This window comes from Sorex fumeus, unplaced genomic scaffold (assembly GCF_029834395.1).
Source record: "Sorex fumeus unplaced genomic scaffold, SorFum_2.1 ptg000010l, whole genome shotgun sequence".
Taxonomy (NCBI): domain Eukaryota; kingdom Metazoa; phylum Chordata; class Mammalia; order Eulipotyphla; family Soricidae; genus Sorex; species Sorex fumeus.
The window spans coordinates 10,134,306-10,278,484 of record NW_026606067.1 but is presented as its reverse complement, the minus strand read 5'-3'; the positions used below and the strand labels follow the sequence as shown (position 1 = coordinate 10,278,484).

General features: G+C 40.2%; 1 long non-coding RNA gene and 1 pseudogene across 1 annotated transcript; one reads left to right on the top strand and one right to left on the bottom strand.

Moving 5' to 3' along the window:
- Positions 1-33,572: 33,572 nt before the first annotated feature.
- Positions 33,573-101,167, bottom strand: LOC130020152 (uncharacterized). Its single transcript, XR_008791954.1, has 3 exons — positions 101,033-101,167; positions 54,607-54,730; positions 33,573-33,890 (listed from the first exon to the last, which is right to left on the bottom strand). It is a non-coding gene; the product is annotated as an uncharacterized LOC130020152 (long non-coding RNA).
- On the top strand, positions 76,748-77,252 carry LOC130020151 (60S ribosomal protein L29-like; annotated as a pseudogene).
- Positions 101,168-144,179: the final 43,012 nt, after the last annotated feature.

Below are 144,179 nucleotides of genomic sequence, written 5' to 3'. Positions count from 1 at the left end.
GTAGCCATCCAGTGATGCCAGCACAATTTGTTAAAGAGGCTTTCCTTACTCCACTTCACATTTCTTGCACCTTTATCAAAGATTAGATGATCATATGATTGAGGGGAGATGTCAGTGTATTCAACCCTGTTCCATTGGTCTGCAGTTCTGCCTTTGTTACAGTACCATGCTGTTTTAATTATTACTGCTTTGTAGTAGAGCTTGAAGTTTGGGAGGTTGATTTCTCCCATTTTCTTTTTCCCAAGAATTGCTTTAGTTATTCGTAGAGGCTTATTGTTCCTTATAAATTTCAGGAGTGTTTGTTCCATTTCTTTGAAGAATGTCATGGGTATCCTTATAGGGATTGCATTGAATTTATACAATGCTTTCGGTAGTGTTGCCATTTTGACAATGTTAAGTCTCCCGACCCATGAGCAGAGGATATCTTTCAATTTCCTCATGTCCTCTTTTATTTCCTGGAGTAGAGTTTTGTAGTTTTCTTTGTATGGGTCCTTTACTTCCTTAGTTAAGCTGATTCCTAGGTACTTGATTTTCTGGGGCACAATTGTGAACGGGATTGTTTTTTTCATGTCGCTTTCTTCTCTCTCTCTGTTTGCATATAGGAAAGCCATGGACTTTTGGGTATTGATTTTATAGCCTGCAACTTTACTATACAAGTCTAAAGTTTCTAGGAGATTTTTGGTGGAGGTTATTGGGTTTTCTAAGTAGAGTGTCATATCATCTGCGAATTGTGAGAGTCTTGATTTCTTCCTTTCCTACCTGAATGCCCTTAATATCTTTTTCTTGCCTAATCGCTATTGCAAGTACTTCCAGTACTATATTGAACAGCAGTGGAGATAGTGGGCATCCTTGTCTCATCCCTGATCTTAGAGGGAAGGCTCTCAGTTTTTCCCCATTGAGGATGATGCTTGCTATAGGCTTGTGGTAGATGGCTTTAACTATGTTGAGGAAAGTCCCCTCTATACCCATTTTGGCTAGGGTTTTCATCATAAAGGGGTGCTGGATCTTGTCAAATGCTCTCTCTGCATCTATTGATATGATCATATGGTTTTTATCTTTTATTTTGTTGATATGATGTATTATGTTGATTGATTTCCGGATGTTAAACCATCCTTGCATCCCTGGGATGAATCCTACTTGGTCATGGTGTATGATCTTTTTGATGAGTAGTTGGATTCTATTTTCTAGTAGTTTGTTGAGGATCTTTGCATCTGTGTTCATCAGGGATATCGGCCTGTAATTCGCTTTCTTTGTGGTATCTCTGTCTGCCTTTGGTATCAGTGTGATATTTGCTTCGTAGAAACTGTTTGGAAGTGTTTTTGATATTTCAATTTCGTGGAAAAGCTTAAAGAGTATTGGGAGTAAGTCCTCTTTAAAGATTTGGAAGAATTCACTAGTGAATCCATCTGGGCCAGGACTTTCGTGCTTGGGGAAACTTTTTATTACCATTTCAATTTCTTTGATGGTGATAGGTCTGTTCAGGTATTCCAGGTCTTCTTGGTTCAGCCTTGGGAGTCTGTAGGAGTCTAGGAATTTATCCATTTCCTCGAGGTTTTCATGTTCTGTCGCATAAAGCTTATCAAAGTACTCCCTGAGGATCCTTTGAATTTCTGTAGTTTCTGTTGTAATGACCCCCTTTTCATTTCTGATTCGGTTTATTAGGGTTTTCTCTCTGCCTTTCTTTGTGAGTTTTACTAGAGGCTTATCGATCTTGTTAATTTTCTCGAAGAACCAGCTCTTGGTTTCATTGATCTTTCGGATTGTTTTTTGGGTTTCCATCTCATTAATCTCTGCTCTGAGTTTTATTATTTCCTTTTTCCTGTTCAGATTGTGCTCCTTTTGTTGGTCCTTCTCCAAGCTCTTAAGCTGTGAGGTTAGGTTATTTATGTGTGCTCGCTCCTCCTTCCTGAGGAATGCTTGTAGAGCTATAAACTTTCCTCTTAAGACAGCTTTTGCTGTGTCCCATAAGTTTTGGTAACTCGTGTTCTCATTTTCATTCGTTTCTAGGAATCTTTTGATTTCTTCTTTGATTTCCTTTCTAAGCTACTCGTTGTTCAATAGCGCACTGTTTAATTTCCAGGTGTTTGATTTAGTTTTCTGTTTTTACGTGTGATTTACTTCTAATTTCAGCGCATTATGGTCTGAGAAGATTGTTGATACAATCTCTATCTTCTTAATTTTATGGAGGCATATTTTGTGACCCAGCATGTGGTCTATCTTGGAGACTGTTCCATGTACACTTGAGAAGAATGTGTATTCAGCTTTTTGAGGATGAAGTGTCCTGTATATATCTACTAAGTCCCTTTATTCCATTGTTTCCCTCAGATGAAGTGTGTCCTTGCTAAGCTTGAGTCTGGTTGATCTATCAAGAGGTGACAAAGCAGTGTTGAAGTCTCCCACTAGTATTGTGTTGCTATTGATGTCTTTTTCCAAATCTATGAGTAGTTGTTTTAAGTACTTTGCTGGTCTCTCATTAGGTGCATATACATTTATTATTGTAAGTTCTTCCTGTTGTACAGATCCTTCGATCAATAAGAAATGGCCTTCACTGTCTCTTATGACCTTCTTCACTCTGAAATCGATGTGGTCTGATATTAGGATGGCTACCCCAGCTTTTTTATGGGAGCTGTTTGCCTGTAGGATTGTTTTCCAGCCTTTGACTCTGAGTCTGTGTTTGCTTTGACTATTGAGATGTGTTTCTTGCAGGCAGCAGATTGTTGGGTTCACTTTTCTAATCCATCCTGCCACTCTATGTCTTTTAATTGGTGCGTTTAGCCCATTGACATTGAGAGAGAGTATTGTTATGGGATTTTGTCCCATTGTTCTGTTGACATTTGGTGTATTTGAGGGGCCTTTCTTGCCTTAAAGTAGCCCATTTAGTTGTTCTTGTAACCATGGTTTTGAGTCTATGAAGTTCCTGAGCTGTTGTTTGTCTGTGAAACTGTGTGTTGTTCCTGCATTATGAATGAGAATCTCCCTGGGTATAGTAGTTTTGGAGAGGCATTTATTTCATTGAGTTTTTTCACTATGTCCCACCACTGTTTTCGGGCCATGAGGGTTTCATCAGAAAAATTAGCTGTGAATTTTAAGGATGCTCCTTTGTAAGAGATTTCTTTCTTCGATCTTGCTGCTTTCAGAATTTTGTCTCTGTCTAAGGTTTTGGTCATTTTGATCAGAATGTGTCTTGGGGTATTTTTATTCGGATTTCTTCTAGCTGGTACCCTTCGGGCCTCCTGAATGTGGTCTCAAGTTTTCTTCAGCTCTGGAAATGTTGTAGCAATGATGTCTTTGACAGTTTCTTCTTCATCAAGTTTTTCTTCCTGTCCCTCTGGGACTCCAATAATTCTTATGTTACCCCTCTTGGCTTCATCACGATCTTCTCTTGCCATCTGTTCCCAAATTGTGTCTCTTTTCCATTTTCTGCTCTTTTCTGGAGAGTCTCTGAACTTCATCTTCGAGCTCACTGATTCTGTTCTCAGCAGCTGTTACTCTGTTTCTGAGGCCTTCCACTGAGTTTTTCAATTCGCCTACCAGATTTTTCAGGCCAGACATTTCTGATTGCATTTTCCTCATTTCTGCCTTCAAACCCTCATGTCTTCTATTGGCATTGCTTTCCATTGTTTCATTTAGTTCCCTAAGCATCCTAAGTAGCTCTCTTCTGAACTCCTTGTCAGAGAGCTTGTCTAACACTACAGTACTGTTGGTGTCATCTGGGCGAGACTCTTCTATAAGAAAGTTTGGTGGGCTTTTGCATTGCTTTACCATTGTGACAAGTGTGGTTTAGTCCTTCACGTTCACTGTTACTATTCTGCTTGATATGCAGTGTGAGTTGAGATAGGCTTATGAGTTATTGGCTACTGTGTTACTAGTGGCTGAGCTAAAATAGAGAAGATTCCACCTAAGAGGGTAGCTTATGGTTCCTATGGCATATGTAGTGGGACAATATTTTGTGCCCGCGTTAGCGGCCGCGGCTCCGGAAAGGGTCCTTGGCACTGGGCACCAGGCTGTACCTGGTTGGAATAGGAGACATTCAGCTTTGTTGCCGAGAGGTGGGCCTCCGTTCCTGTCCCATGCAGATCAGGGGAGGAAACCGGCTTTCTAGGAGATCAAGCTAGCTGCGCATGCCCAGAGAGAGTCCCGGGCCCTGGGGGCGAGCTGTACCTAGTTGGAATAGGAGACCTTCAGCTTTGTTGCCGAGAGGTGGGCCTCCGTTCCTGTCCCGCGCAGATCACGAGAGAAAACCCCATAGAATTCTTAAAGATGAAAAATGCCCAGACTTGCTAAAGCTGCTAACTAACACAGAGATTACGAACAACAACTAAAAAGGATAATTTTCTCTTTTGAGCTCTAAGCAAATTGAAAAGTGGAGAGAAGGAAAAGTCTGTGTTCAAGTGAGGAGAGAAGGCTGGTGCCCTAAGTAAGTGGTTTTGTTACTGATACAACGTGTAAGTCTTTCTGCCACAGAGCTTTCCTGCCTACTGCATTTCTCTGAGACTAGAAGGGGGCTTTTGAGGGGTCCCTGTGATGGTACAGAGGGTAAGGTGCTTGCCTTGCATGTGGCTGACCCGGGTTTGATCTCAAGGTACCAAACATGGTTCCCTGAGCACCACCAGGAGTCATCTTTGAGCACAGAGCCAGTAGTAAGCTGTGAAAAACACTGAGTGTGGGACAAAAATAAAACAAAATTTTAAAAAGGGGAGTTTTTTTTTTAATCAATTTTGCTCAAGCAGTGGCCAGTGTTTTTTGACTAAAAAGAAAGAAAGAAAAAAAGCAAGCTTCCATTAGATTTTAGAAAGCAGGCTATTTTGGAGATGTAACTAATATGTGAATATTGCTCTCCTTCTGAAGCGCTAAGTACATTCACTGGGGAATGTGCTGAGCTAGGGGCAAACTGATCGTCTGCTTGCAGTGGCCAGAGGAGGATTTTTGTCTTGTCTTGTCATAGGAGAGAAAATGCAAGGGAGACTGGATCAATTAACTGCCTGCCAGGGTACTGCCCTCTCCATTCGGGACAGGGGGAATAGGAGCAGGCTCAGGGGTTTGCTCTGGAAGTGAGTTCTTGCTGAGGGAGGCTGGCATCAAAATCCTCCAAACGATTTGTGTGAGTTCAATCAGTTTGGCCCCAAGGAGAATGAAACTGAAAGGAAATTCCACAATTAGGAGGCGTGGAAGTGGAAAGCCAAGCTCAGGGCGGCAGTGTGGGTTGGAGAGATTACATTCTTAGGGTAAAAAATAGACCAAGCTTTTAATTTCTCGGTTCTTTCTCTTAGAGATTCCCTTCTGTCTGAAATTTAGTGGCATGAGCCGTCCTGGCTCAGGTTTGTCTGACCATTCATTGTGAGGGTAAAGACCTTTGCATCTCTGAGCTACAGGCTAGCGGGAGGTCTTGCAGAGAGGTTTGTAGCCAACACGTGAACAAGCAGTTGGGAGACAGACTCAGGGACAAGGAGCCGGGAGACAGATTCCTGGTCTCTTTCACTTGTTACTAAAAGTCAGAATAAAAGGGAGAAGAAAGTCTCATGGACCCTGAGGAGGCTCTGTTTTTTCTTCTTCAGGTTCTCTGAAGGAAAATTCTGCCAAAATAACTTGGTAAAGTTTTTAATTGTTCACTGTTAACTGATATTGACTCTTCACAAAGAAGTGGCACAGCCTAAAGAAAAGGGGTTGGCAGAGCCTGACCACAACCCTAAGAGGATGGGAAAGTTGAGTTTGAGCTTAGAGGTTCAGAGTGACAAATGGGTCTCCAGTTACTCAGAAACCCAACACTTCCACGTGACACTTGTTTTTGAATTTTTTTTTTTAGAAAACCTCCGATTCTTTTCCTCTCTGGCTGTATTGTTTCAGATTCACAATCTAACCAAAAGTATAGGATTCCCTTTTCTCCACACCCTCATCAATTCTTATCTTTTGTCTTTCTTGCGTGTACACACACACACATTAAAAAAAGACCTATTCTATCTTTTGTCTTTCTTGCGTGTACACACACACACACACACACACACACACACACACATATTAAAAAAAGACCTACTCTATGAGGTACTTCATTGTGGTTTTGATTTGCATTTGCCTAATGGTTAGTATTGTTGAGCATCTTTTCATATACTGTTTGTAGGTGAATATTGAATTAGAAGAAGTAGGGAGAAATATCCCTTTATTCTTTACTTATTTAAAAATCTTGTTACTTTGGCTTACTTTTTTGGTACTGAGTCTGTTCCTTATAGATTCTGGATATTTTACTCCTTACGTGACAAAGGATTTATAAATGCTTCCTCCACTTTCATAGGGTTACTTTTTAATTTGGAGGGATTTTTTTCTTTGCTGAGAAGAATTTTAGTATGAAGCAATCCCATTTGTCCACTTTTGTTTTTATTTTTCTTGCTCAGGGCATCATAGTTAAAAAAAATCATTGCTAAGATCAATGTTCAGAAGATTTTCCCTTGAGTTTTTGTTTTCTTTTTTTAGTTTTATGATTTGGGATCTTACATTTAGATCTTTGATCCATTTGAGTTGATTTTTGTATAGACTGTGATTTAAGGTTCCAGTTTAATTCTTTGCACGTGTTTGGATATCCAATATACCCAGCACCATACACTGAAGACTCTCCTTTTGTCATTTTCTGTTTTTGACACTCTTTCTGAATACAAGTTACCTGTAAATCGGTGAAATTCTTTCTGGGCTCTCTGTTGCATTCTCTTGGTTTCTATATCTGTTTTTATGCCATTAGCATAATATCTTTATTTCACTTCTGAATATGTATTAAAAGGAAATTAAATCTGAATCTTAAAGAGGTATCTGTATTTTCATGGTCATTGAAACATTACTCACAGCATTCAAGATATAGAAAAGAACTAAATGTTAATAGAGAGATGGCTAATGAAAATGGGCTGCATTTATTTGTGAAAACATGGGTGGATCTGGAAGTTGTTTGTTTTGGGGGGAGGAGGTGAGTTTTAGGTCACTCCTGGTGATGCTTAGGATCTACTTCTTGCTCTGTGCTTGGAGGTAACTCCTAGCGGTGCTCAGGGGATCATGTGGTTCCAGAGATTAAGCTCAAGTTTCCTATATGCAAAGTCTGTGTGGAATCTTTTGGGCTATCTTCAGAAACAACCTAGAAAATGCTATGCTGCGTGATATAATACTGTCACAACAGGTAGACAAATAGTGAATAATGTCATTTATATGTGGAACCTAAAATATAGGAGCACAAAATAGCATGTTGCTTTCTAGGGATGAAATTTGGGGATAATAACTATTGATCAAAGGTTCAGACTGGAGAGATTGTACAGAACATTGTGCACTTACCTTGCATGTGACTGACTTAGGTTCATTTCTGGCACCCTGAGCCCAGCAGGAGTGATGTCTGAAAGCAGAACCAGTAGTTAGCCCTGAGCACTGCTGGAAGTGGCCCAAGCCCACTACCCCCAGCCAAAAGGTACAAAGTTTTTGCTTAATTTTTTATATGCAAGATGAATAAATTCTGTAGAGCTAATATATTACACAGTGATATTCTACTGTGATCATAGATAATCCTACTGCATAATGTACTTGGAATTTACTAAGATGGGGCTGGAGTGATAGCACAGCGGTAGGGCGTTCGCCTTACAAGCGGCCAACATGGCCGACCCGAGTGCGATTCCTCCGCCCCTCTCGGAGAGCCCGGCAAGCTACCGAGAGTATTCGATATGCCAGACACAGTAACAACAAAGTCTCCAATGGAGACGTTACTGGGCCCGCTCGAGCAAATCGACGATCAACGGGAGGGCCTTTACCTTATACATCTTAAACATTTTCATACCATAGATATGAAAGTGATAATTGTGTGAGGTGATTAGCTTGGTGTAATATAGATTGGCAGTGGTGATTTTTATTTATTTATTTATTTATTTATTTCACCTTTTCTTTTTTTTGGGGGGGGGGATCACACCTGGCAATGCTCAGGATCTGAAGTGACTGATTCTCTCTTCCTCTTTCATCACTCTTCTTTTTTGGGGGGATGGGGTGGGGGGTCACACTGGGCAATGCACAGGGGTTACTCCTGGCTCTGCACTCAGGAATCACTCCTGGTAGTGCTCAGGGGACCACAAGGGATGCTGGGAATCAAATCCGGGTTGGCCGTGTGCGAAGCAAACACCCTACCTGCTGTGCTATCGCTCCAGCCCTGTAGTGGTGATTTTTAAATAATAAATACACATATAAAAATATCAAGATGCATGCTCTGTAGCACTGTAGCACTGTCCTCCCATTGTTCATAGATTTGCTTGAGTGGGCACCAGTAATGTCTCCATTGTGAGACTTGTTTTTACTGTTTTTGGCATATCGAATATGCCACAGGTATCTTGCCCAGTTTTGTCATGAGGGCGAGATACTATCGGTAGCTTGCCAGGCTCTTCTAGAGGGACGGAGAAATTGAACCCAGTCGGCCGCATGCAAGGCAAACACCCTACCTGTTGTGCTATCACTCCAGCCCATCAAGATGTATACCTTATATATATTAAGATGTATATCTTATAGATGTATTTCCTTAGTTTTGGCCGCGTGCAAAGCAAACACCCTATCTCATTGGTTTTGTTAATTAAAACTCAATAAACTGAAAACAGTTTTATTTATTTATTTTTTAATTAAAAAGTCGTTCTGGATTTTGCTCTTGGTTTATAGCAACAATGCTCAGAGACTACTATAAGCTTGGTGCTGGGGTCATTCCTGGCAGTTCTTGGGGGAACCATTTGGTGCTGGGGATGGAACCCAGGCCTCTTTCATGCAAAGCATGCTCTCCACTTATTGAGAAATCTCTTCAGTCCCTGAAAATATATTTTAGAAGAACACTTAAATATAAAAAAGCACACAATAGTCTAAAAACTGCTTGTTTAAAAACAATAGAAAGCAATAGTCTAAAACTGCTTGTTTAAAAAAGAATTAATTGACCCATTGTGAGATGCAGTTACAAAACTTTCATGTTTGAGTTTTAGTCATACAATGATCAAACACCCATACTTCCACCAGAGTACATTTTCTACCACTGATGTCCCCCATATATCCCCACCTCCTTTACAACCCTCCCCCGCCTCTATGATAGACAAGTTCCCCCATACTCTCTCTTTACTTTGGGGCATTATGGTTTGCAATACTGATTCTGAGAGGCTATCATATTTGGTCCTTTATCTACTTTCAGCACACATCTCCCATCCCGAGTGATCCCTCCAACCATCATTGATTTAGTGATCCCTTCTCTATTCCAGCTGTCTTCTCCCCCAGCTCATGAGGCAGGCTTCCAATTATGAATAATCTTACTGGCCCTTGTGTCTACTGTCCTTGGGTGTCAGACTCATGTTATTATATATTCCATGGGCTGGAGCAATAGCACAGCGGTAGGGCATTTGCCTTGCATGTGGCCGGCCCGGCTGAGCCGGGTTCGATTCCTCTGCCCCTCTCGGAGAGCATGGCAAGCTACTGAGAGTATCTCGCCCACACAGCAAAGCCTGGCAAGCTACCCGTGATGTATCCAATATGTCAAACACAGTAACAACAAGTCTCAAAATGGAGATGTTACTGGGCCCACTTAAGTAAATCGATGAACAATGGGAGAACACTGCTACAACAGTGCAGTGCTATATATTCCACAAATGAATGCAGTCATTTTGTGTCTGTCCCTGTCTTTCTGACTCATTTCACTTAGCATACTTTCCATAACAATACACTGATCATAAGCAAATTTCATGACTTCATCTTTCCTAACAGCTGCATAGTATTCCATTGTATTGATGTACCAAAGTTTTTTTAACCCTGTTCTCAGACACTCAGATTGTTTCCAGATTCTGGTTATTGTGAACAGTGCTGCAATGAACAAACAGGTGCAGATGTCATTTCTACTGTGCTTTTTTGCACCCTTGGGATGTATTCCCAGAATTGATATTGCAGGGTCATATGAAAGCTCAATTTTTAAAAATTGATTGTTTTCACATTTACACTGGCTACTTCTGCCTACTTTAGAAACTTTATTCAAGAGATCATTTCTTTCCTATTTTGTTCTGACTCTTCTTCAATATTGGGAAAGCTTTTGAATATATTTTGATTTTTGAATGAATTTTGAATATACAATGTATTATGGACAGTCATGACTAAAGTAATATGCACCTCAAGAAATTTAAGTTTTCTAGGTCTGCAGATATTAATGGAAATACATTCAATTTCATACAATATTTTAATAACAATATAAGGATGCTGTCACGAGGCTGTCTTCACGGGGCCCCTTGGAGGGGGGCGGGTTAATTCTCCCTTACCACCCCAAGCAGAACCCCGGCAGCCCAAAACCTCCAGAACCCAGTCACAGCCATGCTCAAGGGCACTCTCCACATACTCGGACTAGCCTCAAGCATGAAGGAACTGTAGGAGGAACCCTGGTATGCAGGACCTGAGGCTGAGATCTCCAAGCCTTCTCCACCCAGACCAGCAGTTTTCCAATAGCTTGGCAATCACACACACAAACTCCCCCTGGCACCATGTAATCTCATCAATGGCCAAGATCCAGATACTATAAAACAAAGCTCCCAGAAGAGAGCAAAACAGCATTTCCTCTCGGAGAGCCTGGCAAGATACTGAGAGTATCCTGCCCGCATGGCAGAGCCTGGCAAGTTGCCCATGGCATATTCGATATGCCAAAAATAGTAACAATAATGGGCCTCATTCCCCTAACCCTGAAAGAGCCTCCGATATGGCAGCATTGGGGAAGACGAGTAAAGAGAAGCTGCTAAAGGGATTCAGGACTGGGATGAATAGAAATGTTACTGGCGCCTGCTTGAGCAAATATATGAACAACAGGATGACAGTAATAAGAATGCTAACAAGATGAAATTAAACTTGACTTGACTTCCAGTTAATCGTTGATTTGCTCGAACGGGTGCCAGTAACGTCTCCATTTGTCCCTGTTGCATGCTAGTGTAGCCCAATGGTGTCTGTTCGTTCTAGTAACACAAAGAGCCTCAAACCAATCGTTCAGGATCTTGATGAAGAAGTCTGACCATATGGTAGGTGGGCGGCCATGCCATCTTTTGACGTCCCGTGGAATCCAGTCAGTAATGGCTCTAGTCCAGTGGTCGCCTCCAAATCTCATTATGTGTCCAGTCCACCTGATTTTTGACGCCTTGGCAAACGAGACAGCATCCCTGATTCTTAAAATTGTTCATGGAGGATTCTGAACTCTGGATTCTTTCTCTCACTTGAGTGAAACATGATACTCCAAGCATAGCTCTTTCAATTGGGAGACCCGAATGGCTTTCTCATCCTGTTTGCATAGGGCCCAGGTCTCTGAGGCATATGCTAATGCAGGAAGAACAATGGAATCAAAGAGATGTGCCCAGAGGCGGAGGTTCTTTGTCCTCTTAGCTATTTCTTTAACGCTCTTGAAGGCATTCCAAGCCACTCTCTTCCTCCTGTGCAAGTCAGGTGCCAGGTCATTCATCACGTTGACTTCTCAACCTAGGCACACATAACTTTTGCATTTGGAGATGGTCGTTTTGTTGAGAGTGAATGGAGCATCAGGAACGAGGCTGTTTCTCATAAACATTGTCTTTGTAAGATTCAGTTGTAGACCGACCTTTCCACACTCACGATTGAAGTCGGCCAGCATTTGTGGCGCTTGGCTAATGTTTGGTGTTATTAGAACAATGTCATCAGCAAAGTGGAGGTGGTGTAGTTGCGACCATCTATCTTCACTCCCATTCCTTCCCATTCCAGTCATTGCATGATGTTCTCGAGGGTGGCACTGAAGAGTTTCAGTGAAATGGTATCACCCTGCCGAACCCCAATCTTGACATCAATGATTACTTCTTTGTAGAATGGTGAGATCCTGGTAGTGAATCCATAATAGAGCTCATGGAGGATCCTGATGTATTGAGTTTGAATGCCCTGATTGGCTAGGGCTTCAATGACTGCTTCTGTCTCAACAGAATCAAAGGCCTTCTTTAAATCAATGAACATTAGACAGAGCGGCATCTTGAACTCCCGAGAAACCTCAATGAGCTTGGTTATCGTGTGGATATGGTCGATGGTGCTGAATCCTTTGCGGAACCCAGCTTGCTCTCATGGTTGTCCTTCATCTTGTGTTCTGCCAATCCTATTCAGGATGACTCGAGTGAACAGATTGTAGATGACAGACAATAGGAAGATTGGGCGATAGTTGCCTATGTCATGGATGTCTTTCTTCTTGTATTGTAGTGCAGTCCTGCTGGTTTTCCATTGGGACGGAACCTTGCATTCAGACAGGTAGTGTGTGAAGAGCTGAACCAGCATATTGATGAGTACTGACGGCAGGTTCTTCAGGTGTTCAGGTCTGACCTTGTCTGGGCAGGGTGCTGTTCGTTTCTTAACCAATGAAATGGCATGTCCGATTTCGGAAGGGAGAACATTGGGAACGACATATCCAACCTGTGGAATTTGGTATGTGGGCAGGTGGACATAGCTATCAAAGAGATCTGAGTATGAGTCATGGATAATCTTCTCCATTGCCCTTCTGGAAGATGTGATAGATCCATCAGGACGTCGGAGGGCAGTCATCTTGGTCTTGTAGTTGGCGAAGGACAGGTGGGCGTTACGAATGCTTTTCCCAGCTTCTGCCGCATCTACCAGCACTTCTGCTCTTCTCTCTTTGAGGTCTTTCTTGATCGCATCTCTGCACTGCTTTGTGAGCTTGGACGCTTGCCGTTGCTTGAGGCATGCACCAAACCACGTTGGCGAATAAACTCAAGAGTTTTCGAAGACAGGCGTTTTTTTGTGGCTATCTCTCTCGGCGTTCCTCACACAATCATGGAGGTGCTGAACCAGTCGATTGCTCCACTACCTCCACTACTCAGCTGCCATCCACTCCAGGATGCTTTCCAGAGGCTCAGGCCAAGACTTACGCACAACTGAAACCCCACAGAACAAGATAAGCGTAACTCTGAGACCAGGCTCAAGGGACGTGGGGACAGAGATTCTCTGCTTGCTCCCACCAACCACAGGTGAGGAAGTGATTAAAATCAGGAACCCCACCCTACCCTGCCCTGTCTGCTTCCACCAACCACCAGAGACCCAGGGATTGGATTGTGCACAGAAGACCCACCCAACCCCTACGGGTACCAGATAAATACCTCACCAGCCGACCTCCACTACCTCCACTACCTCCACTACCCAGGCGCCGCCATGCTCCAGGATGCTTTCTGGACCAATATGGCAGCATTGAGAAGGATAAGAAAGCAGAGGCTGATAAAATCTCAAGGCTGAACTAGGCTGCCACAACAAAGGAAGACAAAAATGATTCTTTGTACTTTCAATGCAAGTACACTAGCATCAGATGCATCCATAGAGGACCTGATGGTACAAGTGCGAAAGATCAAGTACGACATCATTGGTCTGACCGAGACAAGAAGGCATCAATCACATCACACCCTTTTCGACACTGGAGAAGAATTCTTGGAACATGCGATAAAAGAGGTATTGGAGGTGTTGGTATCCTTGTCAACAAGAACTTGGCCATGCGCATTGATTCATTTGAATGCCTAACAACCTGAATCGGACGTTTACACTTGAATAGATGTGGCTCACTGCCAGAAGTTTCTGTCTTCGTTGTCTACGCACCAACATCCAATTATGATGAAGGAGAAATTGAGAAGTTCTACATGGAGCTGGAGAAGTCCGATACAGAAGACCACACCTCCTTCAAGATCATTGTCGGTGATTTTAATGCCAAGATAGGACCGAGAAGATCAGCCAAAGAACTCCACATCGGGACCCATGGCCTAGAATAGAATGAACAGGGTAAGAGACTATCTGAGTTCATCATGTCGACCAAGGCCATCCATGGTAACTCACAGTTCCAGAAGGCCGAATCTAAATGCTGGACATGGGAGTCTCCCGGTGGACGGTTGCACAATGAAATAGACCACATCTTATTCAATTGACGGTTTTGCCTGACTGATGTTGCTGTTGTCCCAAAATTCCAAATGGGATCGGACCACCGTTTCCTTCGTGCAAAATTCTACTTCACAGAATGGGGACAAAGGGCTGCAAAGTTTAAGAAGAGAACTTTCAGAACGAACACTCACTGGGAGCTCTTTGGCACTATTGCTGCAACATGGGAAGATGCTGTTGTTGACAACATTGACGAGGAATATGATTCACTGGTTCAGCACCTCCATGATTGTGCAAGGAACGCCAAGAAATCAAACATTGATTAAAAATGCTTAAGCACTAGGGAAATAGTTCAAGTGATAGAGTACATATTTAGCATGTTCGAGGCTCAATTTTGATCCCTGGCATCTCATAGCCTCATGAGCACTTCCAGGTACCTTGCCTCCCCTGACCCCGACATGGCTGGCCTGAGTAGCCCCTCAATCTTATTTTTTATTTGCCTTTATTTATCAGAGGGAAAAAAGGTTACTTGAACCTAGTTTTGTTCTATTTATTTCTTACAAGGCCTTGTTAGAGAAAATTCAAAATTAATGTTAATATATTTATATAACTCCAAGGTATTAATTAGAACAGACACTTTTATTTATTTTTCAAATTAAAAAATAATTTAGGCACCATGACTTACAAATATTCCCATAATAGAGTTTCAGGCGTATATGGTATTTCAATGCCAATTCTACCACCATGCCAATCTCACTACACCATTGTCCCCAGGTTCCCTCATATCCCCAAGTTTGCCTCCTTAACAGGGGCATTTTTTTAAATTAAAATTTTTCTTTTAATTAATGAAACATCATGTGGTACAGCTGTAGACTTACAAATTTCTGTGCTTGGGTTTCAGTTATACAATGATTGAGTACCCATCCCTCCACCAGTGGCCATTCCCCACCACCACTAATCCCAGTATCCCTCCCACCCCCCAATACCCCGAATCCCACCCTAACTCTGTGTCAGGGCATTCCCTTTTGTTCTTTCTCTCTCCTTTGGGGTGCTTTGGTTTGCAAAAGAGGCATTGAGTGGCAATCATGTTCAGTCTAGAGTCTATTTTCAGCATGCATCTCCCATCCTGGGAGGATCCTCCAAACACCCTTTACTTGGTGCTCCCTTCTCTATCTGAGCTGCCTTTCCCCCTAGCGAGTGCTGCTGGCCTCCAAGCTATGGAATAAAACTCCTGGTACTTATCTCAGCTATTCTTGGGTGTTAGTCTCCTATTTTGTTACTTTATGTTCCCCAGATGATTGTAATCTTCCTATGTCTGTCCCTCTCTTTCTGACTCATTTTGCTTAACGTGATACTTTCCATGTAGTACTACTTGTATGTAAATTTCATGACTTCATCTTTTCTAACAGCTACATAGTACTCCATTGTGTAGATGTAGCAAAGCTTCTTTAACCAGTCATCTGTTCTCGGGCACTCAGGTTTTATCCAGATTCTGGCTATTGTAAAGAGTGCTGCAATGAACAAACAAGTGCAGATGTCACTTGGACTATACTTTTTTGCCTCTCTGGGATATATTCCCAAGAGTGGTATTGCTGGGTCAAATGGGAGCTCAATTTCTAATTTTTTGAGAATCGTCCATACTGTTTTCCAAAAGGGCTGAACCAGTCGGCATTCCCACCAGCAGTGAAGGAGGGTCCCTTTCTCTCCACATCCGCATCAACACCAGTTGCTTTTTTTCTTTTGGATGTGGGCCAGTCTCTTGGTGTGAGATGATATCTCATTGTGGTTTTGATCTGCATACCCCTGATGATTAATGATGTAGAGCATTTTCTCATGTGCCTTTTTGCCTTTCGGATTTCTTCTTTGAGAAAGTTTCTGTTCATTTTGTCACTCCATTGTTTGATGGGGTTGGATGTTTTCTTCTTGTGGAGTTCAACCAATACTTTGTACATCCTTGATATCAATCCCTTGTCAGATGGGTATTGGGCAAATATTCTTTCCAATTCTGTAGACTGTCTGTATTTTGGTCACTGTTTTTTTTTTGAGGTGCAGAAGCTTCTTATTTTAAGATAGTCCTATTAGTTTATCTCTGTTTTAACTTGCTTGGCAAGTGGCATCACATCTTTGAAGATACCATTAGCTTCAATGTCATGGAGGGTTTTGCCACTTTTTTTTTAATGTACCTTATGGATTCTGGTTTGATGTTGAGGCCTTTAATCCAATTTGATCTTACTTTTGTACGTGGTTTTAGGCAGAGACCTGAGCCCATTTCTATGCATGTAGCTGTCGAGTTTTGCCAGCAAAATTTGTTAAAGAGACTTTCCTTGCTCCACTTCACATTTCTTGCTCCCTTATCAAAGATAAGATGATAACAGGTACATTTTTAAAAAGTTTGAAGTTTATGGTTTGGTTATAGTATTGATGGCTCTGTGGTTAATACATATATACCATACCTCCAAGGTCTCTAAGGTTCTTGTTACTTGTCCCAGTGTCTCTAAGGTCTCCAGGTGTCTTTCACTGTATAACTGTTCATTAATTTACTCGAGTAGGTGCTAGTAACTTCTCCATTCATCCCAGCTCTGAGATTTTAACAGCCTACCCTTACTTGTCTCTCACAATGCTGATTTATTGGAGGCTCTTTCAGGGTCAAGGGTATGAGACCCATTATTGTTGCTGTTTTTGGCATATCTAATATGCCACAGGTAGCTTGCCAGCTCTGCTGTGACAGGTGTCTTTAAGGTCTCACAGGTGTCTCCAAGGATCCTGACTCTTGTCCCAGTTAGCACTTCTCTGCCTCTTCTTACCTCTCTCCTTCATTACTCTTCTCCATCTTTTCATTTCTATAATCTAGGGTCAAAAGTTTGTTCACCTTTTGTACCTTATATTCCTCAGACATGTTATCCTATATACCACAGAAAAGTGCAATTATTTTGCCTTTGACCTTTTTCTGACTCACATTACTTATCATGATATCCTCCAGTTCCATCCAAGTTGCAGTGAATTGTATGGTTTCTCCTTTCCTTGAAGCTGTATAGTATTCCATTGGGTATATATACACCACATTTTTCACTATCCACTCATCTGTCATTTGACATCTAGTTTAGTTCCATAGCCTAGTTATTTTGCCAAGTGCTGTAATGAATAATGGTGCCCACATATCCTTTCGAACAAATGTCTTTTGAACAAATGTGTTCTGGTGGTAGATACTGAGAAGTGGAATTGTTGAGTCCAATTTTGAGCACTCTCTATCCTGTTTTCCAGAAAGGTTGACCCAGACAATACTCCCACACAGCAGTGGATGAGAGTCCCATTTTTGCCACATCCTCCCCAACACAGATTGCTTCTAGTCTTTTTAATATGTGACATTCTCACTGGGTTGAGATGCAGTATTATCATTTTGACTTGGATTTTCCTGATTTTCAGTGTTAATGAACACGTTTTCAAAACTTGCTGAAAAGCCAGTCTTCTTCAGAGATATGTCTGTTGGTTTCCCCTTCACATTTATGAAAATGTTTTTGTATTTTTATTGTTGATTTTTTGAATGCTTCATATATCTTATTTAATAACTCTCTGGCTGATGAGTACACACTTTTAAAAAAGAATCTTAGTGATATGAAAAAAGTTTTAAAAACTTAATTAAGGAAAGAGAGCTCATTGGTTTTTGCATGATTTTTCAGCTTTAATTCATTATAGTCGAGTGTTCTCTTTGATCTAGAATCAAAAAATGCTTTAGAAAAAATATGATAGAGCTCATTTTATAAGTGGACTTAAACCAAATCTTGGCTTAGGTTAGTTTGTTGAAGCTAAGCTCCTTTGAACTCTTAACTTCTCTGCAGTACATTGTTGCATTAAGCAGGGATTTATCTTCCACTGGTCCAATGAACTAAAAATAGTTATTAGATTATCTTAAGTTAAAACTATGGGATAATTCATATGAAATTAAAATAATTTAAAGTGAGTTCTTCTGTTTCCTTTTACTCAGTAATGATTTCTATTTAAATTGTTATTCAAAGTAAACTATTTATTTGTAAAAATTTATCAGTTTCAGGTCACAGTCCCCGTATGTACCTGCAAAGGGGATGTGTTGAGTAAAGACAATTCATTTTGCTAACACATTCCTAAAAATGCCCTTGCCTTATTTTATTTATTATTATTATTATTATTTAAATTTATTTATTAAATTACCGTGAGAACAGTTACAAAGCTTTTGTGTTTGAGTCTTGGTCGTGCAATTATCAAACACCCATCCCTTCACCAGTGCACATTTTCCACCACCAAAAACCCCAGTATACCCCTCATCCCCCCCTACTTCTGCCTGTGTGGCAGATAATTTCCACATTACTTTGTCTCTACTTTGATCACATTTAATATTTTGACACCAGTTCCACAATTATTATTTGGAATTTCCCCCCAATACTAAGACCTGCCGAAAGGGCAACATTAGACAAATTGATTTCTATTCCTGGCTATGAATAGCATCTGATGTCACACAGCTGCAAGATCGGCCTCGCAATCATGGAATTCTAAAATTTTAATAATTATGTCTGGAGAGATTTCTACCAAGAGCTGCTCAGTTCTGAGATTCCGCTGTGTGTCTCTGGAATCATGGCCATTAAGGAGCTTAATAGGTAGCCTGGTGGGGGGGCGTTTGTGAGTGGTACCTCAGGGTCCTGTTAGGGAGGGGGAGGAGAAAGACCTGCTCTTCCCCCATCCTGTGAGACCTGGCTTTTGTTGTCATTGCTGGCCTGTACCTGGATTTTCCAATGCATCATGGAAGATGGCGGCTGCTGGGGTGTCCAGGGAACAGGCAGAGGGACAGCACCCGCTCCCATCTGGGGTGGCCTGGCAAAGGTGGCCTAATGCAAAGTCTGGAAGCATTTCTGCCAAGAGCTGCTCGGTTCTGAGATTCGTTTGTGTATCTCTCCCTTGCCTTACTTTATAACTAATTTCGATGAGTGTTAGGTTAAGGGATATTTATTTTCTACTATTGGTTTATCTCATCTAATAGTGCCTCTTCAAGAACAACTTAGAGTGAATTTTTGCTCATTCTGATTGCTGTAATAACTTAAAGCTAAGAGAAAAATTAATTGCATTTCTAGGAATTTCAGCAACTCTTGAATTTTCCTAGACAAGCCAGCCTTTTCCTTTAACATTTGCAATCACATGTCTTCCTGGAGAAGTGAGTATTGTTGTTTTGCTTTTCTTTTTAATGTGCCTTTCTCCTTAACTAGGTACCTATACTAATACTAAGGTATGCTTATTGTGTATTTTTGTTACATTTGTGAGAACTATAAATTAGCTAGGACTATTCTAAATTGGTTATTTCCTGGCTAGATCTTCCTTAGCCTGTACCAACTCTCCATGCCTGGACACAGATGCTCAGCAAGCCATCAATCATCTATAATTATGCATTGGAAAGAGCTCCTATGTAAAGATGCAAGATTTGTAGGCAAGCTACAATTTGTAAGTAATTCTACAAAATTTTTATTCTGTAATTTCCTTGAAAGATTAACTCAGTGACGAAAAGATTGCTTCTCTTCCTGCAAATAAGTATTGTTGATTACAAATGGTGTTATTCAGTGTGATATTTCCCAGCTTTGTTGGATTTCAAATCCTGACTCCTTTATTCTCTCCTCTCCTTCTAATTCTGCAGCAGGGACTTCTTTGAGGCCACTGGCTCCCCTAGATTGAACTCATGGTGTGAGAATCCTCAGGGGGTGGAGGCTCAGTCCCAGGAACAGCATTTTCATAAAAATGGATTGAGAGCAGCCCAGGAGCGAAGCTATTGTTGTAAGGGAATTTGCTGAATCCATCATCCCAGACCATGTCAGAGGAGAAAGCCCGGAGATTTTATTATTTAACTTCAACAGACTATAACTAGGAAATCATCTGAAATTATGACCCAGAATAGGGATTCGAACACCAATTACAGGAGTTTTTCTGGCAGTTACAGTAATGGTGAGCCAAAGAGAAGAAAAGCAGAAGAATGGAGTTTTTCAATCTGTTACTTTGCCACAATTCCCTGTCCATAACGGAGATCTGCAAAGGAGCCCCAATGCTGGGAATCTTTGTTTAGTACTTTCTGCTTTATATTCCAAAGCGACATTTTCTCATTAATTCATTGTTTCTGTAATCCTGGTCCTTCTCCTAGCCAGCCAGGTTGCTTTGGGTTCTTCTGTTCTAAATCATAACCTATGGTTTATTGCCCATTCACCTCTGCCCAGCCCCCAGAATGTGTCACTCAGGGCTCCCACCTCTTAACTACCACTTAGCAACCTGTTTATGCTCCTGTTTATATTTCTAACTTTCCCACTACTTAAACAAAGCAACACACTAAGATAAGGCTTTTTTTTTCTTTTTGGGTCATACACGGTGATGTGCACAGGGGTTACTCCTGGCTCATGCACTCAAGAATTACTCCTGGTGGTTCTTGGAGGACCATATGGGATGCTGGAAATTGAACCCAGGTGGCTATGTGCAAGGCAAATGCCCTACCCGCTGTGTTATCGCTCCAGCCCCATAAGGCATTTCTTAATGCAAAGGGTATAGGGTAGGGAGAGCAAAAACTGCAGTTTAACCCTTACATAACATAGTCTTTAGGGCAAAGGTCACAGGAACTAAACTTTTGAGGGCAAAGGAAGTAAAAGCAATACTTGTAGATTGACAAATTCTGTAGGGAAGTTGAAGAGACAGAAGATGAAGAAGCTAGGAAGTGGTTTGGAGAGAAGAAAGATGGCTTACAGCTCAAACTCACTTGACCATGTGTACCTAGAGGACAAAGGCAAGGAGACTGCGGACACTGATAGTATGGCAGAGAAAGAATAACTTAAAACCTCAAGTTCTAGGCTGGAGTGATAATGCAGCAGGTAGGGTATTTGCTTAGCACACGGTTAATCTGGGTTTGATCCCCAATATCCCATATGGTCCCCTGAGCCTGGCCAGGAGTGATTCCTGAACACATAACCAGGAATAAGTACCAGGAATAAGCATCATCAGATGTGACCACCCCCATCCCCTCAAAAAAAAACCCACAAAAATTCAAGTTCTTAGTGGTGCTACAAGTGGGGAGACAAAAAATTCATATTGGGGGAATAGAAATAAATGAGGTAGAACCTGACTTTGACTGACCACACTGAAATTGTGAAAAGAGAAATCGTGGAGGTTAATTTTATGGGTTGACTTGGACACCGAAGTGTTTTGCATCAATCTAGATGTTTCTGTGAAGGAATTCTTTTAGAAGAGAGAAACGTTTCAGTCAGCAGACTCAGAATAAAAACAGATTTCCTTCCAGAAAGTGGGTGGGCTTCATCCACCCACTTGCAGGCCTTAAGGGAAGAGACAAAGGTTCCTGACTAAAAAAGGAATTCTCCTCAGGGCCACTTTCAGATTTCAAATGCAATAGTAACTCTTTCCTGGGTCTCCAACCTATCAGACTGGCCCTCGGCTTTTGGATTTGCTAGCCCTGCCATTATGTGAGTTAATGCTTTACCTCTCTCCATCCATCCATATCCTGCTGGTTCCTTTTCTCTGGGGAACCCTGACAAATCCAGAGATTCAGGCTTTGAAGATGCTCAGTTAGCAATGGCATTTATTTTAGTAAGATGGGAAACTATAAAAACATAATGGAAATGAAGAGGACACTTAAAAGTAAAAACATTTTCAAGGATTATTTGGTTGAGGATATGAGACTATGGATTCTTCCAGGACAGAATGCCCATTTTGCTGCTTTCATATTGTAAAAGTATAGTACAACACATGACGATACAAACATGTTTGTCAAATACTTGCCAAAGAAGCCTAAGGAAAGGACTGTGAAGGGTCAGACAGGTTGAGAAGCTATTTTTGTTAAGGGAGTTCTCCAAGAAAGAGATGAGCACCACTCTGAGGGTCCAAGTTGGAAGTCTTTATTACTGAAGCTAGTGGCCTCATTTAGACTGGCATCCCAAAGAACTAGAACACTCAAAGATAATCAGTGATGAGTTTATAAAGATAAAATCACTTTCCAGTTTGACAATGGGTTACACCTGACCCTTGTAAATGGAGGCGTTTCCTTTCTGCTGACAGACTAGGAGGGGAAGAAAGATAGAGCCCCTTAGGTCAGGAGCGCCGCTAGCTCACTGTGAATGCTGAAAATTGTCAGACTTTGTAAATTTGATAATATCAGTCTGAAAATTCCATCAGAAAAGGTGAACCCTGGGAATGAATCTAATGAGAACTACTGAGGTCAAGAGGTCTGGATAAAGCAATGTGGTGGTGGTAAATGTACTCTGCCCCATGAAATAACAAATTGTGGGCCCCAGATGGGTAGGATAGTCAAAGGAGAAGGATTGATATTATTGATCCGAGAAGAATGGAAGGAGCCAAGGGATTATATAACTTAGTGCAGTCAGCAGTATGTTTAATGGGGAGAATGAAGTAGAAAGATGAAAAAGAAGGTGGTTGTTGTCTATGAGTCTTATTATTTTGGCGATTATGATGGTGAACTTGTTTTGGGTGACTTTTGTAGACATGAAATAGAGATTGAGATAATCTAAATAATACATTTCAATTTTGCTATTTATATATTTTGATTTCTTAGCACTGGAGCGATAGCACAGCAGTAGGGCATTTGCCTTGCACGCAGCCAATATGGCCGATGCGAGTTCGATTCCTCCGCCCCTCTCGGAGAGCCTGGCAAGCTACCGAGAGTATCTTGTCCGCACGGCAGAGCCTGGCAAGCTATCCATGACATATTCAATATGCCAAATGCAGTAACAACAAGTCTCACGATGGAGACATTACTGGGCCCGCTCGAGCAAATCGATGAACAATGGGAGGATCATGACCAAATTTCTTAGCACAGCAGGTAGGGCATTTGCCTTGCATGCGGCCAACGCAGGTTCTATTCCTTTGTCCCTCTTGGAGAGCCCGGCAAACTACCGAGAGTACCCCGCCCACATGGAAAAATCTGGCAAGCTCCCTGTGATGTATTCAATATGCCCAAAACAGTAACAACAAGTCTCACAATGGAGACATTACTGGTGCCTGCTCAAGCAAATTGATGAACAATGGGAGGACATTGCTACAGTGCTAATTTCTTAGTATATGATTTGAGAAGGCTTTAACAAATTAAAAATGTAGTTAGGAGTTGTGTAGTATTTTCTGTTTTACTTAACAAGAAGCGGCTCTTATGGAAGGACACTTTTTTTTTTTAAATTTTATTGAGCCACCGTGAGATAGTTACAAGCCTTCGTGTTTGGGTTACAAGCACACAATGATCAAACACCCATCCCTCCACCACTGCACATCTCCCACCACCAATATCCCTGGTGTACTCCCCCTTTCCCACCATCCCCCTGCTGCCATGACAGACAATATTCCCTATACTCTCTTTACTTTTGGGCATTATGGTTTACAATACAGACAATGAGAGGTTATTATGTTTGGTCCTTTATCTACTTTCTACACACATCTCCCATCCTGACCGGTTCCTCAAGCCATCATTTTCTTAATGATCTCTTCTCTAATCCAGCTGCTTTCTCCCCTTTGCTCATGAGGCAGGCTTCCAGCTATAGAGAAATCTACCTGGAAGGACATTTCTTACATGCTGATTCTTTCTAGATTCCAAGGATGCTGAGTATTAACTGCACTAAACTTGTAATTGGGAGAACTTACTATGAACCTGAGCTTTTATATTTGCTAGATGAGCTTGGGAAATTCATCTAACTCCATTAAGCTTTTATCTTACAAAAGGTGAATGAAAATATTACCTGTGAGTTTATTGCAAAGATTAGATAAAATATGCACGTGTTCTTTTCAACTGTAAAGTTTGAATATTGGATAATACTTCACAATTATTAAGTATACATTGTACTATTTGTTCACGAGGAACATTCTACTTACAGAACATTCTACTGTATGTTCTTGAGGAACATTCTACTTAAAAATATTTAAATGAATTTAAGAGGTTTAATTTTCAGTTAGACTTTGGGAGAGTTAAATATTAGTAATGTATATAAATTTTGCTGCTTTGGACCAGACCAGGGATGTTCTGGGTTATTCCTGGATCTATGCTCTCAAGTGACCATTGGTTGTTTTGGGGGAACAATATGTGGTGACTAGGGTCAAGCTAGGTTTGGTGAAATGTAAGGCAAGTGCCTTATTTCCTATACTATATGTCTATTAGTTTTATTTAATAGTTACAAATATTCAACAGAACATCATTTACTATTTGATCCAACAGAATAAAAATCTGTCTTGGTGTACTCTGAGTGTTTTCCTTATTTTTTAAAGGGACATTTTTGTCATTCATTCTTATTATTACTCTCTAAGATATAGGAATGGAATAGGGGTGTATGTGTGTGTTTGTGTGTGTTGTGTGTTTTTGTGTGTATCTGTGTTTGTGTGTGTGTAAATGCACTCATGTTTTGGGAGGGCTTTAAAATCTAATCTGAGGCAGTTGGGGGGGTGGAGTATGCAGCACTGGGAGACATTCCCAGTGATATTCCATCTAGCTGTATGAGAAATACGGGGTAAATATCATCTATTCTGAGTACCTTATCTGACTTCTCTTTGTATATGTCCTATTCCCAGATACACAACATAGTCTTAACCCATCATCATGTTTATGACCTTCATAACATTTAATAAATCACACTTGCTCATCTTTTCTCACTGGAAACTCACTCTTAGTAGGGCTGTCTGGTTTATCCAAGACTTTAACTCATATACAAGCAGTCAGTGAACATCTATTAAACCATTAACTAATTGACTTAAGTGCATTTCATATGTCTGGTATCCATGGTGGGAAAATGAGGTAAGAAGAGCTTTAAGCCAATGGTCCTCCATGACTTTCCCTTTTGGTTTGGGTAGATTACATGTTATATTATGAAGTTCTCAATAAACCTCTGAAATTCCAGTCTTTCTTTGCAGTAGCAGAATGATTGATGGCCCTCCAGAGTTAGGCTCAGGTCCTAATCCCTAAACCCTGTGAGAAAGGATCTTTCTAGAGATCACTCAAGTACAGATCTGAGGGGGAGATCATCTGGGACTACTGATCTGTGCCTGAACATCCCAGGAGAGATTTGATTTCCGGAGAAGACCATGTGAAGATTGAGGTGGGGATTGGAGTTGTGCAGCCTCAAGCCAAGGGGTTCCTGGCTTGAGAGGCTCCTAGAAGAGACTTCTATCTTTTAGCTGGAAGAGACTAGAAGTTCTATTCCCTGGAATCTTAGGGCCAAGTATAGACTTGCTGTCACCTTGATTCAGACTTCTACACCCCAGAAGGACCCTGAGAGGACAATTTTTTTTTAATTTTAATGAATCACCGTGAGATATAGTTACGAGTTTTTATGTTTGGATTACAATCACACAATGATCAAACACCCATCCCTCCACCAGTGCCTCTCTGCTTTTGGGTATAATGGTTTGAAATACAGATACTGAGAAGTTATTATGCTTGGTCCTTTATCTACTTTCAGCACAAATCTCCCATCCCAAGTGATCCCTCCAACCATCATTGACTTAGTGATCCCTTCTCTATTCCAGCTGCCTTCTCTCCCTGCTCATAAGGCAGGCTTTCAACTATGGAGCAATATTTCAGCCCTTGTATCTACTGTCCTTCGGTGTCAGTCTCATGCTATTTATTTTCTACTCCACAAATGAGTGCAGTCCTTCTATATCTGTTCCTCTCTTTCTGACTCCTTTCGCTTAGCAGGATACTCTCTATGTTTATCCCCTTATAAGGAAATTTAATGACTTCATCTTTCCTAACAGCTGCATAGAATTTCATTGTGTAGATGTACCAAAGTTTCTTTAACCAGTCATCTGTTCTTGGGCACTCGTGTTTCCAGATTTTGGCTACTGTGAACAGTGCACATATAGGTACAGATGTCGTTTCTACTGTGCTTTTTTGCACCCTTGGGATGTATTCCCAGAAGTGGTATTCCAGAGTCATATGGAAGCTCAATTTCTAGGTTTTGAAAGAATGTTTTCCAGAAAGACTGGACCAGTTGGCATTCCCACCAACAGTAAAAGAGCATCCCTTTTTCCCTACACCTATGCCAGCACTGATTGCTTTTGCTCTTTTGAATGTATGCCAGTTTCTGTGGTTTGGGATGGTGTGTCTTTGTTGTTTTGATTTGCATCTTCCTGATGATTAGTGATGCGGAATATTTTTTCATGTGCCTTTTGGCCATTTTTATTTCTCTTATGAGGAAGCTTCTTTTCATTTCTTCTCCCCATTTTTTTTGAAGGAGTTGGAGTTTTTTTTTCTTCTACAGTTCTACTAGTGTCTTGTATATCCTGGATATTAATACCTTATCAGATGGGTATTGGGTAAATATTCTTTCCCATTCTGTGGGCTCTTTCTGTATTTTGGTCACTGTTTCTTTTGAAGTGCAGAAACTTCTTAGTTTGATGTAGTCCCATTTGTTTATGTTTGTTTCCACTTGCATGGTCAGTGGTTGTTTCACCCTTAAAGATGTTTTTAGCTTCAATGTCATGGAGGGTTCTGACTACATTTTCTTTCATGTACCTTGTGGATTTATGTCTGATATTGAGGTCTTCACTGACTTTTGTGTCTGGGATTAGACAGAGGTCAGAGTTCATTTTTTTTTGCAGGTAGCTATCCAGTTTTCCCAGCACTACTTGTTGAAGAGAATTTCCTTGTTCTACTTCACACTTCTTGCTCCTTTGTCAAAGAGTAACACTGTAGCACTGTTTTCCTGTTGTTCATTGAGTTGTTCAAGCTGGCACCAGTAACGTCTCCATTGTGATACTTGTTGTTACTGTTTTTGACATATCAAATACACCATGTGGAGCTTGCCAGATTCTGCCATGTGGGCAGAATACTCTTGGTAACTTGCCGGTCAGTGGTCGTAATATTTGACAGTCTGTGACAGAATAGTCAAGTCTGTTCCATTGGTCTGCAAGTCTGTTTCTAGCCCAATACCACACTGTTTTAATTACTACTGCTTTGTAGAATAGTTTGATGTTGGGGAAGGTGATGCCACCCATCTTCTTTTTCCCCAAGGATTGCTTTAGCTATTTGTGGGGGTTTATTGTTCCATATGAATTTCAGGAGTGTTTTGTCTATTTCTTTGAAGAATGTCATGGGTATCCTAATAGGGACCACATTAAATTTGTATAGTGATTTGGGTAGTATTGCATCTTGATAATGTTAATCCTTCCTATCCATGAGCAGGGAATGTGTCTCCGTTTCCTAGTGTCCTCTTTTATTTCTTGAGATAGTGTTTTGTAAATTTCCTTGTATAGGTCCTTCACCTCTTCAGTTAAACTGATTCCGAGGTACTTGATTTTCTCAGGTACTATTGTGAACGGGATTGTTTTTTTATTGTCTCTTTCTTCTCTTTTGTTATTTGAATATAAGAAAGCCATGGACTTTTGGGTGTTGATATTGTAACTTGCAATTTTTCTATATAAACCTATTGTTTCTAGGAGCTTTTCTGTAGAGTCTTTAGAGTTTTCTAAGTTTAGTATCATATCATTTGCAAATAGTGATAGCTTGAAGAGAGCACAAATTTCTCTTGCTTCAAACTACCCCACATTGTTTTAAGAACAAATGTATCTAAAGTACTGCATGGAATATACTTACACTGCAGGTTTATTTGTTGCTTATCTGAAATTCTAATTTAATTAGATATTCTGCATTTCTATTTGCCAAATCTGGCAACCTTACTATAATCTCAAGAATACATGAAAATGAAGAACTGGCTGGGAAGATATATAGTTTTTACCAATTTAGAATAATCATCACATTTAAACAAATCAGTAGCTAAAAGAAAATGAAGTTGGTGTCAAAGGATTCTAAATTATGCTTCAAAATCCTGAATTTTTGCCCAGAAAAAAAGCAAGCAAAAGAATGCTTGGAAATAGAAAAGATTTTTCACATCTTAAATCTGATCTAGTACTGTTTTAGAAATGTCTAATTTGTTTCTTGTGACTAGAAAAATGAAGAATTTACATCCAATCCTGATTTGATATTTTAAAAAGTCTCTGGGAAATTAGGATTGAATTGGGAGCTCACTCTCATTTCTACTGCTGTTTATTAGCTTCAGCTTGGAATTAGGTAAATGAAAACACAAGATTAAAAAAATCAGACTGAAACAGCTTTCAAAGCAGTGCATTGAAAGACCTCCATCAAGTGTCTGCAGGTGCTTCTAGCATGGAGCGAGGGGACCCCACACCCCACAGTCCCCCATAGGCTCCAGAAACAGCTAATGTCACCTTTGAGGTAGAATTCTGGCCTTCTCCATTGAATGGCACATTATCAACAGGTATAATCACCTTTGCTTTCCCCCTTTCCCATGAATTTTTTTGTTTTTGTTTTTGTTTTGCTTTTTGGGTCACACCTGGCGATGCACAGGGGTTACTCCTGGCTCATGCACTCAGGAATTACTCCTGGCGGTGCTTGGGGAACCATATGGGATGCTGAGAATCGAACCCAGGTTGGCCTCATGCAAGGCAAACGCCCTACCCGCTATCACTCCAGCCCCTCCCATGAGCTTTTAAACACAAAATATACTGCTAAAGTAGCTGAACCCCATTTCAAGATGAGCAGGTTTAGGAGGAGAAAGGTATGAGGAAAGAGAGAGAAAGGGCTGGGGAGGAGAGAGGTGAGTGGGAAGAGGAGCGAGAGAGAACCACAGCAGCGCAACAACAGAAAGTCCCCAATCCGTAGCTTATTTCATGAAATACTGTGAATTAGTGGATTCAATGTCTGTTGCAATAACAACCAGGTGTCCCTGGGGTGGGACTAGAGGATGAGAATTGCACAGAGCTTGACCTCTCTTAGCTTCGCTTCTGCTGTGAGCACTGATAAAACTAAGCCAGAGACAGCCCCAGTTCCCCAGCTGTAAGAGACGGTTTTAGAAGTTAGGGACCAAAAGAGAGCAAGAGGGAGGCCTTGTTCCCGGAAACCACCACACAGGGTAGGGCTCTGACGCCGTGCCCGGGGGCCCCAGCAGAGGAGAGGGGCCGGATCCCAGGCTGAAGGGCTGTGGAGTCAAGACCGAGGACACTGTGGGTGCCTGGGAGCATGTGGGCTGCTGGGTGAGCGCAGGAAGGGCAGTTGTACATGAGATCCCTCTCCTGCCCCGCAAGGAGCCAGGCCCTGGACCACTCCCCTTCCCCACCCCTACCCTGGCCACCCTGCAAATGGGCTTTGGAGACTGAGCAGATTCAGGAGCTGTGTGCTGTACTTGGAGGAACATGGGGAGGCTTGGGAACATTGGGGGTGGGGGTGGAGGAACCCCCTGCAGAGCACATGCACAACTCTTGGAACTGTGTCTCTGAGGAAATCATCTTTTTGTTTTGGGGCCACATCCAGAGGTACTCAGAGCTTACTCCCCCCAGGTGAAATATTCTTATCCTCATTTCAGTTTCTTTATGATTTTGAAGAATGATCAAAAACAAACTTCTGGTTTTCACAACAGCAAACTCCTTGCTGTTATGTCTTAGAAAATATATTGATAAAGTATACTGATACTTTTCTGAAATGTTTTCATTTAATGTGCTGATGATTTAAAAAAAAATCTAAAGAACAGCGAAACACAGTTATCAGAGAACACATTTTTGCTGTTGTTTATTTTGGCTTTGGACCATACCCGGTGGTGCTCAGGGCTTATCCCTGGCTGTGTGCTCAGAGATCACTCCTGATGGTGTCCAAGGGGGCATATGTGGTGCCAGGGATCTGATGTGCAAGATAAGTGCCTGTGCTGTTTCTCCAGGCCCTTGAAGATGATGTGCTTTGACTTTGCATACAAACTGAAACATTGAGTCCCCACTAAACTACTTTGACTGGCATAATTTGATATTTAGGTATCTTTTTATGACACTTGCCCTAAACCATTACGAGCTGATTCCATTGACCTGTGTTAGGTGGAATGACTATGGCTGGTTGTGGGCTGTTGCTCTGAAGACAGGACTTCTCAGAGTCTAATGTGCTTTCTCGTTTCCCCGGGATCGCATGACTTTCTAGGCTAAGCTGTGCTGACATTTCATGTTCATAAAGTAGATGCTCCCAGGTGACATCGGGCTGCTGATCCGAAGACCACACTTTGAAGAGCAAAGGCTATGTCCAAAGGCTGAATGTCCTGATCTGGAATCTGCCTTAATCCCATGACACTGAATGATTTAACAGATTCACCTAAAATTAACAAATATGTTCCTGCATATCATTGTGGGTGATTTTAATGCTAAGATAGGACCGAGAAGATCAGCTGAAGAACTTCACATTGGGACCCATGGCCTAGAATGGAACGAACAGGGTGAGAGACTACCTGAGTTCATCATGTCGACCAAGACCATTCATGGTAACTCACAGTTCCAGAAGGCAGAATCTAAACGCTGGACATGGGAGTCTCCCGGTGGACGATTCCACAACGAAATAGACCACATTATATTCAATCGATGGTTTTGCCTGACCGATGTCGCTGTTGTCCCAAAATTTCGAACGGGATCGGACCACCGTCTCCTTCGTGCAAAATTCTACTTCACAGAGCGGGGAGAAAGGGCTGCAAAGTTCAAAAAGAGAACTTCCAGAATGACCACCAACTGGGAACTCTTTGGTACTATTGCGGCAACATGGGAAGATGCCATTGTTGACAACATTGACGAGGAATACGATCAACTGGTTTACCACCTCCATGAATGTGCGAGGAACGCCAAGAGAGAGATAGCCACAAAAAATCGCTTATCTTCGAAAACTCTTGAGCTAATTCACCAGCATGGTTTGGCGCATGCCTCAGGCAACCGCAAGCTAACGTTGAGCTCGCAAAGCAGTGCAGAGATGCGATCAAGGAAGACCTCAAAGAGAGAAGAGCAGAAGTACTGGTAGATGCGGCAGAAGCCGGGAAAAGTATTCGTAACGCCCGCCTGTCCTTCGCCAACTACAAGACCAAGATGACTGCCCTCCGACGTCCTGATGGATCCATCACATCCTCCAGAATGGCAATGGAGAAGATTATCCATGACTTCTACTCAAATCTCTTCGATAGCCATGTCCACTTGCTGACATACCAAATTCCACAGGATGGATATGTCATTCCCAACGTTCTCCCTTCCGAAATCAGACACGCCATTTCGTCGGTAAAGAAACAAACAGCACCTGGCCCAGACAAGGTCAGACCTGAACACCTGAAGAACCTGCAATCAGACTCATCAATACACTGGCTCGGCTCTTCACTCGCTACCTGTCTGAATGCAAGGTTCCGTCCCAATGGAAAACCAGCAGGACCGTACTACTTTTCAAGAAGGGAGACATCCATGACATTGGCAACTATCGCCCGATCTGCCTATTGTCTGTCATCTACAAGTTGTTCATTTGAGTCATCCTGAATAGGATTGGCAGAACACTAGATGAAGGACAACCATGCGAGCAAGCTGGGTTCCACAAAGGATTCAGCACCATCGACCATATCCACATGATAACCAAGCTCATTGAGGTTTCTCGGGAGTTCAAGACGCCGCTCTGTCTAATGTTCATTGATTTAAAGAAGGCCTTTGATTCTGTTGAGACGGAAGCAGTCATTGAAGCCCTAGCCAATCAGGGCATTCAAGCCCAATACATCAGGATCCTCCGTGAGCTGTATTGCGGATTCACTACCAGGATCTCACCATTCTACAAAGAAGTGATCGTTGATGTCAAGAGAGGGGTACGGCAGGGTGATACCATTTCACTGAAACTCTTCAGTGCCACCCTCGAGAACATCATGCAATGACTGGAATGGGAAGGAATGGGAGTGAAGATAGATGGTCGGCAACTACACCACCTCCTCTTTGCTGATGACATTGTTTTAATAACACCAAACATCATCCAAGCGGCACAAATGCTGGCCGACTTTGACCATGAGTATGGAAAGGTAGGACTACAGCTGAATCTTACGAAGACAATGTTTATGAGAAACAGCCTCGTTCCTGACGCCCCATTCGCTCTCAATGGAACGACCATCTTCGAGTGCAACAGCTATGTGTACCTAGGTCGAGAGGGCAACATGACAAATGACCTGGCACCTGAGCTGCGCAGGAGGAAGAGAGCGGCTTGGAACGCTTTCAAGAACGTCGAAGAAATAGCTAAGAGGACGAAGAACCTCCGGCTCCGGGCACATCTCTTTGATTCCACTGTTCTTCCTGCATTAACATATGCCTCAGAGACCTGGGCCCTACGCAAACAAGATGAGAACGCTATTCAGGTCTCCCAAAGAAGAATAGAAAGAGCTATGCTTGGAATATCACGTTTCACTCAAATGAGAGAAAGAATCCGGAGTTCTGACATCCGTCGACGATCAAGTATCAGGGACGCTGTCTCATTTGCCAAGGTGTCGAAAATCAGATGGGCTGGTCACGTAATGAGATTTAAAGACGACCGCTGGACTAGAGCTGTTACCGACTGGATTCCACGGGATGTCAAAAGACCGCGTGGCCGCCCACCTACCAGATGGTCAGACTTCTTCGTCAAGATCATGAACGATCGGTTTGAGGCCCTTCATGTTCCCGGAGCGAACAGATGCCATTGGGCTACACTAGCACGCGACAGGGACAAATGGAGACGTTACTGGTGCCTGCTCAAGCAAATCGATGACTAACGGGAAGTTAAGTGATTAAGTGATATTCCTGCAATGTACAGACCTTATACATAACACAGAAACTGTTAATTCATCTACTTATTCTCCAACTGTCTGTCTATCCTCTATCAATCTATGGGTTCATCATGTTCTATCTTTCTAAAAAACAAAACAAAACAAAACATAAAATCACACCAAAATATAAAAAAATATAAGTCTCTGTGCATTTTAGATGTAGACTTTACAAGAGAAAGTGGAGGTGGAATTATTCTTTTTTTCCTTCACATTCCATCACAAGTGATAATGAGTACCTTTTTAAAAGTTTAAAATAAAAGATTACTTTTTATAGTAATTTATTTACATGGTAGAATGGAAGAGAGACAGTGAGTAAATTAAAACAATCCAATTATTGGTGACTATAGAGTATGTCCAGAATATCTTACTCTAGGACTTTTACCTTTTCCTCCATCCCTCTCGGAGAGCCTGACAGCTTACCAAGAGCATCCCGCCTTCATGGCAGAGCCTGGCAAGCTACCTGTGAGGTATTGATATGCCAAAAACAGTAACAACAAGTCTCATAATGGATATCTTACTGGTGAACAATGAACAATGAACAATGGGAGGAAAGTGCTACAGTGTTACTTTTACCTTTATTGTAAAACAAATGCTGCTCCAGTACAGTTGGTTTGTTGGGAAGGGTGGGGAGATGTCACTGTGTTTGCTGCAGGCTGATTTGCAGGTGGTAAGTCTGAAGGTTGCAAAGCTGTTCTAAGTTAGGAAAGTTGAGGTGGGAAGAAGAGGGTGGATTTGTGGGGACAGAAAAAGTTATTAGGAAATGGGATGGGAAATGAAGAAGACTGGTGAGGGCTGACTCCCAGCTTTCTGCTTTGGGCAGTGGAATGCATGCTGAGCCTGCTTGCTGATCAGAGCACACAAGAGGAGATTAGGGAGTTGGAAGTGAGAATGGCATCTCTAAATTAAGATGTGGGCTGTTGGCGATTAGAGTTGTAGTGCTTGAGAGAGGTGCCTGGGCTGGCAGTGCAGACTTGGATGGTGATGAAAGTCTTGGCACTAGCTGAGCTCATCCAGGGAAAATATATATCGCTGAAGCTGTTTAGCAGGAGAACACACATATGGGCTTCATGAGTCCCAAACCTTCAGAATTCTTGTGAAAAATTCAATTTCTATGTGAATTCTTTGGGGGGATGAAGATTCTGAAGGTTTCACACAATGCTCAAAGGAGCCCTTTACTGTAAGATGTCAGACACTCCAGGGTGGAGTGTGAAGAGAGAGCAGGATAGAATCTAAGACCCTGGTGGGAAAATAGAATCCGAGGCTGGAACTGAGCCTGAGGAATTCTCACCCAGCCAAACGACTCAAGTTGCCAGGCCCTGAAGCTTCAACCATCTCTCATGTTCAGTCATGTTGTTCCTGGTGTAGATTCTAGAAAAAGAAAGACCAGATCACAAACACTAAAAAGTTTGGGAGCAGAAATCACAAACATGGAATGAGAGGACTATGAACATTGAGTTGTGCTTCAGACCTAGGCATTTTTTGAGAGGTTTTTTTTTTTTTTGTATTTTTTTTTAATGTTCTAATTTCTTTCTTTTATTTTTTTTTAGATTTTTATTAGAGAAACACCATGAGGTACAGTTGTAGATTTACAATTTTTTGTGCTTGGGTTTCAGTTATACAATGATCGAATACCCATCCCTCCATCAGTGCCCATTCTCCACCACCACTGATCCCAGTATCCCTCCCACCCCTCATCCCCCCCATCCCACCCTTTGTTCTAAGATTTTTTCTTAGAATTTTTTGGTACCTCAAAATTTCCAATTATTTATTCAGTAAAGAAAATAAATATAATTTCTCTGGTATAAGGAATTCTTGTCTATGAGCATATAATTGACTTTTATTCATTAGCTTATATGGACTAAGATGAAAGCCCAGTCCAACGTTGACTTCTCCCAGTAAAATTAAGATTAAAAGATCAAATGTCTTTTGAAGTACAAATGGAATATTCCTTTTTGATTCAGGCTTTTTTTTTCAAATGCATTGTGATTTGGAAGGTTTTCATGCTAATTAAACTGAGAACAATCAAGCTTGATCCAGTATTTGTCTTTTTTTTTTTTCAAAACACACACTGGCAACATCTTAACTTGGGCTTCATAATTCAGACTGCTTCCTAACTTTATGGATTTAGAACAATAAATAATCTAGGAACTTTGTTGCAGTATTTTAATAAATAGTTGAAACTAGAAACCGGGAAAGCAATAACATCAATCATTTTATCAATTAATTAATTTACCATTTTTATTGAGCTACCTACCAAGACTTATAATACTATTAATTATACTTTTGATGCAGAGTCATTCCAACACCACCCCCACCACCAGTGCTTACTGCCCCCCACCAGTGTCCCAGGGACCCTCCGGCTACTCCCTCCATAGAAGCTCAGTTCTAATAGACAAAATCTCCAGTGCTGATGATGTTGGCCATTTATTGTTCCCTTATTACGCTTCTTTATATCCCACATATGAAAGAGGTGTTTTGTTTTCTGGTTGTTATTTTCAAAAAACACAAGATTTTGTTTAATTTTGTGGCAAAAATTATGCGTACAAATACACACACATGCAGCTACAGTTTTGCTCACATATACTCTCTCACTGCCACTGCACAAAAACAACATGTTATACATTCCTATGCAGGATGCTAGTTTTACTTAACAGTTCCTACTGAATATATGTGTTCATGAAGCTTTGTCTCTTTCCTTCAGACTGACTAAAAATCTAGCTGTATGAATACTTGGTGAAGTGTTGATTCCACTGAAGTTTTGTAATATATCCCACCATTTCCCTCTGGTTTGCAATCTCATTTGATAGTTTTGCTATGCGTCTTATTGGCGTTTTCATTTTTGATCTTGTTGATTTCAGTTTTCTGTCTCTGATTTTGGCTATGTCATTCTGATTAGAATATGTATTGTATTTTTTTTCTGTTGGGTTTATTTTTACTGGGAAACGTTGGGTCTCTTGGAAGTGAGTTCCTGTACTCCTTGACTTTGGGAAATTCTTACTTATAATTTAACTAGTGTTTCCATTTGTATTTGCATTGGAGTTCTTCAGGACTTCAATGATTTGTTTGTTATTTCTCTTGACTCACCCCACAGTTTTCTGGTGTGCTTTTTCTTAGCAAACAAAGAATAAACAGACTTTCTTAATCAAGTAGACGGTAACCATAAGCACTGTGGGTGAATGCCACACTCAGCGGTAAAGTTCTAAGAAGGTTGCTTGTCTTTGAAAGAAGTTCCTTTAATGTTTATTGATATGTCATTAACATATAATGTGGTAAAATTTTATGGAATAAAATGTAATGAGTTGATATCATGTATTTATAGCAAGATAATTACCACATGCAGTTAACACCCATCACTCAAGCCCTTTGCATTGGGAAAGATGCCAGAGGCATACACAATCCTAACTGACATTCAGGTACAGTTATATCTAGGAACAAAGTTATTGCCCATGACATCATGTTAGCCATGAAGAGACACAGTATTGATGAGTTATTAACTTCCATTTTTTACATAGCAGGTGACCTCTAACTTGGGAATCTTAAGTCTCATCTTGAGTCAGTTTTAATGGATGGGAGGATTGGGTAAGGTTGGGGTTCTGCAGAATAGCTAATGAATATATTTTCAGTAGATTGAACTTGGCAAGGTATCAGCTGCTTTTAGTCAAAAGTTTTCCCCCATGAGATCAAGTCTTTGTTTCATAGAAACTAATTGCTCCATCTCTTTCCTAACCCATTCAATCTATAAAAGGCTAGTTTATGAAAAGTTTTCATGTCCAAGGAATTTCATAAATCTTAAAAAAAAGCCTTCTTGCTTCTCTTTTTCCATTTTAGTTTTCCCCAAATACCACTTCTCATTTAAATATAAATATATTTTTAGGCAACTGATGCCAAATGGTAATCTTAGAACTGACATAGGTTATAAATTCAACAAGATGTTTTTAAATATCCTATTAGGACTTAATAAAGGCATGAGTATATATGTAGGAATGTCAAAAGAGCATCCGTTTTTCTGAAAGTCATTCACTCTCCAGGTTCTCTCTTGGGATTCTGTTGGATGCCCCATTGGGCTCCATTCTGCACAAATGGAAGAGGGGTCCCTGCTAGGAACCATAAGGGTGCACAAATTCTTTTCTTTCTTTTAAAAACTATATTTTTTATTTTATTTAAACACCATGGTTTACAAAGTTGTTAATAATACAGTTTTTAAATGCCATTCACTATTGCAATTCCAATCTCACCACCAGTGTGACTTTCCCTCCATCATTGTCCCCAGTTTCTCACCCACCTCCCAAGCTTGTCTCCTTAGCAGGTCCACACTATTCTATAGATAATTTTTAAGGCATCGTGATTTACAAAGTTATTTGTGATTGAGTTTTAGATGTACAATGTTCCCACAACAATCCTATCACCTGTATCTCTAATTTCCCTCCCTGCCCATCGCCTGTCTCTATATTAGGCACTTTTGTTTTTTAAGACCCTGTGACTTTTAATACTATTGCTGATAGGGTTTCATGCCTGACACATTTTAGATGGACACTGTTCCCCTGAGTGACTACCTGACTCTGCCACTGTCTCAGTGTCCCCCCCTCCATTCTATCCCCTTTCCCCACCCTGTCAAGTCTCCCATGTTCTGCATCCTACACATGGAGATCTTTCAAACAAAGTGAATTCTGTCCTAGAGAAAAAGGTTCATTCACCTGCAAGTGTCTTGAGGGAAGCTTTTCTGAAGGTAAATGCTAGACTTGCTGTAACTGAAGAGTAAGGAGTGCGCTTCTGAAATTCAAAAGTGAATTTGGGTTATGGCCTTTGGGGTATCTTTTTGTTCAGTCAAAGGACTAGTTATATTTTAGAACAGTTTGCTTTTGCCGCCTGAGGAATAAGTTAGGAAGGGAAATATCGAATGAGTTATCCAGTAAGGAAGCAAGCTTAACAAAATCACTGGTGCTCTGTGACTCGTGACTGTGCTGCTTGTGTTGATTCTGCAAAGTGGAGGGAAAACTAAATTCACTTTAACTTCAAATTATTATGCAGAAATTCATAATTTTTTATCATTTCACTTAAGTCATGCAAATATGCCTTTTAATCCTAACAGGAAGCCAAATCCTGCTTTGAAGAATTTACTTCCCATTTTGTGGAAAAGGTAATGGCACAATTCTTAGAAAATGTTACCTTAGAACTCTTAGACTCTTAGAACATATTGATAAAATAAAGAAATGGCAAGCAGGAGCTCTTCCATCTGCTCCCGCAGGTAATATAATTATGGTCACACATACTAATAGATGATAAACTAAGTGACTCAAATGTTTGTTAAATAAATGGATACAACAGTAGCTTCAAAGAGACAGTAGTCTTAAAATATAGATAAATGCAAAAGTACCAGTTAAAATAGGATTATAAAATTTTATAATAATTTTTAGAGATCATTTTTATCATTGGAGGAAATCTGGGGGTGATTTGGGTAATTCATATACCTTGAACCTTTCCCCAGCCATGTTCGATAGTTACACACTGGCAGTGGTTTCATCCGGATGACTAATGTAAATTTTACTTTCCTGTCCTTTTGAACCCATCTTATGTCTCAGGGCTGGAGAATACTAAAAGGTTAATGGCCTGCTGGTGCCTGAGCAGTAATGATAAAATCACTGAAATGGCTGAGAACCACAGTAGGTAGGGAGAGAAAGCAAGAAGATACAGATTCAGTAAGCTACTTAGCCTCTTTGTGGTGTCGCATCTGTCAACTGTGTGTGATGAAGGTGATGTATCTGTGAGCACCTGGTATAATGCTGGTCCACTTGAGGTGATTAATGACCAAATAAGGTCTGAGTAAATAGACTCTCAATCAATGTTGGGGCAATGTGAAACTGGGAGGTGGAGGATAGGGTAGAAATTAGAGAAGGACCAATGGGACACATACCATTGTGAGAACAAAACTCTGAGACATGAACTGGTAGAAGGACTCAACAGAAGATTGTCATCCTCTGTAACTTTTATTCTCATCTCTTCTTTCTCACAAAAAATTTGCGTTCCGTCCATCATTCTTACTGTGTGGAAATCTGATCTCTGTGCTTGGCCTGTGTCAAGGTTAGGACTGCTGTCTACAGCTATGATACATTTGCCATCTCCCTTTGACCTGTCTGCTCACAGGGAGTGTTGTGCTCCTGCTTCCTCATCCCAGTTGCACAGGAAGCTATCTGATTTACCTCAATGTTCCCTAAGTGAATGAACTTGAAATGCAAAAAGGACACTTGTTTCCTTGAAAATGTAGGTTGCATGATGTGTAGAGATACAAGAAAATTTAATTTCTAACATTTTATTTTTTTTTCCCCAGTAGAGCGGATTGAGAGAATACAGAAATTCGAATGAGATATATATAAAAAGATTCAGAACTTTGCCCTAATTAAAAGCATTTTGTGTTTTAGGGTATGGTATCATAGCAATAATGAAACTGTGGACTCTGGAGCCACACCTGTCAACACTAAAATCTGGTCTCATGTGCCGGGCAGTGTGGTGACCTCAGGGCCCAGTTTCCTTGCTGGTAAAGTGGGGACCATAGGGCACCATTGTGGTCATTGTGTGATGATGTGTGTGTTCCTTCTTAAATCCTCTCTCTGGACACCAGCTTCAGCTTGAGGTTCCTCAGGCTGCTCATTTTTCTTAGTCACTGACCAGAAGGAGAGGGTTTCACTATCCCTTCAAGTTTGAAAATTTAGTAGCATTTTTTTGGGGGGGGTCACATCCAGCAATGCTCAGGGGTTACTCCTAGCTCTGCATTCAGGAATTACTCCTGGCAGTGCTGGAGACCATTTGGGATGCTGGGAATAGAAATCAGGTTGACTGCGTGCAAGGCAAACACCTTGTACTATCGGTACAGCCCCTTACTAGCATTATTGCAGGATTCAGGCTGCACGCATGACCTCAGTGGTATTGTCACAGAAGGGAACAATTCCGGGGTACCTGAAAGAAAGATGATATATGGAGGGTGAGGGCTGAGAAGAGTCCAAATGCACGACCCTGTGGGTTCCTTGGTATTGCTGCTTCCACCAGCACATCTGCGTATAATAATAGCACAAGTGTTCCCAACCAGAGAAGCAGCCTGCGACCACCTGGATGCCAGAATTTTCATTGCAGATTGGATTGATTGAAACACTGGTCGAGACTGGGTTGTTATTATGTGACTCCAGGCCCTGACTCCCTAGTCACAGGATTGGTCTTTGTGACATAGCCAGGCCCCCTCCTGAGTCATCTCCTTAGCTTAAGCTGTCAGGGATCACCCAGTGTTGCTTTATTAGCATAAACCATTAGGACCCACTCCCAATAATAAAGATGCTCCATCATTTGGGAGAATCCACGGGGTTAGAAGCTACATTCCAGGGCCCAGAGATAAAGCTGAATTTTTTATTACGGTGTTAAAATGAATTCCTGTCTCAAGCACCCTGAGGACAGAGATGACACACAGGGAACACTGTATAAATGTTTGCTAATATATTTGCATTCCACTTCGAAGACGCCCAACTGAAATTCATGAATTTAATGAATATTTTTCTTTTTGAAATGACTAATTACTGACGGAGAAGAAAAGCATCAGACAAGAGGACTTTTGCAGTATTTGTGCTGTTTTCTTTTAGATCCCGTTTTGAGTCAAGGAAACATAATGAACTATAATTTAATGTTAATTAGGTGTCTTGGAAATTAGGTGGAGTAAAACCTTTATCATTAATTAGGGCTGGAGCGATAGCACAGCGGTAGGGCTTTCGCCTTACAAGCGGCCAACATGGCCAACCCGAGTTCGATTCCTCCACCCCTCTCGGAGAGCCTGGCAAGCTACCGAGAGTATCCGATATGCCAAACACAGTAACAACAAAGTCTCCAATGGAGACGTTACTGGGCCCGCTCGAGCAAATCGACGATCAACGGGAGGGCCTTTACCTTTACCTTACTTTTTAGGAGATTTGGGTTCTAGTCCTACCTTTTTAATTCTTATTTTTGGATTTTGAGCCACGCACAGCTGTGCACAGCCACACACTTTTGACTCTGAGTTCAGAGCATCACTCTTGGTGGTGTTTTGGGGGAACAAATGTACTGCTGGGAATCAAACTAGGGTTGTTAGGTAGTATGCAAGGCAAGGTAACCAACAATTTCTCCATCTTCCAAATCTGTTTATCACTCTCTCCATACCTTTCTCTCTCTTTGGTTTTAGAATCATATCTGACTGTGCACCAGACATATTCCTTGCTTTGTGCTCTAAAATCTCAACTTTTGAAGTCAGCGCATTGGAGAGACATGGGTCTAAGGCACTTGCCTTACACAAGGTTAGCCTTGGTCTGATTCCTGGCACTCTAAGTACCACCAAGTGTGATTCCTAAGCACAGAGTCAGTAGGAATCCCTGAGCACAGCTGGATGTGGGCCCCAAACCAAAATAAATAAACAGGTAAATAAATTTTAAAAAAGAGATTAAAAATTGAATTTTCAGTACTTGTTTGAGGGTTATAATTCAATGACTTCTCAGAGTATATGTTACTTTACTACACCATAAACAGAAATAAAATACTAATATCCTTTCCCCACCACTTCACCAGCCGTCTCCTCTGGTGATTTTTAAAGGTGAAAGATTTATTTGATCTGAAGAGAAACCAGAGTATCCTCTGGTGATTTTAGAACTGAGGTCTAAATTCATGGTCTGTTTTCCTTTGTTTTTTATCTGCTCCCTTGCTTTGTTTCTCTATATTTCACAGATGCATGAGATCAACTGGTGTTTGTCTTTGCTATCACGACAAAGCCTGGCAAGTTCCCTGTGACGTATTCGATATGCCAAACACAGTAACAAGTGACACAATGGAGTCGTTACTGGGCCCGCTCAAGCAAATTGATGAACAACGGGAGGACAGTGACAATGATTCATCCTGGCATCATTTACTTACCATCATTAAATGCACCTCCAGTTCTTCTTGTTTTGTTTTGTTTTAATGTAGGAATACTACTATTTAGTCAGCCACCGATTAAGCTGACTGAAGTGGATGTGAACTCCACTTGATCACTTGATCACTTGACATCCCTTTACTCATTGATTTGCTTTAGCAGGTGCCAGTAACATCTCCATTTGTCCCTATCGTGTGCTAATATAGTCCAATGGCATCTGTTTGCTCCAGGAACACAAAGAGCCTCAAACAGATCGTTCAGGGTCTTGACAAAGAAGTCTGACCATCTCGTAGATGGGCAGCCATGCAATCTTTTGACATCCCATGGAATCCAGTCGGTAATGGCTCTAGTCCAGAGGTCATCTCCAAATCGCTTTACGTGTCCAGCCCATCTGATTTTCGATGTCTTGGCAAAGGAGACAGAGTCCCTGATCGTTGATTGTTGATGGAGGTCGAAGCTCCAGATTCTTTCTCTAACTAGAGTGAAGCATGATACTCCAAGCATAGCTCTGTTGATTCCTCTTTGGGAGATATGAGTAGAGTTCTTATTTTGTTTTCATAGGGCCCAGGTCTCTGAGGCGTATGTTAATGCAGAAAGAACAGTGGAATCGAAGAGATGTGCCCGGAGTTGGAGGTTCTTCGTCCTAGTTATTTCTTCAATGCTCTTGAAGGCATTTCACGCCACTCTCTTCCTCCTGCGCAACTCAGGTGCCAGGTCATTCGTCATGTTGAGTTCTCAACCTAGGTACACATAACTGTTGCATCAGAGATGTTAGTTCCATCGAGAGCAAATGGAGCGTCAGGAACGAGACTGTTTCTCATAAACACTGTCTTCGTGAGATTCAGCTGCAGTCTGACCTTTCCACACTCATCGTCGAAGATGGCCAGCATTTGTGCCGCTTGGCTAATGTTTTGTGTTATTAGAACGATGGTCATCAGTGAAGTGGAGGTGGTGTAGTTGCCGACTGTCTATCTTCACTTCGATTCCTTCCCATTCCAGTCATCGCATGACTTTCTCGAGGGTGGCACTGAAGAGTTTTGGTGAAATGGTATCACCCTGCTGAACCCCTCTCTTGACATGGATGATTACTTCTTTGTAGAATGGTGAGATTCTGGTAGTGAATCCATAATAGAGCTCATGGAGGATCCTGATGTATTGAGTTTGAATGCTCTGATTGGCTAGGGCTTCAATGACTGCTTCCATCTCAACAGAATCAAAGGCCTTCTTTTTTTTTAATTTTTTTAAATTTTTTTTTTAAGGCCTTCTTTAAATCAATGAACGTTAGACAGAGCAGCATCTTGAACTCCTGAGAAACCTCAATGAGCTTGGTTATTGTGTGGATATGGTCGATGGTGCTGATTCCTTTGCAGAACCCAGCTTGCTCGCATGGTTGTCCTTCATCTAGTGTTCTGCCAATCCTATTCATGGTGACTCAAGTGAACAGCTTGTAGACAACAGACAACAGGCAGATTGGGCAATAGTTGCCAATGTTGTGGATGTCTCCCTTCTTGTACAGTAGAACGGGTCTGCTGGTTTCCCACTGGGAAGGAAACTTGCATTCAGACAGGTAGTGTGTGAAGAGCAAAGCTAGTGTATTGATGAGTGCTGACGGCAGGTTCTTCAGGTGTTCAGGTCTGACCTTGTCTGGGCAGTTGCTGTTTGCTTCTTTACCAATGAAATGGCGTGTTGAATTTTGGAATGGAGAATGTTGGGAATGACATATCCATCCTGTGGAATTTGGTATGTGGGCAGGTGGACGTGACTATCAAAGAGATCCAAGAAATCATAGAAAATCATAGAAATCATAGAAATCATAGATAACCTTCTCCGTTGCCCTTCTGGAAGATGTGATAGGCCCATCAGGATGTTGGAGTGCAGTCATCTTGGTCTTTGCGAAGAACAGGTGTGCGTTGCAAATGCTTTTCCCAGCTTCTGCTGTGTTGGCCAGCACTGCTGCTCTTCTCTTTGAGGTCTTCCTTGATCGCATCTCTGCTCTGCTTTGCGAGCTCGGACATTTGCTTGCAGTTGCCTGAGGCTTGCTCCAAGCTACGTTGGTGAATGAGCTCGAGAATTTTAGAAGACAGGCATCTTTTTGTAGCTATCTCTCTCTTGGCATTCCTCACACAATCATGGAGGTGCTGAACCAGTCGATTGTATTCTTTGTCAATGTTGTCAACAATGGCATCTTTCCATGTTGCCGCAATAGTGCCAAAGAGCTCCCAGTTGGTGGATATTCTGAATGTTCTCTTCTTAAATTTTTCAGCCCTTTCTCCCTGCCTGGTGAAGTAGAATTTTGCACGTAGGAGACAGTGGTCTGATCACGTTTGGAATTTTGGGACAATAGAGACATCGGTCAGACAAAACCGTTGATTCAATATGATGTGGTCAATTTCATTGTGCAACCATCCACCGGGGGACTCCCATTTGGCTTCTGGAACTGTGAGTTACTATGGATGGTCTTGGTTGACATGATGAACTCAGATAGTCTCTCACCCTGTTCGTTCCATTCTAGGCCATGGGTCCCGATGTGGAGTTCTTCGGCTGATCTTCTCGGTCCTATCTTAGCATTAAAATCACCAACAGTGATCTTGTAGAAGGTGTGGTCTTTTTTATAGAACTTCTCCAGCTCCATGTAGAACTTCTCAATTTCTCCTTCATCATAATTGGATGTTGGTGCATAGACAATGAAGATAGAAACTGCTGGCAGTGAGCCACATCTATTCAAGTGTAATCATCTGATTCAGGTTGTTAGGCATTTGAATGAATCAATACTCATGACCAAGTTCATGTTGACAAGGATACCAACACCACCGATGCCTTCTTTTCCACTACCTCCACTACCCAGCCACCGTCACACTCTTTGCTGCTTTCCAGACTCTTAGGCTGAGACTCACGCATGAGTGAAGCCCCACAGAAGCAGGCAAGCGGAACTTTGTGACCTTGGACTCCAGGCTCAATGGGACCTGGAAACAGAGATCCTCTGCCTGCTCTCACCAATCTCTGGCAACCCAGGTGTTACACCTAGAAGCCCCACCCTGCAGGTACCAGATAAATACCTCATAGGCCGACCTCCACTACTTCCAATGCCTCCACTACCCAGCCGCCACCATGCTACAAGGCTCAAGGCTGCTTTTTGGACCATGTGGCTGCACACTTAATACCCATTTTCCAAGATTACTGCACCATATTTGACGGGGTTCAAATATGGTTTGAACCATGGGAACACCTGCAATTATGATTAGAGGCTGCCCTAAAAGCCTCTATTCCTCTCAGAGTGCCTGGCAAGCTACCAAGAGTATCCTGCCTACATAGCAGAGCCTGGCAAGCTATACATGGCATATTTGATATGCCAAAAACAGTAGATGACTATCTGTACTTTCAACACACATACGCTGGCATTGGATGCATCCATCGAGGACCTGATGGTGCAAGCGCGAAAGATCAAGTATGACATCATTTGGTCTGACTGAGACGAAAAGGCATCAACAACATCACGCCACTTTTGACACTGGATAAGACCTGTTCCTCGGAACATGTGACAAGAACTCCACATTACTTTTAAAAAAATTATGGAATATTCGTAGATAGACCATTATAAAGCTGTTCATGGTTGAATTTCAGTTATACAACGATTCAACACCCATTCCTTCACCGTGCACATTTCCTACCACCGATGTCTCCTGTTTGCCCCCCATAATCCCCCAGCACCCCACCCTATCCCCACTTTTCTTCTCTCTCTCTCTCTCTCTGTGCTGTTCCTTTTGTACATAATGGTTTGCAGTACAGGTACTAAGAGGTCAATTGTATTTGTTCAGGGAATTTAGTATTTTTATCAGGAAAGTAAGTCGGAGTCTGGAGTAGCTTTTTCACTGGGTGGTAGCTTTAGGGTGTGGATGTGACTGCCGAGGCTTCCAGAAGTATAGGAAGGTGTGTGTATGTGGGGGTGGGGGGAGGTAGCCCATCCCGACTTTAAGAAAGTCTGGATATTTCAGTCACAAAACTCACATACCTGAATTTTCAGCAGATTATATCTAGGTGAGGTCTGTCCTAAGACAATGGAGTACAACCTGGGTCATGGTGAAGATTTTGGATTGTGGAAGCAAGAGGATTCTGGGGGCTCTGCTTGGGGGGCACTCAGATTAACCCACCTACCTCCGATTTACCTTGGTCTATTCAGACTTGCTCGGGTTCAAGATTAGCTGTTAATTTTGATTCTTTTGAGATTTATTTATGGATTTCTGAAGTTAGGCCAATCAATGAGCTTGTAAAACTGAGGAGGAGGTGATTTGTGGGCATGGCTCCCACATACCTAACTTTTGGCTATTTAATTTCTTGGTAAACTTAGTTTTGAGCTGTTGGAATACATCCAGAAACACAGAAGCAATTTTGGAGTATCAGGAAACCTTAAAGACATTATCAGGCTGCTGATGCATTTGCCCAATGGGTATAGGTTGATCTGCTGATGGCACCTCACCCCTGTACCTCCAGTTCTGTCCATGTTGTAATGAAGGCAAAATTTCATTCTTCATAGCTCAATAGTGTTTTTTGTGTCTATAAACCAGTTTCTAGTTCTGCTCTTTAGTAGTTGCTTGACTTCAGGAATTCTTAAAGATCTCAGAGAGGGATTGAGGATTGATATCACTAAATGAGTGATATCCACAGTGGATGGAAGGAAGCATGGTAGAGAGAAAACCAAAGTCTGTGCACAGAACTTCCTAAAACTTTGGTTTTTCTTTATCTGGCATTGTCTACCTGCTTGAGGACTACATATGGAACCAAAATTTTTCCAGAGAAATACATTTTACCTTCTCTTTTTAAAATTTCCTTTCTTGATTTCTGTCTACCTGTTCTAATTTTTTCAGTTAAGTGTAAAAATTGTAATGAACTTTGTTCAGATCAGAGCTGAAAAGTATCTGTGGGAAAGTGATGCGTGCCTTATCATGCTTACTCAGGACACTGAGATGAGTTGTAAAGATAACAGCAACAGAATCATTATAATAATAATGAATAATGTAGGAAATGAGGTGTGTGAAAATGCAATGAGTTCTGATGATGAGAACATGCTTTTTTAATGCTAACTTCACTGTCTAAAAGCTTACTATTCTAAATATTTTGTATAGTGATCTAATATAAATTCATATTAGTGTTTATCTGGAGGGACCTGGGGCCATGACTTATGGCATTCAGGGGATACTCGTTGTTCTGTTCTTGGGGGTATCTCCTAAGAGTGCTTAGGGAGCTACATGATATCAGCTCAATGCAAGGCAAGCATGTTAACCCCTGTAATATCTCCCTGACTCCAATTAACTCTGACTCTTTCATACTTATGACTATCATAGCCATGCATCTGTAGCTAGTTTCTGTTTAGCTATAGTGAATTATAAAGATAGGTAGGATGAAGAGTTTAAAAGCTTATAAAGCTCTAGTAAGGAGATTACATGGGAGTCAAAGGTGCATACTTTGCTTCATCTTCAATCCTTAGCATTCAGGACTCCCCAGGACCATGGGGTGATTCCTGGCATACCCTGGTGCAGAGAAGAATAAACTGCAGGGAAGAGTGCTAAGCCATCTGACTGTGCAGGTCAAGTATCATAGGTCCTCTTGAGCACTCCTTAGGAGTCTCTCCCTACCAGAAGAGAGACTATCTTAGAAAACACAATAATTATAATGTAAAATATTACTTGAGTGCAGAAATCGTTTTCATGTTCTCATAAAGGTTTTTAATGAGGTTGGCAATAAAATTTGTTTTTGTTTACTCTTATTTTATTTGGGGGAGGGTTGGGTCACACCCCCACTGGTGCTCAGGATCCATTCCAGGCTCTGTGCTCAGGATTGACCAGTTGTGTACTCAAGTGAGTATATGCAGGGCCAGGGATCTTGTGCCATTTAACTCTAAAATTATATACTGGGCTGGAGCGATAGCACAGCGGTAGGGCATTTGCCTTGCACGCAGCCAACATGGCCGACCCAAGTTTGATTCCTCTGCCCCTCTCAGAGAGCCTGGCAAGCTACCGAGAGTATCTTGGCCGCACGGCAGAGCCTGGCAAGCTCCCCGTGACGTATTCGATATGCCAGACACAGTAACAACAAAGTCTCCAATGGAGACGTTACTGGGCCCGCTCTAGCAAATCGATGATCAACGGGAGGGCCTTTACCTTACCTTTACCTTATAACACTATGTACCTGTAGGAGAACATTTCCCCCAGAATTCTTATTTTAGCAGGGATAGGCATTGGGGAAGGGAATTGTGGGAAGTCTTGGGTTACCTGAGGTTCTGGAGCTGTTCCCATATCTGTGCTCAGGGGACAGAGTGGTATTTGGCATTGAATAGGGTTGACTGCATGCAAGGCAGGTGCCTTTATCCCAGTACTGTCTCTCCAGTCCCTACAGGAGTCTTGTGAATTAGGAAATTAGGTTTTGTATTCAGTTATGTTTGGGAAATATTTGGGTGTTTTTTATAGTTAAAAAATATTCAGATATCTTACTAAAGTGTTAGAGATTCAAGGCTAAGGAATTGTATGTGTTATTACCAAATGTGATTGTCCATCTTTGAATTCCCAAGGCACACCACAGGGCACCTTCTTTAAAAAAACTCAAGAATGACCCCTTAACTCAAGAAACATGTCTCAAAGAAATACCTAGCTTACAGAAAAAAAAATTAGTCGTCCTGTTTTCACAGAGAAAAGATTTTATTTGTTTTTTTCCAAGAAGGTATTAACACTTCATATTAATACCAATATTTCCTAATAGCTAGCTTTGAAAGAACAGTGTAGGGGCCTGAGAGATAGTACAGCAGGTAGGATGCTTGCCTTGCACAAGACAGACCTGGATTTGATCCCTGGCATTCCATATGGTTCCATGAGCCCTGCCAGGAGTGATCCCTGAGTAAAGATCCAAGGGTAAGCCTTGAGCAGTGCAGTTTGTGGTCTTAAACAACAACAAATGACAGAAGAGAAAAAAAACACCCAAACTAAAAATGACCAATGTATATTAGCTGTAGTATGAAATAATTATAAAAATCCAGAAAATCAGCAAGACTTACAAGAATCAATACCAAGTGATGAGGCAAAAATACAAGAAGTGGTCATTACAGAATATTACGGGACAGAATAATCGTACAGAGGTTCAGAGTATCACTGTGCTCAAAGAGAAGCTGTATATATTAAGTTTACAATCTTTCTGTAAGAGGACATTTTGTTTTAAGGTTTGATGAAAAAGTGATTTAAAAAAATTTTAGTTTAAACCTTTAATTTTGCTGGTAAATGCCATTTTGCCTATTTTTTAAAAGAGATCTGGAAAATTATTTTACACAAACCATCACATTCCCTAACAGAGAAGATGTAGCCATGACGTGGTAGAGAGGCATGACAATCAGGAAACCAGGTTCACCAGTCAATGATATTACATTCGATACAGATTTTTCCATTTTTTTAAAACTACCTTTTCTCCAATGTAAAAGAGGGACACTTTTTCTCTGGTGTAAAAGAGTCATTTCACAGGATTATTGTGGAAACAAAATGAGACAAATATATGTAATTTCCATCACTTGCCTAGAAAAAGAAATCTAAAAAACAAGTTCTTTAAGATAATTTACTATTGTTATCCCAAGTCTAAAAAACGTCTCTGAGACATTTAATTTTCCGAAACTTCATGTGATGACTTGGCAATTTTTGAGTCTAATAAAAAGAAAACTAGTGTCTCTGAAAGAGGGTACAGAGGTTAAGGTGCTTGTCTAGCAGTTCCATGGCACTGTCTGTAGGTCCCCCAAATGCTTTCAGGGTCCACTTCTGGGCACAGAGCCAGGAATGGTCCCTGTGCGTTTCCAGGTATGATCCCCAAACAAAAAATCTGAGCAAGGTCAATGAATGTAGTAACTACTTGGTGATTTTTGAGAAACCAATCTCCTGGGTGCTGAGTAGGAGGCCAGATGCAGGGAGGTGATTACCACAAGAATTCCTTACAGGAGCAGACTGAACAAACCGAAGTGAGAGAGGATTTAAGTCATCTGGGTATTATGCAAGGAACTTTTTCTTATTTCATATTGGGAGAAGATGACATCCTTAAACTTCTTGAAGGTCAGCAAGACTAAAGAAGAAGACAGCAGGAAAAATACAGGTTTAAGAATAGATCTGTTTCAAGTCCAATGTCACCTTGGACATAATCCTCAATCTCTCAAGTACCTCTAAATACCAGCTGCTAACACCTGCCTCATCTTCTGTGTGACTTAGGGTAGAAATCATTTTAAATAAATCTGGTGAAAAAGAAACTCATTGAAAATTAGAGTGTTTTGTCATACAAAATAAGGAGAAAGTAATTTTTTTAGAAGATGGTGTTTTTGTGTTGAAGACACTTAACTTTAGGACTGGTGAGATGAAAATTCCCTTTGCCTGTTTATGAAGGGTAAATCTGACTCTGAGAGAAGGCTTTATTGGACTGAATTGAATTGACACAGCGCTAACGACGTGACAAATGCACTTTTAGATTACAAGGCAAATCGCTCCCCTCCATTGTAAGCTAAGAGTCCTTCTTGGGTTCTCTTTGGACATTCTACAGTGGTTCTTGTTTTCATTACCAACCCACTGCTGTGCGGCTTGTCAGTTCTGTGTTCTTCAACTCACACAGTTTAACTATATCTCTCAGCAATTTCCTGCCTGAAAAAATTGCTTGCTTTTTGTTTTCATCGAGGTAAAACGATATTCACTTTAGGCCCATTTACACAAGGAGGGAAAAAGACTGTTTAGAAATCTGGCATCAAATATGGATTTCACAAACTCTGTGGTGTTTTGAACACTAGGTAGCAAGAGTCGAGGGTTTCATTTTCTTTATTGTGACTAGTTGGACTATAAAAGAGCTTCTAGAATTTGTACCTTAAGTGTAACCCTTTGGATCAAGGATGTAGCCTCAGGGGTAGGTCATATGTTGATGCCTTTTTTCTATCCCTCACTTGCCAGGACCCCAGCACCACCATGAGCACTTCTGGGTCTTGGATTTTGCTGTTTGTGCTCTTATAATTAAATTTAAAAAATAAACTTAAGATATATATTATATATTAATATAATATATGTAATATATATCCATTGAATTCTTATTTTAGCTTATTATTCAACTTCCCAATTTATTTTTGACACAGTTTATTTTACCTAGGGCCAAGTTTTTTTTTTTTTTAAAAAAAGGCAATGATATTTTTCCCCAAGAAATATAAACTCAACCAGGATGTAAGCACCTTAAAAAGGAAAAATCCACAAAGTTTCTTAATGTTTGTTTTCTGAGATTTACTCTTCAACCAGGTACCATGTCAGACTGAGGAGAGGTTGAATAGGCATGCATTTGTTCGTATTTAATTGGAAAATAATCGTGTAGACTGATGTTTGGGTGGAATTGTGTATTAAATCTAGTAGTGGCACGGAAGAGTGTTAGGGAAAACTCTGCATGCTGGATTGGTGATGGCCAGGAGTGTGTTAAAAGGAGCCAATGAGAGCGTTGCACACACTGCTCGCCAGATGGGAAGCTCTGAACAGTTGGTAACTGCTGCTATCCATGTAAGTGCGGGAGAGCGTCAGGTAGGGCCCACTGACAGTAAAATCAGGCCCTGTAAACCTGGTCTCTGTTACTCCACCTTGGCTAGAAGCTCCAATCCGTGAATGCTTTCTTTAAGAATGTGAATGTTTCTAGCAGCTTAAAGAATGGCCAAGGCATCCTGATACATGGTCTAGAGAGAAGAGTTTACTATGCTAGGGAGATGGCAGGGGACACAGGAACAGGGCTTAAGGTGGGGTGAGAGTGAGGGTACTGACACTGGGGAAGGGTGTGGTATTAGAACACTGTATATGTGAAACCCTGTTATTGACAGTATTATAAATCATGGTGACTAAAATAAAAATTATAAAAAATAATGCGTAGAGATATCTCAATTTTATTTTATATTTATGTACCATAATTTATTCAAATAGCCTACGGAAAGACATTTAGGTGGTTTCATTATTTTTTTCCCTTTAGAAATAAGATGTAATACATATCCTTTTCAATATTATCTGAATTGTACTCAATTTCCCCCAAATAATGAAAACCTATTGAGATACTGAAAATTACATACACATCATTAAAAAAAAGGCTATTATATTGTCAGAATTGTGCAAAGCAAAGCAATGTATATAATCCTACTGGGCATTCTTACTTAAAGAGATAATATTTAAGAGAAATCAAACAGAAAGCGAAAGAAGAGAAAGGGACAAGCCCCCTCCAGCTCATTCAGAGTCCTAGGGGGATTAGGTACTCCGACTAGGTGACATTTCTGGGCACCTGGAATATGAAAATTGAGCTAAGAGTGATTTAATCTTTACCTAGTTATATCAAAATCCTGAGAACTATATTACATATAGTTTTAGCATGAAGAATAAAAGTAATTTAACCCCACTTGATTCAAAACCACCCTTTAGACTGGAATAATGTAGATGTGGGACATTGAGTTGAATTGGTAATGGAAAATGCCCCCAGGGTTATAGAAGTTGGTTAGCTGCACATTCCAGCTTAACATCCCCATGGAATGACTTTTTCATCCTTGTACATCATGGCGCATATTTTATCTGTAATATTATCTTAATTATTAGAGTCTGTCTTAAGAATGATAAATGTTCAGGGGGTGGGGATGTGGCTTAGCCTTGCGTGTTTGAGGACTTGGATTCTATCCCTGACACCATAAAAAATAGTGATTTATGTTCCTATCTTTTTAATTCTACTGGGTCTTTAGTTCCAAGAGGGCAGAGATTCCCTGTCCTCTGTGTTTTGAACCAACAATGACTTGAGTAAGTACTGTATAGGAATAATTAATTCAGGTACTCAAAGGATTTAGGGAGTGAAGAGTTTCAAATTTTGTGGTAGAATTAGAATATAACTAGATTCTTATTTTTATTTGTCTGTTTTGGGCTGGTATGAGACAGTGCTCAGGGGTTATTCTTGAGTCTGTGCTCAGGAATGATCCCTGGCTGTCTTTACAGTATTGTATATGGTGCCAGGAATTTGAAACGAGGCTTATAACCTCCATAGCCTCATGCAAGGCAGATGCCTTACCTCCCAAACTATCTCTCTGGCCTTAAGTACTGATATTTTTAAACAACAATATTGAAAAGGTTAATGGCCCATTATTACATAAAAACAAATGGACCTTATCTTTATCTATTTTTTTCTTTCTTCATGTGGCTAGTTTACTGATATGCACCAGCAACAACATACAAAGGATGAGATGAATAGAATGGAAGCAGGATTTTCTCTAGTAACTAACGATAATGAAATTTTATTTTTTGCGTCCTCAGAAGGAAAAATAATCCAACTGAGGCTTGAGTTTTTGTGTTTTATGTATTTTTTCTTTATCTAATATATTGTTATGAAGCCTCTGAGAGAGGTCTTTGAGTCCAATTTATTAATAGTTCATTGGAGTTTATATGTATAATATAAAACAATAGTCAATTATAATTTTCAGATTTTTGGTTATTGAACAAGTTTATTTCAATATTTAGCAAATAGGTTCAGTTATTTGCTAAATAGCCATATTCTAATTACTCTGAAATAGAATAGAATTTCTCTTTGGAACAAAGAGAATGAAACCCAATAAGAATTACTTAGAATTTAAAATATATATAAAATTCTGTTCCCTTCACAACCTTTCCTAATAATAAAATATGAGGGACTTGTCAAAGATTCCCCTTTGCACTATGAGCAATTTTTGCTTCTAAGTGAATGTGGGGAAAAAAGAAAATTCTACTTTGAGAAAGATAACCTTTAGAAAGTTTTGAGAGTCCCTTGGAAAAATTATCTCCTGCATTAAAAATTTTAGGTAATTTATTATTGTCATCCCTGCCCACTTTCAAGTAATGTTTAAACAAAGAGGGAAAAATCTTCCTCCTCTTTCTCCTATGTGTATTGAAATAGTTATATTATAAAATTAAAATCCAAGCTGGATATTTGTGTGGACTGCTTGTCTGTTCCTGAGAATGTGGTGAGGGAGTTAATAGAAAAGACATACTGCAGAAGAAAAAGAATATTGAGAAGAATGTGGACATTGATTCCAAGGTTTTGACATAGAAAATCTATTTTAGAAAAATTGTGAAGAATGCTGCTGTCAATACTGCTTTTTCTAATCTCCTGACTTTTAAATGCAAAGATTTATTGTAGAAAAATCCCTTTTCTGAAAAATGTCTTTCCTGATTCATTTTGGTACATTGTTAATTTTATAGTTCGTTTAAGATAGAACATCTTTCTAACTTGGTTACTCCCTGTATTTGTTTCCCAATTGTTGAATCAAGAAATAAACAAAGAAATAATAAAGATTAAGAATAAATAACTTAAAATAAAGGAAATGGGTTCTTTTTGGGGAGGGAGGTGGGCTGTGGGAGGCCATACCCAGTGGTGCTCAGGGATTATTCCTGGTTCTGTACTCAGGAGTGACCTGTGGCATTACTTATGGGACTCAGGATTCAACTGGGATTGGCAGGATACAAAACAAACCCCTTAATCCCTATAATATCTCTGGCCTGGAAAAGGGTTCTTTCAGTATGTTCTTTACTTGGCAGCACATGCTCAAATGAACATCTCCAGACATTGACCCTCAAGAAAGTGATGTCACTGTCACTGTCACTGTCCTCCTATTGTTCATCGTTTTGCTTGAGCGGGCCCAGTAACGTCTCCATTTTGAGACTTGTTGTTACTGTGTTTGGCATATTGAATAGGTCATGTGTAGCTTGGATGTGAGGGCGATCTGACTGCGACATCTGTCACCCCATTGATCGCCAGGGTTCATTCAGCTGATCTGGCTGGCTAGACAGGTGTCCCCTTCCTCCCTCACCGCTCCATGTGCATTCCTCTCGAGGCTGCATGCTTGGTCGAAGAGGACAGCCTTCCCTGAATAGAGATGGACCCGTCGAGGGTTATATCAGTAGCTGCGCTCCCCTGCTAGAACCTCCAAACAAGCTCTCAAGAAAGTGATGGAGAAATAAAAAACAAGTACTATAGCTAAGCAATTTTGTATTGTTGAGCAGTATCTTTACATTTCCTCAACTCCTCTGCCTCTACAACCCCTTTGATCCTATAGAATTCTACTAGTTTTACCTTTTAAAAAATTCCTTCATTGGGGTGGGAAAGATAGTACAGTGGTTAAGGAGTTTGCCTTGCAAGTACCTGTTCTGGGTTTGATTCCTGGCATCGCATTTTGTCTTCTGAGCTCAGCAGGAGGGATCCCTGAATGAAGAGCCAAGACTAAGCCCTGAGTGATGCTGGGTGTGCCTCTTCCCCCAAAAGTCTCCTGTAAAAGTGAGATCATAGAGCACATTTTAAAAATCTGGTTAATTTCATATGCAATAATAGCCTCAAGTTGTTGCTTTGCTTACGGGAGGGTTTCTTTCCTTTTAAAGTTAAATTCTTTCCCACTATCCTTGTCATTGTGAGGTTGTGTCTATGAATACATGTATCACACTTCTGACTATAAAATAAATAAGATAACTAAATATATTATGAGCTGTTAACCTTAATAAATTTAATATTAAAAACATGTGACTGTTAATATTGCTTGAGGAATCTCATGACCAATAACACTAATGGAAATAGTAGCTCATCATTTGATTCGGTCATTTTTTTAAAACTTTTTTTATTAGTGAGACACCATGAGGTACAGTTGTATACTTACAAATTTTGTGCTTGGGTTTCAATTATACAATGACCAAATACCCATCCCTACACCAGTGCCCATTTCCCAGCACCATGGATCCCAGTATCCCTCCCACCCCCCATTCCCCCATTCCACCCTGCCTCTGTGGCAGAACTAATCTCTGTTCTCTCTCCCCTTTTGGGTGTTATGGTTTGCAAAAGAGGCATTGAGTGGCAATCATGTTTGGTCCATAGTCTACTTTCAGCATACTTCTCCCATCCTGGGAGGATCCTCCCAACTTCCTTTATTTGGTGCTCCTTTCTCTATCTGAGCTCCCTGTTCCCCTAGCATGTGTGGCTGGAATCCAAGCCATGGAGCAAAATTCCTGGTACTAATCTCGGCCACTCTTGAGTGTTAGTCTCCTATTTTGTTACATTATGTTCCCCAGATGTGATTCGGTCATTTTGAATGTCAGTCAGTGGTGGGACATGTAGCAGGTCAGTGGAGGTTGGTTTTCAAATAGTTGTCAGGAGGTGCTGGGCTCCGGATACACCTTCAGGGCCAATAAGGAAGAATAACTTGAGACTAATTGGGACACCTGGTCCTCTGCCAAGTTTGAATTAGAACAAATACCACATTTATCTGTTTTGTATATTGGGTTTCTGAAAAAGACTTCCTTGGCAAAAACTTTTTCCTTTTCCTTTCATATGGAGGATATTAAAAATCATACAATCTAGATACACTGCTATACTTTCTTTATTGCTTCTCTCAATAAAAATTTACCCACAAGTAAGACTCAAATGAAAATGGACGCCAATACAAAATTAGCACCAGAATCACTATAATGATCCATAATTGCTATAGTTATTAGTGGCATATCATTAATTATGGCTCACTAAGGGATGTGGCAGAGGAAAAATAAATTGCAGGTTATGTCTAATTCTTTCTACTTGCAGTTTCAACTGTTTCTTCCAATTTTAGAAAACAGATAGGAAATCAAGTGAGTGAGAGAACCATACTATTCAAGAGGAATAGCCTTGAATCTATTTTAATTTATAAAAGAAAGTAAATCATTTGTTTGATCGACACTCTAATTACTACTATTGAAATTATCTCAACAGTTCTCATTACTAATGACATCATACTGGTTGAAGATTTTCTATGGTTAGGATCTCAGAGCAGGAAATAATTGCATTGATTTTCAAAATATAAAATTTTGGCATTGCAAGGCATACATTCTAAATTTTTGAAATATAACAGCTCTTTTCTCTTTTACTCTAATTTTGACCAAATATAGTTTATGTTTCCATAGAGTACCCATCCTTGGAGTTTATCTAGTCATTCAGCCTCTCAGAATTGGTGTCTCAATGCCACTAAAGTCCCCTCTGACTAGTACAGTAGAAACAAAGGGTAGGAGGATTGGTCCATTGTTGGAAGCCTGTGTCAAGTGTTGGGGAAGAAGGCAGTTGGGATAGAGAAGGGACCGCTATGACAAAAATAGTTGGAAATGATCATTCTGGATAAGAACTGCAAGCTGAAAGTAGGTAAAGGAACAAACATGATAACCTCTCAGTACCTGTATTGCCAACCATAATGCCCGAAAGAGGGGTGGGGGGCAAGGGAGGTAGAGAGAGAGACAGAGAGAGACAGAGACAGAAACCTTCCATGGAGCCATATTGACAAGCTGACAATGACAAACCTGGGGGTAAGAGGTGGTGGGAGGGGAATAGGGGACACTGGTGGTGGGATGGGTGTTGGATCATTGTATGACTGAAATCTGGTCATGAACAGCTTTGTAACTGTGTATCTCACATGATTCTATTAAAAAAAAGGTCTCCTCTGAATGATTTCCACAAGCAAGTGGATCTTCATGTGCTATAGTGAAAGGAAGGAGGTGTAACTCAGAGAGCCTGTCTGGCTTAAGAAAGGAGTAAGTCTTGATGAATGAATGAAATGAAACCAAACAACTTGTTTGCACTCACAAATTTCAACAAGTAGAGTTGTGAGAAATTCAGATATGTGCTTGTCAGAGATATATACTAAACTTGGGAAAGTGGCAACAGCTTGAACCTAAGACAATATTAGATTATCTGGAAAATCAGTAAGGGCTGAGAGAGAAAGGGAAGAAGAGCAAATGATGATTCACCTAAATACAGTATTGGTTTTTCACTTGCAAAGAATTTGCATTTTACACTTGAGGAAACTGACTTTACAATGATCAAAATATATATTCCAATAGAACTCTGACACTGTAAACAGCTTAGATTCCAAACTCAAATTCCATTAGCAACCCTTTCTAGACTCCAACCCACAACCTGTACAACAAACGTCACAGAGCATGAAGACTTGGCAAATAACCAACAGCTTCTTTCTTTTTCTAACAATTACCAGCTCAGGATCAACCAGAGAAAGGAACACATGTCTCCTAGCTTTGGAGATCAAAGGAGATCATGTACATTCTACGTGGTACAGCCATAGACAAGGCAAATATACTTTATAAATTGTCCCATTAGATGCCCCTTCTGAGTATTTTGTCTCCAGCTTTCCCATGACTTCAATCTCCAATGACAACAAAATAAAAACCTGCCATTTTTCTGACCAAAGTTTTTCCACTTCCCTTTCTGCATTTTAAAACTGCTCAACGTAAGTGCTGAGGACTAACTAATCTCTTTGTTATAGGAAGCTCTGAGTAGATTGATAACTTCTGTTGTGATTTATGCATTATATTATTAGAGAGTAAAATGAATGTTTTAGTGTGATACCATGTTTAATTTAAGTTTTGTTTGAGAAGTCCTGACTTCAGGAGGATAAATAAAGTCTTTCTATAAAGAACAAGTTCACTCCAAATGGAATAGATAACTGGATGTTATGGATGAAACTGGAAGAGATTATGCTAAGCAACGTAAGTCAGAAGGAGAAAGACAAAGACTGGATTATTCCACTCATCTGTGGTGTATAAAGAAACAAAGAAAGGTGACAGACAATGAAAACAAGCCTTAGACTCTGACCATAGAGCAGTGTTACCAGGGGAAGTAGATGGAAAAGGTCCAGAGAACAATGATGGAGGGATACTGGCATTTTGGTAGTGGGCATGGTTTGGCGACATTGTACTCTTAAAAGATACAAACATTTATACCTTGTATGTTAATGTTATTACCTCAATCAAAGAGAAAAAGAAAGCAGAATTGAATGTTAGATCAGAAGCACAAAATATACTGAAGAAAGCATGAGCAAAACACTATGCTATTGGCCTCCGGAGTGTATCTGGGGATAGAACACTAATGACAAGGAAAACAAAAGCAAAAATAAACAAATGGGATTATACCAAACTAATGAGCATCTGCACTGTGAAAGTAACAATCACTAAAATGAAAAAACACCCTACTGAATGGGAGAAAATGTTTGCACAAGCTGCATATGACAAAGGACTGATATCCAAGATACTCAGGAACTCACAAAACTCAACAAGGAAACAAAAAACAAGGAAAAAGAAATCTTATTTAAAAAGGAGGAGGGGAAAATTGAAGAAACTTCTCCAAAGATTACATTCAGAATGCCAATAGGCACACGAGAAATTATTTATCATTGCTGACTATCAGGAACATGTAAATAAAAATAACTATGTCATAATTTCTCATACCAGCAAGAATGATATATCACAAAATCAGGAACACCAGGAGTCTTTGGGGGTAAGGAAACCTCATCATTTGGGTGGGAATATAAATTGTCTCTATATAAATTGAAAAATGGCATGAAAAAATTTCAGAATATAAAAATAAGGTCCACCACTTAATCCAGCAATTTGATGCCCAAGTATGTATCTGAAGAATATAGAAACATTAATCTGAGATTTATTCACACCTATGTTCATTGCAGTACTATTTGTAACAGCCAATACCTGGCAGCAACCCAAGTGGACATATGAGTGGATAAAGAAAATGTGCTGTGTGTATACATACATACACAATGGAATACTACTCAACTGTAAGAAAAAAAATAAAATCTTGCCTTTTGCAGCAGGATGGATGAAACAAGCTCTAAATCAAATAAGTCCTAAGAAGACGGCAAATATCAGATGATCTTATTCACATATGGGAGATAGAGAAGAAAAGCAAGCTAATAGACAAAAGCAAATGAAAAAAAGCTGATGGGCTTAGATTGTGAAACTCTGCTTTCCAGCAGAAAAAGAGGAAGGATAGATTGAAGGGGTGAGGGGTCCAATGAGCTGAGGTGAAGGCATATAGGTCCTTTGGTGGTGGTGTGGTGTGATGATGTAAGCTTTGAAGAGGAATGAAATTATACCCATAAAATATATATATTTATATAAATTTATGTTGCCTCAAAACAAACCAAAACTAAATGGTCATACCACAGTATCCATTCTCTTTTTCTTTTATTTAATCACCTCATTAACACATGGGAAAATTCATGGTTGCAAAAATTGAGCCCTTGTCACCCTTCAAAATGCTTTATATTAGAACCCTCATAATTACTGGAGCGATAGCACAGTGGTAGGGCGTTTGCCTTGCACGCAGCCAACATGGCCGACCCGAGTTCGATTCCTCCACCCCTCTCGGAGAGCCGGGCAAGCTACTGAGAGTATCTCGCCCGCACGGCAGAGCCTGGCAAGCTCCCCGTGACGTGTCTGATATGCCAAACACAGTAACAACAAAGTCTCCAATGGAGACGTTACTGGGCCCACTCGAGCAAATCGATGAACAACGGGAGGGCCTTTACCTTTACCTTTACCATAATTACACTGTGAAAATGTTACAGTTATTACTTTCACTTTATAGATGAAGACATGGAAGTTCTGTGGGTTGTATAAATTTTAGTATAATTAAATGTCTGAGTTTGTATTCTAATCCAGTATACCTTATTCTTGCTTGTCAATACTATGTATAGAGTATTGACAATCTCTCTAGAGCTAGTGGAAGGAGGGGCAGATACCCAGAAAGTGGGATTAACAGATTCATTTTCAAAGAAGAGTTAATAGAATAGGCCTGAGATTGCTCTCCTTAGGAAGACCTGCTTGCAAGATTGAATTGGAACTTGAATTTTAGGAGTGTTAGCCCCACTCTGATTAAAAGAGCTCACTGTGCCTAAGCCATTTGTTCCAACAACATGGACATTCTACAGGTTATGCCAAATACTCCTTTCCCTTCAAGAAGTCTGAGAACTTGGTATATGCCAAAGAGAAGCTGCCTCTGTGATTCATCCCTAATAAAAGCTCTTGGTGCTGAGTGTTACGGAGTTTCTCTGGTACATATAACACTTTATAGTTCAATGTTGAAGGATTCTCCATGTCCTGATTTACTTCACAAGGAGAGGCCCCTTGAAAGTTTTCCTTCACCTTTACCGTTCATTGATTTTGTTTTGTGTTCTTTTCCCATAATGTATCTTAACTATGAGTGTCTGCTGAAACCTCTTGGCAAATAACTAACATTCAAGGTCCTGTTAGTAGTACTCAATACCACTAATCACACTTAAACAGAGAACTTATTTGAACCCACAGTCTGGCTGTAGGGACAAGGTTAAAAAGGAACAGGGAAAGTCAGCGTAGAAGTGGACTCACCTATAAAAACAAAAGAACTAGAGAATTTCTGCTCATCTCCCACAGATATACGAAGTAACAATAAATAAATAATACTGAAACTGAAGTATGAGCTGACAAGGATTCTTTTAAATTTTTTTTAAATTTTAATAAATCATCGTGAGATACATTTACAGACTTACAGACTTTCATGATTGCGTTTCAGTCAATGTTCAAGTAGCCACCCCTCCACCAGTGCCCATTCCCCACCCCCAATGTTCCTGGTATCCCTCCCCCCACCTCCACCCCTTCTCCCCTCCTGCCTCTGTGGCAGGCACAATCCCTCTTACTCTCTGTCCTTTTGGGTGTTATGGTTCACAATACAGGTAACAAGCAACCATCATGTTTGGTCTATAGTCTACTTTCAACATACTTCTACTATTCCGAGTGATCCCTCCAACCATCATTTATTTAGTGCTTCTCTCTCCATCCCAGCTACCTTTTCCCCCTAGTGCTGACAAGAATTTTTGATGTAGTCTTTGAAGAATAAATTGGTGGGAAATTGATTCGAAATTGTAAGTGAGTGAACACTTAAAGAAATTAAATGCAAAAATCTGAAGTTGATCATTAAAAATTAAGGTAAGCATTTTCTGGCATGAAATTCTCTTATGATGTTAGTGAAACATCATTCCCTTATGATGTTCTACACATGATGATATTTTTAATATTCTTATTTCTCTTGGTGGAAGATTCATCAGATTATGCCAACACAGAAAAAATGGTTTTATGCCTATGGTGGCTGTTTTGAAAAATTTATTGCCAGTATCAAATCACTAACAAGCAAGGAATGTACACTGCATTAAAAATTTAAAATATTCACATTAACATAAAGTATGGAGCTATATTTTAAAAGTTTTAATGGAGGGAGACGAATTATAAATATGCAAGTATGTAGAGTTGGATTACTTAATAAATTTTTAATGATCAGATGAAATATTATTTGTGCAATACTCAGGTTGAGCAAATGTCAGATACTGTTAGAGTACTGTTACTACTCTGATTATTGGTTACAGGTAGAATTTCTTATTTACCTGTTTGGTTTCTTTGCTACCATTCAGAAACATGATAGAAGAGTTATTCTCAAGATAACATAAAAGTATTTTGGGTCCTTGTCTATTAGGATTTTATTTGTGTTTAATATATGTCTGACAAAATTGTTGGGGTTAACATTTTTGTTTGCTCTGAATCTTAACATTTGGAGGGAGGGCTTCAAAACTGTTAGAAATTAAAACGCTTTTGTATGTGATCATGCTTTAATCCAGAATTTTCAAAAACCAAGGATCAAAAGGGTAGGAATTTGGATCAACAACACAAGAAGATTTTGTACATAAATCAAAATAGTAGTAATCCCAGCTTACTTAGTAATGGAATTAAAGTTTCAAAAATACACCTTGTAAAAAAGTGAATATTTACGAGATGAACGGCTAATTTTAAGGAAAGTATTTTTGAAATTAAAATTATACTATTTTTTTCAAGTTTTGTTTTGTTTGCTTTGGGCCACACTAGATAATGCTCAGGGGTTACTTCTGGCTCTGCATTCAGGGGTCACTCCTGACAGGCTTGGGCAACCATATGGGATGCAGGAGATGGAACCCAGGTCAGCTGCGTGTAAGGCAAGTACCTTACCCTCTGTACTATCTCTAGCTCCCCCAAATTATACTATTTTAAAATGGTGTAGTTTGTAAATAAAGTGAGTTTAATATCTACTGTAGTTTGTGGATGAATTTCAGTAGCCAGTTTGTACTTTAGTTATATTTAAAAGATTGTAACTAAATAACAAATCAGAGTCTAAAGAAGCCGGTTTACTCTTTTTTTCCTATACAAAAGAATTTTGTAAGTACCTAAAATGCACAAACGATTAAAAATTGAAAATGAAAGCTTATGTGGTGACACCTCATCATAATAAAACATGGTTGTGCTGAGTTGGGCTAGAGAGATAGTACAGAGCACAAGGTGCTTGCTTTGGAAACAGACAACCCTGGGTCGATCCCTGGCACTGCATATGGTGCCCACCAGGAGTAATCCCTGAGCAAAGCAAAGCATGGCAACAAAACCCAAACAAAGAATCAAAATAGACGTAGTTCTTTGTAGGATAACATTGGTTTGCACTTCCTCCCTGGTCACTGGGAGCTTGTGTTTGCTGATTGCTCTCTCAACCTGTCAATTACTTTTTTCTCCTGATCAGACTCTGACTTGTGCATGTTGTCTTTCTCTTCTCCTTACTGTCCTTTGCATGGTTAGCTATTTCAGAGCAATTATTTTTGGTATGGCTACAGGAAGACAGTTAAAAAGACAAGCCGGTGGCTTGAGAGTTGATTGACTTCAGATAATATTAGCTTTTTGGGCATCTGCTCTCTCGATTTAAGCCTCAGTTGCCCTTACTTCCTAGATCCTCCAAAACAGGGTCCTGATGAAGGACTGGATGGACTCAGGGCAAACCAGGAGCTATGTGCTACCCTGGCATTGAAATGGGCCTGGTCAAAGTGCCATAATGCTTAACCATAAGTTAAGAGCTTGGTCATGGACAAATTTTGTCATGATCCAAAAAGTAATAATTAGATTTGGACTCTAATGGGGCTAGGGATGATTAATTTGGCCTAGCACTGTAGTCTGAGTCTGTGGTGAGATGTTCCCAGGAGAGTCACCCTAAAAGCCTAAACGTGTCTATTACTGTGTCCATACATAATGGTAAATGGTAAATAGGAAGTAGAGTTAAAGATGTTAATGAAGTTGTTGGTCTAAGGAGAAGAGAAATACACCTTAAGGGCTGTTTTGCCCTCTTGGGCTGCAGGTGGCCGGGAAGATTGGAAAAACATTTTGATTGTGCTTTCTGTGAGGAGATGTGGTTGAGAGAAGGAAAAAAAGAGCGGCTGGGGGGCTGGGGGGGGGCGGTTATAGATTGAGTGTGAGACAGGGAGTTCGAGGAAGATTGAAGGAGATAAGGGGTTAGAATAGACGGATGGAGTTGGAGAGGATTGTAGAGCGAGTTAGAGAGGGTTGGAGAGAGCTGGGAGAGACGATACATGGAATAAATGGCAACTAATCAGCAACCAGCTTGGCCCTCGTTCCTCCTTCATCCGTCCAAGGCAACAGCCATCCTGGGTGGGGAAGTGGTTCGAGAGCACCAAAGGCAGGTGGCGAGAGAGAGCCCCCTGGATATACTGCGAACATCTGTTAATGTGTAATCTCCCCTTGCCTGCCCAGGTGAAAGGAGACTGTGCAGCTCTAGCTCTGGCTTGGGTGGGCAAGAGGGGCAAAGAAATGATACAGTTCTGTATTACTAAAACAGGATGAGAAAGCTATTTGGGTCTCCCCAAATCGAAAAAGCTATGCTTGGAATATCACATTCACTCAAGTGGGAGAAGGAATCTGGAATCCTTCTCATCTGCCAAGTCGTCGAAAATCAGATGGGCTGGACATGTAATGCAATTTGATTTTTTTTTTCTTTTTGGGTCACACCTAGCGATGCACAGGGATTACTTTTAGCTCTGCACTCAGGAATTACCCCTGGTGGTGCTCAGGGGACCATATGAGATGCTGGACCATATCGAACCTGGGTTGGTCGCATGCAAGGCAAACGCCCTACCTGCTGTGCTATTGCTCCAGCCCCATCTAATGCGATTTGGAGAGGACCGCTGGACTAGAGCTGTTACCAACTGGATTCCATGGGACGTCAAAAGAATGCGTGGCCGCCCACCTACAAGATGGTCAGACTTCTTCGTCAAGACCCTGAACGGTCGGTTTGAGGCTCTTTGTGTTTCTGGAGCGAGCAGGCGCCAGTGGGCTACATTAGCATGTGACATGGACAGACGGAGACGTTACTGGCACCCGCTCGAGCAACTAGAAGATCAACGGAATGACAAGTGATATTACTAAAAATGTATGCAGTAAGGATTATAAAGGAGAGAAAACATAGTTTTCTAGGAGGAGAATCAGAAAGACTTGTGAGAAGATATTTAAGAATCCTCCAGTGAAAAAGCTACTCCAAATGGGTAGAGCAAGGCACACAAAAGAACATATTTAAAGAGCAGGAGCTCTTCATTTTGAGGAGCCTCTTCAAAGAGAAAGTAAGGTGTCCCCGAGGTCATCTGAACTGGGTATGTGGCTGAGATCTGTTAAAGCTTCTTTCTAATCTCTTGAAATTCTGACAGGTAGCTTCGGAGATCTGTTTGTCTTTCAGTCACTCAGGATAAGCCTTGATTGAATATGTTCTCTTGCTTTTAAGCCACCACCTACCAATCTGAAGTGACTGCTTCTCTCTTCCTTTCATCACTCTTCTTTTGGGGGGGGGGTATAGGGAGGGGGGCCACCCTGGGCAATGCACAGGGGTTACTCCTGGTTCTCCACTCAGGAATTACTCCTGGTGGTGCTTGGGGGACCATATGGGATGCTGGGAACCGAATCTGAGTCGGCTGCTGTCAATGCGAACACCCTACCCGCTGAGCCCTCATCACTCTTCTTAAAGGGAGTTATAGTCTAGAATTTCACAGGGGAAGTATAGAGATTGAGAAGGATTGTGTGTCCAAGTGAGGAAGTGTGGAAGGAAAGAAAGGCTGAAATTTATGGAGTTAACTCTCTTCGCCAGAGAAACTAAATGAAATTTAGGGTTGTTTCTGTTTTCACTTTTTCTTCAGGTCTCATTCAATGGTTTTATGTCAACTTAATAGTTCTTGCTTAAAATTCTCTAAAATAACATGGTTTTCATTTTTTGATGAGTATAGCTAATTTTAGATAATTTAACTCTTAGCTCAAGGGCAGTTTGGGGGATGGTACAAATTCTTTTCCACCACTTCTGTATTTGGGGTGTCCTAATTAAACACTTCAAGCAGAAGCAGGAAGTAAGTTCAGGACATCTTGCGGTTTGGATTGCAGGCTGTTTTGATAAAGAGGGTTAAGTGGAGCTCTGAGCTGGCTTTAGAAGAAAACATCTGCTAATGTTAATGGTCCAAATTAGTTTGAGTCTCGTTAACAAAGAAAGCAAGTGTTGATTGGTTTTAAATTTCAACTCCTCTGGGTTCAATACAACTGGGTAAGATACAATAGAAAAAATATCAGGAAAGGCAGAATTGACCCTGATGATAAGTGGTTTGGAGTTCTGTAGGTGAATGTTATAAATGTTCTTAACATTATTGCTATGGACAATTGGATAAATCCAACCTGTTTAACTATGAACCACATTTATTAACTTTATGGGTATCTGCTAGTTTGTTTAGAGAGAAATTGATCCTGATTATCTGTTTTTTTTTTTTGTCAGATTACTTGTTTTCAGTCAGGGATAGCAAGTTTTCCTGCACCCAGACACATGCAATTCTGACAGTCTGCTTTCTGCTTTCCTTGCAGAGATGGCTACTGGTTTGTTGCTTTAGGGCACCCTCAAGGAATCATTGTTTCCAACATTACTTAAAAGAAACACTTGCTCTAAGTAATTTGACAGTGGTGAAAGAGAATGGCCATTAGAAAAGTATGGTGAATTTTAGATTTATTATTCTTAATTGCAAAATTACCTAGGTAAAACTAACTTTCAAGAATAAGAATTAAATAATGGAGTGCTTTTTAGTTTTGATAAATTGCAATTGAAAAGCATAACCCTAGGTTGGGAGATAGCACACAGGGCTGGGGCACATGATGGGCATGTGAGAACCCAAGAACCCAGGACTGAAAGATTCCCTCTGTGCCATTCTGAGCAAACCCCAGGAATAGCCCCAAGCACCCCTATGTGTGGCACCAAAATTTAAAAATCTGAGTAAAATGAAATTCTAAAAAAAAATTCTCTGCAGAGAATACTCTCTTTCAAACTTTTTCTTTTTCTTTTTGGGTCATACCCGATGATGCACAGGGGTTACTCCTGGCTCACGCACTCAGAAATTACTCCTGGCAGTGCTCGGGGACCATATGGGATGCTGGGAATCGAACCCAGGTTGGCCACGTGCAATGCAAACACCCTGCTCGCTGTACTATCACTCCAGTCCCTCTCTTTAAACTTTTAGGAGGGAGCTAACAAAATGTGGTAGTGAATCAGAAAGATGCTTGAAATATCTGCAAAGTTTGTCTTATATGTCAGGGAAAAGTGCTTCTTTTGTTGTTCTTGTTACTTGTTTTTGAACCATTCCTGGCAGTGCCCACAACTTGTTCTTGGCTCTGTGCTCAAGGATCACTATATGGGGTGTTGGGATTGAACCCAGTTGACTGCCTGCAAGGCAAGAGCCCTACGTGCTTTTCTGTCACTTTGACCCTGAAAAATGCTTCTTTATTGACTCTTCAGGTTGGGATATAATTCAGAGGTAGAGCACATTCTTCATATATGTGAGACCGTGGGTTTGATCATTGTACCATAAAACAAAGTTAATGAAACAAAGCTTATGAAATCAGCTACATTTCATGGATCAAAATCCATTTATGTGTGCATAAAATTATTATAAATTGATGCCTGGATATTATATAAATAGAAAATTAATTTGTGTAAGAAAGCACAATGGAAATCCAAAGACTAGATCTCTAAACTCCATGATTATCATATACCTTCTAGATCAATACACACACATAAATTTTTAGGCAACATGATACTAATAGTTATGTAAGTTTATCCTGACTATAGCTTGCTTTTTAAGTTAGATAAAATTTTGACATATTTCTTCTCAATAAATAAGTTATCTCTAATATGGTGACAGCATTATATTTCACTAAACAGTTGTGCCATAATTTTTTTATCCACTTGCATTGTTGGCTGCTACATTCAAGAATATTATGAACAGGGATGGTTATTTAAAAATTGTTTAACAAGAGTGTAGCAGCCAACAATGCCAACTGGCTAAACAAAATTCTGGTATGTCTATCTAGTTAAATACTTAAACTTTCCTATTTATAACATTTTTGAGCCCTGGTTAAAATCTGCTATTGGATGCATTCCTAAAGTTGAATTTCAATGTTAATGGTTTGCATTTTATGTGTGTTGGCATACTTTAGATTAGTTTTAACAAATGAAAATGTCTGTTACCTTAAAGAATATATTTGATTTGATATATATATGTGATTGTCCTCATTGTTTGGCTATTTGTTCTTTAGAATATAAACAGTCCTTATTTCATGTGCCAGTGTGAGTCTTAGATGACCATTACAGGTCACCTAGGAAATGAAACATCCTACCTAGACACACATTTCACAGGTTATGTAAATCAAAGAGAAAAGTAGTCTTGAGTAAATACTTGCTAACTCTAATGACATTTCTCATTAAAGTCAATCTTTTTACCTCTTCCACACCACCACCTGCTCAACAAAATGACTGTATGTTTATGGAGAGCTCAACACCATTTGATTGTATTGTCTCTGTGGTCAGGACCTTTTGTTTGGCATTTTTTTTGTGAACTTCATTGTTATTTTCACAATTGTTCTTTAATATTTATTTTGATTAGTCTGTGTCAGATTGTGAATTTAAGAAATCCTAGATTGTGAATCTAAGAAATCTTGCTAGTAATTGTTTTTGCTTTCTAGTTTTTGGACCATATCTAGCATAGTTTTGAGCTCAGGAGTGATCCCTGATGGTGACCTTTGTTGGTGCTCACATTATTATATTATACTGGGGATCAAACCAGTGGCTACTACAGCCCTTTGCAGGCAAGTACTCTAGCTGTACTATCTCTAACCACCTGTCTCTAAGAATCTAAGAAATCTTTGAGTTAAAAATATCAGCTTTAAAATATATTGAGTCTGTTGGCAAGTGTTTTTGATACTGTGGATAATATATGGATATGCTAGAGTTTGTTTAGCACTTGACATTGTTTTGTAGATATTTTTTATCTTGATGTATTTCATCATTATCATTCTTGAAGGTTGTGTAGTTATATTTTTTAACTATGTAGTATTGATCTAAATATGTGAGTTTCAGGGGGTATGGTGCTGCAAGCAGGTCAGTACCTGTGAGGCGAGTGCATCAGCAGCCTGATGGTGCCTTCAGACTTCCAGATACCCCAAAATTGCTGCTGTGCCTTTGGCCAGACCCCAAAAACTTGGGGCAAAGTTTACCAAGAAAGTAAACAGCCAAAAGTTAGGTATGTGGGAAACACACCCACAAACCACCTCCGGCTCAGCTATATAATTGGAGGCAAGGCCTCTCTGGTTCCTGATTGAACTGCTTAATGGCCATGATCCCAGAGACTCAGAAATGAATCTTGGAAACCAGCAGCTTTAGGTAGAAATGCGTCTGGTCCCTGCAGTAGGTTACTGGTGCTGGGCCAACCCAGGTGGGAATAGGTTTCGTGCCTTGGCCTGTTTCCCCTGGTGGCCCGGTGACCACCATCCTCCAGAGGCCACTGGATAGTCAGGTTTGGGCCCCCAGTGACGAGACACACAGGGCCTCATGGGATGGGGGGTGGAGCTGGGTTTGTCCTCCCCACCTCAACGAGACCACAAGTCATCGCCCACGAACGGCCTCTCTGGCTCCTGATTAAGCAGCTCAACAGTCATGATTCCAGAGACTCAGGAGCAAATCTCGAAACCCAGTGGCTTTTGGCAGAAATCCCTCCAGATTTAAGTGTTAAAATTTCGGAATTTCAAAATCACATGGCCCTACTGCAGCCACGTGACATCATATGATATTTATAACTAGCAATAGAACACAAATTGTCTATTGTTGCCCTTTCAGCATGTCTGAGTGTTGGGGTAAAATCTCAAATAATAATGGTGGGTCTGGTGTTGAAATATTGAATGTGATCAAAGTAGAGAGAGAGTAATGTGGAAATCATCTGCCCCACAGGTCGGGGGAGGGTGTGGGATGGGGTTATACTGGGGTTTTTGGTGGTGGAGAATGGGCACTGGTGAAGGTACGGGTGTTTCATTGTATGACCGAGACTTAGACCCAAAGGCTTTGTAACTGCTCTCATGGTGATTCAATAAATAAAATTATAAAAAATGAAAAAACAAAAAGTTAGGTGGAGTTCATGCACAATTCAATCAACTAATCAGTGGCTGAATAAATAGCAGTACTCCTACAAAAAAAATAAATATGTGAGTTCCTTCCTTCCTTTCCTTCTATACATGGAAAAACAAAAAGAAAAGATAAAAAGCCATGATATAAATTATAAAACATTTCAAATTATAATAAAATATTTGAAATTATTTAAGAACTACTCTGTGATTTCTTTGAATATGTGTATTTTCTAAATATATGAATTTTCCATAAGGATGTGTTATTCATATTAAACAGCTGCCTAAATATGAAGAAACTTGAGTTATAGCTATATTTCTGTATTGATACTTATCATAATGCCCAACATATACTGATAGTGATATAGATTATATACAATTTTATTATTGTTAGTTTTATCCCTCTTGGAGAGCCTGGAAAGCTGCCAAGAATATCCTGCCCGCATGGCAGAGCCTGGCAAGCTCCCCATGGCGTATTCAATATGCCAAATCTCACAATGGAGATGTTACTGGTGCCTGCTCGAGCAAATCAATAAACAACGGAAGAATAGCGCTACAGTGAGGTATTATTATACACATACATAACCATAGAATGTTTTTTTTTAAAGTAAAAGGTTAATCACAGTTTATAGTAAGCTAAATTCTTCAGTCTGTTTCATTGTACTATGTTGAAGGCATACTTTGACAGTCTTTTAATGTACGGCATCCTATTAAAATCTGTGATAAAAAATCTCATCGTGATAAAAGCATTCAACTCACTTCCTAATTCATGTCCTATTTTACGTCTTCACAGTTTAAGAAAGTACACATTATTACCTGGCAATAGTCTTTTCAAAAGTATTTTATTATGGAAAATGGCTTCATTTGGGGTGGATGTAGTGAAAGAAATAACCCTTGATTTTAGGTCACCCAGATAATTTTTTAGCTAAATTCAGTGCTCATTAAAAAATACCATTTATATATATATTTTTTCTTTTTGGGTCATGCCTGGCAATGCTCAGGGGTCACTCCTGGCTCTGCACTCAGGAATTACTCCTGGAGGTGCTTGGGGGACCAAATGGGATACTGGGAATCAAACCCGTGTTGGCTGCATACAAGACAAATGCCCTACCCACTGTGCTATCTCTCCAGCCCTATAAATGTGTTTTCTATGCTTTTGTACTAACCATGCATAAATACTATGAATGTTATTTAAAGTTCTCAAATGTTTTATTCTTAGGATTCATAAAATTTTTTAAAATTAGTGAAGCTCCCAATTTTTAAAGCTATTTAGTGTATTCAGGGCTGGAGCTATAGCACAGCGGTAGGGCATTCGCCTTACAAGTGGCCAACATGGCCGACCCGAGTTCGATTCCTCCGCCCCTCTCGGAGAGCCCGGCAAGCTACCGAGAGTATTCGATATGCCAAACACAGTAACAACAAAGTCTCTAATGGAGACGTTACTGGGCCCGCTCGAGCAAATCGACGATCAACGGGAGGACCTTCACCTTTTACCTTTATTTAGTGTATTCAGTCTTTAAAGTGAAAACATTAAAAGATACATACTAATAATTTATTGGAAAATAATAAATCTTTCTAGTAAACATCAGTAACATTTGAATGAAGATAACCATTTTCTAAGACAGAAAATCTTAGCTAGGAAAATGGCCTTATTTTACACTTTTGCATATTTCTCTAGTATTTGGCTTGATGGAAGGGAATTGCATTCATATCTGCTTCTGTATTCAATCTGTTGTGACATCACAAGTCATGTAGTCTCTGGAAAACTTTACTATGTGCATCTGAGAGAAGAAGAAAGTCATGGAGAAGGAGAAATACAAAAATAGGGTGGTGGAGATATCTCAAAGTATTGGTGTGCTTGGTTGTGTGTGTGTGTGTGTGTGTGTGTGTGTGTGAGACCTGAGTTGACTTCCTAGCATCACATGGTCCCCTGAACACCACCAGGAGTGACCTCTGAACGTCGCACCTGGAGTAGTTTCTGAGAATCAGCAGGTATGTCCCGAAGTGAAAAGCAAGAAAAAAAGAAGACAAATAATATCTTAAAATTGCTATGATATTAGTTGTGTGACATCATGGTCTCCTTGAAAATGTGTGAAGGGTTCCCATGAGTTTCCAGGTCACACTTGTGAATCACTGATTATAGAATTGTAAAATATGGGCACCTTCATCCATCTTTCTTGTGGACTAAAATCTTTATAGATTCCTTTAAATCTTTATAGATTTATATTATTGTAGTCTAACAGTGTTGCACATTGACATTTGAAAAGCAGCTCTTACATTTAGTTGCTTTGTTATCTTGGAGAGTTTATCATGTTCATGTGGAAATGAGCATAATAATGTCAACTTCATGGTGTTATTTTTAAGCATTGGCTTCTTAGTTAACCGATATTTCTTCTGAATTTAGTCATTATAACATTATTCCTGAGAACCCAGTGGACTCTCAGTTTACTGATACAGACCTCCAGCAATGTGGAGAACCTGGCTCCACTTTGTGGTAAATTCAAAGAATAAATAAGTGGCTAAAAGATTACATCTCCCTTGTATGAAATCTGTGCGGCTGCTACCAGTGCAATCCCAGTATTAGAGGAAGAAGGGAGGTCCGCAGGAATCAGGGTTGGGCTTGGCTGAGGGCAGCAGAAGTGAAGTAGGAATTTGTGTTGCTCTTCTCCAGAGTATGTCTTTTGAACCTGTACCCTACACAGTCTTTCTAAGTAGAATTTTGATTTTCTTACTCTAAATGATGGAATTTGGAACTACAATTTGATTTCTGTTAGTTTTTTTTCTTTTTCCTACCTCCTTCTCTCATGTTCTAAGTACATTTCACATTATAACAAACGTGAAAACTGATATTCTGAAAACTGATATTCACTGTTGGAATAAAATTGGGAGCATTACTAAAATGCTAAGATATCTAATATGGATTTTTTACTCCTTGAGGTGATTCTGCTTTCATGTGCTTACTGATATAGCTCTATTCACTCTGGTTATAGTTGCTTTTCTGTTTTGCGGAGAGAGGAACTTTGGACCACACTTCACTTGCTCAGTCAGAGCTCATATTCTTTTCTGTATGCTCAATAATCATACTGATGGTACTCAGGGGATATACTTTAAGCCTGAGATCAAACTGGGGTTGGTCATATACAAGGTAAGCAACTTAACCTCTGTACTATCTATCTCTCTGACTACAATTTCCTTTCTCTGTATGTGGATTGACTCCATCAGAATTTCACATAATTGATTGTACAGATATTTTCTAATAATTATTCTTTTATAGAGTTCCTTACTTTGATTATGTAAAGAACAAGTTTTTATGCATAATTTCCCCCTAACTTAAATGTGTTTTATTTATTTTATTAAGGTAACATTGGTCTACAAGAGTATAAACATATATAACTTCTAGGAATACAATATTATCAACCCAGGCCTACCACCAAAGTAATAATTTACCTAAACTACAGTCAGCAGTGAGGGTCCATTCAGCCCATTCCCCAATTTTACCATTTGATAACCTCAGTTCTGTGATCAAAACTAAGGTTTTCTTTATTGCTGAACACTTTCTTTTGCTTCTTTATATAGCATGCATGAGCAAGATCAGTCAGTATTCGCATTTGTTTTTATCTTCTGAGTTGTTTTTCTTAGCATAATACCTTCTAGTGCCCATGGTATTGCAAAAGTCAGGGGTTCTATGCAATGACCCAAGACTGCAGTATGGCTCAGGTCCTGGGGTGCTGAGAATTAACTGGGCACTCCAATACAACTCAGGATCTTCTAGGCTACAACGGATGCATTTTTATTCTTTTATCAGAGAAGAAACATCTATTTAAAGTCAGAATGCTAATATTTACTGTTTCATTTGTCAAAACTATGAGGCACAATTCAGGTGTTATATGTAATCTAATTTGTGTTAATAAGGGTCAACATAGCCATCTGGGCAGCAAAGAAAGACTGCCTCTTGAGGAGAAGTGTTTTACTTTCTAAACCTGCTACATAAGTTTCCTTTTAATAGCATTTATTAAATTATGATATTGAACAGAAATTCCTTGACAGTTTTAAAAATATTTTATAAAGTTGGCCCAAATGCTGTGAAGTAACATGATTTCAGCAGTTTAAAGAAATCCCAGAATGAAGTGCAAGGAGTTAGAAATTGATCATAGTTCCTGTGTTTACTGGCTCCCTTTACTTTACAAAAAAATTCTGCCTCTCTTTGCCTTGTCATCTCTTCTAAGCATTTGGGTTTTAATCTCTTTTTAAACCTGGACTGTGTAAGCCTTCGCTCTCCAGGGTTGCTCATTGATCAAAGGTATCAACATCTTTCTTCCTCTGCTTCTAATTCTCTCTCAAACAGACAGCCTCGGCTAGGCTGAGTCTCTGCGCTTCCTCCATCTTTTGTTGTGTGTTCCTTTGTCTCTCTGGTGCACCGTTCCCTGCCTCTTTCACACAGCCCCGCCCAATCCCTCCCCCATCTGTCTTTGCTAACAGGAAGTAGACTCCTCCTCTTGTGTTAGGTTAAGTTAAACCCATATTTTGAAGTTACTTTAAAAAAAAAAGTCAAGATTTCCGTTTGAAATGAACATTTCAAAATGTTTAAATGTTTTAAACAATCCTTTTGATGTCTCCCATATTAACTGATAAAATGTTATATACAGTGACCTTTATAACTTGTTACAGTAATTCTATATCATTATATATCAATCTCCTGCTTCTGGGAATTGCTAATTTAAGTTATTTTTACTACAGAAACCCTAACTGTTAAGTGTAGAGGAATACTTTTTTTTTTTAAAAAAAAGCTCCCATGATGCTTGATTTACATATTGGTAATAGATTTTAATTTTCGTGAATTATTATCTTGTCAGCTCCAGAATAGACAGTAAGAAAGAGAACCCTGATTGCAGGAGACAGTAGTTTGTGTAGATGAATGATTTTTTTTTAATATCCTGAATGGATTGTTCATTTTTCACCTGGGAAAATCACTAAGGATTTTAAAGATTCTGTTTGTCCAGGTATAGGAAAAAAATCGCTTTTTAAAGAGCTGAAGATAGGGACTTTAAGATTTCTCTATGAAGATTTTAGTGGGGAAAAAGAACCCTAAGTACTGTCCTAAAGTGAACAATGCATTTACAAAGATCCTATCTTACACAGACAACATGTCTACATTAACAGTATCAGGGAGCTACTGTTTCTGGTGTTTATTCTGTCAGATGAAAGCATTTATTACAGGGTGGTGTCCCACACCCAACTTAGTTTCCTTTTGTGTGACTACTGAACTTTTCCTGAGAAGGAAGGGTTTTTGGTAGTAAGGGAACCTGAAATGTCACATAAAGACTGAGTGCTACAAGAAACTAATGAACTGTGCAGTTTTTCCTACAATGCATCCAAATTTATCTACTCTACTGATGTCTGGAACTACTTCCTGGGAATCCTTTATTTATTTTCAACCTGGATTATATCAAGAACATTCTAGATGACACACCAATTCCGTTTCTGGGAACAAAGGCTATCTAGTGTTTATTCATAAATGACCCTGCTATTCCAGTCAGCTCCTATCTAGTGGGAGTCTAGTATTTCCCAGGCACTCCTCTAGTGCTGGAAGATATAGTGGTGAGTTCCAAAATCCCTAACTTTGTTTGGTTTATTTGGGGTGAGTCATTTTGAGAAGAGAGAAAGAAATTGCCAGCATTTCAGCAACCAATGAATGTTATATTGGAAACAAAGCAAGGTAATAGGATGGGGACCAACTGGAGACACTACATTTTGGGGGGGGGTTGTTTTTGGACCACATACACTGGTCCTTAGGGGTTACCCCTGCCTCCAAATTCAAAAATTACTCCTGGAAGTGCTTGGGGGACCTTATGGGATGCCAGGCATTGAACCTAGGTCAGCAGTGTGAAGACAGCCACCCTACCTGCTTAAAAGAAAATTGATGTAACGTTCAACTTCATGTTGTACAAGGCTTGGATATGCATCTTAGAGACTCAACGTGTAAGTCCCATTTGAGACATTGCTTTGTCATGATCTTGAGGAGAGAAAAACAATAGATTTTTGAGCTGTATCAAGTTTTAGAGACCGCATTGAATGAATGAACAAATTAATTAAACTGAAGTCCTTCTTTAGCCTGCATGCCCTCCCCATTATCTGAATGTATCCCAGGTATTCTCCCATCCCAGAGATGTGTGCGTGAGGTTCCCTGTCCCACTTGTCCTAGTGAGAGTGTGTGTGGATGGAGGCCCCTGTCAGGGAAGGTGTCCTATCAATGTGTGCCCCCATCTTGACCCTTAGCTGCTTGAGAGGGGCTTAGCCTCCTGCAACCCAGAGTCCCTTGGAACAGAGAGGAATAAATGCACACAAATTATTGCTTAATATTAGAAACGTTTGGATTTTTTTAAATTTTGTTTTGTTGGGGTCTTACCCTGTGGCACTCAGGGCTTGTGTGCTCAGGGATCTTTCCTGGTGATACTTGGGGGACCAATCACGGGGGATCAAAATGGGGTCAGCTACACGCAAGGCTACCCTTAATCCCTTTATTATTTCTCTGGCCTCTGACTGGGGTCTTTTTGGAGAAGTTTGGTACAGTTTTGTGGCCAGAAAAACACTATAGGAATGTAACCTATTTATACCATTTAGGCTATACGTCACATTAGTTTCCTTATACCTGTTTTGCTTAAAGTTGCAGTAACTCAGAACCTCTGGACAGCTTTAAAATAAAGATTTCTTATACTGAAATCAGTCCCCTTCCCCATCCTCTGAGAATTGGTTGCCATTTACAGCATACCGCCAGCATTAGTAGTTGGGTTTTTTTCTCAGTTTTACAAATTCATTTTTATCTATCAATTTACCTTCACACCACAATGTATGAGCATTCTGTCGCACTGTCTTCTTAGCTTTTATCTTGAGTTTAACTGTAGTCATTATGGGGTTATACAGTGGAATCTTATTCTGAATTTAATTGGAATTTGGAAAAAGTTTTGAGTACCTCAAATGAGCCTGCTACCTGCATTTATGAACCCATATATAACCTTTGAGGGAAGATATTTTTAGTAGATACAGGAAGAGTTGAAAAAATAAATTGCTTATAGGGTACTCATGCACTAGGAGACATGCAGGAAAGAGAGAAGAGGAAATGATTCTAAAGCTTAGGGGCTTCTCTTAGGGTTCCAGCACTCGGGGAACCCTTGTCATGGTGCAGACATGGCCAAGTCTAAGAACCACACCACGCACAACCGGTCTCGAAAATGGCACAGAAATGGCATTAAGAAACCTTGGTCACAGCAATATAAGTCTCTTAAAGGGGTGGACTCCAAATTCCTAAGGAACATGTGTTTTGCCAAGAAGCCAACAAGAAGGGCCTGAAGATGCAGGCAACAATGCTAAGGCCATGAGTGCCCAAGCAGAGGCCATAAGGGCCCTGGTGAAGCCCAAGCAGTGTAGGCCCTTGATCACAAAGAAGAACAAAGCAAACTAAGTTGACTTGCGTATATTGCTCACCCCAGACTTGGGAAAAAAAGCTCGTGCCTGCATTGCCAAGGGTCTCAGGCTTTTCCGGCCAAAAACCAAGGTTGAAACCAAGGATCCAACCAAGGCTAAAGCCAAGGTTCAAATGAAGGCCAAAGGCAAGCTCCAGCACCAGCTCAATCTGCCAAAGGTGCCCAGGCCCCTGCCAAGGCTCCCTAAGAGGCTCCTGTCAGTGTTAGCATGGAAGGACTGATGCGATCTCTGGGCTGTCTCCAGTTGGGTCCTCCTGTGCTGTTTGTACAAAAAAACCTGAGACCAGGGAAAGGCAATAAATAAATAAAGCGTAGGGACTTTTCCTTCATTTAGAGATTTTGGAAACTTTATTTGAAATTTACTATTTCTTTTATTTAGAAACTCCTGGATTAATTTTGATCGTAAATGAAATTTACCAGTTCCTATAAATAAAGAATGACATTGTGTGATGTCAACACACAAGATTAATTTCCTCTAGATTCCGACTTGTGTGGTCCGGTGGGATGACAGATGGTACCAACAACAGGAAACTATTAGCTCTCACACCACATCAACTTCTTCATGGCTTTTTTTTTTTTTAGTGTATGTGGGAGATGATGGGGTTTTTTTCAGCCTGTATCACTGCTGCAAGCAGCCTTCTAACTGGTGATTTGTGGTGATTGCTCTAACTGCTCTAGCTTTATCTAAGTTATATGTTCCTCCACACTAGGCAACTGACTGATGATGGCAGAGCTTAAAATAAGTTAGTGCATTTGGATTTCAAAAGTTAAAAACTCTTTTCTACTACAACAGCATTTGCTATGATGTGTGAGGATGATCTGTAAGTCCAGCTGGACAAGGCATGTTAAATATGCTTCATTACATCTTTCATGATTTTGTTTTTAATTTAGTAATGGAAAGTAAGTAAATGAGTGAATATATAAACACCCACATTTCCAGAGAAGACACACATTTGGTGACTCGTTGGTGATATACTAACCAAGAAACAAATTGAATGTGACATTGCTCTGAAAACTAAACAAGATATGGATGGAAAGAATGGGTAACATGACACTGATAATTTAATAAAAAGTTACTGAAAAGAAATGTCTAAAAACTGTATGGAATAATTCACCGTCTTGCCACTGTTTCCCCCCTTTTCTGTATCCCCTTTATCTTTTGTCCTAAAATGTTTTGCTGATTACAGGTAATAATGAAATTGTAGGCCTATGTTTTAAAACAAACAAATTCTGTTGAACTGGCAGTGACAGGCTTTGCAAACAAATGTATTTAGGAAAATAAGCAGCTATATAATGTTTTTGTTTTTGTTTTCTTTTTGGGTCACACCCAGCCGATGCTCAGGGGATACTCCTGGTTCTGCACTCAGGAATCACTCCTGGAGGTGCTTGGGGGACCACATGGGATGCTGGGAATTGAACCTGGGTTGGCCACGTGCAAGGCAAACACCCTATCCGCTGTGCTATTGCTCCAGCCCCTATAATGTAATTATTTTTAAAAATTGTTCAAAAATAATTTAAATTAAAAACACCGTGATTTACAAAGTTGTTCATTATACAGTTGTTTCAAGATCTTAGTGTTTCAAGACCACCAGTCTGAACTTCTCTCCACCAATATCTCCAGTTTCCTTCCCAATCCCAACCTGTTAGGCACATAACAAATTTACTTTATATTGTTTATTCCAAAAAAACTTTAGAAATGGCTAATAGAATGACCAGAAAATAAATTAAGTGTCAATTTGTGATTGCTAGATGATATTCAGTTATGTGAATATGAAAATTAAAACCATTTAATATAATATAATAAAATGTATTCTCATTTATGGCCGACCCGAGTTCAATTCCTCCACCCCTCTCGGAGAGCCCGGCAAGCTACCGAGAGTATCTCGCCTGCACGGAAGAGCCTGGCAAGCTCCCTGTGACGTATTCGATATGCCAGACACAGTAACAACAAAGTCTCCAATGAAGATGTTACTGGGCCCGCTCGAGCAAATCGATGATCAACGGGAGGGCCTTTACTTACTTACTTACTTATTCTCATTTATATACTTTTTTATATTTATTTATTGAATCACTGTGGAAAAAGTTACAAAGCTTTCAGGTTTAAGTCTCAGTCATACAATGATCAAACACCTTTTTCTTCACCAGTACTTATTTTTTTACCACCAAGAACCCCAATATACCCCCCCTCCCACCACTCCCAATGCCTGAGAGAAAGACGAATTCTACTTAACTCTTTATCTACTTTGATTACATTCATTATTTCGACAAAAGACGCACCATTATTGTTTAGAGTTTACATCCAACAATTAGAACTGCTGAAAAGGTATTGTGAAATAATTTGTTTCCTACAGCTGGTTATGAGAACCATATGATGGCTTTTTGGATTTCCGATATTTTACTAATTAAGTCTGGAGGGATTTCTGCCAAGAGCCAGATAATTACGAGATTGGTTTCTGTGGCTCTGGAGCCATGGCTGTACTGGAGAGCCACTCGTGGGGGGCAACTCGTGACCTCGGTAGGGCATGAAGGATGAGCCGGGAATGCCTCCCCTTCCCATGAGGTTGCAGTTGCCCCGTTACCTCTGGCTCATACCTCGCTTTCCAAAAAGCTCCGAGGTGGCCGCCATCTTGCTGCCCAGGGGGAATATATACATTTTTTTAACCATGAAATCTAAAGTATATTACATTAAACTTTGTTTTATACTTGGACCTCATTTTGGTAATAATCATGTCTCACCTGTCATTAATTAAACTGTTAAAGCAATTCTATGTTAAAATATTTTGGAGTTTATATGCAATAGGCAAGGCCTATATATGTAAAATTTCCCCCTACACTTTATACAAACACTGTGGTTTACAAAATTGTTCATGATGATTTCTTACAGGCATTCAATATTCCAACACCAATTCCACCACCATTACACTTTCCCTTCCCACTATTGTCTCCAATTTTCCCAAGGATTCCTTAAGACTGTTCCCATAGCAGATCCTCAGTAATTTATTTTATGTTGCTTGTCACTAATAATTTGCTAAAATAATGATAAAAAATGTTTCATTAGAAGACCTCTGATTATATCTAGTTTTTTTCCCTATTCAGGTCCTATCTACTGTTGTTGTTTTGGCAGAAGACAGCTTTGATCCACTCTTTGCATTGACAATTTCTCATTTTTTTATTAATACAAGTTTTTATATTTTAAATAAATTTTACATATTATGGAGAAACCATTAAATCTATTTTTTCCCCACTTAACTGCTTTTTTTAAAATTTAACCACTGTGAGATATACAGGTATAAAGTTGTTCATGACAGTTTCAGTCATACAATGTTCTGACACCCATGTATTCACCCATGCATATTTCCTGTCAACAATGTCCTCAGTTTCCTTCCTGCACCACTCTGCTCATACCAACCTGCCTATACGGCAGGTACTTCTTTCTCTCTCTGTATAATTTCTCATTTAATTTTTTTATTAAATAACGATGAATTACAGTTACAAAGTTATTCACAATTAAGATTTGGAATTTGGGCTGGAGCGATAGCACAGCGGTAGGGCGTTTGCCTTGCATGCAGCCAACATGGCCGACCCGAGTTCGATTCCTCTGCCCCTCTCGGAGAGCCCAGCAGGCTACCGAGAGTATCTCGGCCGCAGGGCAGAGACTGGCAAGCTCCCCGTGACGTGTTTGATATGCCAAACACAGTAACAACAAAGTCTCCAATGGAGACGTTATCTGGGCCCGCTCGAGCAAATCGATGAACAACGGGAGGGCCTTTACCTTTACCTTTTAAGATTTGGAATACAATGTTCCAATGCCAATCCCTTCACCAATGTTCACTGAATTTCTCATTTTTAATATTGTCATCTGCTGTAGATGCTTCTCTTAATCGTTTTGTTTAGACTCACTTCCTCACTATTTTAGCCACATTTTTTTCTGTATGATACTTATGATTCATTTCAAATGTCGTATATTTATAGTCATGTCCTCCAGAGCCTTACTAGAAAATAAACTCCATGCATACAGAACCATATCTGTGCATTATTCACTGTGATTTTTGTTGTTGCCTAGGAATGAGTTAGGTGTTATCTATGAATGAGTAAAGAGGAAATCGAGTTATTATACTTTGTAAATTACTATGCTTTTATTCTGATCAATACTAAGTAAGGGAGGGGATTTGGGGGCATTTTTTGGTAGCAGTGTTACTTGGGCACCACACTTGGCAGTTCAAAAGGATCAACTTCAGGCAGTGGGTCAACCTCAAGACTTAGCATATCACTTTTTACATTCCTGAGCTCTAAAGAATTCCTTTTTTTAAAAGATTTTCTTTGGCATATGGAGTGGAGTTTTCTCAGGGGACCACATGTGGTGCTGGAGATCAAACTCAGGTCAGTCATGTGCAAGGCAAGTACCTTAGCTGCTGTATAATCTCTCTGGCCTCTAAGTTATTCTTTTAAAAAAGTCATGGTGCTATTAAGAAATTGAATTTTTGTTCCTAAATTTTAGATACACTTAAAAATTTGGGACTAATATTACCCCATTTAACTAAACTGAGTGCACTTAATTTAAATGGATAAAAGGAGTGCACCTTTGTTCACCATGAAATCTGCTGAAATCGTCCTACTCTTAAATTTACTCCCCACTGGGTGATGTTGAAGTTCTGCCTTCCAAGCTCCAGCATCACATGATTTGTGTCCTTCTCCCAGTCTTCTTAGCTTTCTCTTCTCTTTGTAATTAGAACCCGAAGTGCAAAGTAATTTGAATGCTTTTGACAAGGATAGCTTTAGATAATCTTTTATTAATGTAATTAGCTTGGCTTAATTAAGGGTCAAACCTGTGGGGCTTCTCCAACCACAGCTATCCTATCCACTACATTAAATGTTTTCACTTTACCCAGGATAATTCCTTCCCAGCATAGATAAATCCCAGCAGGACATTCTGACCTGGATCTGTCCCCAGAACACACAAACAGATAAACTCAAGTTTAGCTCCAAGGTCCTTGTGCTTTTGATTTAATCTTCTCAATGCAGTGTCACAGAGACATTGCTTCTATCCTATTTCAACTTATGAAATGAAATTCTTAACCCCTGATATTCTTTCGCTAACACTTAAATCAAATAATTATATTATAAAAGCTCTTGGTAACAGCTCATATGTCTGGCAGGAGAAGCAAACCTTGACCACAGCATGGGATTATCCATTTCTCCTCTCCATGATCATTAAAATTCTTGTAAAAAATAGATACCTGACATTTAGAAATTTTTAGTATGCAGAGTATTTACAATAGGAAATAAGTAAAAATGTTTTCCATTGACTGGGAAAGAAATAAAGGAGTGTGGTTGGCCATTAAAATAGAGGTTGAGTTTAATGATTAAACTGAAGAGCTTGGAGCCAGAAAAGGGAAAGTGTGTAAGGTAAAACTCAGGGGTTGAGGCAAATAATGAGTACATATAACATATACATATTTTTTTGGTCTGAGCTTTACTTCTACCAGACAAATACCAATGACTTTGTGGATCTTGTCCAGATTTGAATGCAGTTTTTTTTTTTATTCTATGGGGAGGCAAACAAATGTATGAGTCAAATGAAATGCTCCTTGCCTTCATGTTTTTTCCTCTTCTAGTTCTTTCTAAACCACATGGCTTCCAAAATCAGTTTCCTAAACCATACCTTTCATATCTCACTTTGTACTATTCAAGAAGCTATAATGTTTTGACGAAGTATAAACATATCATCCCATATTTTAGCCACATCCATTATGCTTTCCCATTGCTTCTCCATTTGTAGTCTTTGTTATCTCCTCTTACTCCAGGATGTTTCGTGACTTTGTATTTAAAAATCCTAATTAAAAAGTAATATTTGCAACTGGAACAATAGTATAGTGGGTAGGGTGTTTGCCTTGCATATACAGTAAACCTGAGTTCAATCCCTGGCATCCCCATATGGTCTCCCTAGCACTGCCAAAAGTGATCCCTTTGTGCAGAGCCAGGAGTCACCCGTGAGCATCACTGGGAATGGGCTCATAACAACAACAACAACAACAACAACAGCAACAACAACAACAACAACAACAACAACAAATTAGTGTTAAAAATGTGTTTGATTTCCATGGAACTCAAATGTATTTCATACCAATAGGATGATCAGTGTTACCCTTTGGTGGATGATACAAATTTGAATAAGGTATGCTTAATATTTTTGTTGGGAGAGGAACAAATTACCATTTTTGTGAAATTATTTGCCTAGCAGGCCCTCATTCTCACTCTCTGATTTTAAAGTTACTTTTATTCTTTTTAAAAATTTTATTTTATTTTTATAAAGTTATTCACAATGATTTGTAACATTCACTATTCCAACACCAATCCCACCACCATTATTCCTTCCCGCCACCATTATTTTGAATTTTCCCAACCATCACCTAAGTATGCCCCAATAGCAGGCCCTAAATAATTTATCTTGTATTGCTTGTTATGATCCAAACAGTTTTCCTTAGAAGAAAGTGTGTGAAGATTGTTGTATCTCACCCTAGAGCCAATCTCTCTTGTATAAGAGATTACTAACATGTTGTTACAGGTTGAGTCTTAAGTGCTAATATTTCTTTAAATTGAGATTGATTGCCTTCTACTTTACAACCTATCCAACGTGTGCTACTCCTGGTACATCAGTGATATAGAGTACGGGATGTTACATGGCAGCAAATGCAGTCGCATGCTCCAGGAATTCTAAAATTTTAAATAAGGTGATACAGCTAGAATAAAATTTTTAAATGGATGGTCATTTTGGGCTCTGGAGGCATCTCTGGATCATGGCCAGTTAATATGGCACCAGAGGCAGTTTGTGGGCCTGACTGTCAGGTTCCAAAAAGAAAAGATGGGAGGTAGCCCATACCCAACTCTGTAAGAGCCTGGAAATTTTGGTCGCAAAACCCATACACCTGAGTTTAACAGATTCATCTACGGATGAGGCTCATCCGAGCCTGTGGAGATTGGCTGTGAGCATGGTGATGGCTGGGTTCTGGAGGTTTTCAGTTGCTGGGGCTCTGTTTGGAAGACCCTTATTCTCTACAACATAAATGCACAGCTTATAATTTCTAATCCTCATCTTATATGGTTTTAACAGTGCTTTGGAACTTTAACATGGGTAAGAATCACTTGGAGAAATAAAATAGACATTCTGGGCTTTAATTCCAGGGATTTTAATTTAACACGCAGGGGTTAGGACCTTGGAATTTACATATCCAACAAGTTTCTAAGTGTTATTGGTGTTGAGGATTTAGGAACCACACTTCACATAGCTTATTTATCCAAAGGTACTAAAAGTTAGATGACATTAGGGACTGATACTAAAAGAAGCACACTTGACTATTCTGTGGTCCTATTTCTAGTAACCGAAAACACCGAGACTCAAGTCTTCAGAGCTGTGATCAAGTGCTATTACCATTACATCCTATGCCCTCAAATCCTCTTGCTTTGCATACTTAATCCAATTCTTACTCTAGCAAAGCAGAAAAAATGTCAGGGATCCTACTTGCAATCATTTGTAATATTTTCGTGCTTATCTTGAGAGTTTTCAAAGTTATGTGGGTCTCTGAGATTTTTTCTGGGTATCTTAGAGTAAAAGTTATTTTCATAGTAATTCTAAAATAGTATTTGCAAGCACAACACCAAAGAAATGGCAAAACCTGTAGCACCTTAGCATGAATTGAAATTTTAGTACCAAAGCATACTCGTGTCCTTTTATTAGTATGGCTGCACATTTGCAGTTACAAAACACCATACTTATACTTAAGGATGTCTTTATGAACAGTAAATATTATGAATTATGTCAAATATCTACCCCAGATTAATTTTAACACTCTGTGTGACATAATGGGATGCACACCTGGAGTTCTTCAATTGCTGAGCTCACAAAACCAGAATGAATTGGTAGTTATCAGGGTCATGGTCGGGTTGGTGGAGGGAGGGAGTGAGAGAGATCATCCCAGGTACATACTCCCAGTTATTAGAGGAATAAGATGCAGTGAAGGACACGTGACATTAGCACACAGCACCATGCAGATTTCAAGTTACCATAGGATTAGATCCTAGAAGGTTTTTTTTTTTTAAATAGCATCAGTCCCTAAAGTTTGCAACTGTATTAGAGGATGGAGGTGGTGGATTAGCATTATTGTGGGAAATATATAGATATATGACCATCGTACCATTGTGGCCTTAAACTTATACTGTGTTATTTGTCATAGTTCAATAAACTTGAAAGAATGAAGTTGGAAAAATAGGTGTCAACTGGAGCATGGTAGTTGTTTCAGAGTCATAGGTTAATGAAGTTGCTGGTATTTTTGTTTTTATGGAATACCATTTTCACTCAAAAGGAACATTGATGGGCAAAATGTCGGGGTCCTGGCCAGTCTGCCGAGGCACACTGGAGTACAATTTCCTGGAGTCTCTGGACTTACTACCTAGAGGAGAGGGAGTAGGTAGGGGAGAAGCCTCTCTCCTGGTGCTCCACTCACCAAGGACTCCAGCCGCCTCAGCAAAAGAACCACAATGAGGGGGGAAAGCTGGTGGTCAATCAGCAATCCATCTATTAGCTCTCACACAGGGGTTTTTATACATACATTTCAGGGGGCAATCCACGTGTATCACCTTGTCAGGTTCAGTACAGATGTTAGTTTATAATTTACATCTACTGCTCTCAGGGCCGGGTGTATCAGCTCAGGCAAATGGTACCTGTTAACGTCCCTCGTCCTCAACCCGAGTGCCTATGTGTATGGAGTGCTGGAGCAAGCCCCTGGGCCCCTGTAAACAAGGCCAGCACTTGTTTCAGGGGCAGGGATTTGGTCAAAGTGTCAGGCTGACTGCTAAGACCCCAATAGTAAAGTAGGGCAATTTTGGTGGATTGGCCAAATATTTGGGGAAAGGTACCATGAAGTGACTTTTCTCTGATGCTGGGATTCCTTCACTCACATGTATGAGCTGGAAAGCCCAGTGGCTGGAGCTCTCTAACAAAGTCCTGGTCTCTCCATGTTGCTCAGCCTTTTTCAGCATGGGACAGGGTTCTGAGGTGCAGCAACACCTTTGGGGGAGTATTCCAAGGTGATGCAAACTTCAAAGGGACCCAGGCAAGAATTGCATAAACTCTTGTGAGCCAGCTTTGGGTTGACATATAGTGGTCTCTCCTCCCTAGAGTAGAATTCAAAACATTATAAGTCTGTACCCAATCCTGTTGCTGGGGGGATGCATAGGCCTGCCTCTTATTTAAAAAATAAAAGTAACTTCTGAATAAAAGTAAAGTGAAAGTAACATTGGAATATTACATAAGTCTCAGATAAGTTCATTATAAAGAAGCACATTTATTATCCAGTGAACATTTAGTTCACCACTAAAACTTTCAATCTTGTCCTTTACCCTATAGTTAGCTTGCTCAATTTACATATCATCTTCCAGAAGTTTCACCTGACACCAATAATTTTATATTCCTTTATTGTGGAAAATTTTAAAATTGAGATTCTGTGGTTTACAATGCTAATAATAATGATATTCAGGGTCAGAGAAATAGTAAGCCGGTAAGGCATTTGCCTTGTACACTGCTGACCTGGGTTTGATTTCTGGCACTCCACATGGTCCCCGGAATCCACCAGGAGTGATTTCTGAGTATAGATCCGGGAGTAAGCCCTGAGCACTGCCGGGTGTGCCCCCTAGCCCCCAAGATGGTTTCTCATGCACATAATTCCAACACCATACTTATCATGAGTGTGTGTACCCCCTTCCGACACCCCACTCTTAAAAAGAGTATCAAAGCATTTGTCCCTGTTAAAAATTATTTCTAAGCTCTTTGATCTCTACAATGAAGAACAATTCTCTCCTTTTCCTGGGAAGGCAAATATAGTCAAACACATTTTCTCTATATTATTCACATATATAATTTTTTTTTACAACCACGCCATAATATTGACTTTCTCATCTCCACTTAGCAAATGAAGGTGCTGATGTGTTGAGAGGTTGAATAGCTTGGCCAAGGTCATACAGTGGGTTGGAAGTTCTGTCTCCTGAGCACCAGTTCTGGACAATATCTCTTCAGCATGTTTTCCTATTCGCCTTTCAGAGAGAATGCAGGGACGTTTACATAATCTAAATTTCTTTGGTGAGAGCTAAAATACATGTATAATCACACTCTATCAAATATCCTAAGCTTCTAAAAAAAGTTGCTTTTGGCTAAACGATGGCTGGAGCATAAGCCTTATCATCTTATGAAAGCACTCAGGGGCTACAATTTTTTAAGGTTTTCATTTCCTGTGAGGAAAAAAAAGAGAAACTGCTCTGAGTTGCACTCTGCTGCTGAATTTTGACCAGAGAGTAAAAAAGATGACTTTCTCCGTGAAAAAGGGCAGGCCACTTCCATTTGTTTTTCCCCAAGGGGCTGGCTATTTGGTCTAATTTTTGTGATAAGCTGACTAAGGGTCAGGGAATGTCAGGCGTGCAAAAGGCAGCAAACTTGGTCAGGAAGAAGAAAGGCTGGTATCGGTGAAGACCATAAATAAACACTCCCCGGGAAGGTCAGACTGGGGAGATGCGGAGTTAACTGGCTTCCATCCATTAAGGCTAGAAACAGAATCTCTAGGTACACTAGGTCAGGTCAAATTTTGGTTAATGAAGCTGAAGTACAAACTGGAGTAAGAAGATTAAGCCGGGAAGACGCACAAAGTGACCTTTAGTTCAATAAAAGAAATGGGCTCTGCCAGCTGATAGCTTTGCTGCAAGCCTGCTTAACAGTTGATGAAGAAGGGGTGGGCCTGGGTGTTCACTTTGTGAAAGAAAGTTCTTTAATGACCCGCAGAAACCCAACTAGCAAAGTCAAATAGGCGTTTGTGAGTGGGAACTCCTTTGTGCTTCCATCTGTCTCCAGGGAGAGAAGATGCGGACATTGGAACATTTTTTTTTTAACGTGACATTAGCGTTTTCCTGAACCCATGTTTTATAAGCCTCCTTTCTTCCTACTTCCCATATGTTGCTTAAATTTCTAGAGTCAAATCACATACATTTATTACCGAAATGTCTTCCATTTTTGTACAATCTAAATAAATATTACAAAACCGCATGTCAGTCAACAATATCTATTTAACACTTTTATCTCTTCATTATTGTACTAAGTTAAGAATACCAGATATATGGTCAATGAATTCATTTATTATCCTTTAAAAAATTTACATTTTAATTGAAGTATTATTAAAATATTACATCATTGAAAACCAACGTGTGTGCTTTTTTTTAATTTTTGTCTGGACTTACCCTCTCCCATTGCCCACCCCCCAGGTCTCTCCCCTCCATTTCTGGTAACCACTAACTGCTCTTAAGTTCAAAAGCCAATTTTTCTCTTTATTTGGTTCATCTGTTTGTTTTCTCTACATGTGAGTGAAAGCATATGGTGTTTGCCTTTCTTTGGCTTATTTTACTTAGCATAATACCCTCTAGGTTCATCCATGTTGCAAATGGTGGGCTTGTGTTTTTTTAAATTGTTTAGTGTATTGTGTGTATACATTATATTTTGTATGTATTCTACATCTTATTTTTCTAATAACCACTGATGAATGCTTTAGTTATTTCCAATTATTGGAGACTTTTAATGACAAAGTAATAAGCATGGGGATGCAGATATCTCTTTGAATTAATATTTGTATATGTCTTGGGTAAACACCCAGAAGTGGGATTCCAATGAGATCATTTGGAATTTATATTTTTGACCTTTGGAGGACGTTCCCTCATGTTGTTGGTTTTAGGGAAGACTGAAGAATTAACACTTCTCTGTTTGTTTGTTTGTTTGTTTGTTTTGCTTTGGGGCCACAGCTGGTGATGTTCAGGGTTACTTGGTACTCCTGTCTGCACTCAGGAAACATTCATGGTGGGGCTAGAGGACCTTCTAGGGTTCTGGGGAATCAAACCTGCATCAGGCAATATGCCCTGTCCATTGTACCAGCTCTCAACCTCCTAATTCTTAATATGAACAATAAATTATTTTTGAAAGCACATTTTATTTACATTAATAAAATAAATCTATTTAGATTTTGAAATTATTGCATTGCTATTTCTTAAGTTTACATGGCTGATTTGAGAAATAAAAAATCAAATAAGCCATGTAAACTTTAAAAATATGCCTCTTGGAGGCCATCTTTACAGCACGCAGCCGCAGAGAAGAAAGGCTGCTGGGCGGCTCCACAGATCCCGGAGAATGCACCAGGTCCCAAAAAGAGCCGAGATCACTGGGAAGTCCCAGATGGGCTAGGTGCCGCATCCCACCTCCTCCAGATGGAGCCCCAGTGACCATGAGCCTCTACAAGCATAGCTCGAGTATGCGAGAACCAGGATCTTTACTCCAAACCGCACGGCCGCTTATGTGGCTGCGCGGCATCTCCCTATATACAAAGTGATCAATGGAAAGTAAATCATCCAAGGTTTCTCCCTGAAAATCAGGCTTAACTCTTATACAAACCACAACACCCAATAGGAGAGAGAGAACAAAAGGGAATGCCCTGCCACAGAGGCAGGGTGGGATGGGGGGATAGGGGGTGGGAGGGTTACTGGGATATGTGGTGGTGGGAAATGGTCACTGGTGGAGGGATGGGTATTCAAAATAAATAAATAAATTTTTTAAAAAAAGGAAAAAAATATGCCTTTTGGAGAGCTTGGAAAGTTACCGAGAGTATACCAACCACATGGACAGAGCCTGACAAGCTCCCTGTGGCGTATTCGATATGTCAAAAAAGTAAGGACAAAAGGTCTCATTCCCTTGACCCTGAAAGAGCCTCTAATTGTTGAGAAAAGATGAGTAAGAAGAGGTTGCTAAAATCTCAGGGCTGGGAGTAATTAAGACGTAATGTAAATTGATGAACAATGGATGACAGTGATACAGTGATACATGGCTGATTTATGATATTATGGTTTTTTCTTTCTCTATGTAACTTTAATTTATAAAATTATATTTTTGAGGCATATATAATTATATCCTTCTTATAAAACATGTTTCACCCCAATGCATTCAAAATCAAATTACCAACATTCCTTTGTCATAGGCCATTGTGCCCCCATCTTCTCCAAAATCACCTCCATCCCCTATTCTGGTGACCTCAGTTCTGCAGTAAGAGTCTTAGGGTTTGGGACTGGAGTGATAGCACAGCTGGTAGGGCGTTTGCCTTGCATGCGGCCAACCCAGGTTGGATTCCCAGCATCCCATATAGTCCCCTGAGCACTGTCAGGAGTAATTCCTGAGTGCAGAGCCAGGAGCATTCCCTGTGCATCACCGGGTGTGACCCAAAAAGAAGAAAAAAAAAGAGTCTTAGGGTTTGTTTTCCTTTGACATTGTTTCCTTGAAAAAGCAGATCATTTTTTATAATCAATGTTGCTTTATGCTGATATGGGAATCATTGATTTTATTGTACGATTTGTACAATTTTAGAGTTGGAAGGACCAGTGGTAGTTGGTACTATTAGCCACTTTTATTCATTTTCTCTCTCTGCAGGAAAGTTGTCAGGCTACTCTTTTAAACACAGGAGTGGCCATGTGACATGCTTTGGTTAACGTAATGTTTGTGGAAGTGACATATATCATTTCCTAAAAAGTTTTATAAGCTGTCTCAGATTTTTCCATTTCTTCTCTTTCTCCCCTTAGGCAGGTAAAGCTCTAGATGAAGTGATTCTATTAGCGTGAGCGTTGGAATTAAGATGCTAGACATGGAGTAGAGCCTCAGCTGGATTATACTGAATAAGTAAAATGAATAAGAAATTAATAAGTAAAAGTACTTTTTACTTATTAATTATTTGAGGACGCTTTTACTTATTAATCACTAAAATTTTAGAGTAGTCACAGCATAGTTCAGACTTGTATCACTTGTATCACTTGTCATCTCGTTGCTCATCAATTTGTTAGAGTGGGCACCAGTAACATCTTCATTTATCCCTGTCACGTTCCAGTGTAGCCCAATGGCATCTGCTTGCTCCAGGAACACGAAGAGCCTCAAACTGTTTGTTCAGGGTCTTGATGAAGAAGTCTGACCATCTCATAGGTGGGCAGCCAGGTGTTCTTTTGATGTTCCATGGAATCCAGTCCATAACAGCTCTAGTTCAGTGGTCATCTCTGAATCGCATTACTTGTCCAACTCAGACTAAATTGACTAAAATATTTTAAAATTTGTGGTTCTTAATTTTGGTTGATTATGAAATGTAACATGGTGCATTTTATACTTGACAGACTTAACAGTTCTTAATCTATCTCAGTAAGTTTGGGGCAGAAAGAAAGAATCTGTATTTAAAATCTTCCCAGTTGACTCTAATGATCTCACTCTTTGAAACCCAATCATTTTACTTATTTTAAAGTTAAAAGGGGATTGAGCATGAAAAGTTATCATTTTAACTAATTTGTTAGTTAAAATGTAGGTCAGAGTTTGAGTTATTTATAAAGCAATTTCTCCTAAAGTACTAAAATGTAAGTGGATTGTGCACCTGAGTACGGGAAAATTCCAAATTAGTTCATCCAAATTAACAAAGTTTAATTGCATGTTGTATATAGGCCATCTGGGTTTAAACCTAATAAAAATTATAAATGCAGCCTCCTTCATAAGAGGCCAGAATGACAGAGTATAGGACTTTAATAATAGAAAGCAAATTTGTTGCACAGATCACTTGATCACTTAATTTGATTACTTGACATCCGGTTACTCATCGATTTGCTTGAGCAGGGTGCCAGTAATGTCTCCATTCGTCCCTGTTGCGTACTAGTGTAGCCCAATGGCATCTGCTCGTTCCAGGAATATGAAGAGCCTCAAACTGTTCGTTCAGGGTCTTGACGAAGAAGTCTGACCATCTCAGACTTCTGAAGTGGATGATCTTTTGATGTCCCATGGAATCCAGTCAGTAATGACTCTAGTCCAGCGGTCATCTCCAAATCGAATTATGTGTACAGCCCATCTGATTTACTATGTCTTGGCAAACGAGACAGCGTGCCTGATTCTTGATCATTGACAGAGGTCAGAACTCCGGATTCCTTCTCTCACTTGAGTGAAGTGTGATACTCCAAGCATAGCTCTTTTGATTCCTCTTTGGGAGACCCGAATAGTGTTCTCATCCTGTTGTTGAACTGAGTCTTGAACTCCAGATTCAGTTGCACAGATAACACCCAGACAGGTGAAATCTTTATTCTTGCTATTAAGTGATTGTGGGTACAAATAAATAAATAAGATGTTATGAGTGCACAGAGGAATTTGCCATGGTGAGCAGGAAATTAAGGTAGTTCAAGGGCATCTCATGACAATTTCCAACACTGCCCTGACAGCTCTATGAGATTCTGTGGTCTGAGTCCCCTTGTATCTCCATACTATAGAAAGTAGCTTCTTCAATCAATATTAACTTTTACTTAGTATTACTCTGGAAAAGGCATTTTAAAAGAAGTCCTGTTCTACGAGTGTCCTCAAATAATTCAGAATGCACTGTAAGAAGAGGCAGAACCCTCCACATTGACTTAGTTTTTCTCATGGGATCTACAGCTGTCAGAGAACTTTTGCCTGCTGGGACTCAATGACTGGCCCGCGAAGGTTCCCGAATGGGGATACTGCTAGGTTAGTGTGTTCCACTGGACTCTAGCTGTGTGGACAGCTCGAAGGGCAGGACTGTGTTCCCAACCTGTTCACAGTTACTAGTGCTCATTCCAGTTCCTCAAAGTCTGGCTTAGGACAACACCGTTTTCCCAGTTATGCACTCCAATATTTCCTAAGGAACCACACAGATTTCAACACTTTTGATGGTTTTTCTTTATTGAAACTTCTTTCTCTCTTAATTTTTATAATGTTGTGCTATTCTCTACACATCTGGCACATATTCACCTTGTACTGTGGGGTTTCTTGATAGAAACTTTTTAACTTACTAAGTACTTTCTACAGGCCAAGGTCTCTCTGTGTGCGTTTAATTAAAAATATCACAACTTTACTCAAGCACATACAATGTCATGAAAAGAGTTAATATTACCTGTGTTTTCCAAATGAGGAAATTAATATTTTGTTGGTTCACTTTCTCAAAAAGGTTCTAAGGAGGTAAGGCATTAGCCCTGCATGAGGCTGATCCCCTGATATCTACCACGGGCCACTTCTGAAAACAGAGTCAAGAGAGTGTGTTGATTAATTTAAAGAATTAATATATTATCAATTATTTAATCAATAATAAATAAATGATTGGATTAACTGGTGTCCTATATGGCCCCCAATACACCACCAGAAGTGATTCCCTAGTATTCATTCTTAATAACAAGAATAAAGATTTCACCTTTTTGGGTGTTAGCTGTGCAACAAATTTACATTCTATTATTAAAGCCCTATACTCTGTATTCTCACCTCTTACAAAGGAGGCTGCATTTATAATTTTTTTTTCTTTTTGGTTCACACCCGGCGATGCACAGGGGTTAATCCTGATTCTGCACTCAGGAATTACTCCTGGTGGTGCTCAGGGGACCTGATAGGATGCTGGGAATCAAACCCAGTTTGGCCACATGGAAGGCAAATGCCCTACCCACTGTGCTATTGCTACAGACCCGAGCATTTATAATTTTTTAAATTAGGCACTGATAAAATCTCAAGGCCAAACTAGGCTGCAAAAATGAAGAAGGACAAAAATGACTGTCTGTACTTTCAATGCACGTACGCTGGCATCGGATACATCCATCGAAGACCTGATGGTACAAGTGCAAAAGATCAAGTATGACATCATTGGCCTGCCCAAGAGGAGAAGGCATCAATCACATCACGCCATTTTCGACACTGGAGAAGAACTGTTCCTTGGAACATGCGACAAAAGAGGTGTTGGTGGTGTCGGTGTCCTTGTCAACATAAACTTGGCCAAGAGCATTGAAGGAGAAATTGAGAAGTTTGACATGGAGTGGGAGAAGTTCTATAAAGAAGACTACACCTTCTACAAGATCATTGTCAGTGATTTTAATGCCAAGATAGGACTAAGAAGATCAGCCGAAGAACTCCACATGGGGATCTATGGCCTAGAATGGAACAAAGAGGGTGAGAGACTATCTGAGTTCATCATGTCAACCAAGACCATCCATGGTAACTCACAGTTCCAGAAGGCCGAATCTAAACGTTGGACATGGGAGTCTCCTGGTGGACGGTTCCACAACGAAACTGACCACACCATATTATTCAATCTACAGTTTTGCCTGACCGATGTCGCTGTTGTACCAAAATTCCAAATGGAATCGGACCACTGTCTCCTTCGTGCAAAATTCGGGGAGAAAGGGCTGCACAATTTAAGAAGAGAACATCCAGAATATCCACCAACTGGGAGCTCTTTGGCACTATTACGGCAACAAGGGTGTAGGATAACACTCTTTTGTCCTTCCTTAGGTAGCTTAGGTTTGTTAGGTCACACCCATCTAAGGACACTGAACTTGTATTGTAAGCAATGTTCTTTCTGTGTGGACACAGGAAGACAGTTAATATTATGCTTTGTAATTTGGGAGTTGATTGACTCCGAATAATATTTACTCCTGGGCATCTGATTTCTTGACTCAGTTGCCCTTAGTTCCTAGCACCCCAAAAGCAGTGTCCTGACGAGGGACTGAATGGACCCAGGGCAAGTGGTGAGCTACCCTGGCATCGAAATGGGCCAGGCCAAAGAGCCACAATACTCAACTATAAGTTGAAGGCATGATCATGGACAAATGCTGTCATGATCCAAAAATAAGTAACGACGAGATTAGGACCTTGCTGGAGCTAGGAAGATTAACCTGGCCTTAGGACTGTGGAATGTGTAGTGAGATGTTCTCAGGAAGAACCAAACTAAATTTGTATCTGTTACTCTGCTCATACAGAATGACATTGCTAGAAATATTAGAAGTACCTTTATTACAACTATTTAAGTAGATTACTAACTGAGGGAAGAACACACCCTTGTTGGGATCCCACCCTTGAGGAGATCGCCTAGTAATCTGGAGTAATCTCTGTAGATGAGATTTTATCCTTGAGTTAATCTCCTGGAGGAGTGGTCTTACCTCTCTTTGTTGATTTGTCAATATTCAACCCACCTTTATGTCACCGCCTTATGTGACTACTATATAAACTAAGATGGTAAGCTTGGAGGAGGAGAGTCAGAAGCGAGAGAGCTCGGGCTCCAGAGATACAGAGTCAGAGCCAGAAGGAGAGAGGTTCCAAGATTGGGGCCCAGGAGAGAATGAGGCAGAGAAAGACAGGAGTGAAGAGGATTGGAATTAAACTACTATTGATATAGACCGGCCTGGCCCTCATTTCTTCTTCTGTCTGCCCTTGGTCAACAGCCGTTCCGATCCAGGCCACACACAGCAGCTCAAGATCACCAAACGCAGGCCGTGAGACAGTGCCATCCAGTTATCCCGTGAACACACAACCTTCAGTGTGATAAGATTTTACACATGGGAAGGCTGTTGTTAACAACATTGACGAAGAATACAATCAACTGGTTCAGCACCTCCATGATGTGCGAGGAACACCTAGAGAGATATAGTCACAAAAAGACGCCTGTCTTCGAAAACTCTTGAGCTCATTCACCAACGTGGCTTGGCGCAATCCTCAGACAATCGCAAGTGAACACAGCAAAGCAGCACAGAGAAGCAATCAAGGAAGACCTCAAAGAGAGAAGAGCAGCAGTGCTGACAGATGCGATAGAAGCTGGGAAAAGCATTTGCAATGCCTGCTTGTCCTTCGCCAACTACAAGACCAAGATGACTGCCCTCCAACGTCCTGATGGATCTATCACATCTTCAAGAAAGGCAATGGAGAATATTATCCATGACTTCTACTCAGATCTCTTTGATAGCCACATCCACCTGCCCATATACTAAATTCCTCAGGATGGATATGAGGTTCCCAATGTTCTCCCTTCCGAAATCTAATGTCCCATTTCTTCGGTAAAGAATCGAACAGCACAAGGTCAGAACCGAACACCTGAAGAACCTGCCGTCAGTACTCATCAATACACTGGCTTGGCTCTTCACACACTACCTGTCAGAATTCAAGGTTCCATCCCAATGGAAAACCAGCAGGACTGTACTACTGTACAGGAAGGGAGACATCCATGACATTGGCAACTATCACCTGATCTGCCTGTTGTCTGTCATCTACAAGCTGTTCACTTGAGTCATCCTGAATAGGATTGGCAGAACATTAGATGAAGGACAACCATGTGAGCAAGCTGGGTTCTGCAAAGGATTCAGCACCATCGACCATATTCACATGAAAACCAAGCTCATTGAGGTTTCTCGGGAGTTCAAGATACTGCTCTGTCTAATGTTCATTGATTTAAAGAAGGCGTTTGATTCTGTTGAGACTGAAGTGGTTGTCGAGGCCCTAGCCAAACAGGATGTTCAGACTCAATACATCAGGATCCTCTGTGAGCTGTATTACAGATTCACTACCAGGATCTCACCATTCTACAAGGAAGTGTTCATCCATGTCAAGAGAGGGGTTTCGCAGGGTGATACTATTTCACCGAAACTCTTCAGTGCCACCCTCGAGAATGTCATGTGGTGACTGGAATGGGAAGGAATGGGAGTGAAGATAGATTACACCACCTCTGCTTCCCTGATGACATCATTCTAATGACACCAAACATTGGCCGAGTGGCCCAAATGTTGGCCAACCCTTTGACAGTGAGTGTGGAAAGGTCGGACTGCCGCTGAATCTCATGAAGACAATGTGTATGAGAAACAGTCTCATTCCTGACGTTCCATTAGCTCTCAATGGAACGACCATATCCGAATGCAAAAGTTATGTATACCTAGGTTGAGAAATCAACATGACGAATGACCTGGCACCTGAGTTGCACAGGAGGAAAAGAGCGGCTTGGAATGTCTTCAAGAGCATTGAAGAAATAGCTAAGAGGACGAAGAACATCTGGCTCCGGGCACATCTCTTTGATTCCACTGTTCTTCCTGCATTAACATACACCTCAGAGACCTGGGCCTATGAAAACAGGATGAGAACGCTATTTGGGTCTCCCAAAGAGGAATAGAAAGAGCTATGCCTGGAGTATCATGCTTCACTAAAATGAGAGGAAGAATCTGGAGTTCTGACCTCTGTTGAAGATCAAGAATCAGGGATGCTGTCTCATTTGCCAAGGTGTCAAAAATCAGATGGGCTGGACACGCAATGAGATTTGGAGACGACCACTGGACTAGAGCCATTACTGACCGGATTCCACTGGATGTCAAAAGATCGTGTGGCCGCCCACCTACGAGATAGTCAAACATCTTCATCAAGACCCTGAACTTTCGGTTTAAGGCTCTTCGTGTTCCTAGAATGAGCAGACACCATTGGGCTAACTAGCATGTAACAGGGACGAATGGAGATGTTACTGGCACCTGCTTGAACAAATCGATGAGTAATGGGATGTCAAGTGATCAAGTGAATTAGCCACCTGAGTACCCTGAGTGAGGCCCCAATCCTGCCCTTCTCATTCTCCTCCATTTTTTTTTTCAAATAGGAATGTTCTATTCTTGGATTGGAGAGGTAGCTTAAAGGCCTGAGCACATGCTTCCGTGCATTAGGAGCTAAGTTTGATCATGTGTGTGGTTCCTGAGCACTGATGAAGGGTATGAGTCACCCCCAGCACTGCTGGATCTGATCATGAAACCACTGGCTCATATAGTCATCTTAAAAATTATGAAGAGTGGTTCCTGGTCCCTGAGCACTGTTGGGGAGACCCCTCGAAAAAGGAAAGGCTCATGATTTTCCTTTAAAAACCTAGAGTATATGTATATCTCATATACTTCTTGGGCGGCTTCTTCACCCAATTGAGGGTCTTTTGGGTTGTTCTCAGCCTGGGACTCATGAGTGAAAAGTGTGTTACTCCAGCCTTTTGAGCTGACTTGCTGGTGAGAAATCACTATTTTAATAAAACAAATGTACTGATGCTTTGATTGAAGTTTGGGGAGAAAATACACCTGCACACAGATATAATAATTAGAATAGAGAGGAGTACTATAATAAATTTTCAAATAATTATGCTATTCCTTTTTTTGATCACACACAAAATATTCAACAGTGGAAGTTTTTAAAAGATTAGTTGCAATGTGGAATGTAATGCCACATCAGTGAACTTCTTATGCTTTTCTACATTAATTTTTGTGACTTGCTCCAAATTTTGAATGACATTTCACTTGTGCATGAAACTGGCCCAAGGCTTCCCTTACAGCTCAGTCTTTTATAAAAGTTCCAGTGAAATGCTGAAAGTTCGGAAACACAAAACTGTACATGAATTATAAAATAAGAAGGTAAAAGTAAATTTAATGGAAAACAGTGCTCAAGCTTTCTTTTATTTATGTTTTTACTTTTTAAATTAAATTTTTTTTTCTTGGTTTTGGAGCCACAACCGGAGATGCTCAGGGTAACTTCTGGCTCTGCACTCAAGAATTATTCCTGGCAGTGTTTTCATACGTGATGCCAGGAATAAAACCTGGGTTGGCTGCATGCAAGGCAAGTGTCCTACTTGCTGTACTATGGCTCCAGCTCCTATGTACAAGTTTTAAAGCAATTCACAAGGGTTGATATTATAATAGGCACTGTAGGGAAATTTATGATTTTTTCATACCCACTTGAATCAGACTGTAGATCTAAACTGTCTTGGTAGTTTATGAGTTAATATCAATTATTTCCTAGATGGCAATGCATTTACTTTTTTTGGCATTAACTATAAATAGCTATTCATCTGTGCCATTAGCCACCTAATTAACTTTATTACTTTTGATTCTTTTCAAATGCTTTAGGTCAAGGCTATCAAATTCTAATTTTATTTTGGCAGCAACTTTAAATGTACTTGACCCACCATGGCTGCTTTCCACCAACCCATTCCGCACATGGCGGAATTCCCCTGCCTTTGCATTTCTATGTTTCAGAGAACAGAGGTTGTCTAAGAGAACAGAGATTGTCTACACTTATTAATTCTACTGGGTTAGATCATTTCAATGTAAGTTTCTTCTTCTTCTTTTTTTTTAAAAAAATTAAATGTTGCCTTTGTCCTGACAAAGTGTGATTAAGTTTGGGGCTGAGACCCACACATTCTTTGACTCTTCCACTGCAGGAAAAAACATATGACAAGTTTTTATGTGAGATTCCTTCTCATTCTCCAGTTGCCAAAGAAGCTAAGGACATAAAGAGTTTTCAGTAAGATACATGTTGTTTAAAATTTATTTATAGGTCCAAAGAGATAGTACAGCAGGTAAGGCACCTGTGTTGCATGTGGCCAACTCTGGTTCATATACCTGTGGTATCATATATGGTCGCCAGAGCACTACCAGGAGTGACCCCTGAATACACAGCCAAGAATAAACTCTGAGCACCACTGGATGGGAGCCAAAAACCAAAAATATTTCTTAAAATTATTGGTTAGGAAGTGTAGAAAGCATGCTAATATTTCTTTAATGTGTTTAGTTTTGTCTTTTTATTTATTTTTGTTTTGCGGCCACACCTGGCAATGCTCTGCGCTTACTCCTGTTTTTCATTCAGTGATCCCTCATGGGGCTTGAGGGGGTCATATGAGATGCCAGGGGTAGATCCTGGGCTGACCACGTGGAAGGCAAGTGCCCTACCCACTGTACTATCTTTAAGCCCAGATATGTTTTATTTTTACATATCTTATTTTGAGTGCCAAGTTTCTGTCATCATTATCAATTCCTGGGGCTTGACAATGACAAGGTTTTATAACTAACTTGAAAAAGTACGTAGTTTCCCTTACCACCGAGGCCACGAGTTGCCCCCCACAAGGGGCTCTCCGACATGGCCATGGCCCCAGAGTCACATGGACCTAATTTGGAACCCAGCAGCTTTTGGCAGAAATGTGAATGGACTATGCATTAAGCTATGGTGCCGTGTCCCCCCCCTCCACCCCCCTCCCCCGCCGGGAGGGAAAGGGTGTCTGTCTCTTTCGCCTTTTTCCCCCCTGGCAGCAAGGTGGCTGCCACCTCAGAGCTTATTTAACAGCCAGGTATGAGCCTGTGCTGATGGGGCAACTGTGGCCTCATAGGATGGGGGGGGGGGCAGAACCAGAACATCCTTCCTGCCCCACTGGGGCCATGAGTTGCCCCCCACGAGCGGATCTCCGGCACAGCCATGGACCCAGAGACACACAAACCAATCTCGGATCTATGCGACTTTTGGCAGAAATCCCTCCAGACTTAATTAGTAAAATATCAGAAACCCATCATATTGTCTTCATAGCCAGCAATAGAAAACAAATTATTTCACTATGCCTTTTCAGGAAGTCTGATTTTTGGGATAAAATTCCAAATAATAATGGTGCATATTTTGCCGAAATAATGAATGTAATCAAAGTAAAGAGAGTTAAGTGGAAATCATCTGCCTCACAGGCATGGGGAGGGGTGGGATGGGGGTATATTGGGGTTCTTGGTGGTGGAAAATATGCACTGGTGAAGAGATGGGTGTTTGACCGTTTTATGACTGAGACTTAAACTTGAAAGCTTTGTAACTGTTCTCACGGTGATTTAATAAATAAATTTAAAAAAAAGAAAAGAAAAAGTACATAGAACACTATATATATGTACATAGACTTTGCCTTAAAAAATGCAGAGTGCAGCTGTGTCCTTTCAGACATGTACCTGAATTCTTTCCTTAACTTGAATTCTTTCCTTAACTTGAATCAATCATACACATATAAAAATGGTTTCTTTTCAGTTCTTTAGAAAGATAAAATTCTAACCGTGCAGGGATGGAGTGATTGTACTGTAGGTAGGGCTTTTGTCTGTGTGCAGCTGATTGGAGTTTTATCTCTGGCATCCCATATAGTCCCTGGAGCAACGCTAAGAGGGATTCCTGAATACAAAGCAAGGAGTATCCCCAGAGAATCACTGGGTGTAGCCAAAAAAAATTCTAACTGTGCTCACATTCCCTTGTTAATTTTTGTGGAATTAAATGAGTATATTATGTTAATAGCTGGAAGTTCTTACCTCTGATGCACTTTTGCGTAGGATTGGGGCCAAATGCAGAAAGGATCAGGGCCTATGCTTGGCTCTGCACTTTGAAGATCACTCCTGGAAGTTCTCAGGGACCATATTGATGACAGAGATTAAAACCACGGTTGACCAAGTGCAAGACAAATGCTTTAGGACCCCTCACCCCTCACAATGTGGCTGGAAAAGAGGACCCAGTGGGGATCTTAGGTAGCAGAGCTGGCAGGACAATGCTTGGTCATGCAGTCGTGTCAGAATAGAACTGGTGGCCTCATTCTTTCCTGCAAGTGCCCTCTCTAATCACTGAACTATTTCCAGCACTCCTGCCTAGACCTGGAGTTAGAGTTTCTCCTCATTTCTTTATCTCTGGTGCTCAACGTCATATCTGGTGCTAGTCATGATGGGATTTACCATGCAAAACTGGTGCTATAAGACCAAGTGACAAGTTTGGGAAAACTACTGATCTTGGCTTTTCAATTTTTTTAGAGATTTCAGAGAGTGAAAACATGAGGCCATATCTAAACTGGAGGGGGAAGAAAAGTAGTTAAGTCATTTTCTGTGAACTTTGGTAAAAAAGTATAGCAGAATCCAAGAGAACAGAATACCCTCTACCTCTTCCCTCTTCTAATATTGCCTAAATACTTGTGTAGCTAAATATGTTTTTTTTTTTTAAGATTTGGTTGCTAGGATAGATGAATCAAATTTCACACTTCTAGGCAAGAATATCCTAGTGGGGCATTGAGGTTATGTTATCTAATACTGTTTTCTTCATCAAATTTTCTATTTCAACCCCATTATGTAAATTCCAATTATAAACTCTACTTATCATGAATGGGAAAAAAATGTACTAGTTGCTCAGGGTTTTGGAGGATTTAGAGCAGGGGGTGAGGTTTGTCATTAAGTCTTGGTAGTGAACTGTTTCCCAGATAGCTGAATCCTGGGGCTCACAAGAAGACCCTTACCTGAACTCTCGTAGCATCCAAGTGAGAATCTCAGTAGCCACACTTATAACACTAATTAAATTTGAAAATTTCTTTTTTATGTGTATAGTAAATGTTAGCTCTTAGAGCATTATGAAATATGTATGGTCATTAAATACTGGCTGCCCACGAATTAGTAAATATGTAGCACACAGGAAATATTCAGCAAATATTTGTATTTTTTCCCCTAATTATACTCTATTGTCTTCTTAAAATAATTTTACTTTTAAAATTATTAATGGGGGCCGGATTGATAGTACAGTGAATAGGGCAACTTACCTTGCACACAGCTGATCTGGGTTCACTTCTCATCATCCTGCATGGTCCCCTGAGCACCGTCAGGAGTAATTCTTGAGTGCAGAGCCGGAAGCAATCCCTAAGCATCATCAGGTGTGGTCCCCAAACAAAACAAATTTAATAAAATAGACCAAACATTTTCAATTCATGCTATAAATTTTCAAGTAATAAGGATATTGATATCCAGGGAGTTTATATTATCTGTGTATTTTTATGGCTTCAGGTCATATGTGCCAGTCATTAATCCATTAGTTTTGGATAATAGCGTGATATAGTACTTTTATTCATTCCTTTGCATGTGACTGTTATTATTATTGATGAGACACTCTGCCCCTTTCTAGGCATTTGGCTTTTTTTCATGGACTGATTGTATATGTACAGTTTTATTTTTGGATTTTTAATTCTGTGCCATTGGTCTGTGTGTATCTGTTTTGATTTCATTATCGTGTTGTCTTAAATATTGTTTTCCAGTATAGTTTAAAATTAAGAAGCATGATGTCTATTTTTTTCCTCTTTTTCCCAAGAATTTTTGTTGTTATTAGTTTTGCTGCTCTCTGAGGTCTTTTGTAGCTCCAAATAAATCTAATGATTTTTTGTTCTGTGTATGTGAAGAATATTACAGAAATTTCTATAAGTATTGCATTGAATCTATAAAAAATTACAGAGATTTGACATAGAATCCATATGATAGTCCCTTCACTCCAGTAGATAATGGTAACTTTTCCTTATTATTTTCCATTCTTACACTTAAGTTATTTTCAAACCATTGGATTTTGATAAGATCTTGCAGGAAATTTACACTTTTGTCCTCTTTCTCCTATTCTGCTTCACTGGCTTTCCTCATAATTCTCATTATTCTCTTCCACTGGCTTTCCTCATTATTCTTACAGTAGAATTTGAGGAAATCTATGGAAATGGCTAAAATAAATATGGGAGAATTTTCAAATAATGATTTTGTCTAAACACTTGCAATGAGGAGAAACTCATTAAACCAATTTCAATGTTGGTTTCCAAATAAGACATTATATTTCTTATTTTTTAAAATTTTAAATAAAAAACTGAGGTACTGTGATTTACAATATTGTTAATGGTGCTTTCTTTGTGCATAATTCAAGTACCACACCCATCACCAATGTATCCATCTTGCTCTCTCAACGGCCTTCTCTTCGAACTCCCTACCCCCAAACTCAGTTTTACAGACCTTGGTGCTTCATTGTTCACTGTGTATCTTTAAGTCCCACATATGACAGAAATAATTCTCTCATTTTCCTTCACTCAGCATATCCTCTCATTCTATCCATGCGGTGGCAAATTGCATGATTTTGTTCTTTTTTAAAGCTGCATAATATTGAGAATACACTGTATTTCTTGTCAAGTTGGGTAGGAATAATCTAGGTCAGATAGTGCTATCTCATGTCTCATTCACTCAGGCACATTTCTTGGTACAGATTTATCTTTCATAGATATGGGATGTCTCTAGAGAAAGATATAAGGAACACGTTATATTGGAATGTTAAAAACATATACCTATATATGTGTGTGTATATGTATATATACATATATGTATGTATACACACACACATATATATACACATACATATATATATATATTCCAGACACAGGCTGAATGTTTGAAGATACTATAATGAAAAAATTGAGAAAATGGTAAAAATCAATATAGCTATGTTTTATTTATTTTACAGTAAAGACAGTACAGCTCATATTACTTTTTTTTTTTTTTTTTGCTTTTTGGGTCACACCCAGTGATGCACAGGGATTACTCCTGGCTCTGCACTCAGGAATTACTCCTGGCGGCGCTCAGGGGACCGTATGGGATGCTGGGAATCGAACTCAGGTCGGCCGCATGCAAGGCAAATGCCCTACCCGCTCCAGCCCCCAGCTCACATTACTTTTGTAAAAATGTTTTGAAACTAGGAGTTTGTTACAAATGAGAATAAAATTTACCATTAATTTGTAAATAAAGACATCAAGAAATAGCTCAACAGAAAATTTCTATCTCAATTTAGCACTGAGTTACATAGACATCAAAGCGTAAGTATTTTTAAAAAAGTTACACAAACCAAATTTCTTCTCACAGATCCCTTTGTGAATTAAGCTCTCATTTCTCATTTCCAGATCTCATGGATAAACTGGCTTAACAATAGTGAGTAAAAAAAGCTGAATTTGTAGTGTTCTTTGTGTATATAACCCACGGCAGTGTTTTAGAGATTCCAGTGATAACAGAATTGTTTCCATTTGGATGACCACAGAAACAAGTTTTGAAACAGATTCCTAGTGAAAATAATTTATTTGAGAAATGTAGGAAATTTCAGTGTGGAAATGGAATGAGGAAGCAAAGTACACAACCAATATAAGATACATCATCAAGCCACTTACCACTGATGCCCATTGACACTTAATCTTGGAGTGAAATCTTAGAAATGGGTTAGAATACCCTCCCAGGAATGAGCAGCATTTGTATCACTATTACTAAACTCTGGCTGCCATAACAAAACACCGTAAGCTTAGCAACTTGCTTTTAACGGCAGGAATCTATTTAGAATTCTCGAAGAAGGAGGCTAGAGAGATAGTCCAGTTGATAGAGTGCTTGCTTTGCACACGGCCAACTCTAGTTCCATCCTTGGCATCCCATATTCTACCCTGAGCACCATCAGGAGTGATCCCTGAGTCTAGAGCCAGGAGTAAAGCACTGAGTACTGCTGGTGTGGCCCCCAAACTGAAAAACAAAACAATAAAAACAAAAAATATCCCTCAGAGTTCTGGAGGCTAAAAAGTCCAGATGATTTAGTTCTTGCAAGTGTTCACTTCTGTGCTTACAGATGACTTATTTCTTCTCATCTGGGCCACAATCCCATGATGATGCCCCCACCCTATGGCATTATTTAAATCTAGTTACTTTGCAAAGGAATCTCCAAATGCATAAAGGGTGAAACGTCCAGCATAGGAATTTGGGGAAAGTACACAATTCAGTCCATAGTCCATAGTCACATCTCTAGCTTTTTGGTGTATCCAAATTCTCTGCCATCCCATCCCTTTTTCTCTGTCTGTCTGTCTTTCTCATTCTATTTCGCTGGAGCAGAAAACAACTTTTACACTCCCACCAGTCATCATTGATTGAGGACTGCTCCTGAGGGGTTAATTATAGAAACTTCAGGCCCATTGCACTAGCAGATCTGATGAGGCTCTCAGCAATAGCTTTAGAGAAGAACCTGCAGACAGTGAAGACGTGTAGGTGCAGAGTTCTGGGTACTGAGGTCCCTCATGAGAACTGTGAATTCTGTACACACTAAGGTAACTGTTGGCTCTCTGAGATTACTTTCTTATGTCACCCACTCAAAGTTGGAGTTTAAGACATAAATAAATGCAAGGTGTGTATTTTCCTAAAAAATACATCCAGAATTACATGTAAATGTGTTTAAAATTACTATTAGGTGAGTAATAACATTTTTTCCAATATTTATTCTTATTGATTTTTTTGGTTTCCAGGACTCACCCTGTTGTGCTCAGCGTTTACTCCTGGCTCTATGTTCATGAATTATTCCTGATAGTGCTTGGGGAGGCTGTATGTGGTGCCACAGAACAAACCAGGGTTGTCCATGTACAAGACAAGTGTCTTAACCCCTATACTATCTCTCAGGCCCCAATATTAGTTTTTTAAAATGTACTTAATTTTTTATTGAAATAACATTAGTTATCACATTTATATAAGTTTCACATGTGCATCATTAAAATTCAATATGTGTCTCCTTATTTGATTTTCTTTCTGCTTCTTCCCTTCTGGTAAGCATTAAGTGATCTTATAAGTCTAAACATTTTTATTGCCTGATTTAACTCATCTGTTTGTTTGTTTCTTTTTTTGTTTTGTTTTGGTTTTTGTTTTATTAGTGAAACACCATGAGATACAGTTGTAGACTTACAAGTTGTGCTTGGGTTTCAGTTATACAATGATCGAGTACCCATCCCACCACCAGTGCCCATTCTCCACCCCCACCAATCCCAGTATCCCTCCCACCCCCCCATCCCCCATCCCACCCTGCCTCTGTGGCAGGGCACTCCCTTTTGTTCTATCTCTCCTTTTGGGTGCTGTGGTCTGCAGAAGAGACATTGGGTGGCAATCATGTTCTGTCTATAGACTACTTTCAGCATGCATCTCCCATCCTGGGCGGATCTTCCCGGCACCCTTTATTTGGTGCTCCCTTCTCGATCTGAGCTGCCTTTGCCCCTAGAGTGTTTGGCTGGCCTCTAAGCCATGGCGTGAACAACCTGGTATTTATAACAGCTGTTCTTGGGTGTTAGTCTCTTATTTTGTTACTTTATGTTACCCAGATGAATGCAGTCTTTCTATGTCTGTCCTTCTCCAGCAGTACCACTCCTAGGAATATACCGCAGAGAGGAAAAAAGTATAGTCAAAGTGGATAGGAAGTATACGTCACAGTACAAAGTATTCAGATTGTATTTGGGGAATCTGGTGCAGAGAACTGGTTTCTTCAGCAGTGTCTTCTAAAACTGTAGGTCACAGCATCGTATGGGATTGTGTAACTTTGTAAGATTTTGTTTTAAGACAATATTTTATGATTTATTATCAGCAAATGTTTGCTTTGTATACCTATTTCATATACCGATATAACCTGGGATCATGTAACAATTCGGTGGGTGAAAAGGGAATGCAAGTGGAAAATGTTTAAGAAGCCCTAGCTTATGTGATATATAGTGGTGTATGTGAAGACTTGATAATTGACTTTAGGTACTTGGAACTGGAGCTAAAGATGTTAAGGGGCTAGGCTAAGTGGATAGGGGAACTTATTCATTCTCTATCCCTATCTTATTTATTAAGAACCAGCACTTCTTGCCAAATCAAGTGTTTTGGATTAAGCATGTCAGCTGGAGTGGTAGCACAGCGGTAGGGCATTTGCCTTACAAGTGGCCAACATGGTTGACCCAAGTTTGATTCCTCTGCCCCTCTCGGAGAGCCCGGCAAGCTACGGAGAGTATCTCGCCCGCACGGCAGAGCCTGGCAAACTACCCATGACATATTCGATATGCCAAACACAGTAACAACAAAGTCTCCAATGGAGACGTTACTGGGCCCGCTCGAGCAAATCGATGAACAATGGGAGGACTGTGACCGTGACCATTGGTAACCAAGTTGATGTAGAAGATTGTGTATATTTATAGGTATAGTTTCACTACGAATTTTTTGTTGTTTATAAGTTTTAATTCTTTTTAGGTAATTGTTAACTTGACTCCATCATCATGATCCATATCCTTCAATCCACTTACACTCCTCCTATTCTGCTTTTCTGATGTCACATAGACATGTGATGTCTCCAGAACTGTGAATTAGAAATAAGTAGAAACACTTATGTATGGTGTATTTAAGGGGTTTTTGCTATATAAGAGGAGAAAAGGGTATAAGGTCAAGGGAGATTTTGTGGTTTAAGATGGCAAATAGTATTTGCAAGAAAGGAAGGAAGGAAGAAAGAAAGAAAGAAAGAAAGAAAGAAAGAAAGAAAGAAAGAAAGAAAGTGGTTGAGATGGTGAGTGAATAGCAGGACAAGAAGAAGTTACTGAAGCTGTGAAGTAAATCCCTGAAAATGTGAGAACTTTGGAATAAAAGCATTGTGGGGAATAGTGCTTGTGTTGGGTGTCAAGATACATTTAAAATAGAGAAACAGATCTTTGCAGCATTCAGCCTAAGAGAAGGACCACATGGAGGGTGCGGGAACCACAGATCCCGGAGGAAAAAAAAAAAACAGGTTCCAAAAAGAGCCGAGATCACCGGCAAGTCCCAGATGGGGAAGGTGCCGCATCCCGCCTCCCCCAGATGGAACCCCGGTGACCAGAAGCCTCAACAAACACAACTCGAGTATGCGGGAACTAGGACTTTTTCTCAAAACGGCCGCGCGACATCTCTCTATATACAAAGTGATCAATGGGAAGTAAACCACCCAATCTTTCTCCCTGAAAATCAGAGTTAAGTTTGGAGCACGGCCACAGCCCCAGAAACACAAGGACTTAATGCAGAACCCAGCAGCTCGGAGCAGAAAAGTGAAAGGACTATGCGTTAATCCAGGCCATCATTTCTGCCCAGAGGGGAAAGGGTGTTGCCCCATTCGCCCTCTCTTCTCTGGAAAGAAGGATGGCGACCACATGGGAGCCTTGTGGACAGCAGGTATGAGCCAGGGGTGTGGGGGCGACTAAAACCTCATGGGAAGGGGGGCGTTCTGGTCCGTCCTTCACGCCCTACCGAGGTCAACAGTTGCCCCCCAGAGCGGCTCCCCAGCACGGCCACAGCCCCAGAAGCACAAGGACTTAATGCAGAACCTGGCAGCTTGGAGCAGAAAAGTGAAAGGACTATGCGTTAATCCAGACCATCATTTCTGCCCAGAGGGGAAAGGGTGTTGCCCCATTCGCCCTCTCCTCTCTGGAAAGAAAGATGGCGGCCGCATGGGAGCCTTGTGGACAGCAAGTATGAGCCGGGGGTGTGAGGGCGACTAAAACCTCATAGGAAGGTGGGCCTTCTGGTCCGTCCTTCACGCCCTACTGAGGCCACCAGTTGCCCCCCACGAGCGGCTCTCCAGCATGGCCACAGCCCCAGAAGCACAAGGATTTAATGCAGAACCCAGCAGCTTGGAGCAGAAAAGTGTAGGGACAATGCGTTAATCCAGGCCATCAAGTCTGCCGGAGGAGAAAGGGTGTTGCCCCATTCGCCCTCTCTTCTCTGGAAAGAAGGATGGCGGCCGCATGGGAGCTTTGTGGACAGCAGGTATGGGCCGGGGGTGTGGAGGTGACTAGAACCTCATGGGAAGGGGGGCGTTCCGGTCCGTCCTTCACGCCCTACCGAGGCCACCAGTTGCCCCCCACGAGCGGCTCTCCAGCACGGCCACAGCCCCAGAAGCACAAGGACTTAATGCAGAACCCAGCAGCTTGGAGCAGAAAAGTGAAAGGACTATGCGTTAATCCAGGCCATCAAGTCTGCCAGAGGGGAAAGGGTGTTGCCTCATTTGCCCTCTCCTCTCTGGAAAGAAAGATGGCGGCCTCATGGGAGCTTTGTGGACAGCAGGTATGGGCCGGGGGTGTGGAGGTGACTAGAACCTCATGGGAAGGGGGGCGTTCCGGTCCGTCCTTCACGCCCTACCGAGGCCACCAGTTGCCCCCCACGAGCGGCTCTCCAGCACGGCCACGACTCCAGGACACAGAAACCAATTTCTTAACTATCTGACTTTCAGTAGAAATACTTCCAGGGTCAATAGGTAAAATAGCAGAAATCCAAAACCAACATTTAATTCTTGAACCCAGCTGTAGAAAGCAAATCACTTCGCAATGCTTTTTCAGCATATCTGATTGGGGGGGGGGGTAAACTCTAAATAATAGTGGTGAATCTTTTATTGAAACAATGAATCTTATCAAAGCAGATAGAGTGTTAACTAGAATTCATCTGCCTCACAGGGACGGGGAGGGGTGGGGGGTGGGGTTTTATTGGGGTTCTTCATGGTAAAAAATAAGTATTGGTAAAGGGAAATGTGTTTGATATTTGCATGACTGAGACCTAAACCTGAAAGCTTTGTAACCTTTCACACAGTCATTCAATAAATAAAAAAGAATATAAAAAAAAACAAAAAAAAAACCAAAAAAAAAAAAATAAAATAGAGAAACACTTAGTACTATAATTTTCTTCTTTCTTTCTTTCTTTCTTTCTTTCTTTCTTTCTTTCTTTCTTTCTTTCCTTCTTTCCTTCTTTCTTTCTCTCCTCCTTCTCCTCCTCGTCCTCTACCCCTTTCTCCTCCTTCCCTCCTCCCTCTCCTCCTCTTCTTCCTCTTCCTCCCTCTCCTCCTCCTCCACTTTCTACTCCTCCTTCTAAACTTTTGAAAAAAGAAAGTTGTCTTTGGAAGTTGAATGATGGATTTACTTGGGAAAACCTGGAGGTTATATGCATGGAATTGCTGACATGATTTTAGATTTGTTATCCTAAATTTAAGGCAATATTGACATGCCAGTGTTTGAATTTTGCTCTGTGCCTTGAATAGAAATTCCAGTGAAGTGGGAAAATGGACTGTTACACTGGGTAGGATCTGGAAGAAAAGAATGAAGGAATATTTGAGAAAGAGATTTTTGTGGTGATGCATTTACTGATCAGGTTTTCTTCCAAGGAAAGGAGTAGCTGACTAAGTGACAGAGAAGTGGATGAAAGGGAAATCAGAGAACTAGGAGAGTTTCAGGTGTGCCATCCGCATTGCTGACTTGTTGAGGGATGGTGAATGGGGTAGGGGTGGAAGAAATGCAGGAAGTAAGGGAATAAGGTCGCAATTTTTGCAGTAAGTGGGAGGGCCATATAAATAGGACCACAGGAGTATAAGAGGTGGATGGCATAGCAAGATGACATAGCTTTACAGGAACTGTGGGTTTTTAAGTCTTTGGGAGAAATAGTGGTTGCAAAGCAGCTATGTGGATAGAAAAGAACACCCAGTTCCTTTTTCTGTTTCTTACATAGAGGCAAACTACAGTTATAAAATAACACAAGGAAATGGAACAGTAAAAGAAAGGGTGATAGTGTGAGTGAGTTTGTTGTTCATAGATCTGAAATTTCAGGAGGAACAATAAGTGGGTTAGGAAGGGGTTAGTTAGGAGAGGTAACAGAAGATGTCAGTCCTGTTGATAGTAATGACAGATAGCTAGTAACGTTGAGATGTGAGTCAGTGATTCTTTTCTGAGAGTTTTACAGTGGGGAAAAAGACAAACATGGCATAGCCCAGCTGTTAGACACCAATATACCCATGGAAAAAATCATCTGAAAACCGTCATCTGTCACGGAAGGATTGCATGCATGATTGAATATTTGAACTATCCCTTGTGTGTATCATGGAGGATTTGAGTGGCAAAACCAAGGTTGTAGCATTTACTTAAGAAGCCTCCTAGGATTTATGCTTTTCTCCTGCAGGAGATCAGTTTTTAGGTTGAGTTGGACTTGGAAATTTCTTTTCTTATCTTGAATAGTTGTTATAAGCTTATAGAATGACATTTTCAAGCTGGGAGAGAAAACATATATCTAGTCTCTGGCTATAGACATTTACCCCTACAACCTCATATCAGATTGGGTTGTAGAAGAGAAATCATCTTAGGAAACTGCAGGAGACATCTATTATTTTGAATATGAATTCTACATGTATAGACCTAGAGACTATATTGATACTCTCATAAAAGATTTTGACCATGTTACATGCTTGTGTGGGAAAGAGTAGCTAAGTATCAGAAAAAATAAGTAAAGTAAAGGCCCTCCTGTTGATCATCGATTTGCTCGAGCGGGCCCAGGAACGTCTCCATTGGAGACTTTGTTGTTACTGTGTCTGGCGTATCGAATACTCTCGGTAGCTTGCCGGGCTCTCCGAGAGGGGCAGAGGAATCGAACTCGGGTCGGCCATGTTGGCTGCGTGCAAGGCAGATGCCCTACCCGCTGTGCTATCGCTCCAGCCCTAAAAAAACAGATATCAGAAAAAATATAGATAAAAAATTGGTAGATCAGAGGCTTGAGAAGTCACTAATTTTTACTGAGGGAATTTCCTTTTTGAATTTCATTTATTCTCTTTGTGTGTATTGATGCTAATGCATAAATCTTTTACATTTTGAATTGATGTTGAATTCAGTTATTCTCAACCACTTTTGTATGCCCATCTACCCAGAGTCCCAAAACAAGAATATTTCTTGATACTGTTAAATATAGATATTTGGATTGAATTGAACTTGAATGATAAAGTGAAGATTATGGAGCTCAGAATGACCAGGCCCGGTAAGCCAGGGTAATTTTAGGATGCTGTTTTAATAAGAGTTATTCCAGTCTGGTTCAGTTGCATTTTACATACGCAGTCACCAGTCTGGTAGTCTGAAGAAATATTTCCATGACAACCAGAGCTGACCGACTTGCCTTTCAGAAATGGTGAGGAATCAGTCATTTGTAGAAGATACCTGTGGCTCACAGTGAATTTCTAGAAGGTCATACTGTTTGGCAAAAATGATTTCTAGTGGTTGGTAATGGCAAATGGACAAAAGAAACTTAAGATCTAGATATGCCTCATCAGTGTTTCAATGCTCCTTGAGCAACCTCACATGGTTGCTTCTGGTACATGAGCATCTTTCTGTATTTACTTGGACACAATAGGCAGGATTTTATAGGCTGGAGGTTGTTTACAGTTCTCAATGTATCTAATTTGACAGATTTACATATAATGAAAATGCAGAACAACATAGCCTATCTCCTATTCCATAATGGTTGTTCATAGTAACATAGTAACATCTCATAGTAACATTGAGATGTGAGTCAGTGATTCTTCTTTTCTGAGAGTTTTACAGTGGGGAAGAAGACAAACATCACTTTCAAACTTTTTATGAGTTCTCTTTTTGTCTTACCTTCAGAACTGGTTTGAATAACAAAGAAAACCAGTTTCATATATATATATATATATATATATATATATATATATATATACACACAATTTTTTTCCCCACAGCCTGCTCTCCAGATTTTGATTGAAAAAACTCCAAAGCTCTTTTAAGCTAAAACAATCCACAAGAAAGACTATTCTAAACATTTTTTTTAAGCAATTGGAGCTTTCTGAGTCTCCAATCACAAGTTTTCAACTTAAGGGATGTAAATGGTTCAATTTATTTGATATACATACATACACTGAAATTTCTTTTTAAATGTCAAAGTATGAACTTCAACTAGTAGTTGATAATTTTTATTATTGTTCAAAACAGAAATATGAACTAACTCTGCTTTACAAATTTCTACTTTGTCCTTTCTGGCTAGGCATAGTGTCCGACAATCCATTTTAACTATCATTTATATAAAAGTAAACTCCTGAGCAAACTCCTGATTTTTGTATAAAATAAAGCAATGGTTCATAATGAATAGTTTCATCTGTTCACGTTCAAGTATCCTATCTCTTCCATCATTTGAAAGCTAGCAGTGGTAGTATGGTTCCAATTGTCAGAGAGCCTCTTTGTTCTAAAAAATAGATTGACCCGCATTTAGATATTTCTGACTCAAAGGGCATTGAAAGAACTTCTTAACGCTTAGTCATTGCACTTTTCACAATCCTTCTCCTCTTTTCCCAGCTTTTAATTAGGCTTCCTGCGTGACTGGAATCATCACATTCTTGGTATGAAAGCACATAGTACCACAGAATCGCTTAGTTAATACATAGATGAAAATACGAATTTGCTTTTTTTGTTCCATCCTTCTGTTGTGCTTTTGCCAGTAAGGTTGACTCAGGTGTTTGCTTTTTAACTTTCTTTTCTTTTCTTTTTTAACTGATGTATAAGTGGCATACAACATTACAATAGCTTCAGGCATACAATTTAGTAATTTGACCATTGTATACAATGTAAAATGCAACTATAATAAGTCTATTTCCCATCTATTTTAGTATATTTTTTCAAATTTGCAGTACTGTATTATTGAATAATAAACCTATGTTATATATTCTATCACATGACTTATTTATTTTGTAGCTGGAGATTTGCACACCACCATCCCATTCACCTATTTTGCTGACCTCTTAACAACTCCCTTTAGTAACCATGAATCTGTTTTCCATTTCTTTAGATTGGTTTTGTTGTGTTAATCAGTTTTTAGATTCCACAAATAAATTAAGTTGTATGGTATTTGTCAAAAATTCCATATCATTTTTTAAAAATTTTGGTCTTAAAATTTGTTCATTCTTTCATCCAATTTTCTATTCTATTCACTAAATCTGGTGTATTTTGCTAGGTCTTCCAATATTTCACAATCCATTCTCTTTGGCATTCTTAGGCTTTTGTATGAGTTCATGAGTGTATATATTCTCATTCTCTTTACACTGTATATTCAATGGTCACAATTTTACTATCTAAATGTTTGATGTGGAGAGATACATATTTAGAAATCAATCCAAATAAATAAAAGCTAAATAAAACATTAAGTTTTCACATTAAGTTTTAACATTAACATTAAGTTTTCCATTTTATTTACAAGTTCCTGCCTTCATAACCATGACAGAGATTGCATGGTTTATAATGTATATACCTAGGGTGTGCCATACTTAGAAGGGAACCATACTTAATTTCATGTCTTTCTGTTGCCATCTTGAAGATCTTAAAGATATTTTAGCAAGGATATTTGATTTGCCTTTTTGCATGCTACAAAAATATGTAGACATTCCTGATGGCAGCTCTATCTCCCCTTTAAGCTGGATAAATGGATTTTGTTTTTGTTCACTTATAATTCATTTTCATTCCTCATTACATTTAGATTTTTTTTGCTTATTGCCTTTCTGTGGTTCGTCACTTTGACTGCTATTTTATTTTATTTTATTTTTTTTCCCTTTATTTTATTTTATATCGCCTGGAGCGATAGGACAGTGGGTAGGGTGTTCGCCTTACAAGCGGCCAACATGGCCGACCCGAGTTCGATTCCTCCGCCCCTCTCGGAGAGCCTGGCAAGCTACCGAGAGTATTCGATATGCCAGACACAGTAACAACAAAGTCTCCAATGGAGACGTTCCTGGGCCCGCTCGAGCAAATCGACGATCAACGGGAGGGCCTTTACCTTTACCTTTACCTTTACCTTTATTTTATTTTATTTTTTTTAAAGTTGTAGATTTACAATTTTTTGTGCTTTGGTTTCAATTATACAATGATCAGATACCCATCCCTCCACCAGTGCCCATTTTCCACCACCATGGATAATATCCCTCCCACCCCCATCCCTCCATCCCCCCTGTCTCTGTGGCAAGGCAATCCCCTGTGTTCTCTCTCTCCTTTTGGGTGTTGTGGTCTGCAAAAGAGGCATTGAGTGGCAAACATGTTCAGTCCATAGTCTACTTTCGACATGCATCTCCCCTCCTGGGAGGATCCTCCAAACATCCTTTATTTGGTGCTCCCTTCTCTATCTGAACTGCCCTTTCCTCTAGGATACCCGGCTGGCCTCTAAGTTATGGAGTAATCCTCCTGGTGCTGATCTCAGCTATTCTTGGGTATTAATCTCACACTTTGTTACTTTATATCCCCCAGATGAACGCAATCTTTCTATGTCTATCCCTCTCTTTCTGACTCATTTCGCTTAGCATGATACTTTCCATATTGTACCACTTGTATGTAAATTTCATGACTTCATCTTTTCTAAGAGCTACATAGTACTCCATTGTGTAGATGTACCAAAGTTTCTTTAACCAGTCATCTGTTCTTGGGCATTCAGGTTTCTTCCAGTTTCTGGCTATTGTAAAGAGTGCTGCAATGAACAAACAAGTGCAGATGTCACTTCGACTATACATTTTTGCCTCTCTGGGATATATTCCCAGGAGTGGTATTGCTGGGTCAAATGAGAGCTCAATTTCTAATTTTTTGAGAATCGTCCATACTGTTTTCCAGAAGGGCTGAACCAGTGGACATTCCCACCAACAGTGAAGGAGTGTCCCTTTCTCGCCACATCCACGCCAGCATCGGTTGCTTTTGTTCTTTTGAATGTGGGCCAGTCTCTGAGGTGTGAGATGGTATCTCATTGTGGTTTTGATCTGCATCTCCCTGATGATTAATGATGTAGAGCATTTTCTCATGTCCTTTTTTGCCATTCGGATTTCTTTGAGAAAGTTTCTGTTCATTTCATTGCCCCATTTTTGGATGGGGTTGGATATTTTCTTCTTGTGGAGTTTAACCAGTATTTTGTATATCCTGGATATCAACCCCTTGTCAGATGTGTATTCGGTGAATATCCTTTCCCATTCTGTAGACTGTCTTTGTATTTTGGTCACTGTTTCTTTGGAGGTGCAGAAGCTTCTTAGTTTAAGATAGTCCCATTTATCTATCTCTGTTTTCACTTGCTTGGCCAGTGGCGTGGCATCTTTGAAGATACCATTAGCTTCAATGTCATGGAGGGTTTTGCCAACTTTATCTTCAATGTACCTTATGGTTTCTGGTCTGATGTTGAGGTCTTTAATCCATTTTGATCTTACTTTTGTACATGGTGTTAGGCAGAGTTCTAAGCCTATTTTTTTGCATGTAGCCGTCCAGTGATGCCAACACAATTTATTAAAGAGGCTTTCCTTACTCCACTTCACATTACTTGCACCTTTATCAAAGATTAGATGAGCATATGATTGAGGGGAGATGTCAGTGTATTCAACCCTGTTCCATTGGTCTGCAGTTCTGCCTTTGTTCCATTGACTGCTATTTTAATAGAGGCATATTTAGCTTTTTTATTTCTCATCCTTCAGGAATATTTAGCACACTATAAAAAGGATATGGCCAAGTTTTGATTGATCACCCCAACTTTAAGAGAATAGGAAACTCAATAGAGATTATAATTCAGATAGGTAGCAATCATTTGGGGGAGCAATACATTTTTTTCCACTTTAGGAGATTTGTCTTTTTATCCATGCTGGCTCCGGCTAATTGGTTGTTATTCCTTGACTACACAATAACTGGTGATTGGTAATCCTGCTGAGGAATGTAGACTCTCTAACCTGAAGTTAAATATCCCCAAAAACAAGAGGAGATAGATTGTTCTTGTAATCTTTATTCTAGGACATATAAAAAGTAAAGTAAAATGAAATATAAATATTTAATTTATAAATTAAATATTTAGTTGCATAAAATAAATTTCGTCAATTTCCTCGAGCAGAGGCACCAGTAACGTCTCCTTCTTCCTAGCCCTGAGATTTTAAAAGAGCCATTTCAATGCTATTTCAGGATTAGGAGAATGAGACCCATCATTGTTACTGGTATTTGACATATTGAGTACGACACGGGAAGTTTGCCAGACTCTGCCGTGCGGGCAGGATACTTTCAGTAGCCTGCCAGGTTCTCCAAAGGAAAAAATAAGATAATAAGATGTCACGTGGCCGCGCACTTCCGGGAGCTGGATTTTATAGTCTCTGCGTCTTGGCCGTTGATGAGACCAACCTGGCTCTGGCAGCAGCTGGTGGGTATGACGCCTACCTACTGGAAGATGGAGGGTCTGGTTGGAGAAGGCCCAGTCCCAATCCGAGTAGGCTTGGAGACCTCAGCCCCGGGACCCGCATGCCTGGGTTCCTCTGCCAGTTCTTTCATGCATGAGGCCCATCCGGACGTGTGGAGAGTGGTCCCAGCATGGCCGTGGCTGGCTCTGGAGGTCCTCAGCTGCTGGGGCTCTGCTCGGGGTGGAGGGGGGAGAGAAACTCAACCCTCCCCCCTCCAAGGGGCCCAGGTGAGGACGGCCAGGCATGGGGGCAGGAAACTCTAAATTTATTTTATATAAATAAAAATAAATAAAATAAATAAAATTCCTTTTAGAGTTTTCACGGATTTACTGGAGGAGGTTAGTAGGCTATTAAAACTTTTCTAGTGATGTTGAGGTGCTGGTTTTTGGGTTTGACAAACCAAATGTCCTATTCTTATCTTTTTACTTGAGGGTAGTCTGAGTCATTTTAGTCAGTCAGAAACTATCTGCCCAGAAACATTAAAATAGTAACAAAGTCTGATGTGTCCCCAAGTTGACCCAGCTGTCTAGGTATGAATTATTGTTATTATTCTCTACAATATAAAACAGATTTTTTTCATGAAACTTATGGTGCCAATCACTTGAAAAACAGAAATTCCTTTAATCCTCTGAAGTAGTTATATTTTTTATACCTTTCTGTAATGCAAATTGGTTCAATAGTGCTGACATGAGTATTTGAACCCTGGCCACCCGCTTCAGCCTGTGTCTGTAACGCTATTCTAATAGCAGTTCTGTTCAATGGTACCCACTTTGGGCCCTTACGGAGTTGAGACCTACATGATTAGTAGAACACAGCCTTAGCAGCGTGACGGACTTTCTAAAAGTCTCTCTTTCTTTGGTAACTTTTCTTCAGTTGACAACACATAATTACAGTGTAAGTGAATATGTCTTTAGAAAACCCAACAAAACAGACAAACCTAGGTATTAAAACGGTGCGTGACTGAAAGTGGAATTATCTGAAGTGCTCTCAGGGATCTTCCTGACGACTGCCTGACAGCACATCTCTGGGAACTAACAGGAAAGATATGTTTCACTAACTGTCACAGTCCCTTTTGGAAACTTGAGATCACAGTTGGTGACATTGCCGACATCTTATATCTGCCTGACACACTTTTTCCTCTTGATGAGCCATTACAGAGTGTGGAGTTAGATGGCCAATCCATGCGCTGCCTCAGAATCAATAGGTCTCTGGAAGCATTCCACCAGGCCTAGGAGTCTTTCCATTTCTCAATCCTGTCTGGGCTTTGTGCTTGCTTTCATGAAAAAAGAGAGTTTGGGGATTATTTTATCTACCTGTAACTTCTCATGGACAAATGAATCCCCTATTATTGTGGAAATCAAGTCAATAAAACTGTCAGAATTCTTAAAATATTGGCACAAAAGCCAAGTTCTGTGTACTTAACCCTCTAGTCAGTTCTGTGTGTAAAATGTGAGAAGAAAATGATATTTATAAGAAAGTGCTTTAAAGTTAAAAAAAACCCCAAACTTGGAAACATTATATAATAGGAAATAACCCCTGTCTTAAAGAAGGGAGGACTGGGTTCTGGCTGGATTCTGCCACTAAAATTCTGGTTAGTAGTATCGCTGTACAACAAGATGATTTTGCCTGTTAATTGCTGATTAAAAGACCTTATTGTCCAATCTTTAAAAAAAAGTATTTGATTTGTATCTCATGATGACTCAATTAAAAAAAAGTATTAAAAGCATCAGGATTTACAATGATCTTAATGATAGGGTTTCATGCACACAATGTCCTAACACCACGCCCTGCGCCACATTATCTACTTTGACTAGCAAATGGCTGTTGGCATTCTGACCCTTGTTTTCTGGCACACAATTCTCTCCCCTTCTTCTTTGTTCTCCCTCAAAACCATCATCATCTCTTTGATATCCACAGCTTTGATCCTATTCTAGAACTAGAACATAATATGTAAAAAAAAAAAAAATCCCTAGTTCTTTAGAAATAGTCAGGGTAGAGCACCATCCTTAAACATTTGTCCACAGACAGCGCTGGTTTGCAGGTGTAGGAAGATTGAAACTGAGGCTGAAAAGATAGTACAGTAGGTAAGGTACCGAATGCAGCCAATTTGGGTTCAGTCCCCTGGTACCACATATGATCACTCCCCGGTAGGAGTGATCCCTGAGCACAGCATGGTGTGCCCCACACCTTACAGAAAAACCACAAAAAAGTTGTATAACAAAGGGGCTATCAACTTAGTTATAATTAGAGGTTTATGGACTTGTATGATAGACATGTGATGATCTAAAGATGTATAAAAGATAAAAGACTGTCAGGCTAGATTAAGTAATTTGCCTTTTATGTATCTTAAATTTCTTTTTTTAAAGTTTGTTCACCTTACATAATAACACTTTTGGTATTAAAAGTATCATCTGTAACATATAAATTTCAATCTTTAAGTAACTTAATACAAATTTAATATTGATCAACTGGTGGATTTCCTTCAAGCAGAGCTTCTGAGATGAACTTTCTCTTATTCAGTGGCTTCACCATCTTCTAGGTAGGAAGAGCATGGAAGATACCTTTTATGGATAAAATCTGGAAATTGTGTATTGATTGTATTTAGATTTTATTGGCTACAGCTATGGTGCCGAGAAATCAATTCAGTTCTCTGCCTATGAAGAAGGGGAAATTGGTTTGATAAATGTCTTGAATTTTAGGGTGTATCAAAATCTTTCTGGTGAAGAAAGATTATCATAAAAGTCCAGATTTCAGTGTCCCAGTGCCAGTGCTTTTTAGGGTCCCAGTGCCAGTGTTCTTAATTCAGTAGGGCAATCACGAATCTAACCATTTGCCTTTCTAATAAGTAGAGGCATAGGGGAGAAGCTCTGGACCATAAGTTTTTTTTTTTTTCCACTGCTACTTAAGTGCCAACCATAGGAGAAAACTGGTCATGGAAAGAGCTTGTTGGCCACATACATGGTAGACTCAAATTAAAACCACCATCTTGTCTGCATGGTCACAAGAAGGGGTTAATATAGGGAAAGGACAGGGTTACTATAGGGAGGGGTTAATATAGGGAGGGGTTAATATAGGGAAAGGAAAGGCTGGTTTATGAGACACTCCGTTGTTTTTTTTTAAAATTAACTCACCATGAGATACACAGTTACAAAACTTTTCATGGCCTGGTTGTATGCAAAGTTCCAACACCCATCCCTCCACTAGTGTGCACTTCCCACCAACACTGTCCCCAGTTTCTCTCCTGTCACCCTCCCCCCAGTCTGTCTCTATGGCAAAGACTCCCTTCTCTCTCTCTCTCTCTCTCTCTCTCTCTCTCTCTCTCTCTCTCTCTCTCTCTCCTGTTGGACATTATGGTTTGCAATACAGATACTGAGAGGTTATCAAGTTGTTCCTTTACCTATTTTCAGCATGCTGTTCTTATCTAGAGTGATCACTTCCAACTCACTTTGTCATGACACTTTCCATCTCATCTCCACACCAAAACTAAGTAAATGAGTAAAAGGGTAAATTGAGGACAAACCGTCCTTACCTTTAGGTTTTGGGGACAAAGGCAGCATTGATCTTTGACCCAGTTTCAAGGTGACCTAAGTTAGAATTTTCACTCTACTAAACTGAATGTCTATTGCAAGTAACTTTCTCTCCTGCATTCATGAGCTCATAAATATGAGACAGGAATGATGACTATCAATTTAGCCTAAAACTAGGGACTGTTGAGAACAAATGAGATAAATATGGGGTGAAACAATTATCTTAAGTAGGCATCTAGGTTCTCCTTTGGGCAAGAACTGTCTTTAGTAAGAAAAACAAATTGATAAAATTTGCTAAGTGTGAGAAGTGTGACTGGCATGCAAGATCTGAAAAAGGAAATAAGAAAGAAGTGAAACAATTTCTGAAAGGCTGATAATGACTGGGCGTTTAGAAGACAGCACCCAGAAAAGAATGGAGGAGCAGAAGAAAAGACTGCTTTTGCCAGAGCTGCTTTTAGAGTAGGACTGTCTCCTCTGCACTTTTGGGACTCTTTGTGAGCATAGTTTCATTGTCTTCCCAGACTTTTAGTAAAACTACAGTTGTTTCATTGGAGGGAAGAAAAATAAGTTCTATGATTGAGTTTAGAGCAGAGCCAAGAAATTGCCATGGATCTATTAAAAAGAAATGAATGTGAAGAAAGTGTTAAGGTGTGAAATATGTTCAAGGTTATGAAAGTATCAATCCAAATCTGAAAGTTACACACAGATAATGTTTTATGTGAATGAAGTCAAACAATAAAGATATACTTAATGATATCACATATATGGGTCATTTTTTTTAAACAAAGGTACTTGGGAGTCTGAAGAAATAATACAGCAGGCAAGGCACTTGTCTTGCATGTGATTCAACAGAATTTGATTCCAGGTACCCTCTGAACAGCAAGATGGCGGCCACCTTGGAGCTTTTTGGAAAGCCAGGTATGAGCCGATCCTGACAGGTCAACTGAAACCTCGTAAGAAGGGGGGTGTTCCTGGCTCGTCCGTCACACCCTACCAAGGTCACGAGTTGCCCCCAACAAGCGGCTCTCCGGCACAGCCATGGGTCTAGAGCCACAGAAACCAATCTCATCATTATCTGACTCTCGGCAGAAATACTTTGAGGCTTAATAAGTAAAATATCGGAAATTCAAAATCCCGCGACCGCAATCACGGCCACTCAACATCATTTGATTCTTGTAACCAGCTGTAGAAACAAATTATTTCACAATGCCTTTTCAACAGGTCTGATTTTGGGGTGTAAACTACATAATAATGGTGCATCATTTGTTGAAACAATGAATCTAACCAATGTAGATAGAGTGTTAACTAGAATTCATCTCCCTCCCAGGCATTGGGAGGGTTGGGGTGGTATATTGGGGTTCTTGGTGATGAAAAATAAGTACTGGTGAAGGGAAATGTATTTGATGATTGCATCACCGAGACTTAAACCTGAAAGCTTTGTAACTTTTCCCATAGTAATTCAATAAATAAATAAATAAATAAAAACAGAATTTGATCCCAGGCACCCCCCTGGTCCTCTGAGCCCAGCAGAAGTGGTCCCTGAGAATGGAGCCAGGAATAAGCCCTGAGCACTGTCAGGTGCTACCCCATAGATATGAACACATGAAAAAAGCATGGGGAATCTTAGAAACTGAAAACAACTTGATGGTTGTCTATAGTGGATTTGGGTGGGAAAAATGGGTGAATGGTGTCAAAGATGCAAACTGACAGTTAGAAGGTAAATAAATTCTAGGTAATGTGCAACATGGTGACAATCATTCACAACTGTACTGTTTGTGTTGTAGGTCTCCTGATTTCTTGATGTTTTGCCCAATGATGTCGTTAACTGATGTTGCTGGAAAAAGTGGGGAGCAGGAAGATGAAAGGCTTATGGGAGAGTGCTCCCGCACTCCAGTTTGACTTTCTGCTCCACTGATCGTTTTCTGGGGAAGGCCTTCAGGTCCATGGGCTACTTAAGGGCGGACGGCTGGAAATTCCACTAGTCCTTCAGAGAAATCCTTAGCTCCCCCTAGCTGCTTGCTTCGCTGCTTATAAACTCCTAGCCCCCTAATTTCTCGGCTTGCTACATTTGGAAGCTGCAAAGAGTACACCTTAAAAGTTGTTATCCCATGGAAAAACTGTAACTATGTGAAGAAATGATGTTGAATGCACTATAGCAGTGATTTTCAGTGTGTCCGGACAGCCTGTCTCTGTGTCAGATATGCAATGTTATGTGTCAGTTATAACTCATGGAACTGGAAGTGGGGAGAATTTCGCATGTAGTGCAGTACCTGTCACTGCATTTTAAAACTGAAAAAAATGCATAAAGAGAAAAAAGGAGCACAAAGAAGCAAGAGATCAGAAGGAAGTTCTTGTGGAAACCTAAGTTCCTGAAAACCCAGGGAAACCCTTAGCCAGTAAAATTTCTGGAGATTAGTGATCTAATACATTTATGAAGGAAGAGCCTGGAATCAGTGCTGCAAATAAAGATTTGATGATTCTTTGACAGATCAAAGGGCATATAAAAATAAAGTTTATAGTGCTCTCATTTAATTATATTTTGATATCTCTTATCCACTTATCTATTGCTTACCTTATTATCCTCAATTAAAATTTCACTGGGCTTTTAAATTTTCTTATTTTATTTTTAGTTTTGGTGTTGATGCATTTTCTGAACACTACAAAATTACCCAAATGGAACAGATTGAATTTCAAGGTTAGGATGTTTTTCTAATAATAATTTATGATCCAAGTATAATGTGATGAAGTAAAGTGTTCTGCATTTAAGTACCAACCTAAGACTATGCTTGCCAAGAACTGGATCAGAAATGGGAGGCAATATTTCTAGACTTAGTTAGAAACACTCTTAGAATGCCTTCAATATTATTTCTAATGAAAATTGCTCTTTTTTTTTTGGCAAAATGGTTACATTTGATAGGTTCCATCTTATGCAGTCTTTTATCTACTGTGCTGTTTTTTTTCCCCCTTCTTCCATTTAAAAGAGGAACAATCTCTCCATTAATTCTTATAACTTTTAACTTAATTCCTTTTTATTTTATTAAAACTGTGAAAACTGGGGTCATTGGCAGTGGGAAATGGACACTGGTGGAGGGATGGGTGGTGGATTCTTGAATGACCAAAACCCTATCACGAACAGCTTTGTAACTGTGTATCTCATAGTGACTCAATTAAAAAGAAAACAAACACAAAAACCAAAAAATACTAACTGGGCTGGGGAGGGAGGATTAGCCTTTTAAAATATTTTATTTTATTTTATTTTGGTTTTTGAGCCATACCCAGCAATTCTCAGGGATAACTCTTGGAAGTGCTTATGTGAGATGTCAGAGATCAAACCAAGCTGGGTGCATGCAAGGCAAGTGCCTTAGCTGCTGTACTCTCTCTCTAACCCCTATTAACTTGATTTCTAAGACTCAACTTCTAAGACTAAGACATTTTCATTGCCTTTTCCCCTTTGAGAGCTATCTGCACTAAGTCTGTGCCTTTTAGAGAGTGTGTTAGTTAAGCTTTGCAAAAAACAGTTCAAGGAGCAAAGAATAACCTTTGAATTTGTTTTTTCCTGGGGTAGTGATTAGCAGTATCTTGAATATCTAACTTCCTCAAACTTTCTTATCTGTGCCATGCATCAGTGGAAAACTGGGTTATTCTCTAACATGATTAAGATTTTTTTCTTGCCAGAAAAGGAGAGTAACAAAATTAGCAGTGAAAGAAACCTAAATGGAACTTCAAAAAGGAAAAAAGAGAGAAAGAAAGAAAGAAAGAAAGAAAGAAAGAAAAAACCCATTTTTCTTTTATTTTATTTGCCCATTTAAAATAACCCCAAACAAAAGCAGAAGACTGGAGATTGCAAAGGAATTTTATGCAGATCAGTGAGGCTGACAGCTCACGTTTTCTGGCAAAACTCTTAAGAATTTTCCTTCACAGACCCCCTCCAAAGTCAGTGATAAATTGTAAATGCCATAAAGAAAACAACTTCCTATTGTTCAAAACTGACTTGTTCGGTATGTGGGTGAGGCAAAGGAGGGGGTGGAGAGAAATTCTGTTGTACGGAAACTGAAGTTAGGCACATAACAACCCAAATGTACCCAAAGTGGTAGATAATTTGCGTTTCTCACATCATTGGAATTTAGTCCAAATGTCTCTGGACAGGGTTTTCTTTAAATTCATGTTCACTATGGAGAAAGTATGCCCACGTATTAGGCAGAACTATCCAGGTATTAGACAGAAATATTACAGACTGCCCAGTAGTCTTCTAAGAAAGTGTGGATTAAAACCAATTTTTTTTCTTGCTTAGCTGCACTTAATCTGTATTTCCCTCTTGGAATGGGCTAAAACCCCCATTGACATCTCCGCCCCTGTATTTATTGAACTTGCTAATGTATGGGGGTGTCTTTCCCAGTTCGAGTAATGGGGAAAATTGCATTTGCTTATCTATCACAAATGAAAATCACCCGGGGAATATAAAAAGCATTTTCAATTCTGCTACCATTATTTCAGAAGCAATCACATACAGAGGAATGAAAGTCAGCCCAGGAGAAAAATGCTGATAGATTGGGCAATCTGCATAGCTCTCTGGGACCATCATTATTTCTGTGTTCAAGAGGAAAATGCACCTTTGAAGTATGGTAAATTCCATTGCATGCAATTCATCATTCATCTCTACCAGCAATAATAATTGTGAAGGAGGTAGTAATTCAGAAGTTAGTATTGCAGTCATCCATGCTTGCTGGTTGGTTTGTTGATTTCAAGGAATATTAAATACCAAATAAATACATTGTGTGGACATCTTGCCCCATTAGAATATGGCTCCTAGATATTCTTCAGATGTTAGTATTCAGCATCAGTCATGGTGAATGGTGAGGCCAGAGTAAATATTGCAACCACAAAGAGCAGGATACCTGCCTTTGTCTTTCTTCTAAAACATATCCTCTCATTCCAGATTTTAAAAACTAGCAAAATCCATCTGCATTTTATCTATATTTTTCTACTCTCATCATCTGCAGGTGATTTTATTAATACAGTAAATCTTGGTTGACTGATACTTTCGGAAGATGCTTTTTCTGGGTAAACTAAAAGCTTGGCATGGTTCTTCCTGATGTCCTTAAATATTTTATAAGCAGCTCTCCCCCACTCCCTTCCTATTCAGAGTCTTCTTCAGTTTAATGATCTAAAGCAGGTGGTAGGGTTGTCAAAACCAGGTTTTCATTAGAAACAATCTCGGGGAATGTGGTTGGTTGTTTTCTTCCTCATTTTCTTCATTATTAGGTTTCTCAGGCTCATAAAGGCCATGTGACAGATTGAAGACACATCCTGCTTGCTTCCAATGTGCTGTGCTTCTGAGCTATCAAAATTAGATCATATATTCTTACTTTTTAAAAAGGCACCTTGAAATGTAAATTTTGCCTGTTTCTTTTCTTCTTTAAATCTAAAAAATAAAAAGAATGAAAATCTAACCTCTAATATACCACTACCTTATTCCCCCTTTAGTTTTCAGATGGAGCAGAACTGACAGGATTGGCTAGTATTATATGATATAGAAGCAAATATCTATGATATAGATACATCATCTTGGTGTTCAGGAAAAAGCGATATAGCATGATATGTACTGATATCAGGAATAATCATCACTAATAATTCCTTTAATTATTGATGGCTCTTAACTTTTATCACTCTTATTTTTCATTTATAACCCTTTCTCCCCAACAAATTGAGGCTAAATAATTATGTTAGTACTAGTGGGGAAAGCTCTTTTATAGTTACTTGACAAAAAAAAAGGAAAGAAGCAAAGAAAGAAGCAAAGGAAGGAATGAATAAGAAAGAAATAAAAAGAAAGGGAAGAAAGAAAGAAAGAAAGAAAAGAAAGGAAATCGGTAGGTAGATATCATTGGTGATAGAATGATACCTTTTTATCCTCATGTTTTATTAGGGACCTACCTCAAAATGGTGAGGGAGGCAGGTAGATACAGAAGGGCCTATGGCAGGTGGAATTCCTGGGAAAAAATAAAACCAATAGCCCTGAAGCTGAGCTTCAAAAAGCTCACCCATGAGCATAGAAATCAAGGCCTGATGAGACTTACCTAGTGCCAAGAGAGCCAGAGAAGGTCAGAACCCCGCTACTCCTTTGAGAGAAGCTCCTACAGGAACAAAGGCCAGGAAAGGAGTTTCAAAGAGTACCAGAGACCATTCTCAGTCATTTCTTTGGCAGCTACCCTAGCAATGGACTTTTACCTAGAAGACAGATGTGGGGCAGGTTGACTGGAGAAAAACTGTAAAAGCTACTTGAACAAAAGGAGCACTCACATGCTATCTCATCCCATGTGTTGTTTGTGCCCATATGGCTGAGCACATGTGTAGACTGAGCACGTGTGTCACCCACGTCTTCCCTCTTGAGATATGTATGGGGACTCTCTGGAGAAACCCACCTTCTTGCTTGAGTGCATTACTGTCTCTCCCTTTGGTCTCCTTCCCCTTCCTAAAAACCCCAAATAAAATCTGTTTTTATTTCACTGCTCATCTACTCTTAAAATCCTTCTTTGTGAGACAGGACAATAAAGGATCTAGAAGCCCTGGGTTAGGCCTACGACTAACTTTCCTTTCCTGCAAAGAGTAATTCTTCACTCCAGCCTAAATCTTCAGGTCCTCGAGAGATCAGGTAGTGGAGATCAACTCCCATGCAGAGAAGACCAAGTGGGTTTCAGGTGTGGTGAAACCACACCTCTGGGGCTGGTGAGACTCGAGGTCCAAGCTGTGCAGGGTCTCATCGCAGAATTTATCAATCCTAACCTTCATAGCAGGTCCCAGGGTGGCAGAAGTGGATTGGGAGAAAGTGACTATCTCTTTCCTCCCTACCTCACATAAGCCGTCCTTGGTGGCCCAACTGCTTCCATTCAATAGAAAGTGACATATCTCAAACACAGCTTGATGCATTTTTACAAATTATTATGCCATGTAATCAATACTCAAGACACAAACCAAATGTAACAACACCTACGAGCTCTGCTTGGATTTCCTTCCCTCCCTCCCTCGAGGGACACTCTAAATTTTCAAGATCACATGTTTGCTTTGCTAGCTTCTTATGTTTGCATATAAATGGTGGAACACAGTAGAAACTCTTCTGTTTCGTCTTTTCCTCAATATTGTACTTCTGAGATTCAACTGTGTTGCTTTAGGTCACTCATATATTTTTAGGTTGCTCATTCATCCACTATTTTGTAAGTATCTTTATTTTATATTTAGTTTGCAAATAGTTCTTTTACCCTTCAGAAGTGATGGCATTAGTTAAGAGAAGAATCCAGGGCCAGAGAGATTGTACAGTGGATAAGGCACTCGCCTTGCACCTGGCCATCCTAAATTCTATCTCTGGGACCCCCTAGGGTCCTGAAACACCACCAGACATAGCCAAGAGTAAGCCTTGAACACAGTTGGGTGTGGGTCAAAAATTAAAAAATAAAGAACCTGACTCTTCAATTTATTACAAGTAATATTCTGTGAAGTGTACTCAAACTTTTGCTGGTTTAATATGCTATGTTTTAATAATGATGATGATGATGACAATAATAGCACTGCACTGCACTGCCCTCCCGTTGTTCATCGATTTGCTCGAGCAGGCACCAGTAATGTCTCCATTGTGACACTTGTTACTGTGTTCGGCATATCGAATATGGCACGGGGAGCTTGCCAGGCTTTGCTGTGTGGGCAGGATATTCTCAGTAGCTTGCCAGTCTCTCCAAGAGAGGCGGAAGAATTGAATCAGGATGGGCCATGTGCAAGGCAAACTCCCTACCTGCTGTGTTATCGCTCCAGCCTGGATGACAATAAATAATAATAATAATAATAATAATAATAATAATATATTTCTATAGGGTTGTCCCTTGAGGGGGTAGGTACAGACTTGCATCAATACTCCCTTGAGGGGGTAGGTACAGACTTGCATCAATACATATAATGCATTCAAGAGAGTAATTTACTATCTAAGCTTGTTCTCTAGCTTGCCCTTCATGTTTTCCTGTTATGCTTTGATCTCTGAAAAACAATCAGGGAGTCAAGAGTGCTAACTGATCAAAAGTAGGAAAGAAGGGTTGTGTGACAGAAACAAAAGAAATTCTGGATTTTAGATGTTTTATGTTCCTGCACCATGAATTTTAAATTTAAGTAGATATATTTACACTTTTTTTGGGGGGGGAGAACTGTTTAATTAAAACCCTGATTATATATAATTAAAAAAGGTAAAGGCCCTCCCGTTGATCGTCGATTTGCTCAAGCAGGCCCAGTAACGTCTCCATTGGAGACTTTGTTGTTACTGTGTCTGGCATATCGAATACTCTCGGTAGCTTGCCGGGCTCTCCGAGAGGGGCGGAGGAATCGAACTCGGGTCGGCCATGTTGGCCACGTGCAAGGCGAACTCCCTACCCGCTGTGCTATCGCTCCAGCCCTTGTGCTATCGCTCCAGCCCTTATATAATTAATAAATAATAATCATGCACAATGATAAAAATGTGCTATGCTATAAAACACTATTTTCTAATAATGATACTTAGAAATATTAGCTATAAGAAATGCCATATTCACTTCCTACCCCATTCCTTGCTGCTACTGTTGATAGCATAGTACTACTTTGTAATATTTATAATCTGAAGCATTGGGTGGGGTATAACATAGATGATTCAAAATAATAGGATCTCCACTTATCTACTACACATTGCCTCCAATTGGTGTTGCTAAGCATCTTTATTTTATTAATTTTTAATCTTTACTTGTTTTTTAAATTTTAATTTAATTTAAATTAAATTAAAAATTAAAAAATTTATTAGTGAATCAATGTGAGGTACAGTTACAGACTCACAAACTTTCGTGCTTGCGTTTCAGTCATACAATGACCCATCTCTCCACCAGTGCCCATTTTCCACCACCAATGGTCCCAGCATCCCTCCCACCACCCCCACCCTGTCCCCTCCACCCCACCCTGCCTCTTTGGCAGGGCATTCCCTTTGCTAAGCATATTTAGATAGAAACACATAATACTCAATTTTTCATTCCCATTCCAGTACCTACTTCCTTATGTCCAGGTCCATGATGAGCTGGGAACCATGTAAAATACTATCATGTAAAATACAATAACGATGCATCAATAGAGACTAAATCACTCATTGCTACAAAAATCATGCATCAGCGAAGACTGAGTTTTTCATTGTTCCTTTCTCCTCTCAGTGTTTCTCCAACTAGCATGAGATTCAGGAAAGAAATCATGAGATTTGGGAGAAAGAAGTGTTTCTGAAAGTTGTGGCTTCTTTTCTTACTTATTTATTACTTTAAGGTTTTTTGGACTACACCAGGTGGTACTCCAGGGCTCTTCTAGGCTCTGTGCTTGGAGAGGAGGTGGTGCCAGGGACCGAGCAGCGCCTCCTGCAAGCACTGCACACACCCCAGGGGCTCTCTGATTCCTTTGATAAGAAACACATCAGCATGAGTAGAGATAGTTTCTATTTAAAACAGACAGGAAATGTTCTCAGTATTATTGGTGGTGTTTTGCTCTCTCTGGCATCATAGGTCTATAAAACACAGAGGTGCTATTTTACTGAGAATGTAGTTTAAGAAAGTTAGAGCAATGCTGTGCGGTTACAGTCTATTGGCATAGTGGAAATATTCTTTGCACTTCCCATTTTTTCTTTGGATTATGGTGCAAAAGGAGAATTTGTATTCAAGACACATATGAATGTAGACTTTAATTATTTGTTTTTTGCAATTATTTATTATATAAGTTTATTAGTACATAGTATAACATACAAATTTATTGCGTAAATTTAGACTAAGTTTATGAAACGGTACCATTCAGAGAAATTCTTATAGCTTCTCACATCTACAGTAACAAATTTTGGGGCTGGAGCAATAGTACAGTGGGAAGGGGATTTGCCTTGCATGTAGTTGACCTGAGTTCCGTCCCCAGCACCCAGTCCCAAGTTCTCTGCCAGGAGTGATGCCTGAGCATAGAGCCATTAGTAAGCCCTGAGCAATGCTGGGTGTGGCCCCCAAACAAAATGATTCCCCTCCCCCCATTTCATTTCAAGGTGACAATGGAGACGTTACTGGGCCCACTTGAGAATCTATGAACAAAGGGAGGATAGTAACAGTGACAGTGACAGTTTATCTAAAAATTTAAGTTCTTCAACATTTTGGCCAACGTGACTGAAAAAAACTATCTTAATCTCATTAGCTACTCATGTCAGGAGAAAGTAAGTAAGGACACCTATGGATGGACACACATAGTGCTGGAAGCTCAATTTTGAGTAGGTTTATGTGAAATGAATCTTAAATGCCTTAATAAGCCAGATTCCATGGAAATGAAGTCAGGGGGAAAATATGTAAACTTTTCGCATAATGTCATTGTGTATTTAATATGCCAACACAGTAACAAGTCTCAAAATGGAGATGTTACTGGGCCCGCTTGAGCAAATCGATGAACAATGGGAGGACAGTGCAGTGCTACAGTCATTGTGTAGCACTCGCATTATAATAGCCAGGGTTCTCTTGAATATCTCAAGCTGACATTTGACAAGCAATCCTAAATGAATTGATTGGGGTTGTGTACATTTTTGGTTTTGCTGTACAAGCTTAGGCCATCATTCTTCCCCAAGCTTTTGCTCAACTAAATGTTTAATTATGTCTGTTTGGTGAGTAAAACAGGTCCTGACCTCTCTGTAGTCAGCCTAAGGGGACAGCCTTGTGGTGATTTCAGGGCATTAGGAAAGAAAGGCCCTGCTGTGCCTAGGCTGGTTCAATTTTAGCCCTGAATGTCCTATGTCCTTAGACTGGCCAAACTGATGAATGACCAACCAAAGATCTTTTACCCCTGCCACTAATCTGACACAGAACCAAAATTAAGTGTGTTAGACTGAGTATTATGTATTTTAGGGAATGTAAAAAATATAAAAATGTAAATGTAGGGGCTGGAGTAATAGCACAGTGGGTAGGGCATGTGGCCAATCTGGGTTTGATTCTCAGCATCCCATATGGTCCCCCAAGCAGCACTGCCAGGAATGATTCCTGAGTGCATGAGCCAGGAGTAACCCCTGAGCATCACCAGGTATTACCTAAAAAGCAAAAAAAAAAAAAAAGTAAATGTACCAAGATAATGCATTAATATCAGTTTTCATTTCTCTCTTTCTGGGAGTATGTTTGTTAGCTCTACCGTTTTCACTTTAGGTAGTAAAGCCATGGAGCCAGGGGCGAAGATAGGAAAAGAGCTCACTATGGGCTAAGGAGTTTGATATTCTTTAAATAGGCACAGTTCACTGACAGGGCTGCGGGACTCTGGAGAAGCCATGGTGTGACTTATCATGGGATGCAGTTACTCCTAAGGAGAAAGAAAGTCTTTGCCCACACAAGTTGGGGAGACAGACCTGCAGTCACGCACAGCGGCTCTTGGGCTCTGTGTCTTTCTAACTCAGTCTTCACCTCCCACACGGAGTTTCCTCATCACTGAAAATGGATTTCAAGAGATGTGAGCTTTGTGAAAATAAAAGGAAACATGTAGAGAGTACTTCAAAGAGTGCCTGGTCCCTCAAGGCAGTGTATATGACTGGGAGTATCACTTCTGTGTTTTCTGGGTGGGAGGGAGGGCACTCTGGAGAGCTGTGGTCTCTGAGGGGTATGATTCATTGCATTGCTTTGTTTGTTTGTTTGTTTACATGTTTGGAGGCTACACCCAGCTGTGCTCAGACTTTACTCCTGGCTCTGCACTCGGATCACTCCTGGTAGGCTCAAGGACCATATGGGATGCCTGGGATCGAATCTACGAGAGCTGCATGCAAGGTAAGCACCCTACCCGCTGTTCTATCTCTCTGGCATTGATTCATTGCATTTTTAAGTCCCTGTCATTGCATTATATGTCTGACCTTTAGACGAGGTAGGATACAGATATTATGTTATATGTCTACCTATAGATAAGTAGGTGACTCTGCTGGAAATCACTGTGTTTATTGTTGCCTTGCACATATGGGCACACAACAATAAAAGCAAATGAACTGTTTATGAAATCATAATCACGGAGGTTTGTATTTCATCCCTGCCCCATTCTGAGTCCTGTGCTGTTTGGGTTCTTCCAAGATATCAATTTCATGCTTCTATTTTCTATGGGATTTAAGTTACATTTATGGTGCTATTTAGCTGCAAACTAATACAAAAGCAGAACAATTTGGGGGCATTTCTAGGCCTGTGCTATCCAAAGCAGTGCACAGATTCTTCATTTTCTTCTGCATAGCTCTGGCTGAGCATTATTTATGAGAGTAGCAAAAATAGTCAACGTGGAATGAGAATTCACCCGACTAAGACATCTTATTTATTCATAGGTGAACTGATGGCCTAAGCTAGCATCAAGTTTCACTAGCAACATTCCAATGATAGAGTCATATACAATTGGAATTGTAATGAAATGTAGCTTTACATGTATTGACAGATTTAAAAAGAAAAAGAGAATTTTATTTTCTCCTATAGGTATCAATTTTTATATAGTTTCCCACTTAAAAAAAAAGATAGGCATCTGCTAAAGATAAGAACAAAATGTATGACTATAAAAGTTTAAAAATTACTTTCATTCCCCCAAATGTTACATGTAAACGTTTGAAACTGATCTTTGAAACCTTGATCTAAACATAAACAGAAGGTCACAACTTGTCAAATTTCTTGTGCATGGCAGAGTGAAGTTGATTCAGTCTCTTCATGATACAAGCAAGAATTTTGTTTTGAGAATGAATACGCAAAGTAAGTCTTCTGATTTCAAATCTCTTCCTCTTTTCTGTTATTGATAAAAGTATCAAAAAATGCTACGAAATTTTAGGATTGAGGGAGGGATGGGAGGTGGTGGATGGAGGAGTGCCTTCCAGAAAGCCTAGAAAGTTCTAGTAGTTTCGATACATCCAAAATGCTGGTAAAAGAAAGATATAAGGAACAAGTATTTGCATGAAGAACATAGGAAGGTTGAGCAAAGTAAAAACACTTGTACTAGAATCCAAAATGCCCAGTAATTGATTGTTTATTTTTTTTCTTTTTTCAGTGCTGGAGTGATAGCATAGTGGGTAGGGCGTTCACCTTGCAAGTGGCTGACCCGGGTTCGATTCCTCTGTCCCTCTTGGAGAGCCCAGCAAGCTACCGAGAGTATCCCACCCACACAGCAGAGCCTGGCAAGCTCCCTGTGACATATTCTATATGCAAAAACAGTAACAACAAGTCTCACAATGGAGATGCTACTGGTGCCCGCTCAAGCAAATTGATGAACAACCTGAGGACAGTGCTACAGTGCTACGTACTTTTTTTTTCAGTGGGGGGTAGGTGGGGAGGCAGATACCCAGCAGTGCTTGGAATTATTTCTGACTCTGTGCTCAAGGATCACTCTGGTTGGGGCTTGGGGGGGCATATGAGTTGTGGGGTGTGATTACAAAGTGTGGGTGCGAAACAAGAGCATTTGGTGCCCAAGAGCCGCCTCCCCAGGCTTCCCCAGCAGAGAAACAAAGAGACAGGGGTACACAGACTGACAGTCATGATGGCCCATTTAATACAGAGCTTTTAGCATACTTATAGAGAGGGTACTGGGAGGGTTCAAGGTATAGGACTGCCTATAGGTGTGTCGATCGTTTACAGAGGTAAAGCATTTTGGTGGAGGTAATTCTCTTGGGAGGACTAACTCAAGGAGACACTCTGTCTCCCAGGGACATCTTTTCTCTTTCCCTTTAGTTATACATATTAAACAATTAAGTTTACTTCTTATTAATACTTGCAGTTATTTAAATAAACACAGTAAGAGATCCAGATTCCAAAATTTAGTTCTCTGGGCTCTGTCAGAAAATGCTCCAGGCTTTACTACAAATCTTAGACTAAAGGTCCTCAGGCTGATTTAGCTTGTCCTTCTCCATGGGGTCCTTTCTCTTAAGTCATAACAGTTTGCATCAAGACTGTGCTTTTATGCTTTCTGTTCCATTTCAATGCCATGGTAGCTTCGTGGCTCACCCCAGGGTCCATCCCAGTCCCAAGCCTGGAACTCCCTTTGTGGGATATTAGGAACTAAAACAACCAAAGATTGAGTCAAGTAATTATGATGGATGCCCAGGAGTGAATATATTTCAGAGTCAATCAACTCCCAAATATTAGGAGCGTAGTATTAACAGTCTTTCTGTTCTTTAATCAAATCAATGTTCTTTAATCAAAAAACATTGCTCTATAGTAAAATATGGAAAGGTTATTGGGGGAATAGAAAGCAAGTAATTCACTTCAAATACTAAGTCCAGAATAACCAGAAATTTTGACTTATAAGTAACCAAGACTGATTTGGGGAATGTAACAATAAGAGGTAAAGCACAAAGGAAAGGTTAAAGATAAACTTGGGGGATTAGGGGTGCTCACAAGAGCACTATAAGTTTCTCTCAGGGGAGGAAAAGGGGCAATTCACTGACGAAGCCTAAAACATTTAGGGTCTATATCCAACAGTGGGGGATCAAATCCAGACCAGTTGCTTGCAAAGGAAGCACCCTATACACTGTTACTATCTCTCCAGTCTCAGAGATTGATTGCTTCTTTACAGAACATTTGTGGAAACTAAGGAAATAATATATTGCTCATTATTCACTTGTTAACATATAAGGATAATTATTATTATTATTATTTTGCATCACACCCAATGGTCCTCAGGACTTACTCCAGGCTCTGTGCTCTGAAATAACTCCTGGCAGGACTCTGGGGATCATATGGGATGCTGGGGATCTAACCTAGGTCAGCTGTATACAAGATAAGAGCTGCTTTCTGTATTATCACTCTGGCACCTTTATAAGGATATTTAATTTTTTTTGAAGTGCTGTGACTTGAATCCAGAACCTCATATATGCAAGACAAAAGCTATGTAGCTGAGCAACATCCTAGTCCCAGAAGTTTTATTTTTCTTCTAAAATGAAAAGAGTGACAGCAATGATTTGTGAAGTCTTATCGTTTTTTCCCCTGATTTCTTGAGCATTTAATTTAGAATTTTTTAGAGTGAGGCCTCTACCACCTGCCTCAAATTCAAGATGATGCTTTTTAAAAATTCAGGTTTCTGGATCATCCTTCCAATTTACCAAGTGCAGAGGGACCTGAAAATAATCCCTGAAGTTACTTCCCAGATGATTCTGAAGTTTAATAAAGTCTAAGGACTATATCCAAGTGTTATTCCTCTGTTTTATTAATGGGTTTATTTTATAGAGAAGTAAATGATGACCTTAAGTATTACTTAAGTTCAGCGGTATTTGAAGAGGTGGCTGCACTAAGTGTTCTTTGCAGGTAATTATGAGCTCTGTTGTAATATAAAATAAATATTTCATTGCATATGGAGGAATCTGGAAGGCCTACCAAAGAATTTTCTTGAACATAAAAGGCTGAATCTCTGACTGTGGTTCTGCAGAGAGGCCGTCTCTTTGCATAAACCTGAGGGACTTGAGTAATGGACATTATGTCTGTTAATTCTGCAGAATCAATAGTCTTACTTCAGAGATGGGGAAATGATGCCACTGAACAGTAGTTGGCTTTCTTCTTCTTTTTTTTTGTAAAAGGCCAGATAGTAAATATTTTAGACCTTTAGGCCATACAATGTTTGTCGTAACTTCTCAGTTGCACTGGTGAAGTGTGAATGTTGCCATAGACAAGTGAAAGAGCACTTTCTCTGTTCCCACAACCCTCAGTTATAACCTGTTTTTGGCCTATGAACCATGCTGACCTCTAACAGACAATTTGTAGTATGTGCTCTAATCAGTGTTTAAGTAAAGAACAGTGAATATTAGTAATCTGAATTGATATGTGAATGACAATAAAATAGGTTAAAAAAAAAAGGAATATGGCATTGCTTTTGCTTGCCTTTTTATCTTTGTGAAACATTGGCCTCTTGAGAACTGCTAAGGTGGTGCATATTGGGTGAAAAGGCATTCATCAACTGTCCTGGCCTTGAGAGATGAAGTCTTCTGCACAGTCCTGTACACTGGTCCTGTGATTTGTTCAGTCTAATAGGATGCTAAGGAAATGATGTTCTAATGAGAGCCTCCATTCTCATGATGATGGAGAATAAAATTTCTGATGGAAACTGAGGAGTCCCAGCTGACTCAGCCTCCCTAGCAACCTCACTCAAGGCCTTAAATGCTGTGTGTGTATCCTTGCGAGAATAGGTTAGCCCAGTCCATATGACTCAACTACAAAACAGTGACTTTATGATTGCTTTTTCGTTATTAGGACATATATATTTAAAAACAATTGTATTAAATCACTGTGACACAAACAGTTACAAATTTGTCCACGATTCTAGTCATACAGGGTTCCAACACCCGTTTCCCTTCATCAGTGTACATTTCCTACCACCAATTTCCCCAGTTTCCCTCCTTCCACCCTTCACCTCTAGTCTGAGTCTATGGGAGTCACTCCCCCCCCCCCCCCCCCGCCTCCTTTTAGTCACTATGGTTTGTCGTAGAGGTACTGAGCAATGACTTTAATAAAGGTCTGTGTCTAAAATCTAAGACCAGTCACAGTGATTGTGTGTGTTTGCCTTTTTGCTTTGGGCCAGACCCAGTGGTGTTCAGTGCCTACTCAGTCTGTGCTTGGGGGTGTTTCTGGTGGTGCTCAGGGGATTGTGAGGTCCCAGGATCAGCCCAGACTTCCCACATGCAAGGAAGGCTCAGTCTGCAGTATGTGTGCTTTTAAGTTGAGAGTCCAGTTTTGTCTGCAAGGAAGGGATAAAGAGAGAATCATCTTCAACCATGTGGGTACGAGTGTGGTGGAGGGAATTCAGGGGAGTGAAGGATGGGTTTATGCAATGGCAGTTATTATTATCACACTAGTAAACAAGGCAAGGGGGACACAGATTCCAGGGACGATGAGAAGCCTTGAAAGGAGCAAAGGATCGTAGGACATTTCTGAGTGGCATCAGATTTGTGAGATGAGGAAGGTGACAGAGGAAATGAGCTGGAAAGACAGGAACTGATTGCTGGAGAAAGCTCCACTTGGAAGGATAATTATGGAGGAGATGGCAGTCTTGCAATGAGTTGGGCTTGTCTCAGCGAAACTGGAGGTTCTCAATCTTCCTTTCTTATTTGAATCACTTGGAGCGCTTTTATTATTTAAACAAACAAAAAAGATTGATTTTTCTTTTTCATGACCAGCAGTGCTTTGAGGCTTCACTCTGCAGAGTGTCTGGGGGTTGCTGCGGGCTGAGCTGGTGGGGAGTGAGGGGAATGTGGTGACCCTAGGCCTCTTGTAGCTCTGGGAGGGCTTTTAAGATTCATAATGTCTTTCTAATACACCCAACAACCTGGCTGAGATCCACACTACAGCCATAGCGAAGGCAACAGAATCATCCCCCACCTGGTACCCTGCCCAGGTGATGCCAATGTGAGGTCGTGTGCTGGAGGTTGCAATCAGCGGGGAGAATCTCGTGCTGGGACAGATTCCCTACCTAGTCTCCTTCTTGCCCCTCCCTTCCTCCCACTCACACAGTTTTCACTTGCGGCCCCCTTGCGGTATCCTGGCACCCCGAGGAGGTCTCATTCCCATCAACCCAGCGGAGGAGCTGCGGTAAGGTAGGTACCAACCCTGGGATATGCGCAGACAGAGCAGAGGAAGTAGGCTGGCTTGGAAGAGGTGGTTAGCGAACTGAAATAACTGAATTGCAGGGGTTATTTTCACAAATTTTCAGTGAATCAAGAGTTACAGTTCAAGCAGTATGGACATAATGACTCTGGAGAGACAGCATGGTCAGCCTCGAGAGGTGAGGTGGGCCCGGGTGGCATTATCTGTTGAAGTTTTTAAGGTGTGTGTGTGTGTGTGTGTGTGTGTGTGTGTGTGTGTCTGTGTCTGGGGTGGGGGAGGTGTCTGTGTCTCGATGCTCTAAGGGCTTTCTGAACCGTTTGCAAAACGCCACAAGGGTGAGAGCTTTCAGAAACACCCACCAAATTCTTCTTACCCTTGGGTGTAGAACTACATTCAGCACTGCTCAGGGTCCACTACAGGCCATGCGAAGGGGGCCAACCTTATGTGCTGTGGGGTTCGAACCCAGGTCTGTTGTGTGAAAAACAAGCACCTAGTGCCCCCCTCCCCCACTATCTTTCTGGCACCTGCCAAAACTTTCTGCCATTCACACATTCATTTACTTATTTGACTGATAGTTTTTCTTGGTGTCAAACATGTTCTAAGAGGAAGTGAAGATGGAAATCCTCCCTGCCGAAGTCTTGTCTTGACTGGGCAAGGTTCCTATCCTTTTAGATAAACACAGTTCCTCCAATGGTCTGGACCAGCCTTAGTTCCTTATGCTGTTTGGCAGATAATGATGTGAAGATTGATTGTATGCAAACTGCTTAGTCTTTTGTCTTCCCCAACCCGCCTTACAGGGCCTTATTAAGTGGTGGTCTGCTTTTAGTTTTGCCTTTGCTTTAGACATGCCTTAGCTGTGCAGCTAAGCCTTGAGAGTTGCAGCCTCAGAAAGAGTTGGTTGCTACTCGAAACTGTCAGATGAGAATTTCAGTTGTCCTTTAACCCATGGTATCCCACAACATTAATAAGAGATGAGTTCATTCTGTAAATCAATATGTAATGGGTCTCTGTGCTGGGCCCAGAGAAGTATAGAAAATACCATTTTTTCATTCCTGTAGGAGGTGGGATAATAGGAGAATGTATATCCTCCTCTAGCACTCATTAAAAAAATAATGAACATTTGGTTCTTTCTGGTCATTGGCCTGTAATAGCCCAATCTCTTTTTCTGAACTTTCTAGAATTCTGGGGCTGCCTTTGCAAACCTCATCCTTCTCCTCCCTACACTTCTCTTAACCAGAACTAGCTTTCCTAAAATGAATATTATTTCTCCTTTTGCAATTCAATAATGAAAAAAGCAAAAAACCCATATAGCCAGTCTCACTGTGGTTGAGTTTTCTGGTGGTGTCTTAGAAACTGTATTTGGTGGTGCTCTGCTTTTAAGTTAATGTCTTCTCTCCTTTCATCTTTGCCGTGGCTTCCTCATTCTGACACACCTCATTAGCGCTGCATTTGGCCCCCTCCACCACTTTGATTCTTTCCTGTTAGATTTGTTGCCTGGACCTGTGCGTGCTCCTGCAGCTTTCTCATCTGCTTTCTTGGAACATCCAGTTCCCGTTCATATTTCTCTCTTCTTCGCTCTCCTCCTCCTTCCTCCCTCCCCACTTCTTTTAATTACCGCTTTTAATTAGGGCTACAGTATTGCAGAGGGATAGAAAATATGAGACTCGGACACAGAGCCTCAGGTTTCTAAGCTTCAAAGCTTTATTCTTTTATTTATCGATGTCCTTTGGAGCTAAAGATTCTGTTTCTACTTCTATTTCCCATGGGTATGAATACTGGCTTCCTCCTGTGGAAAGGATCTTCCTAGGTGGCATGATTGCCAGAAATAAAGGTCATTTTCCCTGAAGAGCTGGCTGAATCTTCAGTAGTTCTGCTAGAATCATTTAAGTCTCTGTGCCCTTACCCCCTTTTATCTTGTTTTTTGCCCTGTCTTGACCCAAACTGTAATCTGAATGCTGACAACACCCTTGAGCTATAGGTCAAGATTTCCATATTTATTAACATTCCTATTTGAAAGCAGTGTGGTTTCCTCTTGCTTTGCAACTAATTGCTTCTCTGTGTTAGGCTTTGTATTAATTAGTGAGACTGCTTAATGCATGTGGCCCGTCTCTCTCGTGTGGCAGAACATTTTGTTGCCTTCTGGGTGGTTTCTCATTTTATAATTCAGTCTGTAATATCTCTCAAAACAAAATTAATGGGAGCCACAGTTAGTGGGGCAGGGCTAGGTTCGGGGGCACAAGCAGAGAAGGCCCTGGGCTGATGTCACTCCTCGTGCTTTCTGGTGCTGTTTTCGTTCTCCTTTTCCAGGGTGAGAAAATGGGGGAAAGGGAGCATGAGAGGGCAAGTAGAAAGGTGCATGGGCAAGCAGCTGTAGGAGCTCTCACTGCTCAGATAAAGCAGATAAGCAGGTAAGGCTATAAATAGCTCTTCCCCGTTCTCCTTCCCAACATGCCAGCTCACTCTGAGCAAAGCTTCTGCTGACCACTTGTCTTCTAAGGGCTTGTTGGCCCAGAAACCTACTTTGATGGAACTCACATGGATAGATTGGTGTCCGTTCTGCATGTGAGATGAGCAGCTCACATTCAGGGCTTGCTTTCTTCACTACAGAGCTGGAGACTAGACTTTCAAGTGTCTGCCTAATCACTTGTTCAGGCCATGGCAAAGAGTGGGGATAATGCCACACTTGTGGCACACTGCCTTTTTTTTTTTTTTTTACACATTTACACCTGCCTTCTATGTCACATCAGACCCATACCTAAGGAGCATCTAGAAGGCAGATTTAGAACACAGAAGCCTTGTGTATATGCATATTTTCTTTCCCTCTCAGCAATGTGTGAATTTGTGACAGCTGTCAGGAAACTGATCCGTTGAAGTGCAGTTGCGCTGCAGAGTTGAAATGCTGAGACTTGGACTCACCGCAAATAGGCAAGCTGACATTTCCCCAGAGTGACAGAGTGGGGAGGATATTAAAGTTTCAGCTTCAATTTGGGCCAGGGTTGGAAGCCTATTTTACCCTAACTGGGGAAGACCAAGCTACTAGTTAATATTAAATCTTTTGCAGCCAGGTGGTGTCACTTGAAACCCCTTTCAAAGTGGGGTTTGGGGCCTTGTCAGTTGCATATTTTTAATCAGCAGTGTTATGGTGCTGGCAAATACAGTTAAATGGAAATCACCTAGTTAGAAAAAAATTAGAATTTCCTAGGTAGTCTTTTTATCTTTGAATTTTTATTTGCTTTCCCAGAGGTGTCCATAGGGTCTGGGGCCCCTCCTGGTGATACTCAGCTAAATTCAATGTCATAGTACCTGAATGAGGTACTATGACAGGGCTGTACCTGCTGAGGTTGTGCTGAGAACATGTGAGGCCAGGATCGAACTGGGCTCAGCACATATACCCTCCTAGGGTACAATTTTCCTGACCTCTGCATGAACTGAAATGTACTGAAACCACCAAAATGAATGGAGGCTGCTCCATGAGTGCTGACTTCCTAGAGAATTGAATGTGCTTCAGACATCTTTTTTGAATAGGCTGATTTATTTACCTCAAGGGTATTAGAGTTCTCCTCTGTAATGTGCTAATAACCTTAATCTGGGGCTGGAAGTATGACTCACCCAAGGGGGGGAGGTGAAGAAGGGGGGTTTAAGGTCCTGTTTGCTGGTGGGGGTGGGGTGCTTGTGAGTGCCAGGTGTGACCCTGGACACCTACTGGAGCTTTTGAGCCTTCTCTCAGTCTATACCTGAATCTTGAGGGTCACATCAGGAAATTGTTACATTTTCCACAAATGCTCTTTGTTGATGGGTTTTTCCATGGTGGCAGCTGCTCGCCAGGGAATTTTGCTGGTGATCTTTCAAAAACTGATTTTAGTGTGCAACTCTTACATTCAGAGTTTCCAAAGTAACTTAAGGATGTGATTCACTGATCATGACCCCTAGAATTTGAATCAACCTTATTTAAATAACATAGTCATTGGAAATTGTAATTAAGAGAAAATAAGCTTTTTAACAATCCAGTTGAATTTGTCAACTGTCAACTTGTTGGTATAGAACATTGCACAAGATTATAAATAAGTGTGGTTAGTTGTTGTTAGAAATAAGTAGGTAAGGAATTATTAGAATAGACTCCGGTGATTTTTCTCTTTTTTGGTTGTTTCTATTCCTCCCTTCCTCCCTCCTTCCCTTCCTTCCTCCCTCCCTCCCTGCCTGCTTTCCGTCTTTTCTTTCCTTCCTGGCTCCCATCCTCCTGTCTTCCTCCTTCTCCCCCTTTTTCCCTTCCCTCCCTTTTTTTTTCCTACCTCTGGCCCTATGCTCTATGCTCATGGGGATAGAACTAGGTTTAGCTGCATGCGACATTAAGTGCTCAACCTTAAGTACCACCTGTACTACCTCTCTGGTCAAGGATTTTTATTTGGACCATATCCAGAAGTGCTCATGGCTTACACCTGGCTCTGTGCTCATGGAGCACTCCTGGTGGACTTGGGATACCATAATGAGTGCTGGGAATTGTACCGTGGTTGGGCATGTTCAAGGCAATTGCCTTATCCAGTGAACTGTCTCTCTGCCCTTGCCCCTCATCCAAAGGTGTTTTTAAGTGTTTATCGTTGCCCATCTGTCCACTTAAATTCTTAAGATTCTATGTCATAATTTATGGAAAAAATAAAGTATATCATGATGTTTACCTAATCTAATGGTGCTTTCACTTTCTAGCTATTTTAGTGATGGTTTTCTGTCTTCTTTCTTTATCAAGGAAGACTTTAATCTTCAAAAACATAGGGTGTAGTTAAAATACACCCCCCGGGCCCTAAGCCCCTGAGCTGTATGTAGTTCCCTTTTTCGCCCTGGTTGAGGTAGATGTGGGTGGGGGACCCTGGTTCTGGAGCAGCCCTTACTGGATACTGACCACGATTGGTTGGTTGTGGTTGTCTTCATGGACATAAGAGGAGCAAGAGTTAGGGAAGCACAAGTTCTCAGTGCGGACTTGACTTTCCCAAATTGCTTTCCTCACTTCATTCTTTGTTTCCCTTCTATCCAGGCTCTTGAATGGAAGGACTATGGTTTTAAACAGGTGTAGAAAGAAACTCTAAGGTTCTCTAAGGCTCGAGATCAATTGGTACAGCCACTGAGCCCACGTTAAAATTATCAACACCTGAGGCAGGACTGTTGTATTCATTGCAGACAGGTGTGAAAGTCAAACCTGCATTTAGAGATGAGATTCCCAGGCTCTCTCATGTCTTGATAGTATGATTTATTTTACTAATAAAGAAATCAAGGACCAATCTTAATTAGCAGTACCCTCAATGACTAGGAGGGAATTAGAATCACTAGATTTTGTTTCATGGATCTGATAAATCCCTGTATATGGTTGGTTCAAATATGAAAATGATTATATTTTGGGAATATAATTTGATAAGTAATACTGTGTATTAGGATGATGGGTATATATTGTGAAAAGATTTGAAAAAGAAAATGAAAAATGTGTTATAGTTGTTACCTTAAATGGAAAATACTTTGAGAAAATAACTATAATTTTCATTTTGCGCCCAAAGTCTTATCAAAAGTAAGAATACATTATTTCTCTTCACCAAGTTTTATCTTTGTATTATAAGATGCTCCCAAAATTTCAAGCAAGTGTGCAAATTGAAATCTTTCGATTTTCTAGGGAAAAAAATATCTTTGTTAGATATGCAGAGAAGTTCATACTTAGATACTTTTCTTTTTTTTCTTTTAATATTTCTTTGTGTGCCCTAATAAGA